This window comes from Zootoca vivipara, chromosome 3 (genome assembly GCF_965207765.1).
Source record: "Zootoca vivipara chromosome 3, rZooViv2.hap1.1, whole genome shotgun sequence".
Classification (NCBI taxonomy): Eukaryota; Metazoa; Chordata; class Lepidosauria; order Squamata; family Lacertidae; genus Zootoca; species Zootoca vivipara.
Genome location: NC_142586.1, coordinates 118,804,498 through 118,945,237, shown reverse-complemented (window position 1 = coordinate 118,945,237; position 140,740 = coordinate 118,804,498). Strand labels below are relative to the sequence as shown.

General features: G+C 53.5%; 2 protein-coding genes across 8 annotated transcripts; both read right to left on the bottom strand.

Annotated features, from left to right (window-relative positions):
* Positions 1–2,631: 2,631 nt before the first annotated feature.
* Positions 2,632–40,069, bottom strand: DPYSL5 (dihydropyrimidinase like 5). Its single transcript, XM_060273229.2, has 13 exons — positions 39,908–40,069; positions 22,708–22,972; positions 18,668–18,826; positions 16,143–16,322; positions 15,846–15,914; positions 15,252–15,296; positions 14,978–15,053; positions 13,831–13,987; positions 13,546–13,687; positions 12,484–12,626; positions 10,237–10,444; positions 8,743–8,911; positions 2,632–4,474 (listed from the first exon to the last, which is right to left on the bottom strand). The coding sequence occupies exons 2-13, from the start codon at positions 22,966–22,968 to the stop codon at positions 4,389–4,391; spliced, it is 1,695 nt and encodes a 564-aa protein (XP_060129212.1). The 5' UTR covers positions 22,969–22,972; positions 39,908–40,069; the 3' UTR covers positions 2,632–4,388.
* Positions 40,070–53,391: 13,322 nt separating this feature from the next.
* DNMT3A (DNA methyltransferase 3 alpha) lies at positions 53,392–140,337 on the bottom strand. 7 transcript variants are annotated; one of them, XM_035110753.3, is made up of 24 exons: positions 140,189–140,337; positions 126,860–127,079; positions 117,725–117,832; positions 107,295–107,565; positions 96,344–96,390; positions 95,143–95,292; positions 91,660–91,692; positions 71,636–71,848; positions 68,768–68,926; positions 68,086–68,193; positions 65,666–65,822; positions 65,307–65,456; positions 63,550–63,594; positions 63,023–63,102; positions 62,563–62,675; positions 61,208–61,391; positions 59,253–59,337; positions 59,014–59,159; positions 58,792–58,882; positions 57,530–57,678; positions 55,837–55,922; positions 55,434–55,503; positions 54,410–54,528; positions 53,392–54,267 (listed from the first exon to the last, which is right to left on the bottom strand). In XM_035110753.3, exons 2-24 carry the CDS (start codon positions 126,926–126,928, stop codon positions 54,126–54,128), a joined length of 2,775 nt encoding a protein of 924 aa, XP_034966644.1. In that variant the 5' UTR covers positions 126,929–127,079; positions 140,189–140,337; the 3' UTR covers positions 53,392–54,125. The 7 variants fall into 7 exon arrangements, with proteins under 7 accessions (XP_034966644.1, XP_034966640.1, XP_034966641.1 ...); XM_035110749.3 differs by having other exon boundaries at positions 55,783–55,922; positions 140,189–140,328; XM_035110750.3 differs by having other exon boundaries at positions 55,783–55,922; positions 117,725–117,829; positions 140,189–140,325.
* Between the last annotated feature and the right edge of the window lie 403 nt (positions 140,338–140,740).

The window sequence follows — 140,740 nt, the reverse complement described above, 5'->3', positions numbered from 1 at the left end:
AAGAAAAGAAATTGTATTAAATTTAAATAATTTGGGCTGATTTGTAATCATTTGGAAAACCAACAAAAATAATGTATATTAAAAGAAAGGAGATTCTTTAGGAAGAACCTTCTGAAGGCAAGAGCTGTTCAACAATGGGAGGGACTCCCTCAGAATGTGCTGGCCTGGCGGCTCAACCTTGAGCATGACAAGCACAGTGTTGAGGCCATTGCTAAGCCTGGATGGTTGAAGCTTCAGCCAGCAATAGGGAATCGGTGTGCTGCAGCTTAGAGCATGCCCCATATATCAGTTCATAGTTGGCATTACATACTGATGCTTATTATGGAATATTTGCAAACAGTATGATCTTATTGTCTACCTCCTCTTGGGAAGTAAACAAACAAACAAAAGTAACCCTGCTCTTAACTCCCTTGATTTCTGGCCACACGTGACTTGATTTGCAACCGAAATGGCATTGAAATCTGTGCAGGCCTCTCGCTCAGGACGCATTAAGAGGCTGGTTGGAGGTCTGTCCTAGACGTATTCGTGCCATTTTCACCAAAGCAAATAAGCTGAACATAAAAAGGCTTATAGGGGGGGGGGATGTTGATGAGAACAGGTCTGCTTTGTTTGTCCTGAAACAACAGATGCCTCTATATTGGAGCTTTTCATGCTGCTGAGGCATTTGTTTTTCCATATTGAGTTGGAAGCAGAATGAGAACCAGTTGCGCACAGCACTGGGCATAGCAGAATAGAAGCCAGCCATGCCCCCCCCCCAAGTGACTGAACTTTTAAAAGACGTTGCACACGATGTTCGGGGTTCCTCTCTTCTTCCTGTTTTTGGATGTAGGCACCCTGTTGCAACAGACTAAATACTTGCTGCCTTGCTTTTGTTTAACCCAGGGGTAGTCTTCACTCCTCCCTTTTATTCTGATCAAATAACAAGTCCCCCAAGGAAGGATGCACCACAAAGACGAACCCAGATTCTTATAACATTATTGGCAACCACAAAGGGACGTTTGGTCCGCCTGTTTGGGGGGAGCTGGAGACCCGGACAATCTGGCACGCAGCATTTTCAGCCTCTTTGGCTTCCCCTTGACGGAGGGAACCCTCGTGTCCCAAAGTGGAGCCCAACCAGGGAAAGAAACAGTCTGGCTGGAGTAAATATCCCAGGATCATCTTTTGACAAGGGCGAGTACTGAGGGAAAGTGCACTGTTGTCGTGGGGGCAGTGACTCTTTTGAGGCCTGGCAACCAAAAATCTCTCCTTCCTACTGCCTTTACCTTGTCCCAGCCACGCCAGTCCCATTCATGAAACACCCATGAGATAGAAAAAGGGTCCTGCCCGCTGTTGTTTTCGCAATTAAAAGCAAGGGAAGTCAACTGAGGGGGCATTTGAAAGCAAGGAAGCTCCCATTTTCCTTTTTCATATTCTCTGTCATGTCTATGGACCCAGCTGCACCTGGTACCATTCATGAAATGGGCATCCGATAGCAAGGGGGTCATTTCCGTAGCAGTTGTGAAGGGGGGTTGCCAGGAAAACCTGCACATAAAGGGACCAGAGAAGCAGGGACCCGAGTGAAAGGCCACCAGTCAACTTAGGAGGGAGGTCCCCAAAACATGGGCACCACAGAGCCCAAGTTAGAGAATGGGGGGGGTCTTAAGGGGCAGGATCTGATCAGAAAATGGGTGCAAACGCTTCAAAACAGACCAGGAAGCTTCTCGCAGGTAAGAAGGCTCTTAAGGGGGTTGGACTGGATGGCCCTTGTGGTCTCTTCCAACTCTATGATTCTATGATTCTAAGTTTTCTCTGCCTTGCCAGCCGATGAGGTAAACTCCCTCCAGTTCGTTCTAACAAACGGGATCAAACTGAGGGGATCCAAGAGTAAAACTGAGAACCAGTGTAAGGAACTTGGGTGACTTGTACTTTGTTTGCAGTACGATGGTTACCTGAAGGATCTTTTAACTTGAGTAGGCTGACCACCTTGTAGGGGATCCTCGAAGATCAGAGACAGGCAACTAGGGGCTTCCGGTTCCAGTCTGCCTTAATGGAGACCGCTCCCATGACAATGGGAGATTGTTGGCGAAGAAAAAAACAAGTATAATTGAGGGTAATTATCCTTGCAAGTTCCCCCCGGGGACAGGGGGGAACAGGCTTCACTCACAGATCGTCTCGGTACCCAGCTCTCACTCTGGCATGGATTGTGGGGGGCAGGGAGGCACTGAGAGCAAAAGCCCTTCGCCTGCCAAAATCTCTTCAAATGAAAGAGCAAAGAAGCCCCCCATCAAATGCCACTAGTAGTGGATCAACTTGGAACCTTCCAAGGGACCCTGGCAGGGGAGGAAGTGTCACAGGGCAAAGCAGGCAGGAATCCCAAGCCTCAGCCCCTTCGGGGGGGGGGGCAGGAGGAAATGCACTTCTGTGCCCCCCCCCACGAGGCTGCCCTTTGCTGCCAACTGGTGCATGTAGCTGCACATTTCATTTTCACCCACATCCCATTTAGCACGGCAGATTTAAAGCAGATGCAATCGCTACATGTGGATCGTTGGTGCCTGATGGACTGAGCCATCCTTGAGCGAGCGCTTGTGAAGGCCCCCCCCCATCTCAATGCTCCCCACCCCACCCTGGAAGCACAGACGCAGGAGCCTCGTCCCATGAGAACACTCTTTAATGAGGAAACAGAAACGCACAGGGCAGCAGGCGCTATCACAGCCATTACAAGACTATCCCAACGGAGGGGCGGGCGGGGGGCTGGTTGCACTCAGGAGGCCGGGACTCCTCCTCCTCCTCCTCCTCCTCCGTGGTCCTGGGGCAAAGGAGTCCTCTGTCGTGCCCCCCACCAGCCTCGCACACCTACGGGGACCAACTAGTGGGGGGGGGGAGAAGGTGCACAAGTAACGGTTCACACGTCACACTACTCCAGAGGGAGACCAGGTGGGTGGGCGGGTGGGCAGAGGGGTGGTGGAGGGGGGCTCTGTGGCCCCAACAGTCAGCCAGGGCAAGGGGGAGGGGGCTAGCACCATCGTGTTAAAAGAGGGATGGGGGAATGGGGGGGGTTGAGTATGCTGGCGCCTCTCAAGACATCCCATACCTCAACGGGGTGCCTTCCCACCCCCGGCACCTCTCAGGTTAAACGGGTGCTCTCCACTATGGGCTGAGACCCTGACTGGCTCCCCCCCCCAAGCTCTTCACAGTGGGTCACAGAGGACAATGCCCCCAGCCCCTCTTCCTCTGCAAAGTGGCAAGGAGAGGCCTCAAGGCTTTGGGGAGCAGCCAGCCTCCTCCTCCTCCTGGCTCTCTGGTCCCCTCACCCCCTCACTACCCAATCTCCATGGAGGGGGGGCACTCCCTACCCAAAGATCAGAAAGGGATTCCTGCCTCCCATCGGTCTTCAAAAGGTGCAGATGCAAAAGCTCCATATCCTATGCTGGAATGTGGGGAGAGAGGAGGGAGGGGCTTACGGTGCCCCTTCCCCCAGTCCCCTTGCTCTAACCACTGCGCTGCACTCTCTAGGGGGAGCCCAGGGGTCCTGGCCCTCCTCTTGCGCCCTTGGCTCAGGGCCCTCTCTGGCAATTCTTGCCTGGTGGGCTCACGGAAAGACGGGGTGGGTGGGAGTTCTCCCATTTTAGCCCTCCCCCCTTGCAAGAGAAGGCACTGAGGAGCTCAGTGGGGCATATGGGGGGCAGGCAGCAGAGAACCCCCCCATCCACCTCATGGCATCATCATCCCCCCCCCGGGGAAGAGAGCAAAAGAGGGGGGTCCCACTACTGCTAAGCAATGTTGGGATGAACCTCACTGCACAGCCAATGCTGCTTGGAAAGGGGGGGGCTCCACCCTAGAGACCTGCCCAGTCCCCCCCCACCTGCCTCCCCCTTTCTATCCTACTGCTAGTCACACAAAGCACCTTTTATTTCAGGATTACTCTTTTTTTTTTCCACGTGATGCACAAACAAGTCAAAATGTCACTTATCCAAAAAACCCAACGTGCAAAACAGAAAGGAACTGGGGCCCAGGTGGGCCCCCCTTGGCCCTGCCCCCTCCCTAAGACGGCCCCCACCCCCACCACCCGTGGCACTTGGGGGAGCTGCCCCCCTCCACTAGGAAGAAAGAGACAGAAGCAGCCCAGCATTGCCTCCCACCCCCCCACCCCCCTGTGCATCAGCCTGTGTTTCCACGCAGCCTGGAGTGAGGGGGGGTGCCTCTGGCCTCGGGACCCCTCGGCAGCCTCCTTCTGGGGAGGGGTCTTGGTGGGGGGTCATCACGACATCCGGTGTGAAGTGCTGGTCTTCGGTGGCAGCTCTGGTGAAAGGTGTGTCTGCCTCGAGCCCGCAGGGCGTGGGGGGAGCAGCCGGGCGAGTGGAGGGGGGCGGCGACGGCGTCCTTAGTTGGGGGACAAGTCGGGGGAGCAGCTACCAAATGCCGCTAGACCTGCCTCCGGGGGGAGCGAGAATCCGGGCCGAAGCTCGCTTTGGAACATGGTCATCGATCTGAGAACCTGGAGACAGAGAAGGACGAGGTGGTCAGAAGCACACCGGCAACGGGGGGGGGCACATCCTGTCCCATCCAGGCCAAAAGGGGGGAGCCCACAAGGACCAGCCGGGGAGGAGAACAGCTGCAGCGAGGACCCCCGTAAACAGCTCCACCAGTTCTCCCCCAAATTCAGGCGCAACCCCCCACCCCACCCCACTGCCAGGCCTAGAAAAAACTCTTTCCTGCAATTGCAATTGGGGGCAAGCAAAGGTTGAGGAGGGAGCAGGGGCCCCAACTAAAGAGAGCAGAAGGGACTTCGGCCCCTCAATATTTGTGGGGAGGGGCTGAGCACCCCCCATATTGAGGGGTCATTATCCCCTGCCGCCCACCAGGCAAGCACTTCCACACTGGGCAGGAGCGGGGCATGCCATGTGATGCCAGGCCCCCCCTCCATGTGGGGGGCAAGTCAGCACCCCTGGAGGGGAGACAGAAGCAGCAGAGAGGAAGATTCACCTTATGCACCAGGGCCTGCAATCCCCCTTCCCTGCCCCCCCCCACTGCTGAGCAATTCAAGGAAGAGGAAGAGACCCTCATAGTGGCTATAATCCCCCGGGGTTGAGCTGGAGGAGGAGTTGCTCCCACGCTTTTCATGGAGGGGGACGACCTACCAGGTCCAATTCAGCAGCAAAGGTAAAGGTAAAGGGACCCCTGACCATTAGGTCCAGTCGTGACCGACTCTGGGGTTGCGCGCTCATCTCGCATTATTGGCCGAGGGAGCCGGCGTACAGCTTCCGGGTCATGTGGCCAGCATGACAAAGCCGCTTCTGGCAAACCAGAGCAGCACATGGAAAGGCCGTTTACCTTCCCGCTGTAGCGGTTCCTATTTATCTACAGGTACTTGCATTTTGACGTGCTTTTGAACTGCTAGGTTGGCAGGAGCTGGGACCAAGCAACGGGAGCTCACCCCGTCACAGGGATTCGAACCACCGACCTTCTGATCAGCAAGCCCTAGGCTCAGTGGTTTAACCACAGCACCACCTGGGTCCCCTTAGCAGCAAAAGCACCTCCAAAAATTCCCAAGCAGGACTTTGGAGGCCAGACTGAAGCCTCTCACTTTTGACATCTGGCATTAAGTTTGAGTGCCAGACTTAGCACCCCTTGTTCTGCCAGCCTTGAGTAAGAGGCATGCCCCCCACCCTGCCATCTAAAGGGCCAAGAGGCCAAAAGATACAGGCTGGCAGCCTCCCCCCACTTTGCTCTGGGAAGCAGATTCCCCATTGCCAACCACGGCTTCTGCACATAACAGAGTCCTCTTCACAGAGGTCAATACAAAGAGAATCATCCCCCCCCCCGGCCAAAAAAGGAAAAAAAATCACATCACTGGTGCAGCCTGCCTTCTTGCCTACTCATCGCCCCATGAAAGCCCCCCCCCCTAAAATGACTGACCATGCAACCTCCAGCAGAAGAGATGCCACCTAAACCCCTCACACGCTCTGGGGACCCCAGCCCCAGAGCTCAGAGCCCCCAGGCACTCTCAGGTCCAAACCAGATGCAAACAATGGGATTGGAGAGGGGGAGAGAAGTTTAGCTCTCTCTCACGCCCTGCTCTGGGACCAAGAAAGACCTCCTTTTTGGAAGCTGCTATTTGCATATCAACTCCCTTGAAATGGAAATAGAAATTTTGGAGTGGGGTTTTCTTCTCACGACTGTGGCAGAGAATGCCAAAGAGGGAGGAGGTTTTTCCCTGCCAGATATTAGTTTATACTATGAGGCATCTTGTCTCTGTTGACTGAAGGAATGGATGACATTAGAGAATTCACATATTCTAGATCTAGAAGGTCATGATAATATTTCTGGTTAGCATGCTTATTTATGGTATGAAAAAGTGAAAGTTCATAAAGGATTTACAAATCATATAATTAGGGGAAAAGTAGAGTATGCATAAATATAAGAATTTATTAGAGGTAAAAAAAAACACCACTTTGGCTCTCACCGTTGGAAGCCATAGCGATAAAGAAAAAGAATATGATAGAAAGATGGACAACTTAAAGAAATTTATTAAAACGAGGGAGGAGAGTACAAATTAAAAGAATTTAAGGAATTATCAGGAAAATTAACAACATGATACAATATCATCATTTGAATGAAGTATTTAAGAAAGATAAGATACGAGGGTTTGGGGAACAAATATCACAACTGGAGAGACACCTGTTGGAATGTAATGTAAATTTGCTGTCTAAAATATTATTGGAATGGGAGACAAAGGATGAGCAAGTGAAATCCTCAATAATACATTGGGCAATAGATATTGGTCATAATATAGACATGGAAGCACGGGAACAATTGTGGAATATGGATATAAAATTTACAGCATGTTATGGTCTAAGAGAAAATTATATGAAAATGATATGTCGATGGTATCTAATACCGAGCAAGTTGGCAAAAATGTATAAATCTAAATCAAATAAGTGTTGGAAATGTAAAGAGAAAGAAGGTTCTTTTTATCATATGTGGTGGTCTTGTAGTAAGGTTAAAGTTTACTGGGAAATGATATATAATGAAATGAAAAGAATGCTTTAAAAAACCTTTATAAAAAACCCAAAAACTTTTCTTTGGGGAATTACAAGGACAGAACTACCTAAAATGTATAGAAACTTATTCATGTATGTTACTACAGCGGCAAGAATGTTATTTGCCCAAAAATGGAAAAAGCAGAAGTCCCAGCAAAGGAAGAATTGATGCAAAAACTTATGGAATGTGCAGAAATGGCAAAACTTACCAGAAGAATAAGAAATCAAGATAACAAATTTTTATAAAAGAATGGAAATGGTTTATTGAATATTCACGGTTAAATTATAAACAGATAAAAACATCGGCAGGATTATTGTAACAACCTGCAGTTTTATAAGAGTATATATTTAAAGTAGATGAATAAATGAGCAAATTAAGTTAATTTGGATATACAGAAGGTAAAGGTAAAGGGACCCCTGACCATTAGGTCCAGTCGTGACCGACTCTGGGGTTGCGGCGCTCATCTCGCGCTATTGGCCGAGGGAGCCGGCATACAGCTTCCGGGTCATGTGGCCAGTATGACAAAGCCGCTTCTGGTGAACCAGAGCAGCACACGGAAACGCCGTTTACCTTCCCGCCAGAGCGGTACCCATTTATCTACTTGCACTTTGAGGTGCTTTCAAACTGCTTGGTTGACAGGAGCTGGGACCGAGCAACGAGAGCTCATCCCGTTGCGGGGATTCAAACCGCCGACCTTCTGATCGGCAAGCCCAAGAGGCTCAGTGGTTTAACCCACAGCGCCACCCATTAAAAACAAATTTAAGGAGCCGCAGAAAGAGGGAGGGAGGAAGTCAAGTTTTGAAATGTCAAAATGATTGTAAAATTAGTGAAATGTATAAAATCAGTGAAAAGTATAAACTTGAAAAGCATAAATAAATAAATAAATAAATAAATAAATGTGAAAAAAGGACTGTGGCAGAGAATGAAGGAAAGGGACCCCCTGCCCCTCCTCCAACTGAGATTTCAGGCAAGCGGCAGAGCCCTAAGCCCCACATGCCAACCCCTAAGCCCCACATGCCGCCTCCTTGCCTGGCCCTACTGCTCCCTCTCGGCCACGGCTGGCAGTGCTGGCAAGAGGCTTCTCTGCTATGAGCAGCACTGCTTCTGTGTAGCCCTGCAGGTGTGCCTCAAGGGGGGGGGAAGGGGCTGAACGGGGTGCTATCCTGACCCAGCCAAAATACCCAACACTGTGGAACCGACTTCCTGCAAGAGTCGTAGCCTCTCCTTCCTTGGAGGTGTTTAAACAGAGGTTGGCTGGCTACCTGCCCGGGATTCTTGCATTGCAGGGGGCTGGGCTGGAGGACCCTTGGGAGCCCCTTCCAGGACGCTATGCCCACCTCTCCAAGAGAGCGGCCTGGTCGGACTCCGGCCTGCACCCTCCTCTCGGTCTCCCTTCTCTTCATTCCCACCCAATGCAGGTCAATAACCAAGATCACGGGGAGACTTTGGAGGGGGTGGGGAGCAGGCACTGCAGGAATTGGGGGGCGGGGGGCTCTGCTGGGTGGTGGGGCAGGGGAGGTGGGAAGCCAGATCCTAGCCCTCCTGGGGCAGCTGGCTATGCAGGGCAGGGGGTGCAGAACGGGGGGCAAGGCAGGAGGCGGGAGGGGGGCAACCGGGGCAGGGAAGATGCAGCCAGGGGGTGCAAGGAGCATGGCAGGGGGGTTCTCCCGCCTCTGTGCGCCCTCCCCCACAGAAGGCCCCGCGCTCCAGCCCCGCTCTTACCGGATAGGCTGAAGCCGGACTCGTGGAGATCGCGCATGCCCCCGTGTCTCGTGGCCGGCCGGGTGGGCGTGTCTGCCAGGGGTGTCCCAGTCTCTTTTTTCCCAGGGTGCGCAACCACGGCCACGTCCCCCAGGTAGGGGGTGCGGTCCACGCCCCTAAGCTTTAAACTCTGAGCAGAGCAAAACAACAAAAGGCACACGCAAACACAGGTCAACGGAAAAGGCGGCCTCTGGAGACCCCAACGCCAGCGAGGAGCCGCCACCCCAAGGTGGGAAAAGGGGGAGCCTGCCTCTTGGGGGGCTCGGGGTGGGCGGGCGGGTGAAATGCAGGTCGGGGTGGGGGCTTGGGTTGGGAGGGAGCAGTGGGCTCTGGGGGCTGGGAACGGGGGCTCCTCTCATTTCCCCCTGTGCCCCCCTTGACCAGCAAGTACTGGGCCCTTGGTGCCGTGTCTGCCAACCTCCAGTCCACTGCCAGGGACCCCCTCCTGATGCCGCTCTCTGCTACCGCTCCTCGCCCCAGACTGCCACTGGTCAAACTCCAATGCATGCTGGGAGTTCGTGTAAAATCTGGAGAGCCCGGGGGGGGGCTCCCCAGCCCACTCCAAGGCTCACGGAGAATGCCTCCCCTCCCTTTACAGCAAGGACCACAAGGGGAAGTGCGGCGAAGAAGTGGGTGCTGGTTGCTTGTCTCACCCCCTCTTCAGCCCCCACCCCTTGGGAGCATTCCCTCGGCTCCCCCTGCAGAGCTTGGCTGCCCCCCATCCCAGGAAGGACTAAACGGCCTTCACAGTCCTTGTGCCAACTCTAACATTCCAGGATTCGGGGGGGGGGAGGACTGGGGTGCCATGGGTGGGCATTCTTGGTGACCTCCCTAAGCCCCCTCCTTTGGGTCTCTTGGTCATTCCTCTGCTCTCCTGCCAGCCTCTCTCTCCCGGGACCAACATCCTCCCCTCCCAGTCAAGCCTCTTAATCCCTAAGTTGCCCCTCTGCTCAAGTGGTAGCCATTTCAGTCCTGTCCCACCCCTCACCCCCCTTCTAGCCAAGTCTCACTAACCAGGCCAGGCCTGGCCAAGCCCCAACACTTCTCCTTGCAGGAAAAAGGTGAGGCATTTCCTTCCTCTTTTGAAAAAGCAAAAAGACAAAACCCCAAACACCTGGATGCCGATTTCTGCACTTGGATGCCCAAATCACAAGCACACCTGGGATGCCCAGTCCTGCTCTCCACCGTCTGTGCCTCCCCCTGCCCCGCTATCCTCCCCCCGCACCCCCCCAACTCCCACACTCCTGCCCTAAAAGGAGGAACTGGGGGGCTCCAGCCTTTCCCCCTGCCCCCCTCTGGGCGTGCCCCTCCTCCTCCTCTTCCTCTGCAGAGCCCCCTCCCCCCACTCATGGTATTCTTCCCTCTGCTGCTAAATGCAGCGGCAAGGCTGCCTTGTAATGCAAGGCACTGCCCTGCCCTCCCTCCCTGCCTCCCTCTCCCCTCTGCCCCGGTTACCTTTTCCCGTTGCACCAGCTTCTTGTAGACGGAGTCTGGGAAGGAGCGGAGGGGGCAGAACTTGCCGGTGCCCTCGGCACACATGAAGACGCCGTTCTCGTAGACCACGCGCCCGCGGCTGATGGTGACCAGGGGCACCCCGTGGCAGCGCATGTTCTCAAAGAGGTTCACATCCCCACCCTGGACCTGGGTGCTGGCCGAGATGGTCCTGGGAGGAGCAGGGAATGGGGAGGTGAGGCAGGGCTTGGGCTGGCAGCTGCTCCAACTCCCTCTTGGGCCAAGGCTTGGCTGGCTCCCAGCCCCCTCCCTGCTCCTTTAGAAGCAGCAGGGCAAAGACTTCTGGAACATTGTCAACATTGTACTGTGGGCATTGATAGATTTTTCTAATTTACCCTTCTCTGTTGTAATTTGGGAAAGGAGGGAGATAGATAAATATGGAAATAATAACATGCGATGTCAAAGTGAGGCAGGATGAGGCCTCCAAGCAAAGAGCAGGAACTTCCTCCCAGGCGTGTCTTTGAAATGGGCCCTTTGCCCAATTCACTCTGCAGGTTTCCCTCCTAGCTTTTCATCTCAGAAACGCATGATGCCCACACCATCTGGGGGAGGGCAGTGACTTCAAAGAGGGAAAACTAGAAAGGGCCCCCAGCGCCATACATGTGGTGACCCCGTGAGCAGCGATGGAGGAGCCCCAGCAAGAGGAATGGAGCAGCAGGCTTGGGGAGAGCCACCTCGCAAGGCTGCAGAAATTGAGGGGGGGGAGAGCCCTTCTGCTTCTTGCCAGAGGTGGCAGAGGGGGAATGGAACGGGGTATCCCGAGAGACAGCGTGGCTGGCTCCCTGGCACCCTGACCAGGAGGACTCCACGCTGCAATATTTAGCTGCAGCTCAGGGTGTCCCCTTCCCTTGACAGAAGCAGGATGCAGTGGTGCGCTTGCGCCATCTACTGTGTGCTGTGAAAGCAGCAGGATCAGAGCCCAGGGAAATGGACTGCAAACATCCACTGGGCAAGGAGGACAGTAGTTTGCCCCTGCGCAACTGAGGAGGAAGAAGAAGAGACCTTTGCGTAGGCCCCAGAAGCAAATGGGTCTTCTCTGCCAATGCACTAAAGGCATAGCTGCCAAGTTTTCCCTTTTCTCGCGAGGAAGCCTATTCAGCATAAGGGAATTTCCCTTTAAAAAAGGGAAAACTTGGCAGCTATGACTAAAGGGACTTAAGAGAGAGCCCAGGGGTCTGGCGAAATTGGAGCCCTCCTTTTGGCACTGAAACTGGGTGTCTTTCCCTGAGAAGCAGAGACGCCTGCAGGGGTTTCAACAGGCTTGTTTACTGGGAGTTGTAGCTCATTTCTGAACTGTGACGGGAGTTGGGGAAGGCAGCCTTCCCCAACCTGGCGCCCTCCAGCTGTTTTCGACTGCCCCTCCCTTGAGCTCCAGCCAACACGGGTTGCAGCTTCAGAGGAAGGGTAGAGCACATGCCTGGCATGCAGAAGGCCGCAGGCTCAGTCCCCAATGGCAGCATCTCTGAGCAGGGCTGAGAAAAAAGGCTCCTGTCTGAATCCCTGCAGAGCTGCTGTTGCTGTTGCTGCTGCCGGTCAGTGCAGATGACATTGCGCTAGATGGAATGAGGGTCTGACATGGTACAAGGCAGCTTCCTATGTCCCCCCCCCCCCCCGCGCTATGAGGTCGTGGTGCCTCTGTGGCAGAAAGGCAGGCCTGGTTGGGAAGGGAGCAGGGAAGAGGGTGAAGCCTTTCCTCATTACCTATTTAATTGGCATACGAATGGCTTCCCACAAAAACGCCTTGAAGCAATCAAAACCCCCAGCACCAAGAACCACTGAAAATCCGATGCATGCTGGAAACATTCTTGTTTGGACAAATCTACCCAGAAGCTTAGAAAGCTGGTGGAGGTTTTGTTCTGCTTTTAGTCTACTGCTTGTGTTTTTTCTAACCTTCAGGAAGCCTATCAATTTTACAAAATAATATATCAATCCATCAAATAAACTAATGCAGCAAGCATTGGACACACAGCCATGATGCTGGGGAGAATCTTTGTGAGCATCCTTGCCCCCCCCCCCCGCTTCCCTGGGGAGCCTGGCTTCTGAAGCAGCATCAGGCAAAAGCAACCCCCCCCCTATCAACTCCCCTCTTCTCACAGCCCGTAAGTCCCAGGCCACCACTCCCAACATGGCCCCACTGACACACAGCCCCCTCCCTGTTCCTCATGGCCCCTTTGTGTCCCCCCCACCTACTTGGTGGCCTCTGGGTCCCACACGACCACGTCTGCATCGGCCCCAGGGATGATGCGGCCTTTGCGGGGGTACATGTTGTAGATCTTGGCAGCGTTGGAGCTGGTGATGGCGACAAAGCGGTTCTCGTCCATCTTGCCCCCCACCTGAGGGGAGAGAGAGAGGTCAGAGAACTTGGCAGGAGCTGGGTGGGGGGAGGGAGCTGATGGAAAATACTCTGGGAGAGCCCCCCACCACCACCAGAGGACCACTCCCTGGTCTGGATTGCTGCCTTTGAAATGGCCTTGCCAAGCCCTCTCCACAGGGCTGCCATGGGACTCCCCCCCCTGTTGAAAGGGAACCCGGGTGTGTGTGTGCTGGGATGGATCCAGGAGCACCCCCCCATGTTAGTTTGTATGCCCCCTGGCTACTGGAGGGCAGGCGGTGCTGGTGGCTGGGAAGGAGGTAAGGGGAGCTCTGCCGGGGGGGGGGGCTGCCCTGAGCCCCTTTCTTTCACATGTGGGCAGCCAGCCAGAAGGGTCCCAGGAGGGCTTCCTCCAAGCCCCTCCTGCTAGCCTTTGTCCCTGGGTGGAGCCACAGGGAGTGAGGGCTACATTCTGGGGAGAAGGGGCACTGGAAGCTGACTGGGGGAAAGGGATGGGCAGGGGGTTGGGGGTCAGAAGCAGAAGGGGAGAGGAGGGAGACGGCTCCGACGGGTGGAGAGTCATGAGCTTCCACACCACCGTCTCCTGCCTGGCAGGACCAGGAGAGGACGGAAGTGAGAGAAGCAGAGGCAGGTCACACGCAGGCGCAGTCTTCTCCTGCTTACGGGCAGCTCAGGTGGGGAAGAGACATAAGCGGAGGTCTCTGTTGTGGCAACCCCACATCAGATGCACACCTGAGAGGAGCGGAGAGATGATGTGGGGCTGAAGGACATGCCTTCCCCTATCTTGCAAGCGAAGCCTTCGATAGTGAAGAGTTAATTCCTTGCTTGACGGCCTCTGACACCCCAGGCCCCCTCCCCTCCCCATGGCGGGATGGGGGCATCTTGCGCAAAGGGGTGCCGTGGGGTGTGCCTCCACCTACCACTCCCCGTTCCCAGATGACGGCCATGCGGTCCTGCACTCCGCTGACTCCGTGGGGGATCTTGGTGAAGTCCTCCTTGCCCATGGCCTTCTGCTTGGTGGTGAAGGGTCGGTGGTCGGAGGCCACCACGTTCAGGGTGTCACTGCGGGGAGAGCTGGTCTTAGCCACCCCTCACCAGCTTCCCTTCCCTCCCTCCCTGCCTTCGTTCCGGGACCCCCTTCCTCCTCCTCCTCCTCTCTCTCCATCCCCCAGGGCTGGATCTCCCCCCAGCTCAGGCCCCCTTACTTGGCAAGCAGGCTCATGAGGTAGGTGGAGGTGTTGGTGTCCAGCCGCAAGGGCGGGACAGTGACGTAAGCTGCCGCGTGGGACCAGTCCTGGTGGTAGTAGTGCAAGCCCGTCAGCGCCGTGTGGGCCGTGGTGGTCTCTGCGTACACCACCTTCCCTGCGGGGAAGCAAGGGGAGGGACCTCAGGCCTGGCCGTGGGGCGGGGAGGGAGTGGTTTCCTCAAGAGCCCCACCCACAGCAAGCAGAGGCCCATAGTTCAGCTGTGCACTCGAGGGGATGCCAAAGACACTTTGTGTTTATTTTATTGGGTTTATATACAGTCATACCTCATGTTACGGCCACTTCAGGTTACGTGTTTGTGGGTTGCGGACTGCAGGAAACCCGGAAGTACCGAAACGGGTTACTTCTGGGTTTTGCAGCTCACGCATGCGCAGAAGCACTAAATCGCGCTTCACGCATGCACAGAAGCGCCAAATCGCGCCCGCGCTTGCACAGGCGTGGCACTTCAGGATGCTAACGCTGTGCGTTGCAGAGGTGCCTCCGCCATGGATTACGTCTGCAACCTGAGGTTCCACTGTGCCACCCTTCATCATAAGGTCTCAGGGCGGTTCACAGAATTATAAAATACAGGATAAAAAAACATGAGAAACAAAACAAAACAAAACAGCAAAACAATCTCACAGACACAGTTAAAAGGATGTAGAATATTAATCAGCCCAAGGCCTGGTTAAAAAGTAACATTTTCACCTGGCAACTAAAGATCTGTAAGGAAGGCGCCAGGCGAGCCTCCCTGGGGAGAGCATTCCACAAATGGGGAGCCACCACAGAGAAGGCCCGTTCTCGTGGTGCCACCCTCTGGAGTTATCATGGAGGAGGCACACAAAGAAGGGCCTCAGAGAGTGATCTCAGGGTCTGGAAGGTTAACTGCAGAGTTGGGAGGGACCCCAAGGGCACCCCAAAACAGGCACCCCAGCCAATTGGGGAGAAGAGACCCACTCCTCGCAACGGCTAGCAAGGAGGGGCAGGATGGGTCCAGGGGCTGGGACATGCAAAGGACATGGTTGCCATCTCTCCCTGCAGTTGCCATGTGGGCACATTCTGCCCCGAGGAGACACCTCCTGCTCCGGTTCCAGGGGACGCCACTCACCTTGCATCTTGGCGGTGGCAATGACGTCCCCGGCTGACATGCTGGAGACGTTGACCAGGTAGACGGGGCAGTGAGTCTGCCGAGGGAGGAGGAGCAGAAGGACAAAAAGAAGATGAAAGGCGTCAGGGGGCTTGTGGCAATGAGAGAGACCTGGGGACCAAGGCGTCCAAGGCACCATCCACCTGCTATGGCAAAGGGACCCCCACCCAGCCGTGCAAGAAGACACAGCCTGGGTCCTCTGCATGAGAAAGAGGGGGCGGGTAAGGCTGCTCACCCGGTTAGCGATGGTGATTACCCGATGCGTAGCTTCAGCTTCCAACTGCGATGCAGAGAGAAAGAGAGAGAGATGAGGCAGGCAGCAGCCCGGCCAACAGAACCCCAACGCTTCCCCCTCATCCCAGCAGTGACCAATTGCTCTAGCTCATGGGGTGGGGCACAAACTGGGCAAGAGTCTGCCCCGGTGAAGCCAGTGGGCACGGGTGGGTGAGCTCAGTCCTGGAGCTCAGCAGGGCACAGGTGTCCCCCCCCCACTTCTGAGCAGCGCCCCCAAGCTCAGCCAGCTGCCCCCAACCTCGCATGTGCAGCAAAGTCCCTCCTCCACCGCCTTCCTCCTGGCTGGGTGGACGGCAGTCTCTTTCCCCATCTTAAGGCTGCCCCCTCAGGGCCAAGAGACTTGGAAGGGGGCCCCCCTCTCCTGAAAACAACCCACTAGGCAACTTGGCAGCCTCTGCAAGGAGAGACCCTGCAAGTTCCCAAACTGCCTGCTTCTCTCTTGGGCCTTGGAGGGAGCGAGATTCCTAGCAGGCCAGGGGTGTTCATTCATGAGTGGGCCTCCTTCCTTCTTTCCTTCCTTGGTGGGCACCCTTACCTCCTCCGGCCGGCTGATCTCGATCCCTTCCGGGCCAGTGATGCCCAGCTCCAGGGCTTCCCTAGCCCCCTGCAGGGAAAGGCAGAAGAGGGGGTCAGTCTGGGGTGGGGGTGGGTACAGGGCTCACCTTCTTCCTGCCCCCTTGCTGGTCCCTGCCTCTTTCTCCCCTCTCCCAGGGGAGGACAGCCTATGGATCGGCGGATGGGATTTAATTTTCAAACAGCCACCCCCCTTCCACTGCCACCCCCTGGCTGCAGCCCTGCCGCGTCCCCCCCTGCCCCCCCCCGAGCAGCTCACCTCGGCCACCAGCTCTCCATTCTCGGCGTGGACGCGGGCGATGGCGCCAATGTCCTTGCAGGCGTGGAAGACCTGGTAGAGCTCGCTGTCCCGCAGCATGTACAAGTCCTTGTAGGTCATGAACATCTGGAAGGAGTTGATGCCCTTCTCCCGCACAAGGGTCTCCATCTCCGCCTTCACCTGAGGCAGAAGGGGCAGGTTGTCATTTGACCAAAGGTCTCGCCTGCCCACCGACACCCTGGCTGCCGTGGAAACGCTGTGAGCCCAACGCAGAGGGCCAAAGCCACAGGCTGGGCCTTGAGATCATCTAATGCGCCCAAATCTACGCCCCTGATGAACATAGGAAGGTGAGCTAGGAATCTCATGGGGAAGTTGGTGAAAATCCTGAACATTTCCAGACCTTCCTATTTACAGGGGCATGTTTGGAAGCAGGTAGTAATGGACATTGATGTACTTACTTACTTACTGCTCTGCTGCTTCACGGAGGCCCCCACCCACCCTCTGGAGCCCCTCCCCTCAAGAGGCTCCCAATCCTCTCCCTGGAGTTCTCCCCACATCACAATGTCTTCTGACTTTGGTTGCTTCCAGCTTTCCTCTGCAGACTGGCTCACTCACTCGAGTCACCTGGAACATGCTGTTCTGTGCCTGGATCTGTGAGGAGCTGGTCCTGCCTTTGAGCAATGGGCTCTTTGGCCCTGCCAGCCCTGCAGGGAGGGACCACAAATGGGAGGGGAAAGCCTCTGGGGAGGGTCCTCTTCCAGGAATCTGCTCATGCCTTGTTCAAGAGGCATGTTTTGTCTCTGTATTCTGTGCAGGCCGTTGGTCTATGTTTGGTAATCTTAATAATAATAATACTTTTATGTTGCCCCCAGCTGCCCCAGCCACTCTGGGCAGCTCCCAACAAAATATTAGAAACAAAATAAAACATCAAACAGGCCTAAAAGTCAAATAGTTCTTAAATTCCTTGACGTCTGATGGGATGGTGCTCCGCAGGGCAGGCGCCACTACAGAAGAGAGAGGCCGCGTCTGGGTGCCCCAAGCTGTGATGAAATGGTCCTGTGCAGGTAAGGCACAGGTGAGGGGGGAGTCTTCTCCCAGTGCCAGAAGCCAGGCAAGGCAGCGCCAAAGACCACCAAAGAGGGGAAGCTGGAGGGGGAGGAAGTGGCCAACCGTGGAGGGAAAGGCAAGGCCATTACAGCTGTCAGGGGGCCAGGAGGAGGAAAGAGCTGAGCCACAAACACCCAAACAAGAGGCTAAGGAGGTCAAGCCTGGGGAACAAGATGGCTGTGAGCAGGGGTCTAATCCAGCAAGAATTACCAGCCGGCAGATGCTCCACGGCCCTTGAAGCAGCTTGAGGCCATGTGACGGCCGGCCAGCATGCTTGAGACCCCTGGCCTTGGCCTTGAGATCCTGCTACGGCCTGGCAGTTGGCCTGGGGAAAATCTCCGCAGGCTGGAGCAGGTGGGGAGGGTGGTAGCTGGATGGCTGCAGAAGCCCTGGCAGGAGGAGGCACTGGAGAGAGAAGGGGCCACCACTCAGTGGCAAAGCCCCAGGCACCCTCCCCAAGAGTGGCCTCTCCCCCCGGGGCTGCAGTGAGGGCAACCAGAAGGGTCAGGCCGATGGAGCACCTCCCAGGGAAGAAAGTTTGCAGCGTTGGGGGCTTTTTAGGTTAAAGGGGAATTAAGAGGCAAAAGGATGGCAATTTATAAAATGATGGAATATACAGAAATGGCGAAACATACCGGAAAAATAAGAAATCAAGGTAACAAACTTTTTTATAAAAGAATAGAAATAGTTTATTGAATATTTAATTGTAAACAGATAAGAACATTGGCAAGCTTCATAAGAGTTATATAAGAGTATATATTTAAAGTAGATGAATAAATGAACAAATTAAGTTAATTTGGGTATGCAGAAGATATTAAAAATAAATTTAAGGAACCGCAGAAAGAGGGGGGAAGGAAGTCCAGTTTTGAAATGTTAAAATGACTGTAAAACTACTGAAATGTATAAATCACAAATAAAAATGAATAAATAAAATTATGCGCGGCACAGAGAAAAAGGGGAAGGAAAAGTTTTTCTCTTCTCCTTTCGCCATAATCTGTGGCATCAAATGAGGTTGAAAGTGGGAAGATTTGGGGCAGATAAAAGGAAGGACTTCTTCATGCAGTGCAAAGTTAATCTATGGAACTCCCTCCCACAGGAGGGCTCTGCCTCCACAGTTGGAGGCAGCAATGTTTCTGAAGACCCGTTGCTAAAAATCACGGGAGGGGAGGGGGCTCTTGGGCTCAGGTCCTGCTTGTGGGTTTCCCATAATGGAAATCTGCTTGGTCACTGTGAGAAGAGGATGCAGAATGCGATGGGCTTTGGACCTGATCCAGCAGGCACTCCTTGTGCTCTTGCAAGACTCCACTTTGGGACCCCTAAAGGCCCACTGCTGCCAGTCAAGGCAAAAGACCTCCTGATCCTGAGTCAGGGAAACCAACAAGCCCCCCCCCCCGTCAGTGCGCCCACTCCCCTCTTACCTTTGGTGCCCACCAGGTGATGCCCATGTGCAGGGCGTAGTCGCAGCACACCTTGGGGTCGGCCAGGCTGCGGCACTTTTCGTAGGCGTCCAGGAGGGAGATGTCCTTGTCCGGAAGCACGTGCCCAATCACCATCGTGGTTCCCCCCACCAGGGCAGCCTGGGCACAGGGGCAAAGGGAAGCTGGTGAGAGTTGCCCCTGTGGGAACCCCAAAAGCGCTTCCAGAGGAGTGAACCACCAACGCCCAACGCAGCCTTTCTGGCGTGGAGGTGCTGGGCCAGGAGCCAGCAGGAAGCATTTCTTGCTAATGCAAAGAGAAGGCCGCGTCCTCAGCTGACACTTGTGGGACATCAGCTAATCCCCAAAGCTGCTTTTTTTTAGGGGGGGGGGAGGAGAGGGAGAAGCTGGCTGCCTTGCCTATATTCCCTCAAGGAATGGTTCTGGGTTCCAAGGCCTTCACAATTTCAAGAGAATCCAAGGCTGAGATCTCAGGGGGACGGGGACGGGGTTGGTGAGCAGAAGCAGGAGACCCCTTTCTATTGCCCTGGTTGTGTTCAGCACATGGCACTCAGGACTAAACATGCTTCCTCCCTGGGGTGCCCAAGCTGCCCCAACAGTTCTCCTGGCATGTCAGGAAAATGAAGAGAGAGAGAGAGAGAGAGACAACAGGCTGGGGGGGGGAGAGTTTGCTCACAGCCTAAATTTAGGTGAAGGGGCTCAGTGCCCAGAAACTACTTTGAACGCCAGGGATTGAACCACGGCAAACATGATGTGAGCATGTGCAGAATGCATTCCTTCACCAGCAAGCCATCAACTCACAGGAACCCTGGTCACAGCAGCCACGGGAGGTGGAGAGCAGGTGGAGAAGATTTGAGGGCCCCCCCCAAGAGCTGCTGGACTCCCCACATCCATCAACTGCAGTCAGGACAGCCAATGGCCAGGGATGGTGGGAGTTGTAGCTAAGCAACACCAGAGGGTCACAGATGTCTCCCTTTCCCCACATTCTCTTCTTGGGGGGGCACAGGTGGAACCCTAGATATACCCACAGGAAGGAAGGAAGGAAGGAAGGAAGGAAGGAAGGAAGGAAGGAAGGAAGGAAGGAAGGAAGGAAGGAAGGAAGAAGTGCCTCACAGGATGATGAAGCATTTCTCCAGAGCACTCTTGTAAACATTTGGACACTGTTCATGGCAGAGGAGACCGTGGTGCCGTGACTGGTGCAAGGGACACCCTGAGCAGCTAGATGGGGAGGGAGGAGGCCTTGTGATGTTAAGCACAGCTCATTCAATCTGCCCTCTGCAGAGCTGGTTTCTGTTGGAAACAGGGGGACGTAGCGGTCATGGGCTTGGTTCTGTGCTAGAACAGTTGCACACCTGTCAAAAAAAGGGGAGTGTGTAGATCCACAGCAGGCTCAATGCTCAGAGAAGGCAAGTCTGTGCACAGCCAGAAGGCCATCTCCGAAGAATTCATGCAGAGCAGCCAAGTGGGTGGGTGGTGTTCAGCAAAATTCTACTCAGAGTAGACCCTCTAAACTTAATGCGCACAACTAGGTTAGGTCCATAAATTTCAAAAGGGCTGCTCTGAGTAGAACTTGCCCAAATGCTTTTTTAAAAACATAGTTGTTTCAGCTGTTTTTATACGTATGTAGCTGTTTTCAACATGGCCATTCCATTAGTCCAGGCATGGCCAAACTTGGCTCTCCAGCAGTTTTGGCTCTACAATTCCCATCATCCCTGACCACTGGTCCTGTTAGCTAGGGATGATGGGAGTTGTAGTCCCAAAACAGCTGGAGGGCCAAGTTTGGCCATGCCTGCATTAGCCAGAGGATTTCTCCTTGCATGATGGAACATTCTTCCCATCTCCCCACTGCCTAAATCTGTTCTAGAAGTTCCACCAACCCAAATCAGATCTGGAGGTGGTGCACAGCTGGAGAGGGGAGGAACCCCCTTGCACAAGAACTATCCTTGCGCAAGCAGAAAAACTTAGTTGAACACCAGCCTACATTTTTATTAGATCGTCAATCACTCAGGGTGCCTCACAGGAAGAAATGAAATAAACAAATAATGCTTATCTGGCTGTTATTTCAATCCTGTTCCCTTTACGATAGCTCTGTTTGGAACTTCTTTTTTAAAAGAGCATTAGCAGGTTGCATCTTTTTGAAAGCCACTTTGGGTTTGCTTGGTAAAGAAAAAACAAAGAAACAAAGAAATAAACAAAGAAGAAAGCCTAAAAACAATTCCTATAAAAATATTAGTAATATGAGTTCCAGTTCCACCACCTTCTGGCTTGGTATTTTTTCAAAAGGGAAAAAACTCCTGCTCTTCTGTGCAGTCTGTTGCTTTTGCCTTGTGTCGGCAAAGGAGCTAAGCACTTTCAGCACCAGAGGCCTGGACAGCTCCCACCAGTCCCCAAGATGACCAGCAGGCAGGCGGATGGGCAGAGATACAGCCCAGTCCGGGCAGGTGGGTGGCTGGGCGGCCAGATCCCCACCCCCAGCTGCTGGGCCTTGCAAGCAGGAGAGCCTCCCCCCCCCCAAAGCAACTGGGGCTTTTGACCAAGCTCCTCTTGAGCAAGGCGGAAGAAGCTGACGCTGCTGCCTGGCCCGGGGTGCCATGAGGAGCAGAGCGGGGCCGTGATGCAAGGGAGACCAGCCCCCGCCATGGGGTGACCTGACTCCTTCCCACACCTGTCCTGCAAATGACACCAGCAGCTGCCACCTGCTCAGCCAAGCTACCCCACTGAGAGGCTCCAACAGCTGCCAGGGAGGCTCCTGTCACATGCTCCCCACTGGTCAACATTTATGTTCTTTCCCCCGGTTCCGGTGCACACTTGGGAAGGGAAAGGCCTCATCGCCCCCCCACCCCCCAGAAAAGGAAACATTGAGGGAGGGAGGGAGGGAAGCCGTCTACACACTCCTCTGCCCAGCGCAGACAGAGCTCTGGAATCACATGGTTGGTGCTGACTAGGAATGCCCTGACTCTACTTACAACATTTAGGCCTCACCCAAAGCAGGCCTGCCCCCTTGCCAAAGGGACAGGTCAGAATTGTCCAGGGGGGGGGGCAGAGGCCAGATCTCACTAAGGACATGGCAAGGCCAGAGTTAGTCCTGAGTCAGAGGGAGATTTGGAGTCCACAGGGATGCTGACACCCAAAATATCTGGAGGGCGTCAGGTTGGCAAAGGCTGCCCTTGGAGGCCCGAGAGGGTTGTATCTATTCACTTCTGCCCTGCGCAGAGTCAGCTCAGTTTGCTCTTTGCTGGGCACAGGTGGCATGGAGGGGCATTGCAGCACCCCTGAGCAATAACAGAGGTGCCTGTGGAAATAAAGGCAGGGGGATGCTGGCTGCCAGACGTGTCCACAGCTGGCTTCCCAACTCCTGGGGCAGAGCTTACCGCTCATTTAAAGCAGGCATCCCCAAACTGCGGCCCTCCAGATGTTTTGGCCTACAACTCCCATGATCCCTAGCTAACAGGACCAGTGGTCGGGGAAGATGGGAATTGTAGTCCAAAACATCTGGAGGGCCGGAGTTTGGGGATGCCTGATTTAAGGCATACTCAAAAAACACTGAAAGCATATGAATTCCCTCAAAGAATCCTGGGAACTGTAGTTTGTCAAGGATGCAGGGAACTGTATGCCTGTGGGGGACACTACAGTTCCCAGGATATTGGGGGGGGGGTGTCATGTGCTTTAAATGTATGTTGGGTTTGCTTTAAAGGGATGGTGTGGACCTGCCCCATCTCTCATCCATTCTGCGGATCTCAAGTCTCCCCAGAAATTGTCTTCCTCTAAGACAGGCACCCCCAAACTCCGGCCCTCCAGATGTTTTGGACTACCAATTCCCATCTTCCCTGACCACTGTTCCTGTTAGCTAGGCATCATGGGAGTCGTAGGCCAAAACATCTGGAGGGCCGCAGCTTGGGGATGCCTGCTCTAAGAGAACACACACACAGGTCAACTGTGGGACAACCCATCATTGCCCAAGACCAGACCACCCGCTGGGCATCCTCCCCACCACACAACCAAGAGAAAGGGAGGGAGACTACCTTGGTGCCATGGTAGAAGTCATCCACGCAGGTGGCGTTCATGAAGGTCTGGTGGAAGTGGGTGCTGGTATCGATGCCCCCCGGGATCACCAGCTTGCCGGTGGCATCGATGACCTTGGCTCCGCCGGGGATCATGAGCTCACGGCCCACCTGCTGGATGATGCCGTTCTCAATGTAGACGTCGGCCTCCAGGGTGCAGTCGTCGTTCACCACCTTCCCCCCCTTGATGAGGATCCGCATCGTGGCAGCGTTGGCGAGCATGGCTCTGGCAAAGGAGGACAGGGCAAAGGAGGTCAGGAGCCGTGGACGCCTGAGCCATGGCTGCTCCCTCCCACCCCCCACTGGCAAGACTCCACAGATCATCCATTGAACAGGATCATGCCATTCCTAGCCCTCTCCTCTCCTTTGAAGGCCATCTAGGTCGGTGGCCATCATTGCTTCCTGTGGGAGGGAGTTCCACAGTTTAACTTATGCCCAGAGGCCGCACTGCCCAGACACCGGAGGGTGAGAGGCACTGCAAATCAGGAAACACGGCACAGGCTGCTCCAGGCCAGCTCCTCAGGCTCAGAGAACACCCAGGGCCATGTTGCCCTCTCTCGTTCTGCCACATTCAGCTGGATATCAGGACCACACGCAAAATGTTTGGTGGACTCCCCCCCTCCCAAGTGTACAACGGCCAGACACATGGGGTCGGATTCACCCAGGTTGTTGCACTGGTTGACGCAAGTTCAATGCTTGGCAGGGGGTTGGACTGGATGGCCCTTGTGGTCTCTTCCAACTCTATAATTCTATGATTCTATGGGTCCTGCTAGTGTAATGTGACCTCCTCTCCCGAAATCTGCTTGGGAGGGCCAGGAGAACCCCCAGAGCTTGAGGTGGGGGGAAGAGAGGTCATTCTGCCTGGTGGAAAGCAGAAGTGCTTTTGCTGACGGGAACAATTGCCTTAGCACTTCATGGAATTCCACCCACCGTCCGGGACGAGGGCATCTCTGCACCTTCTCTGAGAACATGGCTCAGCCTCCGAGGCCTTTCTTGTGGCCCACCTCCCCTGCTGCCAGTCCTACCAGGAGAGAAAGTGAGGCAATAGCCTCTGGCAGCTGCTTTTAAGTGCCCCCAAAAGGCAGCCTATCATTACTTCCTATTATTGCCAGGGAGGAAGGGAGGCACAACGTGGGCACCAAAATAATTGGGCTGCAGACTCTGAGTGCCTTGGCCAGGGGAGGGATGGGGGCAGTAGGTGCTACCCGGCCTCAAGCAGCAAAATGTCTTGGGCCGGCCCAGCATCCGTCCTCTGAGAGAAGTGTGGCTGGTGGGGATGAGGAACATGAGTCCCTGTGGGAATAAAACTGGGACACGGCTTGCAAATGGATCAGCGTTCAAAATTCACCAGGTTCCAGGGGCTTTTTGCCCCCGACTATAATAATAATAATAATAATAATAATAATAATAATAATAATAATAATTTATTATTTATACCCCACCCATCTGGCCGGGTCTCCCCAGCCACTCTGGGCAGCTTCCAACAAAAGAATAAAACACAATAATCTATTAAACATTAAAAGCCTCCCTGAACAGGGCTGCCTTCAGGACTATCGGCTACTTGCAACCAAGTAAAGATGCCCAGATGCCAGGATGGTGTCTTGATGTCTCCCCCATCTGGAGGTGCCTGCCTGGGGATAATTGGCCCTTGCCTGTTTTCACACACGAGAAACACATCCTGTAGAATTCTATCCATTATATTTGAATTTTAGGAACCAAAACGTTGTATTGAAAAGCACAACTTTCAAGCCTGCTGGCCCCCAAGGGGCAACTAGGCATTCTGCTTTGGTGACTTTAACCCTGCTGTAAGGAGCCATTTGGAGCCTTGCTTATATAGCTGAGCTTCTAACACTGGGAAGGATGGCTCCTAGGCGGGGGACAAGGCTCTCAATGGCTACTTGCCACAACGGCTGTCCTCTCCCTCCACTGTCCCCACTGTCTGAGGCAGCCATTGCCCCTGAACACTAGTTGATGAGAATGATTGAGAGGGGAGGGAATTGCTGCTGCACTCAGGTCCTGCTTACGGCCACTGGGTCAGTCCCTATGGAAAGAGGAGCTGGACTAGGTGGTCCCCCTTTGGCCTGATCCTGCTGCTGCTGCTGCTGGGCTCTTCTGATGGCGCAGAAACCATCTGAGCTGCCATGGAGGCTCAGAGAGAATCTGGTTGTTTGCTGTCAGAAGAGGAGGCTGGACTTGGCTCCTTGACCGCCAGAGCCTCTGACTCCTTCTCGGCTGCTCCTGGCAGCTCTGCCATCCTACCGACAATGTGCCCTTAAGATGCTGCAGCTGCCTGATCCTCTCCCCACCCCCACATGATATCTGCAAACATCCTCCATTCCTCTTTGGCAGCTGGAAGGAAAATATATTAAAAAACACCACCACAGCAAAGGGGGTCTCTGCTCCCCTCCCCTGGAAAAACCCTTCCTTTTGCAGCAATTCAGCAACCTCCTCTGCCTCCCTGGCATCCCGTTGCATCAAAGACGCCCCCTGAACACGGCCTCCCTTGGCGGCAAACCCAGCCCCTCCATCCAGCACCAGAAGCTCCAATTTGCCATGAAATCTGCACAGTCAGACCTGACAGCTGCCGGCTCAGAGGCTTCCAGACAGACCATCAGCTCCTATTGTGTGAGAGAGGCGGGGATCGAAAGAAAGGGGGGGGGGAGGTCGGTCTCCGGGAATCAAACAAAACCTGCATTCCCACAAGCTGGAGCTGGACCCAAAACCTGGAGGAGAGGGAGGCATGTTCCCTTTTGATGGCTGCATGGTTGCAAATAGGGGGGTCTACTCTGAAGCTGCAACCGCAGAGGAGCAGAGGCCGGGGTTCTTGGGAGAGCAAGCCTTGCCTGGTGCTTGCAGGAGGCAGAAGCAGACGTCCCCCTCTGGGCTTGTTGCACCAGGGTCCCCCACAGCCTGGAACTGGCAGGCAAGGTCTAGGGCCCAAGGCACAGTCAACTGGGGACCAGGCCGTGGGCTGACATCACCTGCCCCACCAGCCAGCCCTCACATCTGCAGCTGCTCACGCCTTGATCCAAGCCTTGATGGGGAATGAGGAAACCAGCCGGGTCTGTAGGACTGAGACCTCCAGGTGCAGGATCAGAGCAGACCTGAAGCTTGGGGAGGAGGGAGAGTCGCTGTGGCCCATAGATATCCCATCTCACTCATGTAGCTATGCAATGTGGCCTCCTCTCTCTCAGCAGGTGGGAAACAGAAGCCCTGAACATCAGGGCAGGGCATTGGCTGGGCAGTCTTGCCCCCTCTTTAGTTGAGATTCCTGCATTGCAGTGTGTTGGACTAGATCAGGCATCCCCAAACTGCGGCCCTCCAGATGTTTTGGCCTACAACTCCCATGATCCCTAGCTAACAGGACCAGTGATCGGTGAAGATGGGAACTGTAGTCCAAAACATCTGGAGGGACAAAGTTTAGGGATGCCTGGACTAGATGATCCTTGGGGGTCCCTTCCAACTCTTACGCAGTGTGGGGAGAGGACCAGGCAGACCCAGAAAGGAACACTTGGAATGGGGCAGGCACCGCACAAGGCCAGCAGACCTGCCCGCCACAATCTGTATGCAGGATGAGGTGTCTTGAAGAGGTCAGCCAGCATCTGATTTTCAAAGATTTAGGAAGCTCAAAGGCACCCACAGATTATTATCCATGCAGTTGTCAAAGCAGAATTAGAGGCAACTCAGAAGCTAACAGGCCCACGCCTCCCTCCCTTCCTCAGCTAGAGGGATATGAACCGGCAACACCCTCTGCCAATCATCCAGACCAGTGTGGACACAAGCAGGAAAGGGGCCTGCAGAGAAAATAGGTCCAGAAGGGTCCATCAGGAGCATCAAAGCCACAGTCTCCAAATATAAATATAATTAACTTTCCCACCCCACTCACTAAGATGAGAGGCCCAACAGCTCACAGAAAGGGCTTGCTGCTTTTATTTATTTAACGAATTGTATAGATCACTTGATGGATGTAAAACCTCCAAGTGCCTTAAAGTGAAAGAACCCTGCGCTGTCCACCCAGGAAGGGCTTACGTGGGCCAGGGCAATTTGGTGCTGCTTCTCCATAGGTCACAGGGTTGCCATACACCCGGAATTCCCCAGATATACCCGGAATACTGCAGTCAGAAGCTGTGTTCTGGCGGGAAAAGGCAAAAATGTCCAGGAAAATCCGGACGTATGGCAGCCCATGTCGGTAGCGTTGTTTTTGCCAATTTCCCTTTAAAAAATAGCTCAAAATCGTTAACAGCTTTTGTGTCTGGATTTCCACTTTTTGAAAAATGGCAACCCTACCATAGGAGGAGACACAGAGAAAACAAGGAAGTGTGGCCCATAGAGCAACTGCAGCCAGCAGCTGTGGACCTGACTGTCCCCCCCCCAAAAAAACCTGAGGCCAGCCCCCTCTCCCCCCTTGTAGCAGCTGAGCATGCAGCAGTGTCAGTCAGCAGGGAGAGAGCAGAGCACCCTCTGCACAGAGGCCATGGAGCTCCAAGTGCAAGAAACACCCCCCAGCTAAGGCGTAAGGCAGCCCTCAGGGAAGGATCCCCCCCTGAAGAGCAGGATGCCCACTTGTTGAGCAGCCTCTCAGACCCAAGGGGCCACCAAATGTACATTCGCCACACCTTCATGGCCAGCCTTCCGTTTGAAGGAAGCTCTGGCAGGCAGCCTAATAAATAATAATAATAATAATAATAATAATAATAATTTATTTGTACCCCACCCATCTGGCTGAGTCTCCCCAGCCACTCTGGGCAGCTCCCAATCGGACATTAAAACAATACAGCATTAAATATAAAAAAAAATTCCCTAAACAGGGCTGCCTTCAAATGTCTTTTAAAAAGAGGAGAGCTGCTTATTTCCTTGACATCTGTTGGAAGGGCGTTCCACAGGGCGGGTGCCACTACCGAGAAGGCCCTCCGTCTGGTTCCCTGTAACCTCACTTCTCGCAACGAGGGAACCGCCAGAAGGCCCTCGGCCGGGCTGAATGATGGGGGTAAATGATAATAAATAGCAGCAGCAAACAACCTTCACCCCAAGGTTCCAGGGCAGGTGACAACAATTACAACACACTGAGAACAATTTTATGTTTGTTTTTTTAAAAAAGACATTGGAATCAGAAGATTCTCAAGGGCCCACATTCCTGGGAACCAAATGCAAGGTGTTGTGGTGACCCACAGATCCGTAAATGGCTTGGCTGCCTTCTCCTCTTTCTTGCTTGGAACGCCCACAATCCATGTCTTTCCTTTCCTTCCTAACTCCTCAGCCCCCTCCCCCTGCAGACTCCTTCCCCTCCTTGTCAGGAGTTTGCAGGGGGGTCCTTCTAAACACACAAGGCCAAGGCTCAGGGCTCCTTCAACCTCCAGGTGACAGAACACCACCCACCATTTGCTGGGATTGGTAAATGCTGGCCATTGTCCTCCCCAGGAAAGAGAAACAACCGGAGGAGGGGGGAGAGCAAGAGCCCCTCCACACACACACACACAGAAAGAAGCCTTTGTGTCCTGGGAGGGTATAACAGCCACTGGCTTTGTCCCATCCCCATTGTTCAAGCCCCCTCCCCATGACCCACTGCATCCACCCTGCAGGGGACACCCTCTCAAGCCAGCATTTCAAACTCCTGTGCCACTGAGCAGGCTCTTAACATCCAAGCAGCATCTACTGTACAGTATAGGGGCTCCAGGAGGAAAGGACGGAATGGGGAGGAGACTTTGCAAAGTCACGGAGGGGGCTAAGCACAATGCTCAGAGGGCGGGCAAAGCAGACCCAGGCCCACTCCTTCAGGCTGTGCAGCGCTGAGGCTCAAAGCAGCAGAAGAGGGCAGCCCTTTCCATCCGTCCCAAGTCAGCTGCAGCCCCACCATAACCGGCAAGGGCGCGAGTCTAGACACATGGGACAAAGTGGCAGGCCAACATTTTGGGGGCCCTGAATTGTCATGGGGGACCTTTCTGGGCAGTGTTAGAAGCTCAGATATATAAGCTAGGAATGCCTAGTTGCCATTTGGGGGCCAGACGGCTTGAAACTTCTATTTTTTAATACGGCTTTTTAGTTCCTAAAATTCATTCTGATTGTGCAGATAAAATATCACAGACAGGATGTATTGCTAGTGTGTGAAAACAGGCAGATCCAAGGATCCCCAGGCATGCACCAGCGTGGTGTAGTGGTTAAGAGCGGACTCGTAATCTGGTGAACCGGGTTCACTTCCCTGCTCCTCCACCTGCAGCTGCTGGGTGACCTTGGGCTAGTCAGACTTCTCAGCCTCACTCACCTCACAGAGTGTTTGTTGTGGGGGAGGAAGGGAAAGGAGAATGTTAGTCGCTTTGAGACTCCTTCGGGTAGTGATAAAGCGGGATATCAAATCCAAACTCTTCTTCTTCTACCAGGCAGTGGAGACGTCAGGCACAAGAGTGGCGCCTGGGCATCTTCACTTGGTTGCAAGGGACCGGTAGCCAGGTGCAAAATGCACCTGGCAAGTTTCGCTGCTGGGTATGGCTAACCCCTGTTCTGTTCTTCAAGGGGGATGCTCCACAGCCCATCCCCACACCTTTACGGCATCTGTGTTACTGACTCTCAAACTCTGGGATTCTTGAAATATATACAACAAAATACTCACTTTGAGTTGTGCCACCCAAATTGGGTCACCTAGACCCAAAATTTTAAAGTAATCTGGACTAAAGTTCATAGAATCATAGAGTTGGAAGAGACCACAAGGGCCATCCAGTCCAACCCCCTGCCGAGCAGGAAACACCATTAAAGCATTCTTGACATATGCCTGTCAAGCCTCTGCTTAAAGACCTCCAAAGAAGGAGACTCCACCACACTCCTTGGCAGCAAATCCCACTGCCGAACAGCTCTTACTGTCAGGAAGTTCTTCCTAATGTTTAGGTGGAATCTTCTTTCTTGAAGTTTGAATCCATTGCTCCGTGTCCGCTTCTCTGGTTGCTTCTGGGGCCCCTCTGGGATTAGGCTGTCCATGAATTGTAGTGTTCCTGCAGGACATTCCCCCCCCACCTGTTTCTCAAGAAAGCTGCCATCAGCCCCCAACTCCTCCTCAGGACATCAGGACACACAGCAGGGGGAACAGAGGCTCCCCCCCCCTCTGTCTTGCTTCAAAAGGCCACCCAGGACCCAGGGCTGTGCAGCTGCCTACAGCCGCCCAGAGAGAGGAGGGAAAGCAGGATCAGACACAAAGCACCCTGGGGCCACATGCACATGCAGACTCCCCCCCCCCCCGTGGAGAGCCTGGGACCCCCTCCACTTGCCATGACCCTCAACTCTTCCCAAGGCTGCCTGGTGCGCTGCTGCAGCACAGACGAAAGCAGCTCCCTTTTAACAAGGAACGCCGGGGGAAAGCTTAATGAGCAAACAGGGGCTGGTGCAGATGCCAAGCAATGACACATCGCCCCCCCCCCCACTCCTTTCTTTGTTTTGAAGTCCTTGCAGGGAGCGCTGACAGCCTGCTGAAGATGAGTGTCATTACAGGGAGAAATCTGAGGATCCGGAGGCAGGCAAGCGCCTTGCATGGCACAGCACAGCACACAACAGCAACAGCAGAAGGACCAGCGGCTTCTTTAGAGATCCACAATTTCCAGCAGCAAGGGTGGAACACTGAGAACCTAAGAGGTGCCTGTCCACCTGCTGGATCAGGCCAAAGCCCACTCCCCCTGCCCCTCACAGTGGCCAACCAGATGCCCCCGAGCAGGACTCAAGTAAAATAAATAAATAAAAATTTATTATTATTATTATTAAGTGCAAGAGCAACACTCTCCCCTCCTGTGGTTTCCAGCAGCTGGCATTCAGAAGCATGACCCCCCCCCCCAAAGGGACCCAGACGACCCTGGAACAGAGAGTAGCCCCAAGAGCTGCCTCAGCTCAACTCCTCCCCTCAAATCTTTGCCTCGGCTGCTGAGTCATGGGACTCAGACCATGGCACAGGGAGTTTTCTTTCTAAAAACGCTTCCGCTTTTTTTCTGTTGCTCCCCAAGGTTTTGGGGTAGAGATATGAAGGCCCCTGAAAACACTGGGGAAATGCAACCATGACCCCAATTTTTCTGCTTTTTTTCTTCACGCTTTCCCATTTCAACTTTGGGGAGAGCCTGCCCAGCCACCTGATCAGCCAGTTATGAAAACAGCCGGTCCAGCTTCTTCAGCCACACCTTATGGCTGACACAGTGGCGCAGGAGGAGGAGGAGGCCGCTGATGAGAAAGGAGATGGCTAGTCAATCCCCCACCCCCCACCCCCACCCCGGGCAGGGAGGAGAGGCTATGATGAAGATGCTGAGGGCGGCCTGGATGAGCTCACAGCCGGCGACTCGGAGCTGCGCCTGGACGCTCTGGGCCTCTCCCACTCTGGTTTGCTAGCAAGTCTCTAATTTTGCTTGCCTGGTTGGCAGCAAAATTTCATCAGCTGGGACACCAGAGCGATGCATCTTTCTTTCCAGTTTAGAGTTCCCTCTGGACCACGGACTCCTGGCCCAAAACCAACACGGCCCAATGTACCAGTGACAAATGCGAAGCCCTGCATTTAGGTTCAAAGCCAAGCCAAATGCACAGGAAAGACCTGACCTGGCAGCATTTCGTGTGCGGGGAGGGTCTGAGCGGATCTTAAGCTGGGCTGTTGCCGCCCGTGTGATTCAGCTGCAAAAGAAAAGCTCCTGCAGCTTCTCAAGGAAGGGTCCTTAACAGGAGCACAACGTCCAGATCACAGGAAGCAACAGTCCCTCTCTCTCCTGGACAGGCCTGTGACAATTCTAGGTGCCACATTTTAAGGAAGATCTGGACAAACTGGGAAAATGTGTCCAGAAAAATACAATGAAGACGACAAGCAGCCTGGAACCCAGTCCTGTGTTTTCCTTGGAGGTTGAAAAGCTTAAGGGAAGGCCTGATAAATATCCCACCAAACATCACAACTTCTTCAGTGTCAAAGAGGTTGGATGCGACCCAAGTCAGCTGAAGCACCAAAGGCAAAGGTGGTCCTGCCTTGGAGGAGAAGACGCCAGCCCCTTGCAAGGGGTAATACCCTCCCCCAAGATACTCAAAGAATCCCTCCCCTCCAGGAAAAGATTTGCTTTAGCCGCATCTCCCTGCTGACCCTTCTGGCTAAAGGCCTTTGCAGCAGCAGCAGCAGCCGTCCCTCTCATGCAACAAAGGAAGAGCGTTCAGGGAGCCGAGTATCTGCTCTGCATCACAGGAGCACTTGGAGAGATTCCCTGCCTGAAATCCTTAACAGACTCTGCCGGTCAGTGGGGACAACACTGGGCTAGATGGACCCATGGCTGCTGCCTATGTCTCATCAGGGTCTGTGCCAGCTTAGGGGCCCACAGTACGGCACCCTCAATGGGAAAAGTGACAGCACAGATCCCTCCTGTTGGGAATCTCAAGACCAACCTCCAAGGGGCTGCTCCAGGGGGTGGGGCTCTGGGACGTCCCCCCACCCTCCAGACTGGGCTACAGATAGAAGTGTCTTGGTTGGGAAAGGGAGTGGAATCAGCCCTTCAACACCACCATTCTCACCCCACCTGTGACCCACTTGGCAAGAGTGGGCAGTGACTGAAGTGGAGGCCTCCTGCTTGCTCCATGTCCCCAGTGAGCAAGGGAAACAGCCCCTTTCCCCTTTGGTCACCTGGAACTGTCTTGAAGTCAACCAGGTTTCCTCCAAATTCTCACCAGCCCCAGCAAGCACGGCTATTATGGGAGTTCTTGTCCAAAGTGCCCAGATGTTTAATGTTAAGATGTTTGGTTAGAGATATTAATAAGATGTAATAATTGACATTTCTTGTGGGGGGTGGAGGAAGGGCTGGGGAAAGAAATTTTAGATTTGTTGAGTAGAATGCTATGTTTAGTTAGGTAGTTGGGTGGATAGCCACCTATCTTCCTCCCTATCGACCTGAAGCCTCTGGTGGCAGGGGGGGCTCTGGGGGGGGAGGGAGGGGTGGAAGGAAACCCAATTACAAAATAGACCTCCCTTGGATGGTCGCACCTCATAGGTGCCTCTTGTGGCAGGAGGGGGCTTGTGGGGAGGTGGCACAAAGGAGGGAAATAATGTTGATTTTTAAGAATAAGAATCGGAATTAAGAAAAGAAACCCGCCATAATTATATTAAGGAAGTATGAAAATCAGGAAGAAGGGACCTGAGGAAGTCACAAATACAATGTTTAAGAAATTGATATTCTTAATTGTTTGTCTGTTTGTCTATTATGCTGGAGGATTATATATAAATAGTTGGGGGGGTTCCTTATCCCAATCTCTCCTTTTGTCTCGGGGCCTCCTGGTGGCGGGGGGGGGGGGGTCCAGGAGCTAAGGAGAGGGGGGTGAGGACAAACCCAGCTTCAAAATGGACTACCTTCGACTCTCAACACCTGCAGGATCCACTTGTGGCAGAAGGGGACTTGTGGGGGGAGGGAGGGAAGGTGGATAGAAATGTTCTTTTATGTTTTGTCTTTTTGTGTTATTATATAAAACTAATAAAAATTATTTTTAAAAAAACAAAGTGCCCAGAGGGCACCTGGTGGACAAAGGTCAGCCTGAACATGGAAACCCGTTGAGGGAGACAGGAGCCTCACTTGTCCATCTGAAGGGCAGGCAGAAAATCACCTTTCCCTGGAACCTCTGGAGAGGAAGAGGAGCAGGAGCAGGCCCCCTGTAGCGGGTAACTCTTCTGATTTCATGAGATACTTCTCAGAAGAAAACAATAAAGCTTAACGGAATGATGGCCTGGAGTTTGTATGATCTTATTGTTTCAATAAATTAAAGGCAGCCTTTGACTGAGAGGCTGGATAGACAGGCTCTATGCCCTTCTTCCCACCCACCTTCCCCGCAGTGCTGTGGCACCTTGAAAACCAGCAAATTTACGATGGCATCAGTCCACAAAAGCTGATGCCATAATTAATCTGTTGGTCTTTAGGCTCCCGCAGTGTTATTTGTGGCTTTAATAAAAAGTGGGAATTTGTATTTCCAGTGATTGACTGATCTTTCCCACACAGCATTTTTTGCTACTTCAGATCATGACTTTGAGCTACTACTCGGAGTCCAGAATCCCAAGCCTGGATTTGTTTTGTCAATGAGGCAAAGGCCTTGCCAGAGAAGACCAGGGCATTCAGAGAGGGGCCGCAGTTCAGCGGCTGAACACTTGACACAGAATGTCCTAGGCACAATCCCCAGTTGCTTCCCTGCCCCAAACTCCAGAGAGCTGGGATGCAGTTTCTCAAGGAGAACTGGGCGGTTTGAGCACCAGCAGATCCGTGTGCAGAGATGGTTTGCTTGGACTGGAGGGAAGGGGCCTTTCGGGACCAGAGTCCACACCACCCACGCTTGGTATTCTAGTTGCCACCACCTTGGGGCAAAAGGGAGGGAGGCAAAGCCTCAAAAAGAAGGGCTGTGGAAGCCAAAGAGCCTCCAGCCCCCACCAGTCCCCCTGACCTCCACTCGAGCCAAACATGGAGGACCAACAGTCCATTGGGCAGCTCCTCCAGGCCCAAGCTTCACCCAAGAGCCAAGACGCAACTCCTCGCGGAGAAGGTCTGAGCACACCTGAGACACCTGGCCCTTGGGAAGCTACAGACATCAGAGGCTGAAGTTCAAGCCCCTGGGGTGGGGCGAGAGCCTCCGACTGCCAACACCCTGCCCAGTCAAAGAGCTTCTTCACAGAATCATAGAATTGTAGAGTTGAAGGGATCCCCCAAAGGGTCATCTAGTCCAACCCCCTGAAATGCAGGAATCACAGAATCCCTGAGAGATGGCTATCCTGCCTGTGTGAAGGTTTGGAAGGCTCCACTGTCAGAAAGTTCTTCCTAAGGTTTTCTCAGAATCCCTTTCTTTTCATTTGGATCTATTGCTTTGGGTCATATGCTGTGGAGCAGGAAACAAGCTATGGTGTCACTTGGCACCTTATTTCCTAGTATGGAGGGAAGCCGCAGTCCAAGGGGAATTTGGCCCAAAGAACCACGACAATGAGCCTCTCCCTCTGTGGCTCCAATAGGGATACTGCACAGGAGGCGCCTGGACCAATGACCCATCGGTGCACCTGGAGATCAGTACTGTAGTATCAAAGCCTCAGGAGCATCAACAGGCTCCAAGTGCCCCCCCCCAAGACCCAGTCCCATCCTTGCATCAAGGGAGCAGCTCTCACGCTTAAGGAAAGCTCCAAGGGGAATCAGCCCGCCTTTCCCAGCCTCTCTGGCCAATTCCAACCTGAAAGGCTAAATGCTACGCTCCCGGCCAGAGTTCAGACCTTCCAGTGTAGCACATGCACACACCCTGTGCAGAGGCTCAAGAAAGTGGAAGAAGTCACACACCCTTCTCAACCCCAAGTGCTCACAAGCAATGCACCAGATTGCAACAAAACAGAAATTCTCCAAGATGCCAAGCTTTTCATTTGCTCCCCACACTGATCCAGGGAGATGGCTGATCCAGGTTTTTTCAACCATCCGTATTTCATGATGCTTTGAAAATTGAAGAACTGTAGAGGAATAGAATGATCAAAGGAGCATGTTACACTCCCAAGCAGATAAACAGTCTAAAAATCAACCCCTGGCAGCTCTCTATTTTTATACTGAGAAAAGCAGCAAAAAGAGGATAAACCAAGACCATCCGATGTGCTGCTGATGGTCCCATAAGGCAGTCTTTGCCAACCTGTCAACAAAATCACAGAATTGTGGAGTTGGAAGGGACTCTCAGGGTCATCTAGTCCAACCCCTGCTTTAAAACCTCCAAGGAAGGAGAGCCCACCATCTCCTGAGGGAGTCCATCCCACTGTGGAACAGTCTTCCTGATGTTTAGTCAGAATCTCCTTTCTTGTAACTTGAATCCATTGGTTCAGGTTCTACCCTCCAGAGCAGGAGAAAAAAGCTTGCTCCCTCTTCCATGGGACAGCCTTCTGAGATATTTGAAGACGGCTATCATATCTTCTCTCGGTCTTTTTTTCGGGCTCCTTCAATCGTTCCTCATAAGGCTTGATCTTCTTGGCCACCCTCTTCTCCATACATTCCAGCTTGTCAACAACTATTTCAAATTACAGCACCCAAAACTGGACACAGTATTCCAGGTGTGGCCTGACCAAGGGCAGAAGAGAGTGGGACTACGACTTCCCTTGATCTGGACACTAGACTACTGTGGATGCAGCCTGGAATAGCATTAGCTTTTCCTTTCTTTCTTTTTGCTGAAGGAGCGTCTCTAACCCCATCGTTCAGCCTGGACACTGAAGTCCAGCTCCCAGGACCTTCTTGTGGTTCCCTCACTGCAAGAAGTAACCAGGCAGAAGGACTTTTCGGTAGTCTACTAAGACCCCAAGATCCTTTTCAGGTGTGCCACTAATAAGTTGTGTCCCTCACCAGTGCAGCTGGTTCTTCCTGCCTAAGTGCAGAGAACCTGACATTTGTCCCTGTTTGAATTCATTTTGTTAGTTTGGGCCCAGTTCTCCTACCTGATAAGGTCATTTTGAATTCTGATTCTGCTTTCTGCAGCATTAGCTACCCCTCTCAATTTGGTGTCACCTGCAAATTGGATGAGCACCCCCCCCCCAATTCCTTCATCCAAGTCATTTATAAAGACGTTGAACCACAACGGGCCCAGGACAGAACCCTGCGGCACCCCACTTGCCACATTTCCCAGGATGACGAGGAACCAGATGCTTGGACTCCAACTCCCATCAGCCCCAGGCAAAAGCGAGCAGAAGTTGAGGCCACATCCCGGTTGCAAAGAGGCAGGGCACAGAAGTTTAGGACACTGGCTCATGGCAGCCTCCCCTCTATCATAGAACCAGGCCACTGACCGTCGTGGACAGCCTTTGTCTTAAAGGCTGCAGAATGCCCAGAATTGCTTGTTAGAAGCCAGAAGCAATACTTGGGCAGATTCAAGGTCCCTGGGAGAGGTTGGGCTCTCGAGTCCCAGCAGGAAGCGAATGCTCATTCCATCCCCATCTATCAGGGAGGGCAGCCTCAGAGTCTTGCTCCCCACCATCCCAGCCCATCCTCTTCCTCCTCCTCCTCCTCCTCTCTCTGTTCCTCCCCACTTGTGGCTGCCTGGGAGCAGCCCATCCTCATCTTCCAACTACGGTAGGCTTAGAAACTCAGCTATATAAGCCAGGCACCAAATGGCACTGTAAATCTAGGTTACAGCGGCCACAACAGAGTGTCTATTTGCTAGGGGGTTGGACTAGATGACCCATGGGGTCCATTCCAGTGCTACAATTCTATGACCTCAACTACATTGCTTGACTGCAGCTTGTTCTTACAACAATGCACTTGTCTCAGTATGCAAGAAGGAGAAACACACACACAGTGGAAATGGAAATAACTATGGACTAAGGCAGAGGTTTTTAAACTGCGATTGCCAACCTGATGCCCAGAAATCTCCACTCAGTTGGAACTGGACCCACGTCAGTAGTAGCAAAACGCACCTGGCAAATCTCAAGCACTGCTTCCCATCAGAAAAAGGCTTCTCCACACCCCTCCTGTCTTCAGTCTTTTTGCACTGCTACTGCATACATACAACATCACTGGAGGAGACTCTTGAGAGTCCCATGGACTGCAAGATCAAACCTATCCATTCTTAAGGAAATCAGCCCTGAGTGCTCCCTGGAAGGACAGATCCTGAAGCTGAGGCTCCAATACTTTGGCCACCTCATGAGAAGAGAAGACTCCCTGGACAAGACCCTGATGTTGGGAAAGATTGAGGGCACTAGGAGAAGGGGACGACAGAGGACAAGATGGTTGGACAGTGTTCTCGAAGCTACGAACATGAGTTTGACCAAACTACGGGAGGCAGTGCAAGACAGGAGTGCCTGGCGTGCTATGGTCCATGGGGTCACGAAGAGTCGGACACGACTAAACGACTAAACAACAACAACTGCGGGGGGGGGGGGCTCCCTGGCCTGCGTTTATTTTGCAGGGGGCCTTCCACACAGAGCAGCATTGTACTTTCCCCGGAGTGTGGAAGCTGGCGGCCAAACAGCCATTGTTTGCTGGCTGCTCCGGCACCCCTCCCCCAGCACAGGCCAACCTGACTCAAGGTTTTGTTTGCTTCTGACAGGCAGCTACTGTCCGGTCCCATCGCCAAGCAACACGGAGGGAGGGTCAGGACCCCAGGCAGAGCCCGCTTCCCAACCGACCTTCTGACCTTCTTCAGACCCTTGTGATCAGATGGTCCTTTGGCCAGCCCGACAGGAGAGAAAGCTGGGGAGAGGACGGCACTGCCACCTATACCTTGGATGGATTCCAGGCGGCACAGAAAAGTGTTTCCAATTCCCGAGCATCTTTCGCAAGCTTCAAAGCAGGGGTGGGAAACAGACACACTGATTTTTTTTCTGACAAAAGCCACGTGGCATTTAGCATTAGCTGAAAAATTAACTCATAAATTATGTGTTGCCAAAGGCTCAGAGGACCCAGATATGGTGCTGTTGGGTGGGATTTTATCTTATAGCTCAACAAATGCAGACAGCCAGGACTTCACAGCACTCCCTTAAAATTGGCTTTCCTAATGGTCTTCAAGTACTTTACCAACCTAATTTTAAGTCTCTCCCGGATTTTCCGTGCAGCTTTTTGTACTTCTATTATTTCCATTGCATTCATTTGCTTGCTTTACTTCAATCAAATCTCTAATTACTAAGAAATAATAATAATAATAATATACCAGAACAAAAAACAGCAGGATCCGCCTACAGCTTTTTCTTCAATGAAGCAGCCAGAGGTTAAGACAAGGTGTCAGAACTATGAGCCATCTCTCTCCTGCTTTGCAGCCCACTGCTTGCATGCTCCCTATAGGCTCACTCGCACAGGGGGAAACTGAGGAGGGCACCAGGAAGGATACACTGGGGCATCTCCGCCCCCCCCATGCCACACATGGATGCCAGCATAGACTTCACCGCATCCATCCAGTGGACTTGCAAGGAAATAAATCCCACTGAAATTTGTGGTTCCTACTTCTGCAGCTGCCAACATCCTCCATCTCAGGCCAGACAGAAGCTACTTGCAGTTCACGGGAATATAGGCAACGGCTCATAGCCAACAAGGAGATAGGGGAGCAAGAGGCACACATGGACACGCCCCTCTGCCACAGGGGCAGGGTCAACCTTTGCAAGCCTCAGGTGCCTTCTGGATGCAAATCCAACACAAAAAAGCTGTGCCAACCATAAAGTGTGGAAGTCCCCCCCCCCAGGCAGGAGAGAAGCCTGTGGTCCAGAGAAAGCAAAGCAAAGGAAGAGGGTGCTGCCTTCTGTTGAGACACCAACATCTTCAGAGTAATCAATATCAAACCACCCCCAACACGTAGGCCGTGTCCCGTCCCCCCCCCCCAGTGGAGCGGCAGCAAGAATCTGATTGTTCCTCCCCGTTAAAAGAAGGCAGGTATGAAAGAGGCAGCAGTACCAGCTGTGCATACGATTGATCCCCCTTCTGTGGGGTGGGGCGGGGCGGGCAGATTTAGTGTCTGGGTGGGGAGCAGGCGGATGGGGTGAACTGGCGTGACTCCTCCATTGAGTCCATAATCCTTGCTCCGAGGAGATTACCCCTGACTAGACTCTGATGGGGGTGCTGGGTAGGTCCATCGGGGGGCCTGCCAGGGTGGGCGAGGCAACTGGGCCAGCCTTTGAGGCCGCCCTGGGGCAAGGCGGTGGGGCATTTGGGGGAAGCCTCCGAGGGGGGCAGGGGATGCCTCTGCTGCCCACCGCTTCCTGCCCCTCCATCTCGGGGTCAAGGATGCTTGTCGGCCCCAGGTGGCCCCCCAGAGGCTGTGACACCCCCAGCCCCATGGGGGGGGGCTCGAAGGGCCCATAGCAGGTCTTGCGCCTCCCCGCCCAGGAGTGCCGCCGCCTGCAGGGAGAGAGCCACCAGCAGGACCCCCCCCTCACCGTACCTCAGTTTCCCCAGCTGGAAGCCCGGCCGGAGCAGCACAAAGCGCAGCCCTGCGCCAAGTCCCGGCCATTGTCAGCGGCATCGCAGGCGTCCCCCCCCCCGCCCCCCGGGAAAGGGCAGCGCCCATCCCAGACAAAGGCCCGGCCACCGCCGCCCCCCAGAGGAGCACAAAGCCCGGCGCGGCGAGGGGGCCCAGGTGGGCGAGGCCGCTCCCCGACGGGCGGGGTGGGGCTGCAGACAAAGCGGGGCCAGGCGGGGACGGGGACCCCCGGCAGGTGTTGCCGGCTCCTGGGGCTGCCTTCTCCCGCCCCCCCCCCGCTCACCGGCTCTCCTCGGCGTCGCCCTCCCCGTCCGTCGTCGTCGTCGTCGCCCGGCGGCCGCCCTCCGCGCTACCTCTTCCTCACCTGCTTTGCCTCGGAGCGCGCGCGCCAGGCAGGGGCGGGGCCAGCTCGCGCTCGCCCTCCGCCGCCGCCGCCGCCCGGGCCAATCGCCGCGCCGCCGGCGCCACGAGGGGGCGGGTCCCGCGCGCGGGGCGGGACTACGACTCCCGAGAGGCGCAGCGCCGCCCCGTGGGGCGTGGCCGCAGGACCAGGGCGCGGCCTGCTCCATCCTCGCGTTGCCATGGCGACGAGGCCTGCTCGCTCCGGGGACCGAGGCGGGGAGAGGCGGCGGCGGCGGCTTCGCCCTCCCGAGCCCAAGCTGGGTCCAGACAACGGGAACGCCTCGCAGGCCGCTTTGTTTCGTGGTGGACCTCGAGGCCAGGCCGCTGGGATAACAGCCAGGGTGGCTCTGCGCCCCGGGGCGGGCCCGACAGCATCCCGTCCTCACCGTCCCCCAATGCCCCACGCAACCTGCGCCTGCAGATAGATTGCCTCTGGGCCTGGAGGTTCCATTAGGACAGAAGAGGAGCCCAGCTGCTGGATCAGGCCCATTCTCTGCCTAAAGTCCAGCATCCTCGCAGTGGCCAACCAGATGTTTAACTATAAGGGTTTTCTTCTGTCTGTTCTGAGTCTTCCAGCATTCAGCTTCACTGGATGTCTACAGGCTCTGGTGTCATGAAAGAGGGAGGAAAGCTTTCCTTCATCAACTTTTCCCACGCCATGCATAATTTTACAAAGCTCTGTGCCGCTTCTTACATGCCTTTTCTGTAGACTAAAAAGTCCCCAACCCTGCAGCCTTCCTTCGCAAGGGAATCACTATCTCCATTCCCTTGATCATTTCAGTGGCCCTTTTGTGGACTTTGTCCAGCTCTACAATATCCTCTTTGAGGTGAGGCGACCAGAACTGCACACAATATTCCAAATGCAATAGCACCATAGGTGTCTATAATGACATGATACTGGCAGTTTAATTTTCAGTTCTTTTCTGAACGACCCCTAGCCTGGGATTTGCTTTTTCATGACTGACATCCCAGAGCACTTCCAGTCTTCCAGCCCAGACTACTAGAGTCGCCCTTCAGGTTTCCTCAAGACCACCCTGCTGTTCTACTCTCTGGCTTCCTCAAAGAACCTGTGGCAGCAATGCGCCCATGCCCCAAATTAGGGGATTTCTCTGTTCCTTGCGGAGCTTCCATTCCCCACCCCCTGGGTCTCCCCACGCTTTTCTCTGGACCACTAATGGCTGCTTATTTATCATTGAAATTAGATACAATAATAAAGCATTATAATAAAGCATCATTATAAGCACAGCTTCGGCGCTCCGTATTTGGAGCTTTGCGTGCAGAAATGAGCAAGTGGGCGGCACCCCTTGCCTTGAGCGTGGACAACTGAGGTTGGATTCTGCTGGGCTGAAAGCTTCCTTCTGCTTCTGGCATCCTCTTCTGCCACTGGGATTTGCAGAGGAACTTTTGAGAAAACACGTCTCCCTCCGTCCAGGCGCTCTAGCTGGTTGGCAGATACTGTATATCAGTCGCAGCAGCCCTTGTCCGAGAGATGCTGTGATTGACAGCAGAACCAGACCAGAGTCGGGGGGGTGCAGTTCCTCTGGAATGCCACCAGGGGGCCGGCGCCTCTCTCTGATTGGCTCCCCAGTCAGAGGGGGGCGGAGCCAGCACACGGGGAAGGAAAATAAAAGGAGCAGTTTCTGATAAGGGAAAGTGCAAATAATAATCATCATAGTCATTTATACCCCTCCCATCTGGTTGGGCTCCCTCAGCTACTCTGGGCAGCTTCCAGCACATATAAAACCATAGTAAAAGGTCAGCCATGAAAAGCGAAGCTTCCCCAAACAGGGCATTCAAGTGAGAGAGGGCTCCTTTGAGAGGGGGGGGGGCAGAAATAGGGACCCAGAGAGGCCTGGACTGAGGGAGAAGTGGCTCTCCTCTCTGGGGAGAATCCGGTCTCTGGCCAGAGGAAGGAGCCTCTCGGCTGCCATAGGAAGAGACAGGCAGATGGATGGACAAAATAAATAAAAAATCCTTCTAGTAGCACCTTAGAGACCAACTAAGTTTGTCATTGGTATGAGCTTTCGTGTGCATGCACACTTCTTCAGATACCAATGCACGCGACCAACACGGCTACCTACCTGTAAGTTTTGTTTCGACTATGGCAGACCAACACGGCTACCTACCTGTAAGTAACTAGACGGATGGATAGACAGGCATAACATGGGCTGGGTCTGAGGCAGGAGAGGGAGAAGCCCTGGGAAGACCGTCTGAACCGGGGTCTCCTTTCCGTCAGGAGGGGAGAGGTATTCCCAAAGGAGAAGGGGATCCCCGAGGTTAGTGATCTTATTTGGGAAAATCTCAGCAGTGGCATTGCTAAGAGAGCCAGGGGAACTAGGTGGGCTGCCTTGTGCCTGTCCTCTGAGTGTGGTGTACTAAATTTACAGGACAAGAGACTATTGGAGAGGAATACATTAATTTAGCATTTTAAAGGGATTTCATGTATTTTAAAAATCCATTCTTTTTCTCTATTGCTGTGAACAGATGACTTGTCTTTCAAAAATACTGCTGTCTTTTAAGAAGTGCTGTTCAAGATGAGCCCTGGGGACTTTCAAGGTCAAGGATGACTTTCTTTACATTCCTATCGTGTCTTTTGACTCATGGGTCTTTTGACTCAGACATGCTGCTACACGGGTCTGACATGTGAAGAAAGAAGCCCAGAGTCCACAGACTATTGGAATCGCCCTGTTCAACACAGCCTGCTCTGCAGTTTGGGCTGCTCTGGCAACACAAGTTTAAACTGTAGAGTTCATCCACATTCCCACCATTGGTGCCTCTGAACTGGTCCAGCACCACTCTGGTTACCTGATGGGAATCTGTAGCTACCAAAGCTGTGGCATCCCTCTTCCATTCATGCCATGAGTCAGGTCCCCTCCCCTCCATCCCTGGATCACAATTTTATTGCCTTTTGGAACCATAGAATCATAGAATCACAGAGTTGGAAGATTCCTTCAGTAGCACCTTAAAGACCAACTAAGTTATTATTTTGGTATGAGCTTTCGTGTGCATGCACACTTCTTCAGATACACTGGAAACAGAAGTGTCAGACCCTTATATATATACAGAGGGTTGTGGGGGGGGTGGGAATGGGTGATGGGCTGATGGGAGTGGTAAACCTGTAGATGGCTGTTAACGGCTGCAGTTAGTCGGGGGGGGGGGAAGCAAGGGCTGAGGCGCTAAAGAAAGCTTGATCATGCAAAATGAGATAAGAATCCGATGTCTCTATTCATCCCAGGTGGCTCCATGGTTTTAAGTTTGGTAATGAGTTCCAATTCAGAAACTTCTCTTTCCAGTCTGTTCCTGAAATTTCTCTGTAATAAAACAGCTGCTTTGAGATCTTGTATAGAATGTCCTGGGAGATTGAAGTGTTCTCCTACTGGTTTCTCTGTCTTATGGTTCCTGATGTCAGATTTATGTCCATTTATCCTTTGGCGTAGGGTTTGGCCTGTTTGTCCAATATAGAGAGCTCCCTTGCTTCCACCCCCCCCCCCGGACTAATTGCAGCCATCAGCAGCCATTAACAGCCATCCACAGGTTTACCACTCCCACCAGCCCATCACCCATTCCCACCCACCCCCACCACCCTCTGTATATATATAAGGGTCTGACACTTCTGTTTCCCGTGTATCTGAAGAAGTGTGCATGCACACGAAAGCTCATACCAAAATATAAACTTAGTTGGTCTTTAAGGTGCTACTGAAGGAATTTTTCTATTTTGCTTTGACTCAGACCAACACGGCTACCTACCTGTAACTAGAGTTGGAAGAAATGGCAAGGGCCATCAAAGCATTCCTGACAGATGCCTGTCAAGCCTCTGCTTAAAGACCTCCAAAGAAGGAGATTCCACCACACTCAAATGGAATTAAATAAAACAATTTATATGGCTTTTTGGGGTGAATTTCTGTGATTCAGAAAATGGGGTTTCTTTGCCTTATTATGATGCTGGGAGCCTAGGATAGCTTGTCTAATGGACATGGTACAGCGGTGTCAAAAGGTGCCTCTATCTACTTTCTGCTCCCTGGTTTCCTCCCTCACAGAATCATAATTTAATTTTTATGACAGCTTTCATAGCAATGTTGACAGCAGTCTTGAACTATTTTAAGGCAGGCAGGCTAACAATCTGTTGAAATAAATCATAATTTATGCAGCAGGCCACAGAGCTGAGGTGGTTGTCGCAGGTTCTGTGTGCGGTATCACGAGTGCGCAAGGAGGATCACCGGAGCCCCGTGATGCTGCTGAGGAGACAGAGGTGTGCCACAGGAATGCATGAGAAGAGGAAGGTGCAGGGGCCAGTAAGAGGAACAATGACCAGAATTTAAGCTTCAGGAATAAAAAGGAAATAGCATACTATATTGGGGCACTTTTGGGTATCATATTGATTGGGCTGGGCAGCTGGTGCCAGAGATGAGCTTATGGGGCAGGGAAGAGGGTTGGAGAATGCAGCCTCCCAAGAAGAAAAGGGCGAGGCTCAGGAAGGTGTCTCAAAGAGAGCATGGCAGCGCTGAAATGTTAGGTGTCGATTCTGACGCCAGGGCACCACCTCCTGGGTCATAGACCACACTGCAATTCCATTTTAAATAAATGCCTCCAGGATTAACACAGAAATTATGGCTAGAGGGGATGTGGTACGCTGGTTTGACAGCCACGGAGAGGAAGTCCCTACAGAGGGTGGTGAATACAGCACATGAGTTCACTAGATGACGTCGCAGGAGACCGCTGCCTTAGGAGAGCGAGGAAAATTCTCAGGGACGACTCACACCCCGGCCAGCACCTCTTTAATCTCCTACTTTCGGGCAGGAGATACAGAAGTATAGTCAGCCGCACCAACAGGTTAAAGAACAGTTTTTATCCGTGGGCTGTTGGGCTGCTGAATGGAAAAAATAGTGGTGCAATTGACTTCCAACAAGCACAGAGTGCAAACAAGACTGAATGTATATGGGGGTGGCGGCTCATTTAATTTCACTGCACACAGGCGGTGTAGTGACAATAAAGATTTGATGATGATGATGATCTAGTCTCCTAGCCTGTCCTTTTTCCTCCTTCCTTGCCACCCACATGGCACCCAAGTCCCTCACCGTTGTTTGAAGGCCAAGATGTTTTGGGCCTTGCAGTCAGACAAGGTGGCCAGACTGCCCCGCGTTTGGTGACTTAGAGGCAGGTGCAAATGGAGTTCAGGGGTTGGTGTGGTTTACCTCCATTAGAGCTTTCTGGACTGGGCATTGCCAGTGTGAGCCCAGCGGCTGAGCTCATGGCATGCTCGCCTTGCCTTGCTGCCGTCTGAGAGTCAGGGAATACTCCATATTCTTCGCCATCCAGGAGAAAGAGGCAGCTCATACACACAAGAGTTGGGAATGTGGGCTCTGCAAATCTTTGTCAACCAGTCAGCGGTGGGCTAGAGAGTCAGTAAGAATAATCTCAGGGATTCAGTTGCTAATATCAATCCTGTTTGTCGTGATGCCTTTCGAAGAAACCCTGACTTTTGAGTCCATTTCCCAGTCCCAACACTCCCTCAGTACAAAGCAGCATGCGTGCAAACCAGCAGAGGCCCACACCCAGCCTACCCAGATGCCTAGCAAGTTCAGCTACTTTTAATCTGTTTAAAGTATTTTAGAATCAAGTGGTGAATACAGCGAGAGCGACGGAAGGAGCGCCATGGGAGAGCCTGAAGCTCTGCATTGGATTACTTGCTCGCTTTCCACAGCAGCTTTTTTCCCCTCCTGGCTGGTACCTTGGACAGCGAATGGCTTGGCTGCTTTTCAGGCCTGGGCGGCCTGTGGAAGGTCCTGCCTGCTGAGCCCCAAGCAGGATTACTCAGGATGCTCCTCTTTCAGCTGCACCGGCAGAGGCTTAAAAGGAAGCTGACCCTCCCTGGGCAGCCTGCTTCAAGGGTCAGCCTCCCAGCCGGAAGAGGGGCCTGGACTGCAAAGGGGATTTGCTCCTTAAGGCACTGGAGAAGAGAAGGTTAAGGGTGATATGATAGCCATGTTCAAATATATGAAAGGATGTCATATGGAGGAGGGAGAAAGATTGTTTTCTGCTGCTCCAGAGAAGTGGACACGGAGCAATGGATTCAAACTACAAGAAAGAAGATTCCACCTAAACATTAGGAAGAACTTCCTGACAGTAAGAGCTGTTCGGCAGTGGAATTTGCTGCCAAGGAGTGTGGTGGATTCTCCTTCTTTGGAGGTCTTTAAGCAGAGGCTTGACAGGCATCTGTCAGGAATGCTTTGATGGTGTTTCCTGCTCGGCAGGGGGTTGGACTGGATGGCCCTTGTGGTCTCTTCCAACTCTATGATTCTACAGTATGCTCTCCTCCCTCTTTCTGGGACTACCCAGGCCAACAGCAACAGCATTCAGTCTGACCTCAGGACTCTCAGCTTACAATCATGGAATTGTAGAGCTGGAAAGGACCCCAAGGGTCATCTATTTGTCATCTTTCCGCAGGGCCTGCAAGACAGAGCTGTTCCGCCTGGCCTTTGGGTTAGACTCAGCCTGACCCCTGTGTTTTTCTCCCTCATGGCTTGGATTTATGGCCTACTTGAAATGAGACTGCACTTTAAATTTTAATACTGTATTTTAATCTGTATTTTAATTAATTTTTATGTTTTATTGTGGTTCTGTTGGTGTCAGCCGCCCTGAGCCCGGTTTTTGACTGGGGAGGGCGGGGTATAAATATTTATTATTATTATTATTATTATTATTATTATTATTATTATTATTATCTAGTCCAACCTCCTGCACTGCAGGAATCTCAACTAAAGCATCCAAGACAGATGGCTATCCAACCTCTGCTTAAAAACCTCCAAGGGAGGAGAGTCCGCCACCTCCGAGGGCATCTGTTCCATTGCTGATCAGCTCTTACTGTCAGAAAGTTCTTCTTTCGTGCAACTTGAAACCATGGGTTCGGGTCTGATTCATCTGGTGCAGACTGTGCCTTGCGAAGCTGTCAACCTCCAGTACAAAGGTGTTTGTGTAGAGACCATAGGTGTTTTAGGTGGTTGTCCCCAATCTATGGAGCTTTCTCCTCTTGAAAACCTGCCCTCCATCCAGCTACCTGTTGCCTTGGGGCTCTGCTTGTGAGCCCCATGATGGGGTGAGGATGCTGGGCTGGATGGGGCCCTCTTTGGTCTCATCTGGCAGGAAACCCAGAATCCTAGAACTGCGTCTTAGATGCTGGCTGGCAAGCCCTCTTCTGCAGCAGTTGTTCTTGGGTGTCCCACTCCCCTTCACAGTACCTAGAACCCAGTCCGGTGAAAGCAGGGGCCTCCCCTCTTCCTTTTCCCACTCAGGGACACCAATGCAGAACAGCCCCGCTCCTGAGGCTGTGCCAGCCTCCCCTTGCCCACCCAGTCTTATCTGCCAAGCCCAACCCAATGGCTGTTGAAGAGAGAACTCGTATTCCTCGGTGGCACATTGAATTGTAGTGTGGTGGTTGCTTATATATTTTTGCTTGTTCTTAGCTGTGTGCTGTCCCCCCCTTTTTAGCAGAAAGTTCAGGGGTCTCCCCTTACGTGCATTTGACTTGCACACAGCCGCATATATGCACGGCACCAGGAAACAATAAATTGATTTAAACTGCAGAAAGGGCAGAAACTGCCCCAAATGAGGAGGAAACAACTCTGCCTAAGGAAGTGAAGGCAAGCCCATTCAGAGGCCGTGCAAATGACCCAGCCGAAGCTTTTTCTAATCCTACCTTGTGGTCCCGGAGTGCGCCTTGTTGGTGCCTCAGAAGTCCTGGGCTGAGAAGTCTGGTCCCCTGGGGAAGGGCAAGAGGACGAGCGTTTGGGGGTCAGAGCCTGACGTTGGGGTGCCCAAGGTGTGTGAAAGATGCAAGCCGAGAAAGTCCTCATCTCTCAAACATCTTGTTTCCATGCACCTTCCACCTTTTCTAGACAACTTTTTGCTGGGGACTACTGAATACCACCCAGCTGCTCCTCCCAGGCTGTGAAAGCTGACGGGTGTCCTGGTTTGCAAAGGACAGTCCTCTGCTTGAAGTTCTATGGGGCCCAAATCCTGGGCAGCAGATCAAGGTGTGCGTAAAGTTTGCATGGAGCTGCATCTCGCTGCCACCCAACCCTGTTTTTGTGGCTACAAAGCATGACTCTGGCTACCGTCCCTGTAATGTTGGTCGATGTTGCGTAAGCCACCCTGGGAAGATATGGAAGGGCAGGATACCACCTTCCTCAGTCTTTGCTAGGGGAAACAGAGGCAGGGCCCTGGGGTGCTTACAATGGAGCAGGGGGGCTATTTGCTGTGCGGGGGAGGGGGGGCTGAGCACCGAGGCACCAGGGGAATAAGACCTTCCTTGTTCTCCCAGGACCATTAAACCCTTAAAGTGCTTCTCACATCTTTTATCATATTGACTAATTTCCCAGTTGAGAGGGAGTCCTCTCTGGGTTTCTTTTTTTGGCAAGGGGGGGGGCGGGCAGGGGGGAGAGACAGTTGTGTGGCTTATGAGAGATTGTTTTGATTTCTAAGTGACAATCAAATCAAACGGCTTCCAGGTGCCTTTCTAGGGAGCCAAAGAAGCGTTTGAAACATCTTTCTCATCCTTCCTTCTCCCTCCCCACCCCCATGTGTGGTGCAACTCGAACCCGTGCCTTTTGCCCCACGGCACACGCAAACCTGGTGGTCCTTCACAGGACCTCTGACCTTGTCCCAAGAGTGCTAGACTGAGGGGGGGGGGCTGTCTTAAAGTAAAATTAGTAACTAAGCAATCAGTGAAATAAATTTGTAGCTATAATAGATGTGGGTACTGCCTTGCTGCTAAACCCAGATTTAGTGCTTGGACTTGGTACGACACCCAGGCCTGGCAAGACTAGGCCTGAAAAGCAGGCACAAATCTCTCTTTAAAAGACACATTCCCAAACACAACCTGTATTTGAATTATAGTGGTTACTTGGCACTTTGTCTTCTGCTTAAATAGCAAACATTAAGCATGGAATCAGAGTTGGAAGGAACCTCAAGGGCAATGTTAAAACTCTGAGATATATCAATGAGGCGGCAATCAAGTCAGGGTAAGAGTCGCCAAAACGGAATGCCTAGCTGCCATTTAGAGGGGTGGTTGGCTCTAAAATTGTATTTTTCAGTACGACTTTTTGGTTCCTGAAATTCATTCCGATTGTGCAGATAAAATATCACGGTTAGATTTCTACAGGATGTGTTGCTGGTGTGTGAAAACAGGCAAGATCCGAGGATCCCCAGGCAGGCACCTCCAGACGCAGACATCAGGCGCCACCCTGGCACCTGGGCATCTTCTCTTGGTCACAACTGGCCAATAGCCAGGTGCCTGGTGAATTCTGAACGCTGCCCAAGGATCATGCAGGAATCTCAACCGCATACAGTGGAACCTCGGTTTACGAACACCTCGGTTTATGAATTTTCGGTTTGCGAACGCCGCGGACCCATCTGGAATGGATTAATTCACTTTCCATTACTTTCAATAGGAAAGTTCGCTTCAGTTTATGAACGCTTCAGTTTATGAACAGACTTCCGGAACCAATTACACCCATGCTTCGGGTTAAGTACGCTTCAGGTTGAGTACTCCGTGGACCGTCTGGAACAGATTAATCCACTTTCCATTACTTTCAATGGGAAAGTTCAGTTTATGAACGCTTCAGTTTCAGTTTATGAACGCTTCAGTTTATGAACAACTTCCAGAACCAATTGTGTTCATAAACTGAGGTACCACTGTATATGTAACTACCGTGTTTCTCATATTATAAGACACGTCTTATATTTATTTTTTCCTGAAAAAAACACACCATGGCTTATTTTCAAGGGATGTCTTATTTTTTAATTAAGTACTGGTATCTGTACAGACCACAGACCTGCTCCCACCAGGTCTTCGCGCGCGGCAGGCAAAGGCTGCAGCCGGGTCCCGGGGGTTAACGCGGCAGCAGCAACCCTTCTTTGCCACAGACCTGCTCCCACCACCCGGCATGGCTTATTTTCGAGGTATGCCTTATATTTTTCCACCTCAGGAAAATCCTGCCATGCCTTATTTTGTAGGGATGCCTTAAAATATGAGAAACACGGTAAATAACATAGAACTCTGTAGAAACTGGGTGTTCTTTTAATGTCAACTGAGTAAGGGCAAGTTGTCAGAAGTAGATCCTTCTTTTGAAAGGCGTTTTACCAGCTGTAGCGGCCGGTCCCCATAAAAAAGGCAAGTTGCCTTCTTCTGGGTGTGCAGAAGACAGCCTTCCCGCGGCCAGCAACCGAAGGGAGTGGATTCTCAGGCTCCACAGCTGTTTGAAGCATGTGGCCTGGCGTGTTCCTCCATCCCTTTTTGTGAGATGGACTTCTCTGCCAGGAGAGACCCCAGGGAGGCCTGCCTACGCCCCGGCCTCCCAGCAAGAGCCACCCTGCCGCTCCCACAAACGCTCGGAGCACGAGGGCGACAAAAAGCACATGACGGCAGACAGGCTCCGGGGCTTTTTCGCTTTTCCTTTTTGCACAAAACAGAACATTTATTCAAGTGTTCTCCAGCACAAGTACATCAGCAAAGGAGCCTTTCCTTCTCCCGTGTCCTGGGCACAAATGAAGAAAAGAAAAACAAAAAAACCGCAAAGGATGGGATGGAGGCGGAACGGACAGACTTTCTAACATCTGCGGCACCATAGACCTTTTAATTATTTTTATAAAACAGCTATGTCACGAGCAATACTTACACAGAGATACAACAGCCTGCCCGGCGGGGGTGGGGAGCTGGGCCTCCCCCCCCACCCCCACCCCACTTTCCACCCCTGGCATAGCAGAACCATACTCTGAAATGTACATTATTTATTTGTCAATAAATATAGAAGCAACCCTAAAAAAAAGAGGGGGGGGGGAAGCGGCAGAAAGGATGGCGCATCCCAAAATCATCCTCGCAAAGAAAATAAAAGTGAGGGGAGGGTGTTGCTGGGTGCAGGGGGGGGGCAGAGGCGGTCAGCGGCATGGAATGTCAGCGGGAAGGCGGCAGCGACGGCTGGAGAGCAGGGAAGGCGGCCGAGCTCTTCCAGGATCTTGACAAGATTTATTTCTTCAGCATGAATACATGATTTCCCACAAACAGTAAAAGCGTCTCAGCTACTTCAATGCCTAGGCTAAAACACATGAAATCTTTCCTTAAAGGTTTCAAGTACAAAGTTAAAATGCCTTTTTTTCTTTTCTTTTTAATAATAATATATAAGAGTAAAATAATAGAGCTCTTTTAAAACTCCACTACAAGAAAACAAAACAAAAAAAAACAGTCATTGTCCAGACAGCAGACTTAAGTTAACAATAGAGATTTGTGATAAAAGAGGGATTTTTTTTATTTTTTAGCACCTTAGTTGCCCCCATATCCTTCTGTGGTTGAGAAAGGAATTCAGGCAAGTGGGGGGGGGCAGTCCGGTTGCTCTGCTTTTCAGTCTAGGGCTGTGCAACCTGGTGGGAGGGGGGGGGCCTCTTTATCGCAAGAGGAGACCAGAGTCAAGCCACCCCCATCCTCCCGTATTCCTCTTGCCCCCCCGGGGGGGGGGAGCAGGTGGATTCTGTAGCAGACAGCAAAACAGATCCAAGACGAATACAGCGGGACGCCGTTTTTTGGGGGGGGAGTTGGGGGGCTGAAAAGACAAAACAGACAGGAGGTTTTCCCGAGAGGCCACTTCCAGTTTGGGGAGGGGGTCTGGAGCGGATGGGGTGGGGGAGTTCCATGAAGCTGGGCTGCTCAGAAAGGGGGGGGCAGCAATTGGGGAATCCAGCTATTAATAGCTGAATTTGGGAATGATGTGGCCAGCCCCCCCCCGGCTGACAGTCACTGGAAGGCAGGCTCTGTGGGGAGGGGCTGCTGCCCCCTCCCCACCTTCGATTCTCCGCCAAGATAGCTTCCCCGGTCAGGGGCTGGGAGCGCCTGGGAAGGCCCCCCCCAGGGGACAGGTCATCGGTGGGAAGGGGCCCCAGATGTCCCACATAGCACCAAAGAAGTTAGACTGAAAGAAGCCCAAAGGGGGCCCCCTCCTTCCTTCCCTCCCTCCCTCTCCCACCCCCCTTGTGGCCAATGGGTGGGGGCCGTCGGGGGAGCGTCCAAAGTGTCACCTGCCTGGGGGGGGGGCTGGAGAGAGGGAGATGCCTACCTGCCCGGGAGGTGGCTGGGGGAGCGTCCTGCCAGACAGCCCCCTCCAGTGTCTCCCCCCCCCCGGCTTCCCCATCGGGTCCTGAGCGAGACCCCAGCACCTTTCACAGTTTGAGGGGAAGGGAGAGGAGGCCCCCCCCCTGCCTGCCTGCCCCCCGCTTAGCACCGAGACCAGATAGCACCCCTGCCAGCTGCAAATGCTTCACCCGCTGGGGGAGGAAGTGGGGGGGAGGGGGGAGGGAGGGGGCGGCAGTCTCTCCCGCGGACCTGGGCCCCCCTGCTCCTGAGCTTTGCCTCAGCACCAAGCCGCTCCCTCCAAGAGCACCATGAACGCAGGGAAGACGGCAGGAGAGGGCGGAGGCTGGCCCCTGGGGAGGCAGAGGCGGGGGGCTGCGGGGGACCCATAACCCGGCTCCCCGTTAGCACCAAGGGCTTCGGGCCCTGCTGGGAGCCATCCCCACAAGCGGAAGGGAGAAGCAGCCCCCCAGGCGTCCGGGTGGGGTGGGGTGGGGCAAAGGCCGCTGCTCTCTGCACCCCATTGCCGCAAAGGACTAAAGTGCACACAATTGCCGAGGGGGGCAGAGCCCAGGGACCCTGGGAGGAGCTGCCCCATAACCCTATATTTGTGGGGTGGGGCCTTGCAAAGGGTGGGTTTGGGGGGGCAGCCAAAGGGGGGGGGACAGGTAGCACAGCCGGAGCCTCTTCAAGCCAAAGCGGAGCCCTGCCCTTCACATCAGCCGCGGGTGGAAGGAGGCAGCCGCGGCAAGGACTCCCCCAAAGGCCCCCTGCGCTTGCGGAGGAATGGGGGAGGGGCGGGCGCCAAAGGACACCCCCTTTATCTACCTCCCTTCCCTCACGGACACCCCGCAGCTGAGCCTGCAGTTCCAGGGCCAGAAATGGAGGAAAGAAAGACCTCGGCCGAGTCGGGAGGTGGCCTCGCCGAGCGCCCGGACTGCCCGCTGGGGAGGACACCCAGAGGCGCGCGCCCCCCCTTGTGGGAAAGCACCAGTTTACGTGGGGGTCACTATTTGGGACACCGCAGAGGGTGGGTCGGCCGTGGCCCCTGGCCTGAGGGAGGGGTGGGGAAGCATTATTGCATGACACCCAGGGCCGAGAGAGGCCCCCGCCCCTGCTAGCCTGCCTGCCCTCCCTTTCTGAGAAGCCCCCCCCCCGGGGGCCAGCACACAGAGCCCCCCTTAAGCTGCCACGGGTGCCCCCTCTCCGTTGACGTAGAAGCACCATTTTGAAAGTCAGTTGTACAGCAGTAACAGTACCTTTTTTTATATATATATAGACATTTCTCTCATGTAACTCTCACATATATATAAACTGTAAACAAGAGGTAAGAGCGGCTGTAGGAGCTGGACTGGTCACGGTCTCCGGCCTGGTAGGCACCCAAATACTGTGGGGAGGGGGGGCAGGGTAGGAGAGGGCAGGGAGGGAGGGGCGGGCAGCTTCCGGGCCTGCGCTCCCACCCTCCACTGCAGGAATGGCGCTGGTAGACGCGAGGAGCCCCCCCCCCCCGCACGGCACCCTCCTTTGTGCTCCTCGACTGAGCAGGGGCGAAGCTGTCGCCCCAAGGCCCACTCAGCTCTGGGCACTCCTCCGTTGCGGCTGCCGCGGTGGCTGGCAGGGGGGTGTCACACGCCCGTGGGCGCCCGGACGGCCGGGCTCCACGCCTGCAGCTCAGCCGAGGAGAGGCGGAAACCTAACGGACGAGACGAAGCCGTCCAGAAAGAGCAGGAAATTTAAGGGTCACCAACAGAAAAGGGGGGGCGGTTGGTTGGACTGGGGTGGTTTGAACCAGGGAGAGGGTGGGCAGGTGGAGACCCTCCCATGGGCGGGTGGGGGCCCGTCCTCTCCCTCCCTCCCTCTCGCCCACCAGCCACCACCCCCTCCTCTCTGGTGCCCCTTCTCTTCTGTTCGGGGGAGGGGTTGTGTTTGAGACGCCTCCTCCTCCTCCTCCTCCGCTTTGCCAGTTCCGAGGGCGGGTGTCTCTTTAGACGCAGGCAAAGTACTCCTTCAGGGGGGCAAAGAGGTGGCGGATCACTGGCACACTCCAGGAGCGACCCAGGAGTCTCTGCCTCGCCAGGCGGCTCATGTTGGAGACATCGGTGTAGTGGACCGGAAAGCCAAAGACCCTGCAGGGGCAGAAAGGGGGCAGGCGGGCGGGAGGGGGGGGCAGTCAGCACCCGGAGAGGAGGCCCATATGCAGGGAGCCCCCAGACCCACCCAGCCCACCCCCTTCGCAAGGCAGGCAGGCACCTCCACAAGAGCACCCACCTCTCCATCTCGGTGCACCACAGAATGTCTTCCTTCTCGTTCATGAAGACGGGGAAATGCTGGTCTTTGCCTTGCTTGATGGAGTTGGAGCGAGTGGTGATGGTTCGCACTTTGCTGAACTGGGCAGGAGCACAGAGGGCGGAGGCAAGGTCAGCCCGGGGGGGGGGAGCTGCATGACGTCCACCCTGCCGCCCTCCCTCTCCGCAGTCCCAGCCCAGGAAGCAGGCGCCTGGCCTCTCTCAGATCCCACTTTGCCTGACCCCTCTCTGCCAGGGGTCAGCAAACATTTTCAGCAGGGGGCCGGTCCACTGTCCCTCAGACCTTGTGCCGGGCCGGACTATATTTTTTAAAAAAAATATGAACGAATTCCTATGCCCCACAAATAACCCAGAGATGCATTTTACATAAAAGGATGCATTCTACTCATGTAAAAACATGCTGATTCCCAGAGTGTCCGGGGGCCGGATTTAGAAGGCGATTGGGCCGCATCCGGCCCCCGGGCCTTAGTTTGGGAACCCCTGCCCTCTGCCCTTCCTCAGCAGAACCTCTTCTGCCCTGGCTTCCCCAGGGGACTCCTGTTGCCCCAACTCTGACTGGCAAATGCAGGGGGCACTAGAAGCCTCCAGCAGAAGCGCTGGAGAATAAGCCCCTGGTATAAGGAGAAGCTGCTGGATCAGGCCCATGGCCCTTCAAATTCAGCCTCCTGTTCTCACAGGGGCCAAGCAGGTGCTCCAGAGGGAAACCCACAAGTGGGAATCGAACACAAGGGCAACTCTCCCCTCCAGCCGGGATCCAGGGGGCATGGCTGCCTTGGGCTGGGGAGACTAGGAGTCTCTCATAGCCCTCTCCTCCTCCTCCTCCTCCTCCTCCTCCATGAACTGGCCTGGTTCTCTTTGAAAGCCATCCAGGTGGGTGGCCTTCGCTGCCTGTGAGGTCCGACCACTTCGTGACTCCCTCCCTCCTTCCTTCCTGAACTAGAGACCCTTTCCCCTCCTGCCCCCGCCCTCCCGGCCCCCGCACTCACCTTGGCTATCCTGCCATGCTCCAGACACTCTTGCAGTTCCAACTTGTCATTCACAGTTGAAGCCAACGGCCTGCAGGGGAAACAAGACAACTGATCAGCCCAGAAGAGGGGGGGTCCCAGGAGCCTCAACGCCCCTCCCTGCAAAACTCCCACCTCCCGGGCCACAGCCTCACACCTTCGCCCCCCCCAGCCCAGCCCCCTCCTCACAGATGTGTGCCAGAGGAGTTGGCAAGTGGGCTCAAGTTTTAACCCATTATTATTATTATTATTATTATTATTATTATTATTATTATTATTTCCTCCTCTCTGTCCCAATGCAGGCAGAGTGAGGGTTCTGGCAGGACCTCACCGCTTCCTCGGCAGTGGCAGGTTTCTGGGTGTTGGCGCCAGACCTCTGACCAACCTGTTCATGCCGGGCAGGTTCCCCCAGAAGTAGCGGGCTCTGTGCGCTGCCGAGACCTCTTTGGCATCGATCATCACCGGGTTGGACTGCAGCCAAGAGAGAAAGGGGGGGGAAGGAGGCAGGGTGTCACGAGGTGGGCGGGGCGTTGCAGGAGGCGGGCTGCCATCCACCCCAGGCAGAGCTGCGCTTTGGGGCTCAGGCCCTCCAGGCCTTTCCAGCAAGCGCCTGCCCCTACTCATGCCTTTGGGGAAGGGGCAAAGCTCAGTGGTGCAGCGCCCGCCACTGCTTCCTATGCCCCTATACCAGCCTCGTCCTGCCCACCCGACTGCCTCATTGAGCGGAAGGCACCATGCAGTTTAATCTAGAACCGAATGAGGTTGTACCGGACGGTCCTCGGTGCCCCTTCTCGCTCCCTAGATTCCCCTAGATTCCATCCTTTGCTCTCTTTCCAATCGCCCTCCCCTGGAGCAAATCTCCATTTTGCTCGCTGGCAAGAACGTATTTATTACTGCACAGGTTGCAAAATTGGCCTTGGCTGCAAGTAAGTTGAGAGCCAGGCACCAAGACAAGAATCACAAGGGGGAGTGTGAGAAGCGGAGAGCTTCACTTATGCAGTTGCAAGGTTTGTATGTCTGCTTTGGCGCTGTTGTTATTGTTCAGTTTTAAATCAATTATTTGTATTCTATGCATTGTGACCGATTGTGGCGGCTTATAGCTTTTAGCAATAAAGATTTCATTCATTCATTCAATGCCCTGAGCATGGGTAGGCAAACTAAGGCCCGGAGGCCAGATTCGGCCCAATCGCCTTCTAAATCCAGCCAGCGGATGCTCCAGGAACCGGCGTGTTTTTACGTGAGTAGAATGTATTTAAAATGCATTTCATTTAAAATGGGTTATTTGTGGGGCATAGGAATTCGTTCATTTTTTTTTCTTTCAAAATATAGTCCGGCCCCCCACAAGGTCTGAGGGACAGTGGACCGGCCCCCTGCTGAAAAAGTTTGCTGACCCCTGGCCGTGTCTGACAACCCCGATTCAATCCTGGAACAGAGCATTCAGCTTCTCGGACGGAAACTCTTAAACCAGCTCATTTCTGACCTGGCTGCCGTGTTCACCCCTGGGGTGCTCACATTCTGGATTCCCACAGAACAGAGAGAGGCGGCCAGATGTTGCCCCCTCCCTCAGATACTGCCACCTCCCCAAAGCCCCAACATCCAGCAGGAACGATCGACAAGGATGACAGGAGGCCAATTGCCTCCAGAAAGACACAGAAGTCACTGCTATGGCTATTGTCACATTGATACCCCAATTTTCCTTCAAGGAGCACCGGGTGGCCTACATGGTTCTGCTCCTCCTCATTTAATCCCAACAACCCTGCGAGGTAGGGGAGGCTGAGAGCCACCTGCTGAGCCTTTCCTGGAAGAGTGGGGGATTTGAACCTGGTGCTCTGCCACTCTAACCGCTAGGCAAGGCTGCTTTTCAAGCTCCGGCATGTGCAAGATGTGCCTGGGATACAGCAGTGGTGCCTTGGGAGATGCTGCCGTTCCTGTTCCGGCTGCTTTGGCTCAGATCCGGCACGTTCCCCCAGGCTGCTCCTCACTCTCCCGCCCAGGGACATTCAGGAGCATTCGGAGGGCGGGCAAGGAGGAAAGAGAGCTGCCTGCCCGCCTGCCCACCCGCCTGCCCACCCTCTCACCTCCAGGAAGCGAGAGATGTCTCTTTTGTCGCTGACGCCCATCGCCACCACGTTCTCAAAGAGCCAGAAAAAGGGCCGCTCGTCTCCCTCCTTGGGCCGGGCCTCGTGCAGCAGCCGGTAGAACTCAAAGAAGAGTCGGCCCGTGCCCTCTGGGGTGGGAGGGGAGGAAGACCGCAATGAACGGGGGTTCAAACCCAAGACCAGCCCCCGAGACACAAACGCTCCCTTGGCAAGCCCTTCTGGCCCCCCTTCTGTGCTCACACTCCAGGCGATTAAGGGTGTGGAGGAATCCCCTTCTCCAGCCCTCTAAGCAAGGGCAGGGCAGGGCAAAGACCCCTGGGCAGGTAGGTCCAGTCAAAGGCGACTATGGGGTTGCGGCGCTCATCTCGCTTTCAGGCCAAGGCAGCTGGCGTTTGTCCACAGACAGCTTTTCCGGGTCACGTGGCCAGCAGGACTAAACCATTTCTGCCGCGACAGGACACTGTGACGCAAGCCAGAGCGCATGGAAATGCCATTTACCTTCCCGCCGCAGCGGTACCTATTTGTCTACTTGCACTTTGTCGGGCCTTCGGACTGCTAGGTGGGCAGGAGCTGGGACAGAGCAACGGGAGCTCACCCCTTCGTGGGGATTTGAACCTGCGACCTTCCAATCGGCAAGCCCAAGAGGCTCAGGGGTTTAGACCACAGCGCCACCCACGTCCCTAGGCAAAGGAAGACCCTAACCCTGGGGGTCACAGCTAGCAGTGACACAGGTGATTTAAATGGCTTTGAGGTAGTTGGGAATGTTTAGCCTGGAGAAGAGGGGACGGAGAGGCGATCGGAGAGCCACCTTCAAAGATGTCAAGGGCCGTCAAATGGAAGAGTGAACAAGCTTATTTTCTCCTCTGGAGGATCGGATTTGACCCAATGGCTTCAAGTAACAAGAAAGGAGATTCCAACTAAAGGAGAGCCTTGGGAGGTGGTGGCCTCTCCTTCCTTGGAGGTGTCTAAGCAGAGGTTGGGTGGCCACCTGTCAGGGGTGCTCTAGCTGAGATTCCTGCATTGCAGGGGGCTGGACTAGATCAGGCCTTCCCAAACTTGGGTCTCCAGCTGTTTTGGGACCACAACTCCCAGCATCCCTAGCGAACGGGACCAACGGTCAGGGAGGATGGGAAGTGTAGTCCCAAAACAGCAAGTTTGGGAAAGCCTGGACCAGATGACCCCCACCCAACAATTCTATGACCACGTGAGCCCCAGCAGGGACCGGGAGGGGGGGCACCTACCGTAAAGGCCTTTCCTGGCGGGGTTGACGATGGAGAGGTCGTTGCAGGGGCTGCCTCCAATCACTAGGTCGAAGGGCCCCCACTCCTGTATCTGCAGTGCGGAAGGAGGCGGGAGCGTCAGAGGCGGGAGGGGCGCCCCCTGGGGCTGGGGTCCTGGGCCAGCCTCAGCGACACAGAGGGAGGGGAAGCCGCCCTCCCCCCCCTCCCCAGAGTTCCACGTACGTGTTTCTGGGTGACATTGCGGACGTCCCCAACATACATGATCTTGCCCTGGTGTCGCACCATCCCAACCGTGATGGAGTCCTCGCACACCTCCGAGGCGATGTAGCGCTCCACCTGGATGCCCAGGTCCTTCAGCACCAGGAGACCTGGAGGTGGGGGAGGGGAAGAGTCACAGCTGTGCAAGGGGGGGCCCTGCACCCCAGCACGGCCCTCGCTTCTGGGAGAGGGGCGGGGCTCACCTGTGGCAATGCCGTCAAAGAGCGAGAGCACCCGGATGGGCTTCCTCTTCTCGGCGGGGACCGGCGGGTAAAGCTTTGGTGGGTCCTGCAAAGATGCAGAGAGACAGGACGTTGGGACGAGCAAGAGAGGAAGGCAGGGGACTCCAGGGGTTTTTTTTGGGGGGGGTGTAGTAGAAATTACAGTACAGCAGGCCTGCAACTCAGGCGGGGGGGTTGTATGCTGGAGATGTGTGTGTCCGGGCAAATTTGTGCAAAGACCCCTGGAATTCCCCCAGCGGAGGGAAGGTTGTGCGAGGCTTCTGGGAGATCTCATGGGGCCAGCAGAGATCTTGCAGGCCAACCAATGCCTCTACAAAGCTCCATGCTTCTTTTGGACACTGGGATATATCCATATACCCTGTTTCTCATATTTTAAGACATACCCATAAAATAAGCCATAGCAGGATTTTTAAGCATTCAAGGAATATAAGCCATACCCCGAAAATAAGACATAGTGATAGGCACAGCAGCAATACCGGCCATGGAAGGAGGAGGAGGAAAAATATAAGACATCCCCTGAAAATAAGCCATAGTGTGTTTTTTTGAGGAAAAAATAAATATAAGACATGTCTTATAATATGAGAAACACGGTACAGTGGTACCTTGGTCCTCAAAACGCCTTGGTACCCAAACACTGCAAACCCGTAAGCAAGTTTTCCGCTTTGCAAACTTTTTTCAGAAGTGGAATGTGCTCCATTTTGAGCGTTAAGCTGAGATCTGTCTGTTTTTACTATTTATTTTGCGTTTTCGTGGCTCTTTTTGTTTTGTTTTTGTGACTGTGTGGAACCCAGTTCAGCTACTGATCGATTGATTGATTGTGTGATTGCAGTACATTGTTGATTGCTTTCATTTTATGGATCCATGGTCTCGTTAGATAGTAAAATTCAAGTTTAATAATAATAATAATAATTTATTATTTATACCCCGCCCATCTGTCTGGGTTTCCCCAGCCACTCTGGGCGGCTTCCAACAGAAAAATAAAACACAGTGATCTATTAAATATTAAAAGCCTCCCTAAACAGGGCTGGCTGCCTTCAGATGTCTTCTAAAAGTCTGTTAGTTGTTTTTCTCTTTGACATCTGATGGGAGGGCGTTCCACAGGGCGGGCGCCACTACCGAGAAGGCCCTCTGCCTGGTTCCCTGCAACTTGGCTTCTCGCAACGAGGGAACCACCAGAAGGCCCTTGGTACTGGACCTCAGAACGATGGGGGTGGAGACGCTCCTTCAGGTATACTGGACCGAGGCCATTTGCTGTTTTAGGGGTTGTTTTTAAAAGTCTGGAACGGATTAATCAATTTTGCACTACTTCCTATGGGAAAGGGCGCTTTGGTTTTGGAATGGACTTCCGGAACGGATTAAGTTTGAGAACCAAGGTACCATTGTATTGCCATGTTTAGCTGGTGATATATTGCAAGGCTGAAAACCAAATCTTGCCCAGCCCAAATTCAGGATGTGTCAGCAATATTCTGTGCAGGCGAATGTCAGCCTTGCGTGAGCCTGATGGAGGGGGGAGGCCCCCTCTTCTCCTCTCCCTCCTGTCCGTTCCCAGAGAATGCGACTGGATTTCTACGCATGTATAAAGCGAAGGCCCCGGAATGCCGTTCTGCAAGCATTTCATTGCGCTGAGACCTCCGGGTATCGGGCGGTATATAAATTCAATAAATAATTAATAATAAAAGCCCGTTCAATTTATAGGCCTGGAGCTTCCCTTGCGTGGCTTCCCTGCCGGCCGCTGCTGTGCTAAATTGCCTTGAGCATCACAACGGAATGAATCCACTCTTGCGCTCAGGTGCAGGGCCTCTGGCCGGGCAGGACAAGCGGCTCCCCAGAGGCCATGGCAGGGCGCAAGGGCCTCCTGAACCACCCTGGCAAAAGGGCACCCTAAGACCTGCCTTATCCCCCCCCCCCGCACTTACAAACTCTTGGTCGTGGTTGTTGGCGAAAAACATCTGGAGGCGCGAGGGCCAGTCATCCCGCCGCCGGAGCAGGCCGTAGATGCCCTTGTGCCCACACATGTAGCAGTTCCAGGGGTCTTCCTTGATCGCTGCCTGGGCAGCGCCAGGGCCCACCAGCAAGTCCACGCACTCCACACAAAAGCACCTGCGGGCAGAGTCCAGCCGTCAGCGCTCCGGCCCAGCAGGCACGGGACGAGGGAGGGATTCCTGACTCTGGCAGTCTGCCCCCCACCCCCCAAGCTCTGGTTCGCTCCATTTCCTGTGGGATCACCCTGGCACTGACGGGCAGGGGTCCCTCCCAGGCCTAGCTCGACCCAGACCCAACTGCTGCGTGAATCTTTCCTTATCCCTAGCCTGAATGTTAGAAGATTCGGGACGGATAAGAGAAAGCCCTTCTTTGGCAGCGCCTAGTTAAACTGTGGAACTCCCTCCCACATGAGGCAGTGATGGACTTCAGCTTGGGTGGATTTCAAAGAGGATGGGACAAATTCATGGAGGAGGAGGAGGAGGAGGCTATCGATGGCTCCTAGCCAGGAGGTCTCTGCTCTGCCGCCATATAGTCAGAGTGAATAATGTTTCTGAACCCCAGTTGCTGGAAAACGCAGGAGGGGATACTGGCTCTTGGGCTCGGATCCTACTTGTGGGTTTCCCTGTGGGGCGCCTGCTTGGGCCATGGGGCTGGTCCAGCAAGCTTTTCTTGCAGTCTGGTTCCCTGCCTGCTTCTGCGTGAAGCAGGGCTTCCCCTTGGCAGCCGTCTCCCACGCAGGGGTCCAAGGGAAAGCAGACCCAGCTCCCTCCTCCCGGCAGGCTCCTTCCTCAACAAGCAGGAAGAGGGACACAAATAATAATAATAATAATAATAATAATAATAATAATAATAATTTATTTATACCCCGCCCATCTGGCTGGATTCCCCCAGCCACTCTGGGCAGCTTTCAACAGAGCATTAAAAACAGAATAAAACATCAAACATTAAATACTTCCCTAAACAGGGCTGCCTTTAGATGTCTTCTAAAAGTCAGAGAGTGGTTTATTTCCTTGACATTCCTTGATGGGAGGGCGTTCCACTGGGCAGGTGCCACTACCAAGGCGGCCCACTGCCTGGTTCCCTGTAACCTCACTTCTTGCAGCGAGGGAACCGCCAGAAGGCCCTCGGAGCTGGACCTCAGGGTATAATAATACCCTGCCCACCTGGCTGGGGCAAGGGGAGGTGTCTCATAGTGGGTCCCCTGGCCTTATGGAGGGCACCAGTGGGGGGGAGGGAGAGCAAGCAGGTGTGGAACCCTCCCTCTTAGCACCCCCCTCCTTTGGCTCACCTGCAGCAGTTGTTGTTGCCACACATGAGGACTTCGCGGCCCCCACAACAGATGGTGCAATAGGACTGGTAGCCGTCATCGTCATACTGGTAAGCGCATTCCAAAAAGCAGTTCTGGTTGTGGGGTGGGGGGGACAAGGAGAGGGGAGTGAGGGGGGCCTTCTTGGCGCCGACTAGTCAGCTGCGATTGCTGCCTCGCAGGGGGTTGAGCTAGATGGCCCTCAGGGTCCCACTGAACTCCACAATTCTACAGCTCCATGCCAAAGCCCTTTGCAACACACTCAACGGGAAAGGCGCTGGCTGCCCTCTTACAGGTGGGGCACAGGCAGAGAACAGAAGCCTCCCTCTCCCCTATGGGCTCCTGCCACCCTCACCCCCCCCCCCGCAACCCACTCGCTGCCTCCTCCTTGCAGGCGATGACAAGATCTCCATTATTGGCATTCTGGCACCTCGACGCCTACCTTGCAGTTTTGGCACATGCCTCCGTTGAAGAGGGGGTGCTCCAGGGTGACGTTGAGGCTCCCGCAGGAGATGCAGATATCTGGGGCGGGGGAACAGGGGCAAGGGGAGAAGGGTTAGGGCGGGCAAGGGAAGGGAGAAAGGAGCTGCCCCCTGGCCTCCCCCCCACCTTGCAAGTACTAACCCCCCCACCCGTGTGCCTATCTGCAATGTTGCCCCTCTTCCAAAGGCACACCCAACAACCTTTGGACCGGACCCCGAACATTACGGCCCCTCCTGCTGGACCGGACGGAGCTGGCAGCTGCAAGGGGGGGCACAAAAGACCCTCCGCACTGAGTGACTGCCACTTACGAGGCGGGGGGAGGACGCACGGACCCTCCTCGACCCCCCGCCAGGACCCTGTGGCTTCCGGGGCCAGGGGGAGGGTAGCATCTCTTGAAGGGAAGCGCTGAAAGCGGACATGGAAAAGTGACCCCCCCCCAAAAAATGCATGCACCCCAAGGCAGCAAGGGCACAGGCTCAGGCTCACCTTCAATGTTCCTGCACTTCTGCCGGACATCAAAAACAAGACGCTCTGTGGATGCAAAAGGGGGGGGGAGAGCGGTGAGCAGTGGGCAGATCCCGGCAAAGCAGGAGGCTGGCCTCAAGTTTCCGTTATTTAGAAAAATATTTATATGCCGATGCTTCCTGGAAATCTATAGCAGCGGTTTGCAACACCAGGAAAGCGCAAAGCCATACATAAAAAAGTTGTATTTATCTTGTTTTTCAAAATATTCATTACACCGCTGTATCATAGAAATCTATTATAGCGGTTTACACCAATATCAAACCATAAAGACATACAGGAAAAGACTTAAAAATTAAAAAGTTTTTATGAAGATGGGATACAGTGGTGCCTCGCTAGACGAAATTAAGCAGGGCATTCGTTAAGCGAGGCACCACTGTATTGGCAGGCTGGAAGATGATCAGGGATTGGGAAGCTGAGTCTTATGAGGAATGGTTGAAGGAGTCGGGGGTGTTGAGCCTGGAAAAGAGGAGAGCGAGAGGAGATAGGAGAGCCATCTACAAATATCTCAAGGGCTGTCACCTGGAAAAGGAAACAATCTTCTTGTCTCCTGATTTAGAGGGTAGGACTCGAACCCATGGCTTCAAGTTGCAAGATAGGAGATTTCGACTAGGCATACGGGAAAACTTTCTGACAGTAAGCCCTGTTGGACAGTGGAACGGTCTCCCTCGGGAAGTGGTGGGACTCTCCTTCCTTGGAGGTTGTTAAGCAGAGGTTGAATGGCTGTCTGTCCTGGATGCCTGAGCTGAGATTCCAGCCTTGCAGGGGGTTGGACTGGATGACCCTTGGGGGTCCCTTCCAACTCTACAGTTTTATTTCAGGGTCCCGGGCTGCCCAAAGGAACAGCCGGCAGGGTCTCTCAACCCCACTGCCCCCCAGCACAGTGCTGGCCTCTTTGGGACAAGGACTCCATGCCAGAGATGCCAGGAGGGGCGGAAGAGGAGGCCAAGGGGCGGGGGGGGGGGCAGGAAGGTAGCCCAGGGGCTTCACCAGGGCGCAGGTGACAAAGCATAGAGGCAAGAAGGGCCCCCCCCCACATGCCCTGCATCCCAGAAGGGGGGAGACAGGGATGGAGCCAAGCCCAGCGCTGGCTGCACAGGGAGAGAGGACACACTTCTGGGGGAAAGCCCTGCTCTAACCACTGCTCCACGCAGCCTCCTAGAACACCTCAACACCCTAGTTCTGTGCGGGTCTTTCTCTGCACAGGAGGAAACGGGGGCAGCTACTCCAGCAAGGAGAGGAGGAGGGGACACCCCCAGATGGAGTGGGGTACAGAGGACCAGGACCACAGGTCTGGCCGGCTTCTGCCCTACGGTGCCTCCCCACTGCTCCTGCCCCCCAGAAGCAGCTGGGCCATTAAAGTGGTTCATGCGGCACAGGCTTCAACTTTGGAACTCCCTGCCACAGGAGGCAGCCAAGCGAGACGGCTTTGAAAGGCAAATGAACGGAGGAGGAGGAGAGCGCCACTCTTGTGTTCGGATCCTGCTTGCAGGCTCCCCACAGGCCTCCAGGAGAGCTGCGTTGGCGAGAGCGAGGCGCTGGCAAGTCCAAGGTTGCAGGTTCAATCCCCAAATGGGGAGAGCCGCCTCTTCCTGCATTGCAGGGGGGATGACCAGGTGACCCCCTTGGGCCTGACCCAACAGATCCTTCTGATGGTCCTGCATCAGAGAAAGCGGGGAGCCTCTCAGACAAGCAGCCCCCCCCCCGGGTCCCCGGCTGACCTCTGGTGCGCTCGTCAATGATCTCCTTGATCTTGGGCTTCTCCGCTGTGCTTTTCCTTGGTTTTTTGGCGGGGGGAGGAGGGGCGTAGGCAGCGGCTTCCGGCTCCACCCACATCTCTGTGTAAACTTCTTTGTAGGGGTTGCGCTCCTCTGCAAGGGAAGAACGGGGATCGGCGGGGCGTTACATGCAGGCGAGGGGGGCAAGTCCCGAGTGCGAATCTCGATCCCTTGGGTGAGAATCTCCTCTCCTTGCTCTCACCAGGCTTCGGGGACAGGAACCCCCAGGGTCTGCCTGCCCGCCTGCCCCAGAGACCCCCCCCCAGCCCCCAATCTCCCCAGTCCCTGCCCCACTTCCTCACCTTCTGGCGGCTCCAGGCCCTTGGGGCCAGAGGGCTGGAAGCCCCCCAAGGCCCACTCAATCATCTGCTTGTTCTGGATCTCCACCACTTTGGACGTGTCGGTCTCATCGTTCTCCGGGCAGGAGGGGAAGATCTTGCCTGACCGGCTACTGGCCACCTGCGGGGGCAGAAGGGACAGTTCTCCTAGTGGGTAGAGCACCTGCGTGCATGCAGAAGGGCCCACACGCCAAACCCCCGATGCGGCACCCTACCTGAAGGAAACATATATAATCCTACTTTGACCTATTACCTGAACGCTTTTCTATCCTGATATGCTTATAAGTTGGGATTCTGTGTAACCATTTATGCCTTAAGACTGTGCCTTGTAAGAAATCATATTACAATGTGCTCTTGCGGCTTAGAGCTGAATTAGCAGAACAACACATCTAGCTAAACAGATGGCCCAAAGAGGAAGTCCGTAATGTCAGATAGTTCCAGGGTGTTGGGTGAAACAGGGTGTCTGCAGTTGAGCCTGGGGGCCTGAAATATATCTGGGATCAGGAGATTGAGGGACGCGGGTGGCGCTGTGGGTTAAAGCAGAGGGTTGGCGGTTCGAATCCCTGCAACGGGGTGAGCTCCCGTTGCTCGGTCCCAGCTCCTGCCAAGCTAGCAGTTTGAAAGCACCTCAAAGTGCAAGTAGATAAATAGTAGGGTGCATAATTGTTCCATATAATTTTTTCAAAACCGTTGGTTTTTCATGTAAATTATCAACATGTTTTATCTTAAATAAATACTGAAGAAAACAATAGTATGCAACTATTATTGCTCTACACAAAACCTAAAATTTATGTTTATTAGTTCACAATTTAACATACTGAGAATTAAAAGAGTCAGATTCCTATGTTTTTAGCACTCGTAGTGAGGCAAAATTTCAATCTGTAGGAGCAGGGTCTAAATATTAACCGATTTGTCCCAAATTTGAAATTTGACTATGTTTATACCATACGCCTGAGATAAGATCAAGGGAGGAAACATTTCCGAAGTTTTTTTTTAAAAGACCCAGCCTAATAAATAGGTACCGCTCCGGCAGGAAGGTAAACAGCATTTCCGTGTGCTGCTCTGGTTCGCCAGAACCGGCTTAGTCATGCTGGCCACATGACCCGGAAGCTGTATGCCGGCTCCCTCGGCCAGTAAAGAGAGATGAGCGCCGCAACCCCAGAGTCGGTCACGACTGGACCTAATGGTCAGGGGTCCCTTTACCTTTAAAGCTAAATTAAAGGCCTACTGGGGTAACTGGGGGAAAGTTAAAAGTGCACCAAAGGTTGGTACAAGAAAGCAGAAGTGAATCCCCACACGAGGACACAGGTAGAAGGAGGGATTCTGAGGCTGTCCGATGCTCATTGTCTTGATGCTTAATGCAATACAGTGGAACCTCGGTTTACAACTACCTCTGTTTACGAACGCCTCCGTTTACGAACGTCGCGGACCCGGAAGTGCTTACATCCGGGTTCCGCGGAGTCGGATGCGCAGATTGCTTCTGTGCAGCTCGCGCATGCGCAGAGGCGATCTGCGCAGCGCGTGCGTGGAAGCACTCTATCAGCGCTTCGCGCATGCGCAAAAGCGTGCCTTCCGGGAGCGGATGCCTCCGTTTATGAACGCCTCCATGGAGCGGATTGCGTTCGTAAACCAAGGTTCCACTGTATATGAATATGTAATATCTGATAAACCTATAAAACCCCTGGACACCCATTGACTTTCTGAGGTTACTCACTGAACCTTTATTGCTCAGCAATAAACCTTACTCTCAATTTCTCCACAATTGCGTTTGTGATGTTTGAGAACCAACTGAACTAAGGTTCCCAGGTTCCACGCTACGCCGACAGCAGCATCTCCCTGCCTGGAATCTTGGAGAGCGGCTGCTGCCAGTCAGAGCGGACAATACGGAGCTCGGTGGGCTCAACGGTCAACGCAGGCTGTTTCCTACGCTTCTGTGGCAGCTGCTTCAGGGTGGGGGTTTGGCTGGCAAAGATGCCCCCACTGGACCCTCTGTTGCGCCCCCCCAACCTCTGCAGGGGAGCCTGGGCTTTCTCCAACCGACTTGTGGGTGCATGTGAATCTGCCCCCCGGCCTGGCTGCTGTGGACCCTGCGGGGAGCAGTTTCCCCCCCCCACTGGTTTAGCCTCTGTTTGCCTTGCCTCCACATGCGGCCTCAAGGGGGTGGAACTAGGAGACCCTTCCGACCTCAATATGTTGTTTTTCCCAAGGAAACCCCTTTTCTTGCTCTGTGCTTCTGGCAGAGATGGATGTGGGGCAGCTGGTCTGTGGGGGGCGCTTGTCCTTTTAGAGGCTTCCTACCTCCCTGCAAATAGGGACCAGGAATGCTGGCCAGGTGGGAGATGTGAACAGGGGGTGGGTGGGTGGGAGACAGAGTCAGGCCTTACCTGCAGCACCTCATAGATGGCTTTGCGGTACATGGGCTGCTTGCTGTACGTGGCCTGGTGGAAGGCGTTGGAAAAGGAGCTGAGCGGAAGCAGCTTCTCCACACAGACCTGCCAGAAAGAGAAGACGGGGGGAGGCATGGGTGAAGATGCAGAGCACTCCCCACAATTCCCACAGGCGGTCCAGGCGGCTGGGGAGGCCGCCTTCTTCACCCCCTTTTGGAAAATACGTTAGAATGAGGGCGGGGTGGAGTTTGCTAGGGTTAGAAAGCAAAGTGGAACTGCGGAACTCCCTGCCACAGGAGGCAGAGACGGCCCCCAACTCGGATGGCTTCCAAAGAGGACTGGACAAGTTCATGGAGAGGGGAGAGGACCCTCGATGGCTCTGAGGCAGGATGGAGGTAGCCGGGCTCTGAATTCTAGAATTGCAGGAGGGGAGACGGGGGCTCTTGTGTTTGGGCCCCTCCTGCGGGTTTCCCTTTGGGGCACCTGCTTGTCCCCTGTGGGAAGAGGATGCTGGAGCAAATGGGCCCCTGGCCTGATCCTGCAGCCTCTTCTTTCATGCAGAGGACCCTGCCGGCCTCCAGGGGCTCATGCCAGAGCAAGCAGGAGCTTCCTCGCCCCCGGCTGCCCACTTGGCTCCCTCCCCCCCCCAAGCCCGCCTGCATCCCCCTTGGCCACTCACCACAGAAAACTTCCCGTCGCCAAACCACATCACCCAGCGCGTTCCCTCGGCGGCTCGGCTCCTGCCCGTCATCCACCAGGACACGATGCGTCCCGGCCACCAGGAGAAGCCCCGCAGTTTCCCCCAGACCAGCTCCCCGATCCCAAAACCCCGGCCGTCCTGCCGTGGGGAGGAAAAAGAAGAGACCAAGATTTTTTGACAGATTGGCAAAAATCAATCAATCAATTCGTAATAAATGTTGGAGATGTAATAGAAAGATTGGCACACTATACCATATGTGGTGGACCTGCCCAGTGATTAAAATTTGGGGGGGAAATTATTCATGAGGAGATTAAAAAATTGATAAAAAACATCATTCACCAAAAGGGCAGAAACGTATTAGGTATTTTGTACAATGATATCCCTAGTGACAAAGTTAATATTTTCATGTACGCAACAACAGCAGCGAGAATATCAACAGCAAGCAACTGGAAAGGAAACAACATTCCAACAAAGGGGGAATGGCTAGATAAGCTATGTGAATATGTAGAATTAGCAAAACTGACAGATTTAATTCAGCAAAAACCAAAGGCCAGGATCCAGAAACAATGGAAATGTTTAAACGAATATCTAGGAAAACTAGGTCTGGGAACAAAAACTTGGTTGTGCTTAGATTCACCCTGTAGGAAACAATAGGAAAGGGAAAATATAAGTTAGCGTATGAGAAAAATCAAAGTAGGATGACAACAAACGACAGATTATTACTGTATGGAATAAACGAGTGCTGCGTGGGAAAGCGGTGGAAGTCTCTTATGAATTAATGCTCTACTTTGCTATGTATATTTTCTTTACTCTTCTTTTTTTCGTTTCTTTCTTATTTCATCTTTTCTTCTCACCTTAAACATTTGTAATTCGTTGTGGTGTTGGTAGTGAATCTTGTATATTTTTTTGTATTTTATGTCAATTGCCAATAAAGGAAATTTTTTAAACGAAAAAGAAAAGAAAAGAAGAGACCCAGAGGCCGTCAGGCTAAGGACGTCCAGCTCAGTTGCAGATGTGTGTGTTTTAATGGACGGAAGAAAGCAAAGATCAACAGCTGCAAGGATGCCGCTTGCCCAGAGTTGGAAAGAGGAGAAGGTCTCTCTCCCGCCGCCACCAGAGGGGAAAGGCAGACCAAGTGGCTGGGCTAGGCAGAGATGGCGAAAATGATGGTGAAAATCAGAAACCAGGAGGATCAAAACTTCAACAAAGAAAAGGGGGGGATTTATACTATACTTGAAAGACCACTGTAAACATCTGGACTCTTTAGCAGGTCTTAAATAACTCTAGTAACGTTGCTTAGGCTTTGGATACAATGGAGAACCGGAAAATTAAAGAGTGACTTAGAATACGCAGCTGAAAAGGCGAACTAAAGAACCCAGGGAGGGGAGGAGGAAAGTCTAGAGATTTGGGAGAATCTTGTGTAATGTTTACTATGTATGATTTTGAATGTCAACAAATCTGTAAAATCAAATAAAAACAATTTTTCATATATATATATAGGGTCTGACACTTCTGTTATATATATATAGGGTCTGACACTTCTGTTTCTAGTGTATCTGAAGAAGTGTGCATGCACACGAAAGCTCATACCAAAATATAAACTTAGTTGGTCTTTAAGGTGCTACTGAAGGAATTTTTTTATTTTGCTTCGACTCAGACCAACACGGCTACCTACCTGTAACTAGAACAATTTTTCAAAAGAAGCAAAATTGTGAGTCATTGGGGGGAGGATGAGTATATTATTTTATAGGTTCTAAATGCCTCGCTGGGGATTCGTTCATCACCGTCCTAACAGGACTTGTGATGAACTTGCCACATTTAGCTTATTTTTAAGTGGCTGGTTTGCAAATCCTTTTCTATAGCTTCTGCTGTCCTTGTTCTGCTTTTGTCGTTTATCGTCCCCCAGCCACTCTGGGATTCGTTGGAAGGGAAAGTGGGGCAGAAATTGAGACGATCCCTCAACCCCCCAGCAGGGGCTGCCCGGGGGTCTCGGAGTGGGGCTTCCTGTGACATGGGGGAACTCAGGCAATGAGGGGGCAAAGGAGCCTGGAAGTGCTGCGGAGAGAGGACCGCCCCCCCTATGCCAGAAGGCCTTCTCAAGCTCCTAGTCCTCACTTCCACCCTCTCCAGTCTCCCTTCTGGCTCCCTCCAACCAGCCCCTTCCCATCTTCCGTTAGCCAGCATGCTCTCTTCCCCCACTCCGTGCCTCCAGTCTTGCATTGCTGGGGGCTGGACTAGATGTCCCTGTGGGGCCCTCCCGACTCCACGATTATGATCCTACGCTGCTCCCAGGATCTTTGCCTCCCCTTCCCTGGGGATTAAGCAGGGCCGGCTCTACGTAGACCCCTGGTGGCGCAGGGCACCATGGTGCCGGCCCGCCAGGAGGGCGCCGCGAGCTGCGCCCGCCCGCTGGCCGGCCGGTCCGCCGTGCAGCTGCGCACGGCGCCCACCGCGCCGGGAAACGGGGCGGAAGGGCGCCGGAGAGATCCGGCGCACCATGGCGCCAGGGACGCTTAAGACGGCCCTGGGATTAAGGCTCCATGCCCTCCACTCTCCTGTGGCTAAGAGCAAGCCCTCCTATCTCTCAGCCCGTTCGTTCCCCCCTGCCCCCTCTTCTACCCAATGCAAGTGGAGGGGGGCACCCCATAGGCAGCATGGGGGTCAGCAGCGGTGGCTGGCCACACCAGCTTCTCCCCTTGCCCACAGCCTCTGCCCTGCACAGCTCAGGCCAGCCCCGTCTGGGGGGCAGCGTTCAGTGTGGGGAGAGGAGAGGCCAGCCAGGGATGTGGCAACTTGCCAGGGGGAAAGACCCCCGCCCCCTGCGGACTCACAGAGGGCCACTCTCACCTCGTATTCCGGCTCATCGTCGGCAGACTTGGACATCCCTTTGTCCACGGCCTCGGGCCCCACGGGCTCTGGGGTGGTGGCCACCGTGGGCGAGGCGGGGTCGGTGGGCTGCTGCGAGGCTGGGGGGCTGGCCTCCTCCTCCTTCTGGGGCTCGCTGGGGGGCATCTCCTCCACTGCGTTCATCCCGGCAATGACCTTGGCCTTCTTCTCAGCCTGCGGAAGACGGCAGACAAGGTTGGGGCAGCAGACGAGGGAAGGGGCTTCTCTTCCCCCTCCTTCCGTGGTGCCCACCCTGGCGCCAGCTCAGAGGGGGGGGGTGCTCCTTCTGAGGCGCAGAGAGACATTTCCCCAGGAAGGATGCTCCCCCGGAAGCAGCTGGCACACTGGGCAGGCCATTTCAGGGGGCAAAACTAAGTTTTTGCACATTTCTTCAGTGAGAAAAAGTATGGCTTGGGGTGCTAGAAATTCAAATCTGCTATTATTTTTGCAACTGGACCGCACCTGGCTTGGCAAGTCTACGTTTGATGAAGAAGCACATGAACTGCTATCGGAAAACCAAATCATTGAACTGCAAGGCCTGGCAATAATTTTTAACGATTTCTATGCAACCTTATACAGTGGTGCCTCGCTTAACGAATGCCCTGCTTAACGAAATTTCCGCTTAACGAAATGATTTTTCGAGAGGAGGTTGCCTCGTTAGACGAATGCGTTTTACGAAAAATTCGTCTAGCACAGGGGTCCCCAGACTTACCGCGCGGCGGGCCGGAGGGCGGGGGAGTGCGCGCCCGTGCGCATGCGCACACGGGCGGGGGGAAATTGCCGAAAATCGCTTGTGCGCATGCGTATGGGCCTCCCCCGACCCGGAAGTGCATCGGAAATGACCTCTTCTGGGTCGGGAGAGGCCCATACGCATGCGCACAAAGGATTTTCGGCTATTTTTTGCCGATTCTGAAGATCGTCGCCGCGCCGCGCGCCGTAAGAGCGGGCGGCGGCAGTGGGCGGTGGGGGTCGTCACGGGCCGGATTGGGAGGCCGATTGGGCCGCATCCGGCCCGGGGGCCGTAGTTTGGGGCCCCCTGGTCTAGCGAATCGCGGTTTCCCACAGGAATCCATTGAAATTCAATTAATGTGTTCCTATGGGCAAAAAAAAATTCAAAAAAAAATTCATTGCATTTCTGTGGGATTCGCTAGACGAATTTTTTCGTTATAAGAAAAGACCCGCGGAACGAATTAAATTCGTCTAGCGAGGCACCACTGTACACATTTTACTTACCAAGCAATACTATATTATATTAATTGGACCCAAATATTTTTTGAATTCCCATGCTTCAACTTTTTAGCACGCCTCATTTTGAGAATTTGAGATTTACAAAATTCAGCAGGACCTTGTGGGGTGTGGAGGGGCCTTTCAGCTGGGGGGCCTCGCTCCGTAAATGCGGCAGCGTCAAGGCGGTGGGGGGGGGGGTCCCCTGGCCTGTCTTGGGGCACGGAAGGGGCCTGGTTGAGACCACCAGACGCAGCCGCCCACTCCAGGCGAAAGGTCGGCTGCTTGGGGGTCTCCTCCTGCCCCACACGCTCTGCCAGCCACACTGAGCTCGCCAGTTCCAATCCGCAGGCGGCCAGAGAGCTCAGTGCCAAACGGTCTCAGTGTAACGGAAACGGCCAGAAGCTTTTGGTCAGGGCAGGACAGAAATCCGCTCTGGAGGTTTCTCTGACCTGGGCAGCTTTTCTAACCCGCAAAGTCGTTTCCTCATTTCTCTGTTTCCCATCACAACCACCCTGCAGGGCGGGCCGCTCAGGAATCCACTGGACAGGAAAGGCGAAACAGAGAGCTGACTTGCCCGAGATCCTGCAGGGAATCCCGCGTGAGGGAGGCGGGATCCAAACCACCGTCTCCCAAGCCGGTGCAAGTATATCCCCACATTCTGGTCTCAAACCACAACTGGGGAAGACCAATTTTTAAGAGCGAAAAGGAGTGTTTGAGGATTTCTGACAAAATATTTTAAGCAAGTGTCCTCACATTGCAGGTTTTCGGCCTCAAGCAATGGCTCTCTCCAACTATGAAGGAACAGGCCTATGGGGGTAAAATAAATGGGGGGGTGGATCTCTCTTTGCAGTCCCCATAAGAAAGCAGAACCCGCCATTGCCTCTCTGGAAGGACCAGGGGCTCTAGAGGAGGCCGGTCACTTGGCAGCCAAAGGGGAGGGCCTGAGTTCGAGACACAGACTGTTGATGCGTGTCTGAGATTTGGGGGCTCAGGTGGCGGCAAGCGTGTGTGGCGACGGCTGCCAAGCACCTCAAGGACAGCACAAAGCAAGCCCCCCCAGGATGCCCTCACCTAAGGCAACGAGAACCGCTCATTCCAGTCCCGCCAATCTGCTTCTGACTACAGAACTGAGATGGACGGAAGCACAGATTCCCAGATTTCGCCTTTGCCCGTAAGAGCCCAAAACACTCCAGGAAGGAGACAGAAGACGGAATCGCCAAAGGCACGGGGGGGGGGGGCGCCGGCTGCTTCTCACACCCCGAAGCTGACTAGCATCGCAGACCAGCATCTACACCAAGTCACCACGAGAGGAAAGACCCTCCCCAAACTGGGACAGGCAAGTTGCCCACCTGATGCCACATTCGGCCTTCCACCCCAAAGCACTTGGGCAGAGTGAAGATAAGAGTGTCCCGGTGGAAACCTCCGTTGGCCCCAAGGAGCTGGCGTCGGAGAACCTGCGGGCGAATCATGGCCCCAAGCAGACGGGAGCTGTGCTCCTAAACATCTGCAGGGCAGCAAGTTGGCAAAGGCTGGCCTGGATCAGAGCCCTGGCCCCAGCACAGGGACTCAGCGCCATTGGCATGGCCCCGACTTCCACCTAAGTCTGGATCAAGATGGAAGGAGCCCAGAAGTGGAACCACAGGCCCTCCCATCTCTCCCATTTTTTATTTCTTCCCATTTGTAGCTTCTTATTATTTTATTGCTTGGCGTTATGTCTTTATATTGCTGGAAACCACCAGGCTGTGTTTTTATGATGCTGTGGTATTTATACATAAGTAATAAATAAACATCTCCCCACGAGGTCCTTGCCGCCCCTCCCTCCCTCCCCGTGGGATCTTTCCCCGACCTCCTTGCCTGGATCTCGCTCTGCACAAATCCACCTGCTCAAGAATTCCCCGGAAACGAAAGGTGTTCTTTGAATTTGGGGGGTGGGGGGAGAGAACTCAGGCTCTCACACAACCCTTGCCCACCCCAGGCAATTGGCCAACACCCAAGACTCCCCCTCTCTTGAAGAACAACAAGCAAGACACCTTTCCACCCCTTTCCAACAACTTGGGGGCATTTTCGACGCAGTTTGTTTCTGCGCACGCTGAGAGCAACCGGACCGGAGGAGCGGAGCCCACCCCAAATCTGTAGTTGCTGGAGGAAGGATCTGGCCCAAGAGCCATGCCAAGAAAAGGGCAGCGAGGAAGGTGCAGAAATCTGAAGAACAGCATCCAAGCGAGATCTGCCGAGATGCAAGGGCCCTGGATGAGAGTCTGCATCCAGTCGCCAACACAGCCCCCCCCCTCTTTGCATGTGCCCAAAGGCAGGTGCAAGGAGGGGGCTCTCTCTCTCTCTGGGGCTGCCCCAGATTCCTCAGGCCCCCCCACCTCCTGGAAACGCTCCCGGAGGAAGCCTCACGAGGAGGACCGAGGGCGGAGGAGCACATGCAGTCAAAGGATGGAAGTCGGGAGAGAGAAAAGGAAGGCCTTAGAATCATAGAGTTGGAAGAGACCACAAGGGCCATCCAGTCCAACCCCCTGCCGAGCAGGAAACACCATCAAAGCATTCTTGACATATGCCTGTCAAGCCTCTGCTTAAAGACCTCCAAAGAAGGAGACGCCACCACACTCCTTGGTAGCAAAGTCCACTGCCGAACAGCTCTTACTGTCAGGAAGTTCTTCCTAATGTTTAGGTGGAATCTTCTTTCCTGTAGTTTGAATCCATTGCTTCGTGTCCGCTTCTCTGGAGCAGCAGAAAACAATCTTTCTCCCTCCTCTATATGACATCCTTTCATATATTTGAACATGGCTATCATATCACCCCTTAACCTTCTCTTCTCTTCAAGCTGCAGAACCTGCTCCCACATGGGGCAGGCATGGGTGGCCGACTTGGATAGCTTTAGAAAAGGCCGGATTCATGGAAGAAGCCCCCCAGGGTGTGGGGTGTAACATAAGCAGTCAAATACAACATTTCCCATTTGCCTAGAGTGGACACAGACCGGGGGGGGGGGGGAGTTGGTCCAGCAGCTGAACTTCCTGTTACACCTGGTCTGAAGCATCCTTCCTTTGCAGGTGACCAGGTAGGTGGGCGTGACCCTGGCAGACCCCACAAAAGGTCCAGTCACGCAGCCCCCTTCCTCTCTTTCGATGCCGTTTCTTCTCTTGGGACTGCACTGCTGGCTCTCAGCCAGAAGCAGGTGGGATCTGTTTCCATATGGGATGAACTCAAACCCTCTTCTGTAACTCTTAAGGCAGGCATCCCCAAACTGCGGCCCTCCAGATGTTTTGGCCTACAACTCCCATGATCCCTAGCTAACAACCAGTGGTCGGGGAAGATGGGAATTGTAGTCCAAAACATCTGGGGGGGCAAAGTTTGGGGATGCCTGCTCTAAGTGAAAGCCTGCCTTCCGGGATCCAGCTGTGAACTGAATGTGAGTATACTTCTTATTACTTTTAAAAGGCGGCTGTTGTGTCTTTATTCTTTTAGGAGGGAATCAAAGGGGTCTTAACAGAACTTAAGAGAGTCCAATGAAACTGCAACTACCGTAGCTTCCTGCTGTGAGGGGAATGTCCTTTGCCATGGGTAGGCAAACTAAGGCCCAGGGGCCAGATCCGGCCCAATCGCCTTCTCAATCAGCTTGTTTTTACACGAGTAGAATGTGTCCTTTTATTTAAAGTGCATCTCTGAAAAAGTCTGCTGGCCCCTGTACTCTGCTGTAGGAATAACCCAACCAGCCTGAGTTAGGAGGGATAATATTTAATCAATATATCCTCTCCTGCTACCCACAACATTCCCACAGAGGGCTCCTAGCCTCCTCTCCCAGGGAAGGAGAGATTGGGGGTGGGGGGAGCCTGGGGGAGGGAGGAGAGGCATTGTTCAATCACCGAGCTCCCTTCCCAGGGAATTAAAGAATGGTAGGGTTGGGGGCACCCCGGGGTCATCTAGCCCAACCCCCTGCAATGCAGGAGAAGAGACCAGGGAGATCCGCGGGGGGGGGGGGGCTTGATACCAGGCCCTTCCCTGGGCGCCCTTTTCCGGTGGCTCCCTCCCCTGGTCTCTGTGTTCAGACTCTGCCAGCCAAACATTTTGACGCTGCTCTGGGCATTGCAGCCGGTCTGACCTGACCCTCTCCTCCTGCCGCTGATGTTGCAGTTTTATACTCCCATCGATTGATGGCTGACCTATTGCATTTTAATACGTTGCTCTTCACTCTGGGGGGCTCACAAAACTTAATAAAGCCTCGTAGAATTAATTGTCGTTGCTATCGGTCAAGCAGCCTTGAGAGCTATTGGCATAATGGAAGTGTGAATCCCCTCCTGTTTTTTTTTGGGGGGGGGTTAACTGGGATGTTTTTGTTTTTATTATGTCTCTTGTGCTTTTATGTTGTCAACCACCCTGAGACCTGTGCGTATAGGGCGCTATACAAATAATAATAATAATAATAATTAGTAATAATAATTATTATTAATTATTATTTCAGGAATAAGGGATGGGGTCCCCTGCAGGAAAAAAGGCTCTTTTCTCAGACAGGGCTCCCCGCGGCCCCCACCCAAACCTTCCTCTCGCCCCTGTCTACCTCCAATCTAAACAGCGCCCCCCACTGGCAGCCCACAAACTTCCCCCAGTAAACTTTTTAAAATAGTATTTTTAAATTAGATTCTCAAATTTTAAAAATGCTCTCCTGTCGGCAGACGTCCCACCCATCTTTCTACAGTGCTCTTTTATTCCCTTATAAAGCTATGTTGCTTACATTTTATCCATTAAACACGCCGATTCTAAATGGCCAAACTACAAATTCTCCTCCGTTGCTCTACTACATCAAACCCAACAAACGTGACATTTTTTTTCAAATATTCCGCAAAATTTCAAGAATTCCCTCCCCCCCCCATCCTCTAATTCTCAGTCTTGCTGCTGCTGCCGAACTCTCTCTTGATGGCGCAGGGGCTGCACCCTGAACAGCATGTGGCAACACCCGGGAGGGGGGGGCGCTTGGTCCTGTGGCCCCAAAGCCTTCATTTCCTCTTCCTCTCCCCTTGCAGTTTGTGTTTTTTTTGAGATGGTAAGTCAGCGGAAAGCGACAGTCTTCATTTGACTGCCTGTCAGGCTCTCAGGGAACCTTTTTGAGCTGAAAATTGGGGGCGGAAAGCCTGCAACTAAAACTGGCTGGGGATGGGAGGAGAGAGACCTGCTCAAGGGGAGAGCAGGCTTCCAGAAATGTTCCCATGAGAAACCGGGATCCCAAATCGTTGGGGAGGGGATTCTTGACTGCCCCACATCTCCAGATCAAGATGGGTCGCCCCCACCACCACCACCAGGGCACACTCCGTGACCAAACACAATTCAGTAGACAGGGAAGGGTTACTGGAGGGGGGGCACTCACAGATTTCCCCTCCTGTTCAAATGGGGCATCCAACCCTTGGGGGAATTCTGAAGTTGCCCCACTAGATTTCAGGCAGGTACCTGGGAAGCCTCCCTATCAAAGAATCAGAGAGCTGCAGTGTTGGACGGGACCCCTGGGGGTCATCTAATCTGGCCCCCTGCAAAAGAGGGCAACGAAAATGGTCAAAGGCCTGGAAACGATGCCTTATGAGGAATGGCTTAGGGAGCTGGGTATGTTTAGCCTGGAGAAGAGAAGGTTAAGGGGTGATATGATAGCCATGTTCAAATATATAAAAGGATGTCATATAGAGGAGGGAGAAAGGTTGTTATCTGCTGCTACAGAGAAGCGGACATGGAGCAATGGATTCAAACTACAAGAAAGAAGATTCCACCTAAACATTAGGAAGAACTTCCTGACAGTAAGAGCTGTTCGGCAGTGGAATTTGCTACCAAGGAGTGTGGTGGAGTCTCCTTCTTTGGAGGTCTTTAAGCAGAGGCTTGGCAGGCATCTGTCAGGAATGCTTTGATGGTGTTTCCTGCTTGGCAGGGGGTTGGACTGGATGGCCCTTGTGGTCTCTTCCAACTCTACGATTCTATGATTCTATGAATGCCAGAATCCGAGCTAGAGAACTTGTCCCACAGCTCCTTTCCGTAGATACGCTCCTTAACATGCGCTGGCACCCGTGTGTCTCAGGGGGGGCCTTTGGGGGTCAAGAGACGGTTGCAGCACCTGCAAAGCCTTGCCACGGCAGAGGCATGGCCTGGCACTTCTGCCAGGGGCCTCACAGGCCACCATCACGACTGCTGCCACCCTCCGTCACCGCCACAAAGCCTTGCGGGGTGCCGTTACTACCGCCACCGCCATGAGGCCTTGCAAGTCGCCACTGCTTCTTCCGCCAGCGCCAGGCCTTGCTGCCGCTGCTGCCGACACAGATCGCGGTCATGGCAAGCGGTTTCTGCCACTGCAGCTTCTGCCGCCTGGCGGCCTCAGATTATTTGTATTCCCTACTTTGGACTGTCCTGAATCCCACCATTGGGCAGCCCAGCCCAAGACCTAAAGTCCTGTTGGGGTGCATTTTGGCTTGCCTGCTGGTGAAACCGACTGTGTGGTGATTGATAACATCGTCGTTTATCCGTTTTAGACCCTTCAGTAGTAGCAGTTGCCAGACACTGTCCTGTTCGCCTCTGTATAGCTCCATCCTTATTTCAGACATTGCGCCAGATTGCAAGATTTAGCCGCTGATAACATTGCAATTAGGGACCCAGGTGGCGCTGTGGTTAAACCACTGAGCCTAGGGCTTGCTGACCAGAAGGTCGGCGGTTCGAATCCCTGTGACGGGGTGAGCTCCCGTTGCTCGGTCCCAGCTCCTGCCAACCTAGCAGTTCGAAAGCACGTCAAAGTGCAAGTAGATAAATAGGTACTGCTACAGCGGGAAGGTAAACGGCGTTCCATGTGCTGCTCTGGTTTGCCAGAAGCGGCTTTGTCATGCTGGCCACATGACCTGGAAGCTGTACGCCGGCTCCCTCGGCCAATAATGCGAGATGAGCGCGCAACCCCAGAGTCGGTCACGACTGGACCTAATGGTCAGGGGTCCCTTTACCTTTAACATTGCAATGCTTAGCTGGTGATATACAGTGGTACCTCTACTTACGAATGTTTCTACTTACGAATGGAGCTCCATCCGCCATCTTGGATGCGGTTTAGATAGGATTTTTTCTACTTACGAATTTTTAGATAGGGTTGCTTCGACTTACGAATTTTTTCTCCCAATGCATTCCTATGGGATTCGACTTACAATTTTTTTCGACTTACAAATGTGTGTTCGGAATGCATTAAATTCATAAGTAGAGGCACCACTGTATTGCAATATTGAAAAGCAGTCATCGCCCAGCCCTTACACACATTGTGATTAGCGATATATTGCCGGCTCAAATATTTCAAAACTATTATTACGATGTGAACTTCAAAGCAGTTTTGGACGATATATTCATATATCGCCCAGCGCTTTATGGGCCAAAGCAAAAGTTGTGTCTTTTCCTACTGCTCTGCCCTGACAAACAGCTGAGTCACGCGGTAGCGCAGTAGCAAAAGATGCGCCAGAATCACCTCCAGACCCCCGAATCACCAGGCGGCATAATTTTTTTTAAAATAAATCTGCTGCTGCCATGCTGCTGGGGGAATCAGGTGTTTGGCAGGATAGGTGTCCTCATCCCAGAAATGGTCTCTGCTTGCCAAGGACCCAGAACACCCTTGGCCAGGGGGACTCAACCGGGGAGGGGGGAGTGTGATGCTCAGAGCACAACCAATGGTCTTTCTGGGCATCAGGACGGAGCCCGTCTCCACCTAGGGGTCGTGGGGATTTGCCTGTGGATGGCTCGCCCCCCCCATGTCAGTAGCCCCTCGGACGTTTTAAGCCAGGCCACCGACTCGTGGCATCACCAGCGGTCTTCCTAGCTCTTGCTCACGAGGTCCCTCGCCCACCTTGCCCTGGCTGACCCACAGGAAGGCGACATGGGCTCTGTGTGGCATGGGGGGTGGGCTCCGAGTTCTGGGATTTGCCTGCCCTTCTCCCCTGCAAGCAAACAGACTTGCAGGCTGGACTTATTGCTTCCTTCCAAAGGCTCCGCATCTCTTCCTAAAAGCACAGAGACCAAGCTAAGACCCAGAGCCCCACTGTGCCCCACCCAACTAGCCAAGAGGTCCAGGATGGGAGGGGGAGCGAAGGGAAAAAAACAACCACAACTCTGCTTTCCAGGGAAACTGCCCAGAGAGTGAAGCTCTCATGAGAAGATCTCTGCAGGATCAGGCCAGTGGCCCATCCAATCAGCTTTCTGCTCAAATACAGTGGTACCTCGGGTTACAGACGCTTCAGGTTACAGACTCCGCTAACCCAGAAATAGTACCTCAGGTTAAGAACTTTGCTTCTGGATGAGAACATAAATTGTGCTCTGGCGGTGCGGCAGCCCCATTAAGTAAAGTGGTGCTTCAGGTTAAGAACAGTTTCAGGTTAAGAACGGACCTCTGGAACGAATTAAGTTCTTAACCAGAGGTACTACTGTAGTACTGTTCAGTAAGTGTTTAACGGTTGTTGTATTTGTTTAAAAGCGTCTCCACCCCCATCGTTCAGCCCGGACACTGAGGTCCATCGCCGAGGGCCTTCTGGCGGTTCCCTCGCTGCGAGAAGCCAAGTTACAGGGAACCAGGCAGAGGGCCTTCTCGGTAGTGGCACCCACCCTGTGGAACGCCCTCCGATCAGATGTCAAGGACATAAACAACTATCTGACTTTTTGAAGACATCTGAAGGCAGCCCTGTTTAGGGATGTTTTTAATGTTTAATAGACTGTTGTATTTTAATATTTTGTTGGAAGCCGTCCAGAGTGGCTGGGGAAACCCAGCCAGATAGGCAGGGTATAAATATATATTAATAATTATTATTATTAAAATTGGTTTTTTTAATAGAAAAGATACCCCAATAGGACACCTGCATCTCTTCCCTCCTGCCATTTCCAGCAACCAGAATTCAGAAGCATCCTTGCCTCTAAGGCAGAGCAAAGCCATCCTAGCAAATTTCCACCCGAGACCTCTCCTCTTCCTCCTCCTCTTCCATGAATTTCTCCAATCCTCTTTTGAAGCCATCCAGGTTGGGGGCCACCACAACTCGAGCCTCCTAGGGCAGTGTTTCTCAACCAGTGTGCCTCCAGATGTTTTGGGACTACAACTCCCATCATTCCTGACCACTGGTCTTGCTAGCTAGGGATGATGGGAGTTGTAGTCCCAAAACATCTGGAGGCACACTGGTTGAGAAACACTGTCCTAGGGAAAGCTGGTGAATCAGAGTACGGGCCGGGGGGGGGAGGACCTGGAAGCCAAAGGAGCCCCGCCTCCAGCATTTCCCGGAAAGAAATGGTGAACTCTCTATGATCAAAATTAAAAAATTCCTTCAGTAGCACCTTAAAGACCAACTAAGTGTATCTGAAGAAGTGTGCATGCACACAAAAGCTCATACCAAATTAAAAACTTAGTTGGTCTTTAAGGTGCTACTGAAGGAATTTTTTTATTTTGCTTCGACTCACACCAACACGGCTACCTACCTGCAACTAACTCTCTATGATCAGTGTTGCAAGCAAAAGGGTGCCGTTTATTCATTGCAATGTGGAATTTATCCTGCATCTGCATCTCTCCCTATCTTTATCGTGTCTTGATTTATTTATACATGACAGGTAGGTAGCCGTGTTGATGTAGTCGAAACAAAATAAAAGAATGAAAAAAATTCCTTCCAGTAGCACCTTAGAGACCAACTAAGTTTGTCATTGGTATGAGCTTTCGTGTGCATGTGTATCTGAAGAAGTGCGCATGCACACGAAATTTCATACCAATGACAAACTTAGTTGGTCTCTAAGATGCTACTGAAAGGAATTTTTTTCTTTTATTTCATTTATACGTTTAGCAACAAAACGTGCCGTTTAACAAACGTCCGTGTCCCTCTGCGAGCTGCTTCAGGCTCAGAGGGGAAATGGCATTGGATAAACTAAACTTTAAAAAGCGTTCAGGAGCCTCTGGGGGGCCGGAGTTGCAACACAGATGGGGGGCAAGGAAAGGGGGCTTAAGGAGGGAGAAGAGGAAGCCCCCCCCCCAGCCGGACGGATTCCGAGCTGGCTTCTACCGTGATGTTTGGTAAACTCTTGGAAAGCAAAACCCAGCTGGGAGGAACAAAATGGCTTTCTAAGTTCAACAGAATGGGAGTCTGAACCAGAGGAAGAGGAGGAGGAGGAGGAGAGGGCAACCTTCCTGGACAAATTCCTCCTGGCGCTGAAGATTTAAAGAGGCAGAATGGGGAAAGTGGCTCTGGATTCGAATTCTGATCCAGACTTTGCCAAGTTCTGCTCACTTTTCTCTCCTAGGCATCAGCTGTACAGAATTCAGCTTCTCCCCCCCCCCCTACAAGGGGCAGATCTCTGAGCCAGCAGCATGCTGCCCCCAGCCCCTTCTTCCTTTCGGGGGGCTGTTGAGAGAGGGGTGCTTTGTTCTCTCCCCCCTACAATCTTCGAGGTCTCTCTATGTTCAGGCCTACTCAACCTACCCGCCTGCGCCTTCCACCTCCGCCTGCAGCCCCCCCCAGCTTCCTTCCTCTTCTACACCCCCCCCCCAAAAAAACTTCTGCTTCGGGACAAACATCTTGGAGGCAGGAGGATGCTCAGAGGTTGCTTGCCTGGGAAACGGGGGGGGGGGTCCACTCCTCCTCCCCCCCACCCCCAGCAGGGACCAGGCCAGGCACTGGATTTTTTTGGGGTGGGGTGGGGGGGAGCACTGTCTGGAGAAGTGCCGGGGCAGACAGGGGCAAAAGGGAGGGCTGACAGCTGCAGTGGGGAAGGGTCTATCCTGTGCCCCCCACCCTTAATGGGGGTCCCGAGGGAGTTTGGTGGGCAGCCCCCCGCATGGCCCCCTCCCCAGCTCCCCAAAACTTCTGCTGAGAGCACAGGGAGTGGGAGGGGGCGAGAGATGATCCCCCCTCGTCGCCCCCAAAGAAGAGCAAAACTTTTCACGCGAGAGCCTCCCCCCCACCCCGCTGTCCCGCCAAGCAGCCTCTCGGGCGAATTGGGGACTCGGGGGGGGGGCAGGATCCACCTTGGCAGAACGACAAGTTCCTCTCCCCCCCGCCCCCTCCCTTCTCTTTGCAAATCGATCCCGGGGGGGCTCCCTCGCCGCCGCCTTGTGCACACACAGACACCCCCCCCAAAAAAGCCCCCGCGCGTAGTGGAGGAGGGGGAAAACAAACAACCCCCCGCGCGCGTGCACTCCGTGCAAATTTGCTTTGGGGATCTGGGGGTGCAAAGCGGCCGAGCCCCCCCCCCGGGACTCCCCGGCGCCCCTCCGTACCTGCCCGCATGTCCCGCCGCTGCAGCATCCGCGGTGCCGCCGAGGGGGCGGGGGAGGGAGGGAGGGAGGGAGGGAGGGCAGGCGGGGGAGGGGCGCGCGGAGGAGGGGAGGGGGCGCGGGGGAGGGGAGGGGGCCGCGCCGCCAATGTTCTTTGTCTGGGAAACTCCGGGACACGTGACGCAGGGCGCCGCTCCTGGTTGGCCGCCAGCGATGGAAACGGGGGGGGGGAAGAGAGAGAGAGAGAGAGAGAGAGAGAAAGGTGCGGGGGGGGGCAGTTATCGGGGAGAGGAGAGCGGGTTTGCAAGGCTGGTCTGGCGGGGGGGGCGCGCCTCTGCAATTGCCCCCCTCCCCACGACTGCAGAGAACAGATTGGGGGGTTTTTGCAAACAGACCTCCGAGGTTTTTGTTTTTTGCTGCGGGGGGGGGGGTCTCGCCAGACGAGCAGAGCCGCCAAGCATCGCTTTCCCGCTTCCCGATCCGGATTCCGGCCTGGGCACGTTCACACGCCCGACTCCGGATCGCGCGGGGCTTCTTAAAACCTCGGGGGGGGGGCGGGAATCGTCTGCTCCTCCTGAAAATGCAACGAGGCGCTATCCCCCCCCCCCCGCAAAAGGAAAAGCGCGCACGTACAGGACCAACGCGGTGTCTCCAGCGTCACCCGGAGATTGGAGCCGCCCCCGAACCTATTGGCGCGCAGAGAGCGGGGCGCAGGGGCAGCGAGCGATCCTGGCTTATTGCGCGCACCATTTGCGCGGGGTTTAAATGAGAAATAAATGGGGGTGTCTCTATTTTTTGCAGCCGCGGCACTAGAACCCCCAGACCCCCAGAAAGGGGCATCAGAAAGGCGTCCCGAAACCCCGTCGGCGGCCTTGCGAATCTGCGCTGCTTGGCCATCTCCCGATCCGACCCTTCCGGGGACTTTGGGGAAACCACAAACCTTAACTTTATTCCTCGGAAGCTGCCCTGGAACACGTGTTGGGAACGGCGCACTGCACCCCACTATCAAAGATGCCGCTCGGAACACGCGTCAACTCGCGGGCAGGAGCCCAAGCCTGGAGCCCCCCCCCACTCCCTTCCCTGCAAGCGAATTCAGTGCCTGGGAGGGGCCGAATCGCAGTTTTCAGGGGCAACAGAAGCAACAGAACCGGCCGGCCCAGAGGGAGGGGCTCCCACGGCAGGCCGGTTGGGAAGGATGCGCGGAGTCCCAAGACGGAACCACAACTCTACAGGCATCATGAACATGCACAGGGGCCCCTCTTCCCTCGCATTTAATGGCACTCGAAATCAGACCCAGTTGATTTCACTGACAAAGTGCCCGGGGTTGGACTAGATGACCCTTGGAACCCCTGCCAACCCTACAATTCTGTGATCGTCGGGGCTCTCTCTAGATCAGGCCCATGGAATGGGAAGGCCCTGCCCACTGGTGGCAGCCCATCCCAAAAAGTCAACATGCTGTTCTCACCACCCTGGACCCCTCCCTGCACCCTGGACCCCTCCCTGTCTGTACAGCCCCCCCCCCTCCTGGCTGTACCCACATTGCAGCATTTGATGGCCTCTCACTACCCACCTCCTGCTGCTCCATCTCTTTTAATTATTTTGAAGTGTCTCAAAAAACTTAAGTGGTGTACAACCAAATATAGACTCTATTATTACTATTATTATTATTAACACCAACACCAACATCATGTACAAAGGATGCAATCGAAAACAGAACGTGGAGAACGGGCAGCTACGGGATACATTATTAAAAACAACCCAAGGTTAAAAGTGGGACTATCTGCAAAATTGACAAATTCTCCAAATGAATCACACTCAGCAGACCCACCGGAATTCAGTTTGCCATGCCCATTGACCAATGGGTTGACTGAGCAGGACGTAGCTGGACTCAGTCCGTGAGTATCAAGGAAAGGCGTAAGAAAAGGGGGGAGCACCCATAGAACCCAGACCGGAGAGGTTTGCCCACCTGACCCTAAAATGCAACTGGCCCACTCATAGCACAACCAAAAACCATGTCAACAAGAAGGAAAGTGAATCTGGGGGCCAGTTTACAAAGCCTCCCCCCCCAACAGACACATTCAAGGCAAATTCAGCAGCTCTGAAACGCCACCCAGGAACGGGACCAGGAAATGGCTCCTAAACATCGCCATATCTTAGCCTGAGATTCCCTTGGCAACCCAACCTGCTCCCTCCCGCCAGATGTTTCGGACCATAACGCAGCTGTGGTGTCTAAGTTGTCACAGAATCTGGAGGGCACCAGGTTAGGAGAGGCGCTGCTGGATGGCAGGACCCCAAGAGCCAGACAGGGTTTGGCCACGGAAGTGACCCCACTGAAAAAGAGGCGGGGGGGGGGCAGCCAAGGCTACTGAGCAAGGCGGGCAAAAGGAGCAGGGAGCGAGCGCAATCTGCACATTGATTCCCAATGCAGCTGACTAGGAACATAAGAGGCAGCTGGATCAGGCCCAAAGAAGCCTGTCTGTCTGGTCCAGTGCCCTGTCCCCACAGGGGTCAGACAGTGGGAAAGCGGCAAGCAGGACCTGAGCCCCAGATCGCCCTCCCCTCCGTGGGTTTGGCCGGTCACCCGAAGTCTGGTGGCTCAAGCCCACCCAGGGACAGCTGCGGGAAGGATTCCTGCCCTGCAGGGGGTTGGACTGGATGACCCTCCCAACTTACAATTCTGTAGCCCCCCCCCCTGCAGGAATCTCTCCCCTTGCGCCCAGGCACCTTTGCCCTCTGGAAAACCTCTGTTACCTGGTCTGAAGGTGGCAAGTGGCGGCAAGCAAGATGCAGCCCCAGAATAATCCGCCCCCTCACCATGCGTCTTTGTCCCCAGGGTGCTCTCCCCCCCCCCCCGCAACACCCCACAAAGGGAGTCTGCAAAGCTCTCTCTCTCTCATTGCTTCTCCCTTCAGGGCAGAGTTTGTTGCAGCTTGCCCACCTCATTCCATGGGGAGAGGGGGAGAGCCAAGAGGATCCCGTTCCCCGGGGGGGGGGGAGCAGGGACAGTGCAGTGGGGAGGGGCTAAACACTTGCTTGGCATGCAGAACGACCCAGGTCCTGTCCCCAAGGGCTTACTCAGCACTTCGAATAGTGGATAGTTTTAGCATACTCAAGAATCCAAAGTTTTGTGCCTTTTGAAGGAAGGGATAGTTCTACCTTTACCATTCCAGTGCCTTCTGTGCCCCCCCCCCATATCATGGGGCAGGAGACTTGCTGCAGGGCAAGACCCCCCCAAATCCCCTGACCCTCCAGAGACGTCACTGGCCGTTCGTTCCTCAAGCCCAGAGAGACCAACACAGAATGCTAACCTGCCTCCCACTTGCGACTCCCAAGGAATTCCTGCTCCATCCATGCCCTCGGTCATTTTACAAACATCCAGCAACATGCAAGAGCCGCTTCACGGGCAGGAGAAACAGCCCATGCCGTGACTTCTCCTGTCCTCTGCCACTTCAGAAGGAGCTGCTGTGGGTTCAAATGCTCCTCCGTCTCATATCTCCCTGCACACTGAAATCTAGCAAGTCAGGGGGAGGCCGCTTTAGCCACACACATGCCAGCTCTCTACATGCCAGGAAGTTTCGCGTGGGTGAGTAGCAAAGCACCTGTGGCCTGCAGACCAAAGCAGAGTGACGCCCCCCCCCAGTCCCCAATACAGACCTTCCTGACCTCTGTACATTAACTCCTTGCTATCCCTGCCACTGTCCAATCTGGGCTGCTCTTGGTTGAACAGAGCCTCCTTTTAATGCAGAGGGCACAAACTGGGCAGCCTTTGCCATGTGTGCCCTCCTCCCAAGCTGCCTGAAGGAAAGCCCACACACAATGGCGGGGGGGGGAGGGGGAGATCAGAAGGGCCATACATCCCAGTGGTCAGAGCACCTGCAGGCCCCGGAAGACTCTCCAGGGGAAAGGGACGGGGAAAGGGACTGCCGGCCAGACAGAAGAGAGACCTGGCCAAGGAGCAATTAGCTGCAATTTAGCTGCAATTCCTGCATGGCAGGGGGCCAGACTAGATGGCCTTGAGTGTCCCTTCCAACTCTGCCATTCTGTGAATCTCTCGCTGGCCTGCTGGCCTGTCTTTTTCGCCACCAGCAGAGGAGTAACCATGCAGGAGTGTGCCTGTCGCCCCCCTGCATGCTCCTCCTTTCTCCCCCCCCCTGGCTGCTCCCTGCCCTCCCTCGCCCCTAGAGCCCGGCCTCTGATGCTAGGTGAGGCTAAGGAAGCCTGGGGACCCTTCTCCAACTGCGGGGTCCCCTCCTCCGCCCCTTGGGCATCCCTGCCTGAGCCACACAGCCCCCTCCCCATTTTATCTGGAGGTGGGAGGGGGCTGCCTCTCTGGCTCCTTCTTCCTGCCGCCATGCCAGCAGTGAGGGCTGCCAGGCTATAAATAGACCAGGGCCGAGCAGGGGGGGGGGGGAAACCTGTTGCTAGGGAGACCCAGCGGTGGAGCAGCGCCAAAGAGCAGGGACACGGAGATTCGGGGAGGGAGGAGGAGGGCAGGGCAGTGGCTGTGCGCGAGTGCATGCCTGTGGGCACGGGTGGGGGGGCACTGTGGGTGCTCTGCTGCAGGCCTGCCACGGGGAGGGGGGTCTCCGGTTCCGCCATTTTGCTGCAGTGTGCGGGCGCAGGCTCCCCTCGCAAGCCCACCCCTCGGATCCTTTCCAGAGGCGAAGCAAGCAGAACAGAGGAGAGGGGTGCTTGCAGCTGAGGGCCCCCCCATTTTGCACAGCACTTCAGGAAGGGGGGGGCAGGAAGGGCCGCAGAGCAGGGGCTTGCATGCAGAAGGTTCCAGGTGCAGAGCGCAGCCAGGGCTGGGAGGGACCTGACCTCATTTTCCTGGAGAGCGGCTGCCGGCCAGTGCTGGCCAGGCTGAGCTCAGGCTCGGTGGAAAGAGGAGGGGCCCCGTCTGTGTGGCACAGCTGCCCTGCCGGCCGCTGACTTCAAGAGGAAGGGCTGCCTCTGCCCAGCCTGGCCTGGCCTTTGCCTGCAGTGTCCGGGGGGGGGGGGGAGAGAGAAGCTGCCCCACCCACCCCAAGGTGCCGCCTGAACTCCCAGCACCCAGGAGCCCGCATTGCCAATGCTCAAGGCAACAGCTGTTCCCAGCTGGAGCGGGCAGGAGTTCTCAGCTTGGCCCACCTGAAAGGGAGGAAGGCTAGAATTGTAGAGTTGGAAGGGACACCCCAGGGTCATCTAGCCCAACCCCCATTGCCAGCTAAAGAATCCCGGCCAGACAGCCACCCAGTAGTCTTCATTTAAGGGCCTCCTGTGGAGGTAAAACCCCAGGAGAAGATGGCAGCTCTATTCTGTTGGGGCAGGAGAGCGCCCCCAGCAACCTAAGAAGCCGGGCCCCTCCCTGATGGCACTGCACCGCCTTTTGCCCCTGCGCTGCACGAGACCCCTTTTGCTTGGGGGGGGGGTGTCCATGCCGTTGCCCCCCTTTCCATGAAAGACTTTAAGCGTGAGATACCAGCCCCCCCCCCAGCCCAACGCCCTTCTTGGCCCCATTTACACTCACTCCCTCCACTCAGGCCTTCAGAGTTTGTTCTTTTAAAAGCAGAGTCCCTTGGGGGGGGGCATCATCTGCTGCCTCAAACTCTGCTTCACCCCCCTTTGCCCATCCAAAACTAGCCTGCCCCAGGACCGGATTAAGACCGGGGCACTGGAAAGATTTGAGAGCCCCCTAGAAGGATGATATTGCCGAGATCCTGCGTTGTGGGGTTTGGACTAGACTCTCCGGGCTCCTTCCAATCCTAGGATTCTATAGATCAATATTAAACCACATCTCCTTAATCTCTATTAGAGATTTTGTTATTTTATTATTATTGTGTATATATGTATGTGATTGTTTTCATTAATTCTGGGAGCCTTTTTTTGTGTGGAATCTGGGTTCGGCTGCCAAAGCAAATCTCTGGGGTGCCCCTTTGAAGCAAGATGTTTCTCCAGCCCTGGCTTGCCCTCAACAGGTGCCCCCCCCCCCGCAGAGTATCCCAAAGAGGCTCCCCCTACAGAGCTACGCAGCACCCTAACCCCCCACCCTCCCCTCGCACCGGCCCTGGCTGACCTCTGGCCCTCCCTGGGCCTCCCCCTCTCCCTGCACCCAGCGGCGTCACAGGCAGCTGTGGTTCCTGCCATGCAGAGGGTTGGTCTAGATGACCCTGGGATCCCTTCAAACTCTACTATGATTCTATGAACAGGAGCCAAGGTCCTGGTCAGCAGCAGCAGACCTTCTTCTGCTTGCACCACCTGCCCCCCGGGCCAGGAAGGGTGCCGGGTGCGAGTCACCAACCAGCCCAACTTGAAAACCCACGGGATGACAGAAGGGGTAGGAAACACCAGTGTCAAAAATCTCATGTGTGTAGCGACACACACACACCACTCTCATTGCAGGAATACAGCCTATTCGTCTAGGGAGTTTGGCAGCCAACCATTCAACTGTTTTATTTTCTTTCTTAAAAGTCCATATGCTCTCTCTCTCGCTTTCAGCTCATCCACCCAGCCAGGCTGTTCCAACATATTTGGAAGGGGGAGAAACTCTGCGAAGAAGCCAGGCTGAGGATGAGGCAGGAAGGAAGCCTTGCATTGGAAAACAGGGTGAAGGGGGGGGGGAGGTCACCTTCTTCCATTCAAACTGGCAGCAGCAGGCCTCAGCGCTCTTTCAAGGATCCTGAGCCCCACACAGCTTTTGATTTCCAGCTACACGACAGGCTGCCTTATACTTGGAGGACGGGTCCACCGAGTTGAGATTCCTGCGTTGCAGGGGGTTGGGCTAGATGACCCTCGGGGTCCCACCCAACTCTACAATTCCAGGATTTTAGGATTTAGTACTGTCCCCACTGACTGGGCAGAGGGTTCCAAGCAAGAAAACACTCCACCTGCAGATGCGACCACTGGGGACCGAATCAGGGTGCCAGGCAGATGCTCTGCCCACTAGGCCTCCTCTCAGTGCCCTCTCAGCTCCTGGCTGAAGAAATGAGTCGGGTCATCTTGCATTCCTTTCAGACCCCCATTTCCTACTCCCCAGGACAGGGACAAGTCCCCCCGCAATGGAAAGGCAACCGCTGGGTCCAATCCAGCCACTCACAGATTCAACAAATCATCATAATAAATTTTACAAAGCACCCCAACCCCGAGAGGGTGGCTTGCCCGGCGGGTGGGGTGGGGTGGGTGGGTGCCTACAATCAGGGCACCCCGTGGGCAATGGTGACATAGCTCTGGGGCAAAAGAGGATCTGGGTTTGCAAGGAGGGGAGGGTGGAGATGGGGGGGGGGGTTAGGGGCCAGCAGCGAAAGGGTGAGGGGGTTTAGAGGCCAGCCCCCACCCTGCACCCATCTTTCCAAAAGGAGCAGCAAAGTGGGTGCCTGCTCGTGAGGAGGAAGGAGCCCTCCCTGGCAGCGGGCAGACGCAGGGGGAAGGCGTGGGCACATCCACAGCCCCCCCGCCGGCAACCCACAAGCCCCAGCACGGGGTCCACATGAGACAAGCCGCCGCCCCCCTCCCCGCAAAACCCCAAAGGTGCGCCACGAACCTTGTCGAGCTGAGCTGCCGCTGGGTTATCATTCTGTGGGAGAAAGGTAAAGGAGAGGAGGGAGTTAGCACACACAGAGCCACGCAAGAGGACGCTGTCTGCCGCCTGCCCCACAGGCAGGCACAGGGGGCCACACAGGGGGGAGGGGGTGCAGCTCAGCAGGAGCCAGTTCACCTAAGGCAGGAGGAAAGCCCAGAGCCCCTAGCCCTTTTGCCCCAGGCCAGCCTCAGATCACCTGCAGGAGCACCGCGGGTTGTTCCCCGAGTTGGCGAGGCTCCTTCCACAACAGCGAGAAGCCAAGCCTTTAGTCCTGCGGAACTCCCTGCCACCGCAGATGCAGCAAGCGCCTTCTGCGCCGGCTTTTACACACCTGCTGGAAACTTTTTGGTTCCCTCTGACTTACGCAGGGAATTAAGAGCACCATCCTTGCCCAATGGCTACTTGACGTCTGTTTCTAACTTTCCGTGGCTGTATATTATTATTGCTATGAACCATAATAAATGTGAGGGGGAGGGGAGGGAGGGGACTGGTAAACAAATGTTCAGTATTGGAGCACCTTCTGCCCCAGTCCCCTCCTTGTTCAGGACGTCCTACGCTGCACCTGTCTCGGGGATGCCTCTCTCCAACCCATAATGCTTTGCAGGCAGACCAGGGTACCAGGGCACAGCAAAGCATGCTGGGAAGGAGGAGGCCACTAGGGCAGACCCCTCCTTTGAGTCACAGAGATGCTGTAAAAACATAGTGATAAAAGCCACCTCTCTAACTCCCTAATTCAGGCATCCCCAAACTGCGGCCCTCCAGATGTTTTGGCCTACAACTCCCATGATCCCTAGCTAAGAGGACCAGTGGTCAGGGATGATGGGAATTGTAGTCCAAAACATCTGGAGGGCTGAAGTTTGGGGGTGCCTGCCCTAATTATTATTATTTGAACGAAGAGTGTGGGACTCGTAATGTTGTGGGTCCCTTCCAATGCTATGATTCTAGGAATGCCTGGAAGTTACACAAACAGAAGTGGCCACAATGATCCTAAACCTGGAAGGAAAATAGGGTGCGGGATTCCCAGTGCAGCCCATCATCGCATGTGCCCTGTGCCCCCTGCAAACACCGCCAGGGTCCTTCCTGGTCTCTGCACAGTTCAAAGCACCTGCAGAATATACCTTTGCGCCACCAGCGATGCATTTCTGCAAGCACGCAGTCTCGCATCTTATGAACCCGTGCCCACGATGGACGTGCGCCCTCCCTGAATGCCAGACCATTTGATGGGCTGCATGTGCGCACAGCCAGCCAGCCAGAGGCACCCAGGAGTCATGGGGCAAGGGAAGGCAACCCCACAGGGGCTCTGTTCATGGCAGAACATGTGGGAGGCTGTGGAGAGGCAGAAGACGGAGGAGTGATGCCAACGAGGGGGACCAAGAGGGATGGGTGGTCCGGGTACAAGTTCCCAAGCACATTGCTAAACGGTGGAACTCGCTGCCACTGGAGGCCATGACGGATCAGCAAAAACCGCCCAGATCTCTCAGGCCCAAGATTTCCATAGCAGATTGAGTGCAGGTTTTTTTTGGGGGGGGGGAATTGTGAGACACTTCAATGCCTGGCTGAGCACTGGGATCTCCTAAGCGGCTGCCTCGGAAACCAGACGGGTGAAGGAGGGGGGAAATATTAGGTAAGGAAATGAAGTAAATAAGTAGATAACCACACATTAAGAAAAAAGTTATGTGCCAAGCAACACCGAATCCTGCAAGCTATGTAAAAGTATGCAAACTTACATATGATTGCTTATTTTGCAGACTTATCTACACTTTCAAGCCACTCTTGACTCTCTTCAGGACTAGAAAGTTGCCTCTTTAAACAGCGGAAGATGAGCTAGCCAGGATGCCAGGTTCCTCTCCCCCCCCCCCGCATCCAGCTTCCCCCCCCCCCGCAGGCACGCGGCCAGCCACCCTCTTGCCTTAGGCACACAGCCTTGCCTGACACAGAGAAGGTAGAGGAAGAGCCGAGACCCTCAAATTCTCCCAACCGGCTCTCCAGTCACTCCCTGGGGCTACGAAAGACCCTCAATTGTGAGAAGGCGGCAGAAAAGGGATTTGGGGAGCCAGGAGATATTGGCCTGCGCTGGTCATTACTCCTTGGAATGAGAACACAAGGGAAAGGGGGCAGGGGTGTGTGTGCCAGAAAAGTGAAGACCCCCCCTCCCCACATTTCCCATGTGCTCCCAAGCAGCAAAGCAACATTGCAGGGGGTTAGACTAGAGGACCTTTGGGGTCCCTTCCAACTCTAGAATCCTGTGCAATGGGATAGAGATGGGAGACATTCTGCAGCCCATTCTGGGCTAGGAGAGGAAGGGGAGTGTTAGAGAGACCCGCCAATGCCCCTAGGGCAGCCTAGGCTGGCACTCTTGACCCCCCCCCCCGGATCTACTGCACACACGGGACCCCCCTCTTACGGGACCCCCCCCCAACCAAGCACCCAGCAGCACTGCCACCCCAGGACAGCCGCCCCTGCTCTGCTCGACAGCCACCTTTTCCCGCTGCCACCCCAAAGCAGCCGCTCCGACCACTACTCACTCCTGCCTTGCATGGTCTCCAATGCACCACCGCCTTGACCCGGGCCGGAACCAAGAGGCAGAGCCGCCAAGGCCCCAACCTTCTCTCAGGAAGGCGCATCGTGGCTTCTCTCCCCCTCCCCCAAACACAACTGGATCATAGAATCGTAGAGTCAGAAAGGGTTCCCTAGGGTCATCTAGTCCAACCCCCTGAAATGCATGCGGTTGGACCAGATGACCCTCGGAGCCCCTTCCACCCCTACAGTTATGAGAACTGTCATTTGGGGGTGGAACAAAAATGGCTCCCCTCCCCCCCGTGGATCCCTAGAAGTCCGCTGTGCAGGGAAGAGGGACGGTTTGCTCTGGCAAAGTCTTCCTCTCCCATCTCTGGGGCAGAAAGCGCGGCTATAGGGAAGAAAACAACTGTCCTGTAACCAGGTCAGTCCCCACTGGCAGCATCTCCAGGCAGGGCTGGGAGAGACTCCTGGAGAGCTGCTGCCAGTCAGTGCAGACAATACTGATCAAGATGGACCAATGACATGAATGAGGCAGCTTCCTTGCAGACAGGACCCCCACATTCTCTACGAAGAGGGGCTGACAGAATAAGCCATCACCTGGAAAGCATAACCCTCCCCACCCAATAGCACCTCTTCAGCGCGGAGACTGGTGCCTTTCTCGGAAAACCCCAAAAAGCAGCAGCCCAGAGCCCATATTGAGACCCCTGAGAAATATTGGGAGTGGGGGGGGGGACTTGGTCCACCTTATTTGTGACCAATCCTGCACTTGTGCCTCGGCATTGGGAGGCAGAAGCAGCAGGAATCCTGCTGGAGGAGCCAAGGGTGAGCCCCAGGGAGAGCTGAGGACCCGTGGGGAGGGGGTTTGCAGAAGGGGACCCCTCCCAGGGCGCCCCCACCCTGGGACCCGGGGGTGTCCAGGCTCACCTCTCGCTTCCAGCGCGCCAGCCACTCGTCCCGCTTCCTCTTGCTGATGTAGTAGGGGTCCCCCGCCTGGAAGGTCAGGCGCGGCATCGGCCGGGGGCGAAGGCTCGACTCGCAGCCCAGGCCGCCTCCTCGCAGGCGGCCGCGAGATCCCTGCATGGGGGAGATGAGAGTCAGGAGGGATCACCGGATCGGGCCAGATTCCCATCTCAGCCGATGCCCCAAAGCAGGAGCCGAGTGCAAGACCTGCTCTGCCCTCCTGCCAAAAGTGGCCTTCAGAAAAACATTGCTTTTATTTTGGGGGTACAAGGCCGTTTTCATTCCGCTTCCTTAATAATAATAATAATTTATTATTTATACCCCGCCCATCTGGCTGGGTTTCCCCAGCCACTCTGGGCAGCTTCCAACAGAAATATTAAAATACAATAATTTATTAAACATTAAAAGCTTCCCTAAACAGGGCTGCCTTCAGATGTCTTCTAAAAGTCGGGTAGTTGTTTTTCTCTTTGACATCTGGTGGCAGGGCGTTCCACAGGGCGGGTTTCACATGGTTCAGTGCCGAGATATATCTCTGTTTACACTGGACCCCAATACTCGCAACAATTACATTAAAACTAAAAATCAAACAACAAGACTCAGACAAACGTTTCTGAACACATTCAAAAAGTTGTGTTGAAACGTATATTACAAAAAGTATTAACAATTATTAATGATGATAAAAATTATGTATAGTAAAGTGCATTGCTTAGACTGATAAAATTTTGAATTTATAGGGCTCTATCAGAAGGGGGGGGGTAAAAATATGTCCTTCGTGAACCGTTCCCCCCCCCCCCAGCCAGTCAAGATCAGAGCTGCAGCTTTAAGAAAGGGAGCCTGAGCCTGCTGTTTTCCTCTGCCCTCCTCATCCTGTTTTTCCTTGTGTGTCACATCTTTCATACTGGAACTGTTTTATTCCTGGTCTTTTTATGAGCCGTTTTCGGTTAAGAGTATATGCTCTACATCAGGAGTGTGTGGGGGGGAGTTGGGCAGCCCCCACAGTCCCCACCCACTGGCTCTGGTGGGAGCTTTAATCCAAGAGTCCCTGGGAGAGCAAAGCAGCCCCCGAATTCCCACTCTAAGCAAGCAATGCTCCAGCCTGTGGGCCCTGGAAGCTGCTTCCCTCCCCCCCCCAAAAAAAGAGCCCTTCCATGCGGAAAATACTTGCCTCCATTTTCAGGGAGTTGTAGTGGTTTTCCTCCTTCTCTTCTTTGCCTGGAAACAGAGAGAGAACAGATTGAGCGCCAGGATCCCAGAAGGGCCGGGGGAGAAGTCTGGGCCATGCGAGTCCTTTGGTGGGGGGAGTCAAAGTCCCTGCTGCTCTGGCAAGTGCCCACACGCAAAGGAGGGCGTTGTGCCTGCGCTGGGTCTGATAGCGCCGCCCCTCGTGGCCTGGGCCCTCCTCTCTTTCATTTTTCATATTTAAATTGTTACTGGATTTAAAAACTTAACACAAAATCCAGTTTATACACTTCTCATTAACAATTCGACTTCCCATCCTAACATTCGCGATTGTCCCCCCCCCAAAAAAAACAATTTCCTGCTGCCTTGTATTCAATACTTATTCTAAGATACATTTCTTTATTTTCTTCTTCCTGTCCTTTCATTGTTTAGACTTCAAGACCTGCTCACGGTTTCATTTGGCTAGGGCACTTTTTAAAATAGTCCGATAGGAATTTCCATTCTTCCATCTACTTTCCTTCATTCTGGTCCCTTATTTTTGCTGCCGATCTCGCCATTCACCTCAAAATCCACCCCTCGCCTCCTTTCCATTTCTGTGCATACAGATCACAGGCTGTTTTAGTTGCCTACAGAAACCATTTGGGCACCACTCTCATGCCCACCTAACCTTCCCCCAAGCCTAACTGTGCTGCCAAGGGGCTGATGGGAGTTGTAGTCCAAAACACCAGGCTGGGGGAGAGGGAGTGGTCCCCGAACACCCACAAAACTGCCCACGAAGGGCCCAGGCAGCCACAAATTTCAGTGCCAGGGTCATGCACACTGCGTGGCACCCACAGCTCCAGGCATCCACGGTCACAGGGCCAAGCTGGCACTCCTGGGAAGAGGGATAAGCGGCCAGGCTCATTCTGCTTGGCAAAGGCAGCTCCTTGAAGGTTCTGCCTGCTTTCTTGTGCCCTGGGTGTGTGTGCCCCCTCTTAACAATATCGCTTTACATCTTATATGCCTATCGACCGCTTCAATCTGCAGAACTCCCACTGCATAATACCCGTTCCGCATTTGCAAGAAAGCGACATTTCAGTGTGGCAACAGCTATGCTTTGGAACTCCCTGCCTGTTGAGATCAGGCTGGCGTCTTTGCCACACTCTTCCTGTGGCTAAAGACATTCTTGTCAAGCCTCTTGTTGTTTAGTTGTTTAGTCGTGTCCGACTCTTTGTGACCCCATGGACCATAGCACGCCAGGCACTCCTGTCTTCCACTGCCTCCCGCAGTTTGGTCAAACTCATGTTCGTAGCTTCGAGAACACTGTCCAACCATCTTGTCCTCTGACGTCCCCTTCTCCTAGTGCCATCAATCTTTCCCAACATCAGGGTCTTTTCCAGGGAGTCTTCTCTTCTCATGAGGTGGCCAAAGTATTGGAGCCTCAGCTTCACGATCTGTCCTTCCAGTGAGCACTCAGGGCTGATTTCCTTCAGAATGGATAGGTTTGATCTTCTTGCAGTCCATGGGACTCTCAAGAGTCTCCTCCAGCACCATAATTCAAAAGCATCGATTCTTCGGCGATCAGCTTTCTTTATGGTCCAGCTCTCACTTCCATACATCACTACTGGGAAAACCATAGCTTTAACTATACGAACCTTTGTCGGCAAGGTGATGTCTCTGCTTTTTAAGATGCTGTCTAGGTTTGTCATTGCTTTTCTCCCAAGAAGCAGGCGTCTTTTAATTTCGTGACTGCTGTCACCATCTGCAGTGATCAAGGAGCCCAAGAAGGTAAAATCTCTCACTACCTCCATTTCTTCCCCTTCTATTTGCCAGGAGGTGATGGGACCAGTGGCCATGAACTTGGTTTTTTTGATGTTGAGCTTCAGACCATATTTTGCGCCTACCCAGGTGTTTAAAACTGGCATCAAAACTTTCCAATCCGTTTTCGGTTTATTACTGATTTTATCTTCTGAATGTTTAAAGAGTTGTTTTTACTGGTAATTTTTGCATTCACTTCGTAAAGTGCTTTGAGGGTTGTTGTTTTACGATCAAGTGGTGTATGAATCTTACGAAATAAATAAGTCAACTGCCCTTTGAACGGCCTCTCTAAATTGCTCCCATGTCAGTTTCTATTCCTTGGGGGTGTGGGAGGGCATGATGCTGTAAAAAATGAAAATAGCAATCAAAGCCTTGCGGGAACAGAAACTGACAGTGGAACAATTCAAAGAGGTGATTCAAGGGGCGGAGCAGCACTCTCTCAGCACAAGTAATAATGGTAATAATATCATAGAATTGTTGTAGAAGGGACCCTGAGAGTCATCTAGTCCACCCCCCCTGCAATGCAGAAATACAAATAATTTTCCTATTTGCACCCTGGCCATCTGACTGGGTTGCCCCAGCCTCTCTGCGCACAGAGCCTGCACACAGCCTGAATTCTGACATTTTGTGGGGGTGGCAAAAAATATTCCTCTCTCTTTCTCCCCTAGAGAAGTTCCCTCTCCTTCCACCCACTGGTCAATTCTCCCTTGGGCGGAGCGGGATTTTTTATTTTGATCTTCTATGAAATGCATGCACACCCCACAAGCCATTGCTTTCAGGGCTGCTTACAAAAACTAAAAATAAAAAATCCTTCCAGTAGCACCTTACAGACCAACCAAGTTTGTCATAGGTATGAGCTTTCGTGTGCATGCACACTTCTTCAGATATTCTTCAGGTATCTGAAGAAGTGTGCATGCACACGAAAGCTCATACCTATGACAAACTTGGTTGGTCTGTAAGGTGCTACTGGAAGGATTTTTTATTTTTAGTTTGACTGCGTCAGACCAACACGGCTACCTACCTGTAACTACAAAAACTAAACCTCTCAAAACATCATCATCATCATCATCATCATCATCATCATCATGGAGTCTCCTTCACTGGAAGTCTTTAAGCAGAGGCTTGACAGGCATATGTCAAGAATGCTTTGATGGTGTTTCCTGCTTGGCAGGGGGTTGGACTGGATGGCCCTTGGGGTCTCTTCCAACTCTATGATTCTATGATCATCATTATTTAAATACAGCAGCACAGGAAGATGTGGAGCAGCAGACAAGGGAAACCAGGAATTAAAATCAAATGTATTTGACATTTTTGAAAAACAAAGTGCGTGGGGAGAAAGGTCCTTAGCAAGGCGAGTTTCCCTGGACAGAGAGGGGCCACGACCGAAAGGGACCTTTCTCTCTCTCTCTCTCTCTCTCTCTCTCTCTCTCTCGTCTCTTCAGCTGCCCCCCACCTGGGCAAGGCCTGGGCACGGGTGGCAGTGAAGCAGCCCTTCCAGGCTTCCTCCCTTGCCCCTGCTTCATCTACACCCAAGCCAGGCAGGCCTTCCCAGGGGATCCCTAGCTCTTTGGGTGGACCTCGGATTGGCAGTGGTTGAAGTCACTCCCAGTGCAACATCCTAATGGGAGGTGGGGAGGGCAGTGGCCCCACTGATCAGGAATAACAGCCATCTGATCAACTGCGGAACTCCCTGCCACAGGAGGAAGCGAGGGGCCCCAACCTGGATATTGGAAAGGGAAACAAATACCTACTAGGGAAGAATGGCTATGTCAATTATGTGACTATTTGGAGTTATCTAAATTAAAGGACATAGTAAGACATAAAAAATTTGGTGAAAAAAGGAATGGGAATGTCTGAATGAATATTTTAAAAGGCAAGGTTCAAAGGTGAATATCTGGCTGAGTTTGGAATGACTTCATGAAGAGAAAAGGGAATGAACAGAGATTTTTACAATATATAAGGTTAGATTTGAGAAGATAAAGAAATGCAGTTAGAAGAGATGAAATTGAAGAGAGGTGCTGTGTGGTTGGTGGAAGTCTTCATTTTTGTTTATTGTGAATATGTAAGATGAATATGATGCTGAAAAGAAGATCTTTGAGGGTGTTTTTCCCCTTTCATTTCCCCCCCTATTTCCTTTTTTTCTTTTCTGTTTATATCTTACTTTTATTTTCTTTCTTTTTTCCAATTTATATTTAGGGAATTAATGTTTTGATTTGAATGCTGTTTTTAGAAGTGTTGTAAAATAAAATTTATTATTAATAAAAATTTAAAAAACAACAACCCTGGATGGCATTAAGGGAGGATGGGGCAAAGGGGGAGAAGGCAACCTCAGGGCTCCTAGCCAGGGTGGAACCGCTCTGCCATCGGAAGCAGTAAATGTTTCTGAAACCAATATTCCAGGGTGCGGTGGGGTGGGGGATGCTCAGGTCCTGCTTGCAGTTTTCCCAGAGGCAGCCAGTTGGGCAGGATGGGCCCCCTTTGGCCCCGATCAAGCAGGCTCTCCTTATGTCCTTATGGTAGCCAGAACAATGAAATAAATGAATTAAAAAATAAAAGGTTTAAAATAACCTTTGTTAAGAAACCAGAAGCTTTTCTATTAGGAATTACAGGTACCAAAAGGAGCAGAAAATAATAATAATAATAATAATAATAATAATAATAATAATAATAATAATATATTTATACCCCAGCCACTCTGGGCGGCTTATCAATGCCACAGCTACGCGTGGCAGGGCCAGCTAGTTAAACATTAAAAACTTCCCTAAAAGACTCTTTATGTCTGGAACAACAGCCGCCTGGATGTTATTAGCCAAAAGCTGGAAAGAAGACAAAGTCCCGACCAGAGAATAATGGCAAACTCAGCTGATGGACTAGGCAGAGATGGCAAAGCTGAGTGGAAAACTCAGAAACCAAGAGGATAAAAACTTTATAAAAGAATGGGGGAAACTCTTAAGTTACCTAGGAGACCACTGAAAGCAGATTGAAACAGGAGCAGGATTTTGATTCACTTGTAGCGTAAAGAATATTATGGCAAATGTGGCTTGATATGAGAATTGGAGTATGGATGAATATGCAGTTGCAGATTCTTAAAATAAGACCCCATGGAGGGAATGGGGGGGGGGGAGTCTCAAGATTCAGAGAATCTCTTTATACAGATATGTTTTTACTAATTTGTGTTTATTTGTATTTTGTATTTGTAAGACCTGGAGAGAGCTGGACCATAAAGAATGCTGATCGCCGAAGAATTGATGCTTTTGAATTATGGTGCTGGAGGAGACTCTTGAGAGTCCCATGGACTGCTAGAAGATCAAACCTATCCATTCTGAAGGAAATCAGCCCTGAGTGCTCACTGGAAGGACAGATCCTGAAGCCGAGGCTACAATACTTTGGCCACCTCATGAGAAGAGAAGACTCCCTGGAAAAGACCCTGATGTTGGGAAAGATGGAGGGCACTAGGAGAAGGGGACGACAGAGGACAAGATGGTTGGACAGTGTTCTCGAAGCTACGAACATGAGTTTGACCAAACTGCGGGAGGCAGTGGAAGACAGGAGTGCCTGGCGTGCTCTGGTCCATGGGGTCACGAAGAGTCGGACACGACTAAACGACTAAACGACAACAACAAATTTGTAAGACCAATAAAAACGATTTACAAAGAAGAAGGAGAAGGAGAAGGAGAAGAAGAAGAAGAAGAAGAAGAAGAAGAAGAAGAAGAAGAAGAAGAAGAAGAAGAAGAAGAAGAAGGGCGACTGCCCCCAACTGCACCCCATTTTCAGATTACCCAGCAAGCCAGGAGGGGGGGCAGGAAACTCACCTCCCTCTACCTGCCAAGGGTGCCCCTTCCTCAAAGCAGGTGGGGAGAAGCCCCAGAGAAAAGGAGGGGGAAGGAAGAATGAGGAGAGCCCCCCCCCCGGGAAGCCATGGGGAGGGGGTGTCTGACGCCTGCATGGGACATGATATGCCAAACAGAAACTGAAGGGGGGGGCAGAGGGAGGGAACCACTCTCCTGTCAAGAGTTGGCTCAGCCTCTGCATTCTCCCCCCCCCCCTTGAGAGCCGCCAGCTTCCTGTGTCGTCTTTCTCGCAGGTAACAGAGGCCACAGCTTAGCTTAAAAATAGCACCCAGCCTGAAATTTGGGTGTGGGCTGGGGGCAGCGGAAGACAGCACCTCTGCGAGGCTTCAGAGAGGGAGGCGGTGGCCGGGTGTGTGTGTGTGTGTGTGTGTGTGTGTGTGTGTGTGTGTGTCAGGAAGGACAAACGCACAGGCTGCCTGAACGTGCCGTGTGGGAACACGTGGGGGTGGAGAGACGGCAGCAGCGGTGAGAACGCAAGATCATAAAAACCGCCCCGGTGGATCAGGGAAACAGACCAGCTAGCCTAGCATCCTGTTTTCCCAGCGGCAGCATGCCCCCAAGGACCTCGGAATCCAGATAGACTGCCCTGGGCCTGGAGGCTCCATTAGGAGCTGCTGAATCATGCCAGTCTTCCCGTTCTTACCCCAGATGCCCCAAAGGGAAACCGAGCACAAGAACAAAACTCCCCCCCCGGCAGCGGTTTCCAGGAACTAGGATTCACAAGCGTTGCTGCCTCGACAGCCCTCTCCTCCTCCCTCCTCCATTCATTTTTCCAAACCTCTTTTAAATCCCTACATGTTGGTGGCCTTCACAGCCTCTTGTGGGAGGGAGTTTCACCGTCTAACCATGCGCTGTGTGAATAAGGACTTTCTTTTATCCATCCCAAATGCGCAAACATGTGGGGTTCTGCCCACAGTGCGCAGGAGGAAATTCAGGGTGGCTGCTGCCCCCCCCCAGCTCCTTGACACTTCTGCACAGAAGTTCTCCTGCAAGAGGGTGGCTCGGCTCATGCTAGAGGACGTCCCAGTGGATTGGGCCCCACTTGCTGGAGAAAGAGCCTCTCCTGGACTCGGCATTCACAGCCTCCCAACCCTCATGGGGTTGACTAGCTGGGGAAGCAACTCATAGAATCATAGCCTGGCCTACCCCACAGGGCTGTTGTGAGGATGAAACGGATAAGTATGTGTGCCGGCCTTGACCTCCTTGGGGGAAAAGGTGCGGTATAAATGAAATAAATAAATGAGAGCAAATCCACCTTTTTTTGCACCAGGAAGGCAACAATACAATAATAATAATAATAATAATTTATTATTTATACCCCGCCCATCTGGCCGGGTCTCCCCAGCCACTCTGGGCGACTTCCAACAGAAAAATACAGCACAATAATCTATTAAACATTAAAAGCCTCCCTGAACAGGGCTGCCTTCAGATGTCTTCTAAAAGTCTGGTAGTTGTTTTCCTTTTAGACATCTGTTGGGAGGGCGTTCCACAGGGCAGGCGCCACCACTGAGAAGGCCCTCTGCCTACTTCCCTGCAACCTGGCTTCTCGCAACGAGGGAACCGCCAGAAGGCCCTCGGTGCTGGACCTCAGTGTCCGGGCAGAATGATGGAGGTGGAGACGCTCCTTCAGGTATACTGGACCGAGGCCATTTAGGGCTTTAAAGGTCAGCACCAACACTTTGAATTGTGCTCGGAAACGTACTGGGAGCCAATGTAGATCTTTCAAGACTGGTGTTATGTGGTCTCGGCGGCCGCTCCCAGTCACCAGTCTAGCTGCCGCATTCTGGATTAGTTGTAGTTTCCGGGTCACCTTCAAAGGTAGCCCCACGTAGAGCGCATTGCAGTAGTCCAAGCGGGAGATAACCAGAGCATGCACCACTCTGGTGAGACAGTCCGCAGGCAGGTAGGGTCTCAGCCTGCGTACCAGATGGAGCTGATAGACAGCTGCCCTGGACACAGAATTGACCTGCGCCTCCATGGACAGCTGTGAGTCCAATCAGAGCCCAAAGCTATGGGGGGGGCGAGGCGGCACTCACCCAAGTCAGCCAATGTGGGCGGCCGAGTAAATGGGCAAAACTTTTTTCATAGCATTTTAGGGTCCTTCACTCCTGGCTTCCCCACATCTAAGCTGTTCACCCTCTTTGCGGCTCATTAAAATTGGGGTTTTATGACATCTACGGGTCTTATCCGTTGTGCAACACACACTATTCCTTTCCCCCTTTTGGGTCCCTCTAAAGATCTGGGAAATGTTGGCATTTTGCCGCCCCGTGAATAGCCCCCTCCTCCTCGATGGGGGAAGCTGCCCCCCTGTTTCCCAGCCAGTATCTTCTGGACCTGGGATGCCCAGGCTGGACGCTCCGTAGGGTGGGGAGGGGGCAAAAAGCCTCTCCGCTCCCTCCTTCCCAAATATCAGCAACAACTCCGGGGTTGTGGCGGCCGGCCGCCTCCTTCCCTAGGTCCCTGGATTCCAGAATTTCCATCTGGCCAAGCCTTGGCCTCCCAAGGAACAATCCTGGCACAGCGGCAGAGGAAGGACAAGACCCCTCCCCTCGCAGGCTCCTCGCCAGCAGGAAACCTAAGCTCCCTGGGAATGTGGAATTCTCCTCTGCCATTCTCCTCCTCCTCCTCCTCCTCTGCCGCCCTGGAAAAAGACGCCCCCCCCTCCGGATTTCTGGGGCAGGAGGAATTCCTCAGGCAGGAGCCGCGTAGACCCTCCTGGGAAGGATCCTGCTGCCTCCTGTCCAAAAGGCCTCACGTCCCTGTTCTGCTGCCCTTCCTCAGGACACAACTTTGGGCACCTTGAAAGGCTGCCAGGCGAGGGAGATGGGCAGAATTCCCCCATAGGCACAAGCCCCACACTGAGATGGTCAGGGGGCTCCCCTGCATTTCAGGGACCTTCCTTTATTATTATTATTATTATTATTATTATTATTATTATTATTATTATTATTATGTAAACCATCTGGCAGGTTGCCCCAGCCACTCTGGACAGCTTCCAACAAATTATAAAGCCACAGTAAAACATTGCACATGGAAAACTTCCCCACTCTCCAGCCTGTGCTTGCGCAAGAGAACACCCCGCTGGGTTGCACCAATACATACAGGGGGGGGCAGGGAGCTGGGCCCTCCAGAAAATTTTCAATGAAAAGGCTGGGCCTCTCAAAGTTCCATGGCAGCCGGGCATGCAGGCCGTGGGGTGGGTGGGCTCGCATCATGCACGCAAGCCGCAGGGTGTCCGTGCGACATGTCCCCAAGTGACGCCAGCATGCCGTGGGGCGTGGGCGCATGGCACAAGCCCATCGCATGTGCGGCCCCGCGCCTCCTCAATCGGGAGGCTAAGGCGCCTCCTCAATCGGGAGGGTAAGGCGCATGGACGCATGGAAACATCAGAAGAGACTGGCTCCTGGATCAGGCCAATGCATGGCCATCTTGTTTCTTTCCCTCTCTCATTTCACTCCCTCCAACACCTTGGGCTGCCTTTCTCTCCTTTGTGCCCTCTCTCACTCTCTCTCTCACACACAAAATTGTCAACACCTCTGAAGGCAGCTCTTCTGGCTGGCAACCCAAACCACAGCCCCACTTGGCTGCTGGCTTTGTGGGCTTCTGAGCCGGTCCCTGCCCTGGCAGCTGCTCTCCCTCACCCAAGCCAAAGGGCAGGGGCACCCAGCAAGCAGGCTGGCCCTGGCACCTGCAGGCCGCAACATGGAGCCTATGGACGTGGGCAGTCTAGCGGACTGCACAGAGAGCTTTTTGGGGGTGCTGGAAGATGGTAGAGACACTTGTGGGGAGTCCATTCTCTTTACTCATTAGCCTGCAGGTCCCACCTTTTTCTCCAGGGAGCTCAAGATCATTGGTTCTTTCTCTTCTCGCTGAATCCTCACAACAACCCTGTGAGGTAGGTCAGGCAGAGAGGCAGGGGCTGGCCCAAGGCCACACCCAGCGAGCTTCATGAAGGCCGAGTGGAGATTCGAACCCTGGTGTCTCCCAGGTCCTAGTCAGACACGCTAACCACTACACCACACTGTCTCTGTACCATAGCCCTTCCCATTGCGGGAGTCCAGAAGGAAGAGCACCAGCTCACCAGCCTCCCAGGGGACCCTTAGTCCGCCACCCACATTGCTGGCATAACCAGGCACACATCGTACAATCATAGAATTGTAGAGTTGGAAGGGACCCTGAGGGACATCTAGTCCAACCCCCTGCAAGGCAAGAATAAAGGAGGCAGAGTGAGGCAGGCACTTGGCTCCCCCTCAAACACCTCCCACACCTGTGGTTGTGCAGGCAGAAACCCAACTGGAGCGCATCAAAGTGTGGCCAGAGATGCTCTCTGACGCTCACCTGATCCCTAGGACATCCTTTGACACCTGCCTGGACCAGGAATGCTCTCCCCCTGGTGATGCTGCGCCAGGTGCGGCAGCAAGAGAAATTGCGTTGTGGGCCTCGCCCAGCCACTCTGTGCCCACTGCAAGGGAGGCAAACCAGGCTGGCCAGATCTGTAAGGCCCCACAGAGACCGCAGCGTCGATCTCTAAAATAACTTTTGCCAACCTTGTGCCCTCCAGATCTTTTGGTCTGTAGCTTTCGCCACATGGCCAGGCTGGCAGGGGCCAACAGGGCACCAGGTTGGTGAAGGCAGAGCTACCTGAACTCCGAAGTCAGAACTCCTGCAATGCAGGGGGTTGGGCTAGATGACCCTTGGGGTCCCCTTCCAATTGTATGATTCTAGGTCACCCTCCTTGGTCTGAGCAGCTGAGAAGAAAAGCGGGCACAGCCTTCAAGGGACCCCCAAAGGGGCAGCAGTGCAAACCCAGCTTCCGCATACGAGAAAGAGATGCACACTCCAGTGAATCGAATGCCATCTGCAGCATCAGGCCTGCCCCTCTCGGGCGCCTCACCATTATAAAGTGATTTCTTAAAGCACATGCATGTTCATTCTGTGCCTTACCGTAAAGGATGCTGGGGGAGGGGGGGTTATCATTGCAAAACTGCACCAGGATCTGAGGGATATTGGAGACGTCACTGGTGCTAGCCAATCAGCCCTGCCCACAGACGGATTTGTTTGCAAGGCTGCAGCACCGTTTCCTTTGAGAAGAAATGTGATGTTTGGACTGAATGTGGAAAGGGGGCTTCCCGGCTGGCCCTGAGAACTGTGAGGTTCCTTAAAGCTAAGTGACCCCTTGGCTGAGCCTCATTCCCACCCCCCACCCCCCCGGAGCCTGACCTCCCCACCACACTGACCAGTCACCCTCTGCCCCAACCCAAGACCCTTCTTCCTATGTCCCCAGCTCACCTTCGCTGGCCGGGGGGTCGGGGCTGTCCTTTGGGGTGCAGCGGCCGTTCTCCAAGGCCCGTCCCCCCACCTCCCCATCCGGGAGGCTGCCGGCCTCGTCCTCGCTGGGCTGCCGGCCCTTCAGGTCCGCGGTGGCGCTGCCGCTGCTGTTCTCGGGGCTGCCCATCCCGACATCTCCGTTGGGCACTTGCTCCACGGGGCTGGTGTTGTGGGCAGGCGGAGGGCACTTGGGTGCTGAGGCTGTGTCTTTGGGGGCTTCCGCGCTCTCCACCTGGAAGGAAAAAAGGCAAGACAAAAGCAGGGAGAGGGCGTGAGACTCTTTGCACCCTCCGGGTCGAAGGAGGGGTCTTGGGGCAGGGAGGGGCACCATCCAAGACGCTCCAGGAAGCCACAAGCGAAGGAATGACCCTTGATTGACAGCTGGGAGGGAGGGAAGGAGGGGGAGCCAGGGACCAGAGAAGTAGCAAGTCGCTGGAGGTGAGAATTCTCAAAGCAGACACATTTCCCTTTTTTTAAAAAAAAATGCACTTCAGGTGTATGATGTTTTCATACACACAAATACATATATATATATTGTTAACTTTTCTGTTTTACAATTTGTTGTTGTCTTTTAGTCGTTTAGTCGTGTCCGACTCTTCGTGACCCCATGGACCAGAGCACGCCAGGCACTCCTGTCTTGCACTGCCTCCCGCAATTTGGTCAAACTCATGTTCGTAGCTTCGAGAACACTGTCCAACCATTTACAATTTAAAATACTCATTTAAACATTCTTAAAATTTGACTTCCCTTCTTCTCTTTCCATGGTTCATTTTGCATATCATAAATCCCCGCATATTTTACCAAAACTACACCATTCAATATTCCATTATTGCGTCCATCAAAACTTATTTGCACTGTTGAATTTATCTTAACGCTGCCAACGTTTTCAGGTGTGCCCCCCCCCATATATTCAATACACGTTTTCCAATCTTCTCTAAACGTCTGTGACATTTTCTGCCTAACCCTAAAACAAATGCAGCCAAGAGATTTCCGGGAGAGACAACGGCTATTCGGCAGAGCCATCCCTGTGCGTGGGGGAAATAGGGGCATTTGCAGGGGTCTGTAATAGAATCAGAGAATTATAGGGTAGGACCCCCCCCCCCGGGCCATCGTGTCCAATCCCCTACAAGGCAGGAACTGCAACTAAAGATTTCCCAACAGGTAAAAAAACTCACATGAAGGTGAGCCGGGCACCTTCCGAGGTGGCTGAGGCCGCTGGTCAAAGATGTTTGGGGAGCATTTCTACACACAGACACAAAACCACCTGCAAAACTCGTTTCCCACAAGCACCTGGCGAGAAGAAGATGCTCAGGGAGATGTCCTTAACCCACCCCACTCCCCAGTGTGGTGTGGCCATCAGAGGGTGGGCCAGGGCCTGGGAGGTAAAGGTAAAGGTAAAGGTAAAGGGACCCCTGACCATTAGGTCCAGTCGTGACCGACTCTGGGGTTGCGCGCTCATCTCGCATTATTGGCCGAGGGAGCCGGCGTACAGCTTCCAGGTCATGTGGCCAGCATGACAAAGCCGCTTCTGGCAAACCAGAGCAGCACATGGAAACGCCGTTTACCTTCCCGCTGTAGCGGTTCCTATTTATCTACTTGCACCTTGACGTGCTTTCGAACTGCTAGGTTGGCAGGAGCTGGGACCAAGCAACGGGAGCTCACCCCGTCACAGGGATTCGAACCGCCGACCTTCTGATCAGCAAGCCCTAGGCTCAGCGGTTTAACCCACAGCACCACCTGGGAGAGCAGGGTTCAAATCTCGACTCCACCAGGAAGCTCACTGGATGATCTGGGGCCAGCCCTCGTTTCTCATCCGCCCAACTACCTCACAGGGCTGTTGTGAGAATAGAATGGAGAGGAGAACTCTGCGGGTTCGGGGCAGAATCCCACGGCACGCAGCTCTTGAGGAGTCCTCTCCTGGTGGTGATGTTACAAAGAGCACGCTTGCCTTGCACAAAGAAGTTATGCCGCTTGCTTCTCCTGAACCTACTTCTTTGAATCAGGTTTTTGGCTGAAGCAGAGTTCAGGTGAGAAGAATCTCCCTCCTCTTGGCTGCTGATTTGTCTCTGAATCTCTTTCCTGCCCCCTTTTCTCCCTCTCCCCACAAGCTGCTGGGCAGCCCCCAGTTTGCACCCCCTTGAAGATTTACAGGCTTTGCCTCACTGGCGGAGGAAGAAATAAATGTGGTTCCTTTGGAAGTGCAGAGATGCTGAAGGGGAGCAGAGAAAAGGACAGGGCAACCCTTCGGCTGCCCCACAGCCCCCCCCCCACAAACTAGCACCCAAGTGAGACAGGAAAGGAATATGTTAACAGGCAATGTTCTTGGAGGGCCCTTTGACACCTTTTCATCCCCGGCCATTTGCCTCCTGCTCTTAAATTTGCGTCCCTTTGATTCCAAGCTGGTTGACCTTACGAGGCAATAATCCATTTGGTGCGGCCAAAGCCTCTGCCCCCCCCCAGCGCCAAATGGGCTTCTGCACAGGGGCAAAGGATGCTCCAAAGGGCCTTTCCAGGAGGGACCCAAAGACTAGCAAGGCTGCCCCCACTCATAGCCAGACATCTGAAGCCTCTTTCAGAACATACTGTAAAGGGAAGTCTGCTGGATCAGGCCAGGGGCGGCCCACCTGGTCCAGCATCCTGTTCTCGCAGGGGTTAACCAGATGCCCATTTGGGGAAACCCACAAGCAGGATTCAAGCACAAGGGCATAACTCTGCTCTCCTGTGGCTTCCAGAAACTGGGTTTTTGATCATGCAGCAGAACATTGCCATTGCGGCTTTTTGGGAAGAATCCTGTGACTGTCCTGTGCTCCTCAGGCAGACACATGACTCTGGGTACCAGGTTGGTTTTTTTATTCCAGGTACCAGTTTTTCTCTCCCCCCCCCCCCGGTGATTCTAGCCAATCAGGGGCCACACCATGAAGGCAACCCCCTCCATGGAGTCAGGTAGCCAATCTGAGTGGGCCCCAAGGCAACATCACTGCAGGCAAACAAAAGAGGGAGAAGATGGGATGCCTGTTGCCAAGGCAACAAGGTCGGCAGCTCCCCGCTTCCTGTAGCTGCACTGGAGGCTCCATTGGCCACCAGGAAGGAAAGGCAAGGACCACAAGCATCACCCCCATCCTCCTCAGCCTGGTTGCCTTGGCAACAGAGGGAGGCATTCCCTCCTCCCCTGTGAGCATCCTGCCTCCCCTTCCTTCCCAGGCAAAAGGCAAGGTGGGTGGGGCCGGATCCTGCCCTCTGCATTTGGCTGAAAGTGGTTGTTTGAGGGAACAGGGCACCCCAAAAGTGGGGTTGCCTGGCAACCGCAACTCAAGATTGTCATTGCATTCACAGAGCATTACACACACACACAAACACACACACACAAACACACACACACGATTCTCCCACAAGTGGGGGGTCAGGTTAATCCAGAGGTACAAAACAGCAGCCTCTCTCTCTTTCCTCCCACTCTCCTAGGGTGTCATGAGGCAAGCAGTAGGTGAGTATCACAGCAGACTTTTTTTATTGGGGGGCAGCATCAACAGCGGTGCCCCCTCAGAGCCTTGTCCGCAATCTTGCTCACTGGACGAGCCCCCCATCTAAGACACAGCCAGATCCAGCCACAACAGAAAAGACTTCCCAGCAGAACTGGGGGGGCACTGACATTTGCTATAGCAATAGACCCAGTTACCAGCCCTCGCAACGGGAACGTTGCCACCTCTGTGAGGCACCTGCCAACAATCTACTATTGAGGGCGATGGACTTTCCATCATCGGAAGTTTTTAAAGGCTGTCATCTGTCAGGGATGTTTCACTAGAGATTCCTGCATGGCAGGGGTTGGACTAGATGACCCTCAGGGACCCTTCCAATTCTATGATTCTAGGAGCAGCCCATCTTATGGCCCAGCAAACCAAATGCTGGCTTTCGATGAGTTGGCTGTCACAACTATCCAAGAACCAAGACTAATCTAAATTGTATTTTAATCTGCATTTTAATCAATTGTTTTTTCTTTCTTTTATGTTTTATTGTAATTTTATTGATGTCAGCTGCCCTGAACCCGGTTCTCACTGGGGAGGGCGGGGTAAATAAATCTATTATTATTATTATTATTATTATTATTATTATTATTATTATTATTATTACTACTACTACTAAGACAGGCCCTTCACCCAAATGCCAACCACAGAATCAACTGGGCACATGCAGCCCAGGGAGTAAAGGACTGAGCTGAGAACCCCAAACCCCACAATCAGCCAGGGCCATCCAGTCCACAAGGGCCATCCAGTCCAACCCCCTGCCAAGCAGGAAACACCATCAAAGCATTATTGACATATGCCTGTCAAGCCTCTGCTTAAAGACCTCCAGAGAAGGAGACTCCACCACACTCCTTGGTAGCAAATTCCACTGCCGAACAGCTCTTACTGTCAGGAAGAGCCTGCGCAATACAGATAACACTGGCCTACCTTGCAAAGCTGTCGTAAGGATCAGAGAGAAAGCCATTCAGAAATGACAAATTTTAAAAATGGCAACTCTTCGAATCCGACCGCCAGGAATAATGCAGCGAAGGAGGTGTGAGAAGCATCTGCTTGGAGCAGATGGGCACGAAAGACATTGCCCCGCCCCACGGAGCCCCCCACTCGCTTTCCTGCACGTGGCGCAGAGGGAGGGACTGGGCCAGGGGGCAGCCACACGACGCAGCAGCTGGGGAAAAGGGCTTCCTCCTGCTTCCTGGAAGCCTCCAGCACCTTGGCCCACGTCTTCCTCCTCCTCGCAAGGACTGGCTCTCCCAAAATAGCACCCTCGACCCACCCACACATGCGAAGTGGGGCCGGCCCAACTCTCTTCCGCAAGGGACACCTGGGGAGGGGCAGAGCAGGGAGAAATCCAAGCGGACCCAAGGGACCCACAAGGGGCAAGCCCACAACTCTCTCCCATATTGTGATGGTGAATAGTCCTAACCCTCCACAGTTGTAAATCACGTCCTTGTGGCCCACAACTCTTCCTTCCTTCCTTCCTTCCTTCCCCTTTCTGCTCTGCTATTGTGGTTAATGGCTACTACCGGTACTCAAGTATCCATCTCTTCCTTTCTAAGTGGCTGCCACAAAAATCCTGTGGCTATGAGTTCCACAGGACCTCCTTTGGCCGAAATGATTCCAGCTGCCTGATAATTCATAAGGGGTTTCTGGGTTCTTGTGGGGGGTTTAGTCCCTGGGAGAGACCAGGGTCCAGAGGCACTCTGGGAAGCTCTCGGTCTGTGACCTTGGTCCAGCCGCTGCTTCAAGGCCTACCGCACAGGCAGGTTGTTGCATGGAGAGAAAACGAGGGAGGGCTTGGGCTCCTTGGGCTCCTTGGCATTTATAAAGGCTGTAAAATAAAATCCCGCACGCACAAAGCCACAAGCACACGCCCCAACCTCGGGCTGCGTCTGGCTGTTTTATACAAGAATGTGGGGCAGGGCAGGCCAACTCCAGAGAGGGGGCTGAGCGTGCACGCCCCACACTTGGCCTCCCCCCCCCCCGCATCATCCGCATGAGAGAGCACTGGCCCTTTAACTCCACAAGGATTTTGGGGACCCAGCCAAGCAGCTGCAAGCATTCTGTTGCTGGGCCCCCACTTTGGCGGCAGCGAGACAGCGCCTGGCCGCCATCCAACAGCCCTCCAAGCAACCTGGCCGGCCGGCCTGCCTGCCTGCCCGCCCCAGGCAGACCCCTCTCGCCCTGCCTGGCCTGATCCAATTTCAGGAAGCCAGGCACCAGCGCTGGGGGAAGAGCCCTTCCCAGGCGTGTGGCCGGGGGCCAACTCTGCTCCTCGCTTGCCCTGGTAGCAGACACAGCCAAGAATCAGGTTGCAGCTCCACAAGGCAAGGGGGCAGAGATGATGGGGGGGGCAAGGAAGGAGCCCCACAGCCAGGAGGAAGAAGGGGCGTTCCCATGCACCCCCCTCAACAGTGCTCAGCTGGATCAGGGGCTCCCAGAACCAGAAGACCCCCCCGCCCCATGGAGATCACTACGAGGGGCAGGACGAGGGGTTGGGCCTAGGCCTCCCCACCCCCAATAAAGGTCTAGGATGTTTGCCAGGAGCCAAAGGAGTTCTCCCATAGGCAGCACAAGAAAAAGAGAACCAGGGAACTGCAGAGCTGGAAGGGACCCCCAAGGGTCATCCAGTCCAACCCCCCGAGAGGCAGGAATCTCAGCTGGAGCATCCAACACAGGTGGCCACCCAACCTCTGCTTAGGAACCTCCAAGGAAGGAGAGGCCACCACCTCCCCAGGGAGATTGTTCCACTGTCCAAAGGCTCCTCCTGTTTGACAGCCTCTTTCCGTCCGCTAGGAAAGAATCGACCCTTATGCTGGTATCGAGGGAGGATTGGAATACAGAACTAGAGATCTCAGTTCCGACCACACGGTGGGAAACCGTTTTAACTGCTATAACAAGGGTGTCTCTGGACCTTAAATTGAGGCTTATACAACAAAAAAAATAGTATTTAGAATATACTGGAGCCTATTAAGTTTGTTTTAGATGCAATAGGGATGTTGTTGTTGTTGTTGTTTAGTCGTTTAGTCGTGTCCGACTCTTCGTGACCCCATGGACCATAGCAATAGGGATAATGCTTCTCTAAAACATATGTTTTTTCATTGTCCTATATTGAAAGGTTTTTGGCAGAAGGTAACTGAAACTATATCGAGAGTCCCATGGACTGCAAGAAGAATAAACCGATCCATTCTGAAGGAAATCAGCCCTGAGTGCTCACTGGAAGGACAGATCGTGAAGCTGAGGCAAACCTAGACAGCATCTTAAAAAGCAGAGACATCACCTTGCCGACAAAGGTCCGTATAGTTAAAGCTATGGTTTTCCCAGTAGTGATGTATGGAAGTGAGAGCTGGACCATCAAGAAGGCTGATCGCCGAAGAATTGGTGCTTTTGAATTATGGTGCTGGAGGAGACTCTTGAGAGTCCCATGGACTGTAAGAAGATCAAACCTATCCATTCTGAAGGAAATCAGCCCTGAGTGCTCCCTGGAAGGACAGATCCTGAAGCTGAGGCTCCAGTACTTTGGCCACCTCATGAGAAGAGAAGACTCCCTGGAAAAGACCCTGATGTTGGGAAAGATGGAGGGCACTAGGAGAAGGGGACGACGGAGGATGAGATGGTTGGACAGTGTTCTCGAAGCTACGAACATGAGTTTGACCAAACTGTGGGAGGCAGGGGAAGACAGGAGTGCCTGGCGTGCTATGGTCACGACTAAACGACTAAACAACAACTGAAACTATCAACAGAACTGTATGGAACAACCTTACATTTACAGAGCAAAACATCCTCTTGAATTATATGGCCAACACATGAAACCTTACAAAAGGACAATAGGAGTGGACACTGTGTGCCTTTATCACAGCAAAAAGACGGATACTGATGAATTGGAAAAATAAAAATGCAGCTCCCGTCTCTGACTGGGTTGAAGATACAAACTCCCAAAATAGGAACAACTTGCAAATAAACGCAGGTTTGCCATGGACAAATTCAATGATATTTGGAATCCATTCTTACAAATACTATAATAGGTTAAGATCTGGTGAAGTATCATAGAATCATAGAATCGTAGAGTTGGAAGAGACCACAAGGGCCATCCAGTCCAACCCCTTGCCAAGCAGGAAACACCATCAAAGCATTCTTGACATATGCCTGTCAAGCCTCTGCTTAAAGACCTCCAAAGAAGGAGACTCCACCACACTCCTTGGTAGCAAATTCCACTGCCGAACAGCTCTTACTGTCAGGAAGTTCTTCCTAATGTTTAGGTGGAATCTTCTTTCTTGAAGTTTGAATCCATTGCTCCGTATCCGCTTCTCTGGAGCAGCAGAAAACAACCTTTCTCCCTCCTCCATATGACATCCTTTTATATATTTGAACATGGCTATCATATCACCCCTTAACCTTCTCTTCTCCAGGCTAAACATGTCCAGCTCCCTAAGCCGTTCCTCATAAGGCATCGTTTCCAGGCCTTTGACCATTTTGGTTGCCCTCCTCTGGACACGTTCCAGCTTGTCAGTATCCTTCTTGAACTGTGGTGCCCAGAACTGGACACAGTACTCCAGGTGAGGACTGACCAGAGCAGAATACAGTGGTACTATTACTTCCCTTGATCTAGATGCTATACTCCTATTGATGCAGCCCAGAGTACAATAACAACTCTGTAAATCATACAGTTTTGAGTTTTTCTCCCTCCCCACTTTATTTTCTCTTCTACACGGGTTCGGCTTCTCTTTCTTTTTCCCTCTTTTATTTATTCTCACCCTGTTTAGTGTACATATAATTATGTACTTCTTGAATTTTTCAATAAAGATGTTAAAAATAAAATAAAATAAATAAAATGTTTGTTTAAACAGGGGGGAAACTCCATCCTTAGCACACCCATCATTTCCCCATTTAGCCAGGTACATTATTTAAAAACCAGTTCACACGTTTCCAAAGCCGTTCCAACAAGTGAACAAAAGCAAATGATTAAAAAACCATGTTTGGTGGGGAGCCTGCCGGCCGCACATACAGAGATTAAAACGCAAACATGGTTTCAAATACTGTACACACACACACACACACACACACACACACACACACAAAATCAATATGAGAAACAATGAACAGCAGGCGACAACACAAGCTATCAAGAACCGCAATGAAACCGAGAAGGAGCAGCCAGCGTCAAGCCCATTTCAGTTAAAAGCACATGCAAAGCAAACACTGGTTTGATGCAGGACATATAAAGCTGGATAGATTTGGCCCCAGGGAAAACTCTGCTGCAGACAGATGAGACACCGAGAAGTACAGCGTTCGAAGGCCCCCCCCCCAAAGTCACCTAGTCCAGCCCTCTGCAAGGCAGGAACCGCAACTGACGAATCCCCCTCCCATCTGGCAAAAGAAATTCCTGCACAGAAGAAACCCCCAGGGCCATTTCCACAGCCAGGGGAGCCAGCACTGAGAAGGCTCCGTCCTCGGGAGACGCCAGCCTAACTTCCAAAAGAGATCTCAGCACTTGGACTTCTTTGTGGGGGAGAAGGGGGTCTTCAAGCCATTCCTCTTACAAAGGGAGTCCCCCTGGGGAGACTGTGCGGGTCAAAAGGGGCGCTGCTAACCTTGCCCAACGAGGAAACCATCGGGCAACAGTGGAATCCCGTGTGCCTGGCGGTGTCTACGGGGAAAGCGTCTCGCAGACGGCGCCTCTCCTGAACTCCAGCTTACGAGGCCAAGAATGTGAAGCTCCTTCCCTAGAAGCAGCCGAGGCGTCCAAAACCGCGCCTTCCACATCGCCTGGAGGAGCGGATTCACTGGAGCATTTGTGCGCTTTGCCAGAGGTGACGGGCATGTCTGCGCATGCCCACGCTTCCAGAGAGGCCTGTCGCCGGGAGGGGTGTGCTTTGCAACAGGAGAGGGCAGGGCAGGAAAGCACATGTGGATCTGCGGCTCTCAAGAATGCGGGACTTTCTCAAACTGGTGTTTCCTTCCTTCCATGGTCTGGTCTCTGCACCATAGAATCATAGAGTTGGAAGAGACCACAAGGGCCATCCAGTCCAACCCAGGAAACACCATCAAAGCATTCTTGACATATGCCTGTCAAGCCTCTGCTTAAAGACCTCCAAAGAAGGAGACTCCACCACACTCCTTGGTAGCAAATTCCACTGCCGAACAGCTCTTACTGTTAGGAAGTTCTTCCTAATGTTTAGGTGGAATTTTCTTTCTTGAAGTTTGAATCCATTGCTCCGTGTCCGCTTCTCTGGAGCAGCAGAAAACAACCTTTCTCCCTCCTCCATATGACATCCTTTCATATATTTGAGCATGGCTATCATATCACCCCTTAACCTTCTCTTCTCCAGGCTAAACATACCCAGCTCCCTAAGCCGTTCCTCATAAGGCATCGTTTCCAGGCCTTTGACCATTCTGGTTGCCCTCTTCTGAGCACGTTCCAGCTTGTCAGTATCCTTCTTGAACTGTGGTGCCCAGAACTGGACACAGTACTCCAGGTGAGGTCTGACCAGAGCAGAATACAGTGGTACTATTACTTCCCTAGATCTAGATGCTATACTCCTATTGATGCAGCCCAGAATTGCATTGGCTTTTTTAGCTGCCCTGATTCTCCGCTGCTCTCAGAACCGGGAGATGAAATTCCAGGCACCCAGCTCCCCTGCTGTGTAACTCGGCCAATGCCACCTCCCGGTCCCGTGCCCAGCAAACACTGGCAGGATCCTTCCCCAAGAGGAGGCACACAAAACCTGCTCCACAGAGGCTTCTGCCTTCTGCCAGCCCCGGGCACCATGCCTAGGCTGGCATTTATGGGAACCCGCAAGCGCAAGAGGTCCGTCTGTGCCCGTCTCTCACCCCGTCATCCTCGCCCCCCAACGGCTCCTGGGACCCCCCACTCACCACTGGCTGCCTGCGCTTCCTTCCGGGACGGCCTGCTTTCCTGGCGGGGATCCCTGCGTCTGGCCTCTCCGCCTTGCTGCGGTTCTCATCAGGGTCCTCTTCACCCTGCTGGAGAGAAGGAGGGAGAGAGGGGGGGGGTCACCACAGGTAGGAGCGGAGATTCCAAAAGACCAGAAGAAATGGTTCATGTATGCTGCAATGGCTGACCGGATACTACAGTATTAGCCCAAAGATGCAAAAAGGAAGGCGTCCCGACCAGAGAAGACCAAGTTAATGAACTAGGCGGAAATGGCAAAACCGGGATCGGAGTGAAGTAGCAGTGGAAGAAGATTGGAAGAAATTTAAAATTTATTTAAAGAATAAACGGATAATAGATTAGAATTAGTGGAAGTGAGGGAGGTAAAATAGAGGTTGTAGATAATACAATGGTGTGAAGTAAGTATTGATAGAAGTTAAGGACAATTTAATTAAGAAGTAAGATCTAGATAGAATATAAAAGGATAAGATATAAAAGATTAAAGAATTAAGGTATAGTTAAAGTAATCATTAGAATCTATATAAGATTACCTATATAAGATAATTAGAATCTATATAAGATTTAGAGTTTACTACGGAGGATATGTAAAGAATCGCAGGAGGTGGAATGAGGAAGTCAATAGATTGGAAATAAGGGTTATAGTTAGAATTTTTGTTTTTGCATTTTTTCTTTCTTTGTATTCTTGTTTTTTCTTTTTAATGTTTTGTAATTTTCCTAGTGTGTTTTGTATTTTTGTATGTTTTGCTGTTTGAGAAAATCTTTAATAAATACATTTTTTTAAAAAAGAAATGGCAAAACTAACTGGAAAGCTCAGAAATGAAGATGACAAGAATTTTTTTAAAAGAACGGGAAATGTTCAAATGATGTATCTGCAAAAGAATTGCAAAAAGGTTAATACATTGGCAGGATTTTAAGAATACTTGTAATTTTTAGAGATAGTATAGGAAATTTGAGGTAAAAAATAATTTGCAATGGAAATGATAGGCAGATGAAAAGAAAATTTAAGGAATTGGGGGGATCACAGGATTCGGAGAATCCAATTTTATGGATTTGATATTGTTTTTGTGTATATTTTTCTTTGTTTGCTGTTGCTGTTGTATTTGTTATTGTTTGTTTTTATTTTTGTTACTTTTGAAAAAACTGAATAATTTTTTTTAAAAAAAGAGAGATTAGCCCTCAGGGGCACAAACACACACACTTATCCTGCCACACCAGGTGTTTTTTTTGGAGAGGGGAGAGAAAGTTAAGAGGTAACATTCTAAATAGTGAAATTGCACTATTCACAAGATCAAAGGGGGGGGGAGACATTCAACTGGCACCAACTAGAAAGATCAACAAAGGGCATGTTTTTCATGGAATCACAGAATTGTAGCGTTTGAAGGGACCACCAAGGATCATCTAGTCCAGCTCATGTCAATGAAGGAATTTGAATCAAATCCTATTTTTCTCAGCCCTTGCTAGTGCACTGCTTTACAGCCACACCTCGAGTTAGGTTCATGTTGTGTCTTTTCGGCTTGTGAATGCGGCAAACCCGGAAGTGTTCTGCACATGTGCAGAAGCGCTGTATCGTGCTCTGCGCTTGTGCAGAAGCGCCGCTCTAGTTGCGGACTTTTCAGGGTCTAGTTGCGGACTTTTCAGACTGGACTGTCTCGCCAGAGTGGTGCATGCTCTAGTTATCTCCCGTTTGGACTACTGTAATGCGCTCTACGTGGGGCTTCCTTTGAAGGTGACCCGGAAACTACAACTAACCCAGAATGCAGCAGCTAGACTGGTGACCTGGAGCAGCCGCCGAGACCACATAACACTGGTCCTGAAAGACCTACATTGGCTCCCAGTACGTTTCCGAGCACAGTTCAAAGTGTTGGTGTTGACCTTTAAAGTCCTAAACGGCCTCGGATCAGTATACCTGAAGGAGCGTCTCCACCCCCATCGTTCTGCCCGGACACTGAGATTCTGTGTCCAGGGCTGTTTACCAGCTCCATCTGGTACGCAGGTGAGACCCTACCTGCCCGCAGACTGTCTTGCCAGAGTGGTCTCGCTTGGACTACTGCAATGCGCTCTACGTGGGGGTACCTTTGAAGGTAACCTGGAACTACAACTAATCCAGAATGCGGCAGCTAGACTGGTGACTGGGAGCGGCCCCCAAGACCACATAACACCGGTCTTGAAAGACCGACATTGGCTCCAGTACGCTTCCGAGCACAGTTCAAAGTGTTGGTGCTGACCTTGAAAGCCCTAAACGGCCTTGGCCCAGTAGATGTGAAGGAGCGTCTCCATGTTCAGCCCGGACACTGAGGTCCAGCTCCAAGGGCCTTCTGGTGGTTCCCTCATTGCGAGAAGCAAAGTTACAGGGAACCAGGCAGAGAGCCTCCTTGGTGGTGGCGCCCGCCCTATGGAACACCCTCCCATCAGATGTCAAAGGCATAAACAACTATCTGACGTTCAGAAGCCATCTGAAGGCAGCCCTGTTTAGGGAAGCTTTTAATAGCTGGTGAATTATTGTATTTTAATGGAAGCCGCCCAGAGTGGCTGGGGAAACACAGACAGATGGGTGGGGTACGAATAAAATATTATTATTATTATTATTATTATTATTATTATTATTATTATTATTATTATTGCCACCTGGAAGGCGTTAAAAGATGATGGGGCAAATTCATGGAGGAGGGAAAGGCTCTGGGTGGCTCGGCTCGGCCTCCCCAGTCAGAGGCAGCCGGGCTTTGGACCCCCAGTTGTTGGAGGCCACAGGAGGAGAGAGGATCCTGCTTGCAAGCTGGTGCCAAACATCTTGCTCTGCTTTCCTTTGGACCCCCCACCAGTGAGGCCAAGAGGGAGGGTCTTGTCGCCTGGGCAGCCCAGGACCTCCAGACATGCTTCCCAGGCCTGTGGTGCTAATGCAGCAGTTTGACTTCACCCCCAAAGGCATACAGTGGTACCTCGGTTTGCAAATGCAATCCGTTCCGCAGAGGCGTTCGCTCGCCGAAGGCACGCTTTGAGCGTGCGCGAAGCGCCGATAGAGCACAACTATGCAGATCGCATCTGCGCATCCGACGCCGCGGAACCTGGATGTAAACACTTCTGGCTCTGCGGCGTTTGTAAACGGAGGTTTTCGTAAACGGAGGTTCCACTGGACTCCATTCTCTCTCGAGACAGGCAGGTGCCCTAGAAGATGGACAGGAAGAGAAGACGCTTCCTTGGGGGACAAGACGCAGCCTGAAGGCCTTTGAATCCGACACCCAGACGAGCCAAGCAGGTGGGTTGTTATGTGACCCCAGGGCAAAGTCAGGAAGCACCTCTTCCCCTGCGCAGTGAGGCTCCGCCCTCCGGCCGGCTCGGATCAGGTCCGCCCCGCTCTAAATCAAGCTGCTGCACCTGTGCCTCAGGTGCAGCAAGCCACCTGGCTGCCTGCAAAGCCCCCGGGGCCCCTCCAACTCGCCCCAGCGTCCCCGCCTCCCTCCTGCTGCTCCTGCCAAACAACTCCAGGGGAAACTCCCTTGTTGAGAGGGGGCAGGGGAACAGCCTCCCCCCCCCCCCTCTGAGGGCAGGATTCTCCTGCAGAAACACGGCTGGGCAGCAGGCAGCAAGTGATGGAAACAGCCTGCGGGAGCCGAGGGTGCTGGAACGCCTCTGGGGCAGCTAGGCCAACACTGAAGACCTTAAGGATGGCCAGGATACTGGAGGGATGCTCCCCCCTTTCCCAGAGGCCCTGCCACAGGGACCCCCACCAGCCAAAGCTGAGCTTGGCAACGTCTTGTTCCCAGTGCTCTGGCTTGGAGATTTCCCCTTCATAGCCTCTCTGGCTTGTTGGGGGGGGGGTAGGTTGCCCCTCCTGACCGTACCTGCCTCCCCGTGGGACTTGGCATGTCAATAATATAAGTGCAGCCCTGCCGGATCAGGCCTGGGGCCCATCTAGTCCAGGATCCTATTTTCACAGGTGCTTCAATTGGAAATTTTCAAGCGGGACTTTAACACAAGAGCCGTTTCCAGCAACTGGGATTCAGACGCATCGCTGCCTCTGACTGGGGAGGCAGAGCGGAGCCATCCTGGTTCGTAGCCATCAATATCCCTCTCTTCCCCCTCCCTGAACTTGCCTGATCCTCTTTCAAAGCCACCCTTCCACGCTGTTGCCCATCTCTGCCTCCTGCTGAAGCTCCCAAATTATTTGAATTCCTTAACTTCTTCAGCTCATAGATATGCCTTTATAAAGGCAAGATTCAACACCTTCCCATCGAACGTGCTGAGAAATAGATTTTCCAATGGACAGATATCGCTCTTATGTGATTGTAATTGTGGGGCACCAGAATCGTTGCATCACATAATCCTTGATTGTGCTCTTCACTCATCGGCCAGGAGCAAGTTTCTTGCTCTATATCTAAAGGGAATCGCCGATGATTCGAATGAAGCCAAACTGAGATATCTACTAAATGATGAAGACCCCTTAAGATCACTCACGGTTGCCAGATTCCTGATCAGCGTCCTATCCCTAAAGAAGAAAAATGGACTCCTGTGCGGCTCGGATAACCCTTTTAAACCATGATTTATGTTTTAGGATGTAATTAGGTGATATCAACATTGATGTCTTTTATTAATTTATGAGCAGAGGGCGATGTTTATGTTGCAAATTTACTGTATTGTATGTTGTTGGTTTTTTGTTTTTGTTTTGTTTGTTTTTTGTAGTTTTTGGCTGTTTTAAATTTGGAGGTTTAAGTACATATATGTTGGTATGGGAAATTGTTGTGTGATGGGCCAATGGCCGTAAGAAAGATCAATCAATCAATCTGCCTCCTGCTGCAGGGAGTTCCCTAGTTTGGCTGGGTTTTGACTGTGTTGCTGGAAACCACAGAGGCGAAGGAAGGGGCCCTTGTGTTGAAGTCCTGCTTGCTTCCATCCTGGCTAGGAGTCGAGCAGAGCTTTATTTACTGAAAACTTATTTCTGGAACTTTTTGTTTCTAATAGTTCATCCTTGCAAGTCACGGTGACCAGGTTTTCGCCAAGAAAGCAGGGCAAAGAAACAAAAAAAATTCAGGTGCCTCTGTTCCTTGCACCACTTGAACTTTTAAATCGGAAGTTGATTTATTTCCTGTCTTCCCCATGTGACATTGTGCGGCAGAAGGGGGAAGCGTCTTTGAAGACCACGCCGAAATTTCCACTGGTTCAACGCGCTGCAGGTCAATGAGAGGCGGACAGGTTCCTTTTGGAAGATGGGCTTTCAGTTTTGACGCAACCCCCGCCTATTCCAAGCTCTGGTGCTGAGCTCCATGCCAGCCTTCCTCAAAATGATGCCCCCCCCCACGTTTTGGATTCCAGTGCCAGCTGAGGAAGGCATTAAAACATCAGAAGAGCCTGCTGGATGAGGCCACGGCCCATCTAGTCCTGCCTCCTGTTCTCACACAGGCCAAATACCTGTAAGAACCACAGAATCTAGATAGCCTGCCTCTGAGCTTGGAGGCTCCATAACATGAGGAAAGCCTGCTGGATGAGGCCAGTGGCCCATCTAGTCCAACATCCTGTTCTCACAGTGGCCAGCCAAATGCCCCTTATTTTATTTTCATTAAATTTGCATACTTCATACTACTTTGCATACTACGGATCTTCATCCGTAGATCTCAAGGCAATTCACGGCTTTAAAATCATGGGAAACCTTTAGGCCAGACCTGGGCAAAAGAGAATCACTCCCCTCTCCTGTGGTTTCCAGAAGGATTGCCATCCTGTCTGGGGGCCATCAATATCCCTCTCTTCTTCCATGAATTGGTCTCATCCTCTTTTCAAGCCCCCAAGGTCCTGCGGGAGGGAGTTCCACAGTTCAACGATGCGCTGCGGGGAAAAGCACTCTCTTTCCTCTGTCCTGAATCTTCCAACTGGATGCGCACAAGTTCTGCTGTGCTCAGAGAGGGAGAATGTCGGGGGGGGGGTGCACACTGGCGCACGCATGCAGTGGAAACACAAAACCCCGTTTCAGGTATCACCTGGGAAAGGCGCCCGAGAGACTGTGGCGGAGAACAGGGGAGGGAGGACCAGGCCAAAACCTGCAGGGAGCCCTCTGCACGAGCCCTGGAGCCTCCCTCGCAGCTTGATGCCCGGCCTTAGCGGGCTCCTGCGCCAGGGTGACAGAGAACAGCGCAAGCGGCAGACCTGCAGGATGGGTGCCAGTCCCTGGATGGTCCTCAGCAGCAGCAGCAGCACCTGAAGGCTGCCCCTTTAGGGCTTTCCAGGTGTGGGGGCTGCAAGAGAGCCTGAAGCCGTGAACCGAGCCGTAGGGAAAACCCCACGGACACGGACTCAGAGAGCCTCCCTCACCCGGGGAGCAGAGCCACCCTGAGTCAGTCCCGGCACAAGCCAGGCTCTGCCAGCTGGCTCCCAGCCCTCCGGTGCAAAAACAGGTCTCTTTCTCTCGCTCCGGTTTCCTTGATCCTGGAACGCCTCACCTGTATCCCCCCCCCCCAAACACACATACATGACAGCTTTCCCTCTCTCGGTTCTCCTCTCCAAATGCTTTCCTATTCCAAACTGGCACCTACACATGCCACATAAGACCCCCCTTCTGCACTTGTAAGAACACAGATCTTCCTGTGTGGCAGCATCTCCACTTTGGAACTCCCCGCCTCTTGATATCAGGCAGGAGGCCTTGGCCACCCTCTGCTTGGCACCTGCTGAAAGCATCCGTGTTGAGACAAGCCTGTCCAGACATTCAGGAAGAGGATGAGCATTTTCATCTGTTTCAAGTCCATTGTTATTTTAATTTCGCTCGGGGAAAGGTTTCTTGATAATGTTAATGCTTTCTGTGAACCACTTTGAGGTTTTTGGGTCTTTCCCCCCCCTTTTTTAACCAATCAGTAGTATATAAATTGTATGAAATAAAACATAGTATTTTTAGTTGCCAGTTTCAAAGATTGTACAGTAACTGCTTTTTTGATACAGGTAGGTAGCCGTGTTGGTCTGAGTCGAAGCAAAATTAAAAAAAAATCTTCAGTAGCACCTTAAAGACCAACTAAGTTTTTATTTTGGTATGAGCTTTCGTATTTTGGTATGAGCTTTTACCAAGATAAAAACTTAGTTGGTCTTTAAGGTGCTACTGAAGGGATTTTTTAAAAAAAATGTTTAATCTTTATTAAGTTTAAAATCAATATAAAACAAAACAATTCTCTAAAATAAAAGCAAAATCAATACATACATAGATAATCATACAAATTCAAACAAAGCTTACTCCATCTTCTCAAATATATCGTCAACTTGTCTTATATATCTTCCATTCTGTCTTCACATCTTCTTTTGTAATTCGACTTCCCCTTCTCTTCTATCCTGACTATAAAATTGTTTATCCTCCTACTGCTTACATTAGCTTTCCTCCTTGGAATACTACAAAATATTGGTTCTTTTAAGTATACTCCAAATTTTCCCCAATTATCAATAAATTTTTTATTGGAACCGCCCCTAATTGAATTCGTCAATCTCGCTAAATCAATATAACCGATTAATTTCTCTTGCCAATCTCTAATAGTGGGTACTTCCTTACTTTTCCATAATTTTGCAATTAAAATTCTCGCCGCCGCTACCGAGTATAAAAATATCTTTTCATCTTTTTTTGCCACTTCCTCTTCAACCATTCCTAATAGGAAAGATTCTGGAGTCTTCTTTATGTTGTATTTAAATATTTTCTTTAACTCTTCTAACACTCCATTCCAGAAAGGTTTAATTTTTGGGCACTGCCACCAGATATGTAGGAACGTACCTACTTCTCTGAAGGGATTTTTTTATTTTGCTTTTTTGATGTGTTGTTAATTATAGCATATGGTTTCTGCTGTACTTAACAATGTTTGCAAGGCGCTTTGGGATTCGTGTGAATGGAAGTGTCAGATAAATACAATGCGTCCATCAGTCTTCCCCCTCCCTGGGCCTTTCTGAGAACTCAAGCCAAGGCTGCTTCTAACATCCACAGGCTACCAGCCCCCTGACCCAGGCATTTGCCCACCTCTCATGAGAGATCCTCTCTCTTGCCCTGCAACCTGCCCCAGGGGCTCCCTCGGAGGACTCTGGCGCTGCAGAGGGTTGGACTAGATGAGACCTGGGGGTCTCTTCCAACTCTGAGGTCACCCACACACTTTTGGCTCGGCATTACAGTGGTACCTCGGTTTTCGAACAGCTTAGTTCATGAACAACTTGGAACCCAAACGCTGCAAAACCGGAAGTAGGTGTTCCGGTTTTCGAACTTTTTGTCGGAAGCCAAGCGTGCTCCGTTTTGAGTCCTCCTGTGTTTCCTGTTGCGCTGCTAATTTGCGCGGGGGGGGGGGGAATTGTAATTCAGGTCTTCAGTTTCCGATTGCAGGTGATATTTGGAGCTTGTATTTGGTGCTTTTGTTTTTGCTATTTCTTTTGCGTTTTTTGTTTTGAGGCTTTTTCAGTTAATTTGTTTTTGTGACTGTGTGGGTCCCAGTTCAGCTACTGATTAATTGATTGATTGATTGTGTGACTGCGGAAATGGATAAAAGCCCCCCATCCAAACAATGACTATCATCAGTGCAGGTAAGAAAAAAAATTAGTTTTAATTTTTATCATCTACAATGCTGATTTATTTATTTGATAGTACAGTACATTGTTTATTTCTTTCATTTTAGGGATCAATGGTCTTATTAGATGGTAAAATTCATGTTAAATGGCTGTTTTAGGGGTTGCTTTTAGAAGCCTGGAATGGATTGATCTGTTTTGCATTCCTTTCTATGGGAAAGTGTGCCTTGGTTTTGGAACGCTTTGGTTTTTGGATCGGATTATGTTTGAGAAGCAAGACAAAGCCCTCTCTCTTCCTCCGCCTCCGCCACCCTCCAAGCCCAGGCTACTCCTTTACCCCACAGACAGCAATGCTGCCTGTCTCATTATCATAGAATCAAAGGAGCGAAAAGGCACACCCAAGGGTCATCTAGTCCAACCCCCCCAATGCAAGAATATTTCTGCTCGAACCTGTGACCATGAGATCCATAGACTGAGCTCTCCCGCAGGCTGCTACAGGCCCTGATGCCACCCTTCCCAAGCATAGCACGTACCCCCCCCCCCTGATGCAGGGGATGGGGAACGCCAACCCCCCCGCACCCCCAGCCCCCACTTACCTTGTGAGCGTCGGCTGAATCCCGGTCAGCAGAGGGGCTTCTGGTGTCCACACCCCCATTGGACGGCATGGCGAGCGAAGCAGCAGGGGGAGGCAGGGGGGGCGGCAGGAGGAGGGTCCCCTTCAGGGGCTCAAGGGACAAAAGGCTTTGACGGGAACGGAAGAGCTGGCACGCAGAGGGGGCCCCTTTGCTGACGGATCCGTCCTAGTTTCCCTGCCACCTGCAAGGGCGAGACGAGAGGAGGCGGTGAGAGGGTGAGGCCCAGACCCACGGCAACAGGTGCTCACACACTGGGGCAAGGAGAGCCCCTCGCAGGCCCCCCGTGGGGGCAATCATTAACAGGCCACAGCCTTGACTCTGGCTAAGCTGGGGGGCCCAGTGCCCATCCCGCTTCCAATGTCCCCACCCAGCCCAGAGACCCCCACCCTCAGCACCCGTTGGTAGGGCAAGAGCGATGGGGTGGGGTGGGGTGGGGAAAACAGGCCTTGCCGCTGCAGAAAGTGCAATGGCGGCGGGGGGGGGGGGAGAGACTTCTAGGGCGGGGGGGGGGCATTCCATCTGCTGCTTCAAGGAGATTAGTCCTGAGTCTGGGACCCAAATCAACAGATTCAAACTACAAGGAAAAGGAGATTCAAACATCAGGAAGAACTTTCTGACAGTAAGAGCTGTTTGGCAATGGAACGGTCTCCCTCGGGAGATGGCGGGCTCTCCTTCCTTGGAGTTTGGAGGGCCATCTGTCAGAGATGCTTCAGCCGAGATTCCTGCATTGCAGGGGGTTGGACTAGATGACCCTTGGGGGTCCCTTCCAACTATGAGTCTATTAATCAGGAAGGAGCCAAATGCAACAGAGACCTCCAACGCAACCAGGGGAAGGACTCCGGAAATGGGTCCTCCCCCCCTCATCCCCGCCCCACACACAACGGTTGTGGTCTGCCCTCTGCCTGGGAATGCCAAAGGGCCGCAGGATGCAGCCCCTCTAGTGCCCAGCCCCCTGCCATAAAGGAACTTAACGCACAGCAAGGGACCCCAGACACAAGGGAAAGACGGAGAGGGAATCAGCCCTTCCCAGGCAGAAGGAACAAGATCTGACCCACACCTGACCCACAGCGGCACTCAATGCCCCCTGCAAGTGGGCAGGGATTGCCGATAAAGAATCTGAGCAGCCTCCCTTGGCCTGCCTCTTTCCCACTCCCAATTCACAGGCCAGCCCCGGCCAGCCCCCCAAGAAGGCTCAGGGCACCCAGCCCGCCCTGCTGCTCAGCTCTCAGTGTGGGGCTGATCTGGCTATGGGGAGCAGTGGCTCCGGAGAAGTTCCACTGCAGCATCTTTTGGGGGGGGGTTATAATATTTTATTTTATTTTATTTCAACCTTAACAGTTACATTTTGCTACTTAGTTCAACCTTAACAGTTACACTTTGCTACATTTTGCTAAAGAAGCTTTCTTTAGCGCCTCAGCCCTTGCTTTTCCCCCGCAGGACCAATTGCAGTCATCAGCAGTCGTTAACAGCCATCTACAGGTTTACCACTCCCATCAGCCCATCACCCATTCCCACCCACCCCCACCACCCTCTGTATATATATATATAGGGTCTGACACTTCTGTTTCTAGTGTATCTGAAGAAGTGTGCATGCACACGAAAGCTCATACCAAAATAAAAACTTAGTTGGTCTTTAAGGTGCTACTGAAGGAATTTTTTTTATTTTGCTACTCGTCAGTTATCACAAATTCCACAGTGCTAATGACTTTCTGCTCACCCACCCACAATGTTTGTAATCAACATTTCAGACAACTGCATTTTGTAATTCCACCAAATCCATTTTCATACTCTTTAACAGGTTTATTAATATTATTAATTAATATTAATATGTTCTGTTGTCCCCCCCCCCCGCTGTGGAAAGTAACTTCATAAACAGACTAGAATCGTTTCCAGCGCTCCTTGAAGGATTCTAAATGTGTGTCTCTTATCAGGGCAGTCGGTTTTGCCATCTCTGCTTATTCCACACTACAGGACCTTCCGAAACATCGCCCTGCCCCCTTGGTCCCATAAACTCCTCCCCCTGCGCCCCCATACCCCATAAGAAGCATTATTCAGAACCGCAGACCCACCGAGGAAGACAAAAACCCATTGCAAACAGCAGCCATTTATTGCACGTCTATTCAAAATCTATGAATACACTCCCCCCAAAATGACGATCTTTTCAAAGCCCAATACACACTTATCCCTCCAGTGACCCCCTGCCATCCCCTCACCTCTTAGAACCCCCCCCCCCTAATCCCAGCATCCACTTTGGAAACCACTGGTCTAAAGGAAGCGCCCAAGAAAAAGGAAGAGGAGGCCCCCAAGGGACCCCCTCCTTTCCAAATCAGATGCAAAGAGGACCCCCCCACCCCGCTGCACCCCCCCCACAAGGAAACACAGCTTCTCTGGGAAAGAGCAACAGATATGGGGTTCCGTTTCCTTCAGCTCTCAAAGAGGAAGCCCCCTGCCAAAGAAGGAGCCATCAGAACTGCCCCATGGCCTGCCTGTGCCAAGCCCACCCCCCAACCCTCCTCATGGGAAAGGGTCCCAGCACAGGGCTAGGGCACCTAGACAGACTAATGGTCGTGACTCTGGATAAATCAGATTCCTGGGTGCTGAAAGCCTCCCCCCCCCACACTCAACAGCCCCCTCCCAAACAGGTTTGGGTCTGAGCATCTCACCTCCCCGCGGCCCCAGGATGTGGTCTCCTGCCTCTGCAAGGACCTTCGTCTTCGCACAGCCTCCAGGGCAAGGACCCCCTTTCTTGGCACTGCAACTCTGCCAAGCAGCTCAGCCTCAAGGAGTTGCATTGGGGGGGGGCACACACGAGGAAAAGGAGCCTTTTTGCACGACTCCCTCCCACGCAGAAGGCAGAGCTGCCAATCAGCCGGGTCTGCGAGGGAAGGAGGGGCGGGCGAGGATGGAGAGCACAAAGAGGGGCTCCCCATCTCAGGAGGGCCTTGGCCAGGTGCTTGAAAGCTCCCCCCACCTGGCCACATGGCAGCCCTACTAAGAGAGAGGGGGTCCCCCATCAAGGTGGCCCGCCCTCTGCCCTCCGCCCACCCCACACCCCTTGGCACAGCCCTTCTAAGCTCATGTGGTGAGAGGACTCAGCCTCCCCCAACTGGGCACAGGAATGCCAAAGCCAGAGGCAAACTTGGGCAAGGCTCAAATGCCAGGGAGAGCCTCTAGTCAGGCCCAGACTGTGGGGGGGGGGCGGGGGGGCTACATGGCCTTTCCACAACTGAGTTAAGCCAGGCATTGATGGCACCCTGAGTTCAACAGGTGCAGTCAGTGGTCCAGCAGTTACGGAGTCTCGGGGGACAACAAAACCAGCCCCAATTTCAGGCCCTCCAACACACAAGTCCAGAAAACAGACCTGCTTCCCAAGGCTTAAAGCAGGATCACGCTCTCAAACCTGAGAATCAGAGTGGGAAGGGACCCCGAGGGTCATCTAGCCCAGCCCCCTGCAAGGCAGGAATCTCAGCTAAAGCATCCCTGGCAGGCGGCCATCCGACCTCTCTTTAAAACTCCTCCACCACCTCCCGAGGAAGACGGTTCCGCTGCCCAACAGCTCCCAATGGCACAAGGTTCTTCCGGAGGTTGAGTAGGAATCCACCTTTCTCGTCTCTTGAAGCCACTGGTTCGAGTCCGACCCTCCAGAGCAGGACCTAGACCAATGGATTGAAGTGACAAGAAAGGAGATTCCGACTCAGGAAGAACTTTGTGACAGCAGAAGGTTCGTACACATACAGACAAGTGCCAGGCGAAATGGCCTCCTGGGAAGTCGGGGCCACCAAAAGAGGTCTCTCATTCATTCATTCATTCATTCATTCATTGCTTGTTTCTTTGTTGCATTTATATCCCACTTTTCATGGTGCGCATACTTCTCCCCATTTTGACCTTACAACAACCCTGCAAAGTAGGCTAGTCTGAAAGGCAGTGAGTGACCCAGAGATCACCCAGTGAGCTTCATGGGAAAGCGGGTCTCGCCCAAGTCCTAGTCCAGCACTCTAACCACTACCCCACCCCACCCCACCACACAGGTGTCAACACTTTAGGCACCCCAGTGACTTCAGACTTTCAAGATTACCCTCCCCCCCTGCCCTGCCAACGGATGAACTTATTTTAGTATTTCGTACACCTCCTCCTGTTTTGCTTCCAGGGCTGTTTACATTTTAATAAAACAAAAACGCAAACCAGAATTATATTTAAAAAACCATAGCAGCCGCCAAAGTCACTTATGCCTTAAATAGCCCAAGCAGAGTAAAAATGTCTTTCTTTGCCTGCTGCCAGAAAAAACAGCCTGGCTGGTGCCTGCAGGATCCCACCAGCGAAAGGCTCCTGCCGAGAGGACCCTCCAGCCCCACCTTGCAGGGCAGGGGCACCCAAAGGGCAGATTGGAGGCAGAGCCTTGGTCTAGGGGCAGGCCCATGTGGGCAAGAGAGGGAAGTTGCCACTAGGCCTGCTGTCCTCAGGGCAGATCTCCCGCTTTTCTGTTCAGACCGCAAGCTGCGATTTGCTGCATTGCAAAGACTTGGAGCGGACGGCCCCTGGGATTCCTTCCCGCTCTGCAATTCTAGGAGATCCTGCCCAAATTGCGTGCAAGACAAGAAAACGCATCCAAAGTAAAATGTGTTCTGTCTGAAGTGTATTGAGTGTATCTGAAGAAGTGTGCATGCACACGAAAGCTCATACCAAAATAAAAACTTAGTTGGTCTTTAAGGTGCTACTGAAGGAATTTTTAAATTTTGTGTTCTGTCTTGTCACCGTTTCCAACCTCCTGCAAACATGTGCAGAGCAGCAGCCCAGGGAAGCTCTTGAACCCAGAGCAAGGACCAGGGCAAGGAGAAGAGGGAAGGTGTCAGATGAAGGGAAAGTGCAGGCGAAGAAGAGCAGAGTCTTCCTCCTCCGGCAAAGAGGTTGGGGCTGCCTTCAAGGAGGCCAGAGCACACTTCGCAGGAAGGCTTCGCAGGGAGACAAACGCACACACACACATTACGTAATATTATATTATATTATGTCGTGTGCACAGGACAGAAACAGTAAACAGTGGGGTCCAAAGACCAAGAGGAGCCAGAGGAGCCCCCCCTGCCACAGCCATTCATCCAAAGAAGAACGCAAGAGGCGGCTGCTGGAGGAGACCAAAGGGAGCTCACAAATACCCTTAAGAACCGAGGAATCGAGATAGACTGCCTCTGGACCTGGAGGTTCTATAAAAACATAAGACAAGACTGCTGGGTCCAGCCAAGGGCCCCTCTGGCTCAGGGTCCTGTTCTTGCAGGGGCCGGCCAGATGCATGAATGAAGAGGGCAACCAAAATGGTCAAAGGCCTGGAAACGATGCCTTATGAGGAACGGCTTAGGGAGCTGGGTATGTTTAGCCTGGAGAAGAGAAGGTTAAGGGGTGATATGATAGCCATGTTCAAATATATAAAAGGATGTCATATAGAGGAGGGTGAAAGGTTGTTTTCTGCTGCTCCAGAGAAGCGGACACGGAGCAATGGATTCAAACTACAAGAAAGAAGATTCCACCTCAACATTAGGAAGAACTTCCTGACAGTAAGAGCTGTTCGGCAGTGGAATTTGCTGCCAAGGAGTGTGGTGGAGTCTCCTTCTTTGGAGGTCTTTAAGCAGAGGCTTGACAGGCATATGTCAAGAATGCTTTGATGGTGTTTCCTGCTCGGCAGGGGGTTGGACTGGATGACCCTTGTGGTCTCTTCCAACTCTACGATTCTATAATTCATATTCTGGAAAACCCGGAAGCAGGATCCGAGCGCAAGAGTCCTCTCCCCTGCCGAGGTTTCCAGCAACTGGCATTCAGAAGGAGTGGAGGCAAAGCAGAACCGCCCACTCCAGAGAGGTGTGCCAAACCAAGGGCTCGTGGGCTAACGAGAGCTCACAAATGGGACGGCGGCGAGCGCATGCCAGGAGGTGCCTTTAAGGACACCGGAGGACAAGAGAAGCCACAGCAGCTCAGCTCAGCCCCCTTCAGGCTGCGATTTCGGGGAGGCCAGACGCACAGGGGGCCCCTGAAATCAGCCACGCCCAACCAAGCGCCCTTCAGATAAAAAGAAGCGCTCCTTCACGCAGTTAGACTTTGGAACTCCTTCCCACAGGAGGCAACAACAGCTGCCAACCCAGGACTAGGCCAATTCACAGAGGAGATGGGCATGGGTGGCACTGCTCTGCCTCCATGGTCAGAGACAACAACGCTTCTGGGTACCAACTGCAAGGGGGGAGGTTGCAGCTGGGGCTGAAGAATCCTTCCACCGCCCCTCACAGGCATCATCAGGACAGAGCCCTGGGCTGCTGCTGCCAACACGCCACCCCCAAGGAGCTCACTCTAGCCACTAGCCCTCCCTGCCTGCGGATGGCGCTTCCCCACAATGGCTGACTTTGGGCTTAAAAAATTCAGCGGAACCCAGGGTTAGAAATTAGCCAGGCATGTTTTGGTACCAGCACAGACAGGTCCAATGATGACTATCTGGAGATCTCTGGGCTCTGCCTGAGCCCCTTCCATTTCCACGGTGTGTTTTCCTCCTCCTTGCATCCTGGGACAAGGGAATTGCTGTAAGAGCAGCCCAGCGATGTCGCTGAGAGCATAGAATCGTAGCTTTGGAAGGGGTCCCTCGAGTCATCTAGTCCAGCCCCCTGGCGAACAGACATTCTGTTGTGGTTACCGTAACCTGGATTTAAGGTGCCACTTGGCACCTAGTTTACACACCTGAGTTTCTAACGCTGCACCCTGTGCAAATCCTCTCCTGCTCCCCCCCCCCAGCCTCCCCTTGGTCATCCTTGTTGCAGTGCCCTCTTGGCTTGGCGCCCAGTGCGGTGGGCAAACCAGTCGTGTTCCCCTAAATCCGCCTCTGCCTCCCCACCGAGCCAAGAGGAGTGACTTGCCCAAGGCCAGTGAGGGAGAGGGAAGGAATCAGCGCTACCCACAGGGGACAGGCAGGCGGAATGGCCCTGCCATCACTCCCGACAGACAGCCGTCAATCCATAGCCCGGAGCAATAAGAACCTGGGCTGCCTCCAGGACGGTGGAGAAACACCCGTCCCTTCGGGGAGAGGAGCCTCCCTGGCCATCCTGCTCTCCTCTCCTGTGCAGCAGGGGGCAAATGCAGCAAGAGTGACAGTGTGGCCTAGCAGTTAGAGTGTCGGACAAGGCTCAGCCACGAAACGCACTGGGTGTCCTGGGGGCCAGGCAGCGCCTCTCAGCCTAACCTACCTCACAGGGTTGTTGGGAGGAAGGGAAAGGGTGGGGGGAAAGAACCCCCTGGGTCACCTTGAGCTCCCTAGAGGAAGAAAGGTGGGGTACAGAGACAAATAAATAAGCGCCCCCCCCAAAGCACAATCCTGCCTGCCAGGAATATCCAGACACAGAGGGCCAGCAGAGCCCACGTCTCCCAAGCGCTTGGTAAGACCTGCGCCCAGGAAGCCCCACGGGAGAACCCCAGGCAGACGCCCCAGAAAGCCCCCCAGATCTCCACAGGGGGCAAGGCTCCCATTGTGCCCCAGTCCAGGGTTCTGACTTTCAGCACATAGCAGGCTATGCATGGACTGGGGAGGGGCAGTAGCTGGGACTTCGGGACTCCAGGGGGGGGGGGCTGCACACACCCAGCTGCCACTGCAGAAGCCGCTCTGCCCCACGGCTGGGGAGCGACACCCACCCACGGCCCCACCAGGGAAGCTGAAGCGGATCAAGGGGCCCAGCCCAGGCGCCTCCTTCATCCAACTCGGATTGGAAGCGGGGATTTCTAATCCGGTTCCAACCAGCTCTGTCCTCTCGCAAGCGGTCTCCGAGGCAGGCGGCAAGGAGCTTGGAAGAGGCCAGGGTTCAAATCCCAACTCAGGCTTGAAGCTCGCAGGGTCACACCACTGCTCTGCCTATCCTACCTTATAGGGTTGTTGTGGGGATTAAATGCAGGGCACTGGGGGCTCCTTGGAGGAAAAGGTGGGGCAGATGCAACGAATAGCAGCAATAATGAGAAGGCCTCCTCTGCATTTAGGGACTCTGGGGCAGCCGTGTTGCAAATTCAAGGAAGTAACAGGCTGAAAAAGCAAGAGCAAGGGAAACGCCGGCATCCCTGCCCTGCCTGAGACGGGGCTCCAATATGGTGTGGTCCAGTGGTTAGAGCAACGCACAAAGACCTGAGAGGCCAGGGTTTGAATCCCCGCTTAGCCATGATGCTCTCACCGGGTGACCTTGAAGGCCGGCCACTGCCTCTCACGGCCCAGCCGACTTCCCAGCGTTCATAGAATGGTTCGATTGGGGAGGGACCCCGAGGGTCATCTAGTCCAACCCGGCGCAATGCAGAAATTTAAATGAAGAGGGGAAGGAGAACCACGTCCGTGGGAGAAAAAGGAGGGCTGTAAATGCAAGTAAATAAATTAGGGCCATGATGGGTTTTAGATGATGCTCTGCGTCAGGCCTTAGCAGCCGCCGAGGAATATAGCAAACTGCCGGATGGATGTTCAAAACTCAGCACTCTGGGCCACCTGCACTGACTGGCAGCAGTGATTCTCTGGGGTTTCCAGTGGGGAATCTCAGACCCCCCCCAAGTGTCCCTATTTTCCAGGGACATCCCTAATTTAGAAAGGCCGTACCGGTTTCTGAAGGATCCTGGAATGCCCTGCTTTTAGGACGTCCCTATTTTCACTGGAGAAGTGTTGGAGGGTATGGACTTATCCGACCCCCGAGCCATCTGAAGGCAATCCTGTATACAGTGGGGGTTTTTAATGCTTAATGTTTTATTATGTTTTTTTATATATGTTGGAAGCTGCCCAGAGTGGCTGGGGCAACCCAGGAAGATGTGTGGGGTATAAATAGTAAAATCATCATTACTGAATGGGACATCCCTATTTTCATCGGAGAAGTGTTGGAGGGTATGGAATCTATGCCAGCCCCCTAAGTGGAAAAACCACTTCTCAGGCCACATTTGCTGCAGCAAGAGACTCTGCTTACAATCTACTAGACGGCGGCAGGGCAGGGCAGCTGCCTTGCAAGCAGGTTCGATCCTGAGCATTTCCAGGCAGGTGTAGGAGAGACTCCAGGCTGAAACCTGGAGAGAGCTTCTGCCGGTCAGTGCAGACAATACTGAGCTAGATCCGGCTTTCTGGTGCAGAGGGGAAGGAGCCCAGGACAGTGAGCAGACAGACCACCAGCTCCTGGTCAGCCTGAGAAGATTGGGCCACCTCTGCCGTTGAGATCCTGGATAGGGTGCAGCATTTTAAGACGGTGAGCCACCCATGGGTGCCTTGGCAGGAAGGCGGCATGCAAGTCCAATATAAACACACACAGAGAAACAAATGCATTTTACGCCATTAAGAAAAACCCCACAGGTTCCCAACATGCTCCAGGCCACATTCAGCCAACTAGTCCTGCCACCAGAAGGGACACGCAAGGACTTCCACTAGCCCCATGGGGATTCCACCCCCCCCAAAAAAAAACTGATTGGGGGGAACCCCCAGAACAGCATGCAGGGGGAAGGAAGGGGGGGATCTTTCTGAAAAACAGGCCCTGATGGAACAAGTGAACACAGCGCCTCCTCATTGAATTCCTCCCTTAATATAGATGGTTATATAGATGAGAAGAGAAGAATCCTTGGAAAAGACCCTGATGTTGGGAAAGATGGAGGGCACAAGGAGAAGGGGACGACAGAGGACGAGATGGTTGGACAGTGTTCTCGAAGCTACGAACATGAGTTTGACCAAACTGCGGGAGGCAGTGCAAGACAGGAGTGCCTGGCGTGCTATGGTCCATGGGGTCAAGAAGAGTCGGACACGACTAAACGACTAAACAACAACAACAACAACAATATAGATGGTTTGAATTAGTCGCTACACTCCTAAAGAAAGACTGGCCAGAAAAATGCCACCTTCTTGCTAGAGTCTGTGGCCTCGACAGGTGAGAAGCACACACTGATCTCGACAAGCAAGCAGGACCCCCATAAAAGACGTTTGCCCCCCCCTAAATCTGTTGTGGTAATGGGACCGGGGGGGGGCAAGTTGTGCACCCTCTTTTCACATCCAATAGCAACCTTTGGCACCCCCAGGTCCAGGTGGAGAGCAAAGAGCATCGGAAGCAGGTCAGGATGCCTCCAGCGCCCTCAGGCGACCTCCCTGCCTGCCCTCAGCAGCCCCAGACCTCTCCCCCCCCATGCTATCTCAGCCGGGGATTCCCAAGACTGCCCAAGACAGGCCTTCTGCTGCTCTGGATTACAAGGCAGAGAATTACAAGGCAGCCGCCTCCTTCGCAGGTGGAGGGGTCAGGAGGCCCCTGCCGGAGGTCGCAACCTGTCTGCCCTCCCGGCCACAGAGGCTCCCAAAGGCACTTCCCCCCCCCAGCATCCTTGGACAGCGGCTGACAAGAGCTGGAGGCCCCAGGCGTGCGGCGCAGGCAGGGCAGCCCTGGAGAACTCTGCACGCTCCCAGGAAACGCCTGCCCTCCCCTGGAGCAAAAGAGGAGATTGGCTATCAAAATAATAATTGACTGTAAACGCTAGGAGGGTGGAATTGGGGGGGGGGGAGAGAGAGAGGTGGTTCCCACCCTCCAAAGGAAGTTTGCGAGGCAGGAGTGGAAAAAAAAAGATGGGATCCTGCCAACTTTCTAAAGGCAAACATTCCTTTGTGCGCCTCTTGTCCCCCCCCCCTCCCCATTTCTCATGACAATCAAAGTTTGGCTCCCTCCAAGGAGAAATTTATAAGAGATTATCCAAACCTAGAGACAGCCTTAGCCGGAATCTAATCCTGCTACTATCCCAAGGGCGGGGGGTGGGGGTGGGAGGCCTGGAAAGCTGCCCCCTCCCCTGCAAGTTACCCCAGGCAAGCCGCCTTGTGTCCATTAGCCCCTCAAATGTTTTTAGACATCTAATTGGAAGGAGAAAGAGCCCCTGCCAGTATGTTTCCAGCTGACTCAGCAGGGGAGGGGTTAGGGAGAGCGGTGCCCCCCCCAATCTCCAGCTCACAAAAGGTCGCCCCTCTCCCCTTATTGTCAAGACCTTTTCAAAGCCGCTGGGCTGAAGAATTGGCTTTGGGGTTGAGAAGGAGAGAGGGAGAGAGAGAGAGAGAGAGAGCTCCCCTCCCTCCAGCGACAGAGGAGGGGGGACGTGCCAAGGAAGGTGGGCAGGCAGGTAGGCTGGCACGGGGGGGGGCGTCCAGGGTGCGCCAATGCCCTGCCCACCTGGCCTCATTCAATGCCCACCTTCCTCGGCTCCCGCCAACTCCTAGCTGCCCATTCCCCAAGCCCCACGGAAAAGCCCAGCCTGGCACAGGGAGGGGCACCCAGATCTCTCCCCACCCTCTCACCCAAAAAGGAATACTGGCCCATCACAGGGTGCTGCTTGGGGGGTCACCAAAAAGTTTGGCAAGCCTTTAAATAAAGGCGCCAAAAGGTGGATAAGGAGACTGTTCTCCTTGTGAGGCGGCGGGGGGGGGGGCATCCCTGATCCTGATCCTGGCAGCAGGAACCTCCCCCAGGGGGATTCTGGAGGTTGGCAGGGTGCAGAGATGTGTCACAGGGTGGGGTGGGGTGAAGGTGGGGGCATCTGGGTGACCCTGGCAGGGGCTGCCCTTGACCTGCCTCTCGCCACACGGCACCCAGCTGGGGGTCTCTCTTGCACTTCCTCCCCCCCCCCCCCGCCAAGCCTGCAGGGAGTATTGGAACCCCCCCCCGCAACTGCAGGGCTCTGCCCATCCCCCCCCCCCCGCCAACCATACTTCAGTGGGTGAGGCTGGTGCGGGGCAACAGCAGCACGCAAAGCCCCCCCCCCTCCAAAAGAGCAGGAGGGAGGGAGGGAGGGAGGGAGGGAGGGAGGGAGGGAGGCGGAGCTGGGAGGCTGGCACCGTGCCAGGCGGGCGAAGCCATCCCCGCACGCAACGGAGGGGGACACACAGAAAGGGGGGACCCGCGGGGGGGGCTATTGCACGGAGCGTGGGGTGGGGGAGAATCCAGACCGGGGGGGGGGGTTTCCCTGTAGCGGATATGCCTTGCTAGGGAGGGGTAGGGAGCTTAGCAGCAGCAGCCCCCCCCCCGGTTCGCCCTTCACCAGCCGCAGTGCAAAGCCTTCAAGGACACAGCTGCGCCCGCGCGCCCCCCCCCCCAACTCCGGGCAGAGAAGGGTGACAGGCAGCGCTTCCCCCCCCCCCCAGCGACAGACACGGGCGGGGGGGGGGACGACGGCAGCGATGTGCCTGGGAAAGAGGCGCCCGCTTGCCATGCATCATTTCCGCCCCCCCCCCCGCCAAAACGAGGTGGGAGAAGAGGAAGGGGGAAATGCACCAGCCTCCCTTCTCCCCCCCCCTCCCCGCCGGGCCAAGCTACAGGTGTGCGGGGGGGAGGGCGAGAGTTAGGTGCCCCCCCGCCGCCGCCCCTCCTAGGCAGAAACCCCCCGGGGCGCCCCCAGATCCCCCTCGTCGCCTCTCCTGCCCCCCCTGCCCTGGAAGGAAAGAGGGGCGCGCCCCCCCCCCCGAGGGTCATGCCAGGCTGCCATGTTTGCTTGGCAGGAGAATGTCAAACCCGGGAAGCGGAGGCGATCGTGGGGAACCCCCGTGTCTCCCCATGCGTCGCTCGGGGTGGGGGCGCCCATCTTTGCAAACCTCCCCCCCCCAATAGAGCTGGGCAGAGCCGCGCGGGTCAGACACGTCTGCAGAAATGGGCAAAAATTAATAAATAATCTCAGCGACCCCCCCCTCTTCCTCCCGCTCGCCCGGGCACACCGCACGGCGCACGCGCGCACACGAACACAGGCGAGGAGGGGGGGCGCCTCGCCGCACTCTGCCTCCTTCCCCCCCCCCGCGCCAAGATACCTTCCTGTCCCTCCGCCTCCCTTCTAGATACGTGAAGTTCAAGTTCAACCCAATGGGCAGAATCGGGGGAGGGGGTGGTGGGTGGAAAAGAGGGGGGGCACACACCGCGCTGCCTTGCCATTCCCCGTGCCAGGAGGAACCCCCTTGAACTTGAAGTGGGGGTGGGGGGAGAGGTGGAGGCGCTGCCAACCCCAGCAAGTGGGGGGGGGAGCTCCAATTTCCGTGCAATGCAACCCAATGCAACAAGCGCCCGTCGGGGGGAGGGAGAGTTGCTGCTGCTGCTGCTGCAATTTTGGCACCTTGCAAAATGCAAGCCAAGAAAGGCGGCGGCGGGGGGGGGGGCGCTGCCCGTTTCTCTGCTGCAGCCTCGCATGTCAAAAGCAGCACCCCCCTCCCGGAAAGGGGCATCGAGGACTCCCCCCCCCCCGTGCGCACCCCATGCAAACTGTCAGCTGCTGCTCCCCACCTTAGGAGGGGGGATCCCCTCCCCCTTTTTTTACCTTGAACCCCGGCGCTGGTGTTGCAGCTGCTGCTTCCTTCCCGGGAGGGGGGATCCTCCGCCGCCGCCGCCTCCTTCCGCGCTGCCGCTCGCCTTGCCCTGCCCGGGGAGGAGGCCTCGCCCGCCGCCGCCGCCGCCGCCGCCGCCACTGCAGCAACGAAGCCGCTCGGCTCGGCTCGGGCGCGATCGGCGCGCAGTGGCCGCCACTCGCCCACAGGGGGAGCCAGAGAGAGAGAAAGAGAGAGAGACAGCGCCGCGCCGCCCGCGCCCGACGGGTCCTAGCGCCCCGCCTGTTCCCCCGGCCGCACAAATGCCGTCGGGTCCCGCCAGGCCCCGCTTCAGCCCGGGCGCGGGCCGGGTAGGGGGATTGGCCGCCGGGTCTCTCAGCTGCCCTAGGCAGCTCGGAAGGCGCCGCGAAAATCGCTGCCTCCGCCGGGCCGCGCGGTGTTGGGCCACTTGCGGTCTCTGCACGTGTTCAGAGGAACTCTTGTTCAGGAAGAACTTTCTGACAGCTAAGGGCTGCTCGACAGGGGAACGGTCTCCCTCGGCAGGT

Coding starts and splice junctions, on each gene's coding strand:
- DPYSL5 (XM_060273229.2), bottom strand. CDS start 22,968: ATGCTCGCCAACGCTGCCACGATGCGGATCCTCATCAAGGGGGGGAAG. Junction 15,054..15,251: donor TAATCACCATCGCTAACCGG/GTGAGCAGCCTT, acceptor CTCCCTCGGCAG/ACTCACTGCCCCGTCTACCT. Junction 13,688..13,830: donor CTCATGAGCCTGCTTGCCAA/GTAAGGGGGCCT, acceptor CTCTCCCCGCAG/TGACACCCTGAACGTGGTGG.
- DNMT3A (XM_035110749.3), bottom strand. CDS start 126,928: ATGCCGTCCAATGGGGGTGTGGACACCAGAAGCCCCTCTGCTGACCGG. Junction 71,849..91,659: donor CGGCAGCTCAGCTCGACAAG/GTTCGTGGCGCA, acceptor CGTCTTCCGCAG/GCTGAGAAGAAGGCCAAGGT. Junction 68,927..71,635: donor ACGATGAGCCGGAATACGAG/GTGAGAGTGGCC, acceptor TCCCCACGGCAG/GACGGCCGGGGTTTTGGGAT.